General features: G+C 43.8%; 2 protein-coding genes across 4 annotated transcripts; one reads left to right on the forward strand and one right to left on the reverse strand.

Moving 5' to 3' along the window:
• The first annotated feature begins 7,469 nt into the window (after positions 1-7,469).
• LAMP2 (lysosomal associated membrane protein 2) lies at positions 7,470-47,138 on the forward strand. Of its 3 annotated transcripts, none has more exons than XM_020975107.2 (9): positions 7,470-7,685; positions 12,727-12,845; positions 13,698-13,911; positions 23,255-23,416; positions 24,529-24,710; positions 25,990-26,112; positions 29,364-29,427; positions 30,643-30,807; positions 44,595-47,138. In XM_020975107.2, exons 1-9 carry the CDS (start codon positions 7,610-7,612, stop codon positions 44,735-44,737), a joined length of 1,248 nt encoding a protein of 415 aa, XP_020830766.1. In that variant the 5' UTR covers positions 7,470-7,609; the 3' UTR covers positions 44,738-47,138. The 3 variants fall into 3 exon arrangements, with proteins under 3 accessions (XP_020830766.1, XP_020830768.1, XP_020830767.1); XM_020975109.2 differs by lacking the exon at positions 44,595-47,138 and adding an exon at positions 39,765-40,394 and having other exon boundaries at positions 7,471-7,685; XM_020975108.2 differs by lacking the exon at positions 44,595-47,138 and adding an exon at positions 33,143-33,456 and having other exon boundaries at positions 7,471-7,685.
• A 23,618-nt stretch (positions 47,139-70,756) lies between these two features.
• Positions 70,757-113,935, reverse strand: ATP1B4 (ATPase Na+/K+ transporting family member beta 4). Its single transcript, XM_020975144.2, has 8 exons — positions 113,675-113,935; positions 104,488-104,650; positions 96,757-96,885; positions 96,368-96,472; positions 91,128-91,324; positions 77,749-77,805; positions 75,979-76,074; positions 70,757-71,152 (listed from the first exon to the last, which is right to left on the reverse strand). The coding sequence occupies exons 1-8, from the start codon at positions 113,882-113,884 to the stop codon at positions 70,991-70,993; spliced, it is 1,119 nt and encodes a 372-aa protein (XP_020830803.1). The 5' UTR covers positions 113,885-113,935; the 3' UTR covers positions 70,757-70,990.
• Between the last annotated feature and the right edge of the window lie 30,244 nt (positions 113,936-144,179).

The raw sequence follows: 144,179 nt of genomic DNA on the forward strand, positions 1-144,179 counted from the left end.
TGTTTGTTTCTTTATTCATGATAAAGTTCAACAGATGACATGATATTAATGGCCTTGAACCCTGAAATACTGCAAAGCAATGTGACAATGAGCTGGGCCCAGAACAAAGATGCAGGAGACGGCCAGATCACACTGGGGAAACTACACGACATTTGTAGTGATCCCAAACTTCTCCGTGACCAAAAGAGCCACCTCTTCAATAGCACCTGCACCTTTTTCCTGCAGGAGGCTATGCAGCTGTAAGTCCCATGGAACACCGTGATCTCAGGAGAATTCTGAATACAATAGCACAAAGGGCAATGGAAAGACCTGAATGGAGAGGGGATGAAGGTGGGCTTCAAGCACACTGCCAAACATAATTTGCTTGTGAGAAGTGGTATAAGAGATTAGCTCAAGGACATGTATGATGGGAAAATGAGGTGGTTGTGTCCTGTAGGAAGAGGAAGGGGCAGCACTTGAAATAATGAAAGACCCAGATGAAGGCCTAGAGTACTTTGGGTGGCTGCCACACAGAGGATTTGGGGAAGGACCAGAGGATCCCAGGTCTAGAGCTGGGACAGACCTCAGAGGCCCTCCAGTCCAACTCCCTCATTTTGCAAACCAGGAAACTGAGGTGGGGGGGAAGAAGAGACTTGTCCAAGGGCACACATAAGACCCTAGATCTAGAGCTAGAAGAGATCTCAGAAATCAAAATCTAGTCCAGCCCACTTCTTTTACAGCGGAGGAAACTGAGGTCCAGGAAGGGGAAGAAACTTGCCCAAGGACACCCATAGGATCTTAGATCATGAACTAGAAGGGACCTTGGGGGCCATCTAGTCCAGTCCCCTCATTTTACAGAGGAAGAAACTGAGGCCCAGGGAGGTGGAGGGACTTGCCCAAGGTCACCCAAGTATTTAGTGGCAGAACCAGGATGTGAATTCAGGTCCTTTGACCCTAGAGCCATGCTCTTTCCACTATATTGCTCCTACCCATATATAATATTGTCAGTACTCTTACATGATGAAAAGGCACAGAGAGTCAGTAATCTGCTCCCACCCCAATCAGGAGGTATAAGTCCCATTGCATTCTGCCCTGGTCAGACCACATATAGAGTTTCATGTTCAGCTCTGGGCACTACAGTTTAAGAAGGACACTGATTAAACTGGAGAGTGTCCTAAGGTAGGGCCCCTGAAATGGTGTCCTGTGACGACTGGTTGAAGGAACTGGGACCACTTAACCTAGAAAAGAGAAGACTGAAGGAGGACAGGAGCGCTATCTTCAAGTATCTGAAGAGCTATCAAGGCATCATGCCTAGAGGCCAGAACCAGGAGCAATGGTCAGGACTTACAGGGAGGTCCATATAGACTAGATGTCTCTTAGGGAGAACTGTCCATGAGTGGGATGGACCACCTGCAGAGGCTGGGCCACAACATAGCCGAGGTTCTTTTAATGAATGGGCTGGACACTGAGGTCCCTCCCAACTCTCAAATTCTGTGATTCTTTGAATAGAAATCAAGACCTAAGTTCAACATGTTTAGTCAAAAACCTTTAATTATCCTCCTGCATTCACACAATGCATCTCCTATAGTCCCCTGCCTCTGTGCCAAGGGGAGACACATGTATTTCATCACAGGTTTGAAATGTGGGCATGGCTCTCTATGATCACTACTTCTTCTTTTAGAAGCTTACTAACCATCTCTTTAATAATATGTCGTGGAATTTTGCCAGGAATTGAAATCAAGCTCTTCGGCCTCCAGTTTGCAGACTCTCATCCAGGGCAGCTAGGCGGCGCCCTAGTGCACAGAGCACGGGGCCAGGAGTCGAGAAGATTCATCTTCATGAGTTCAAATCTGCCCTCAGACACTTATTTGTTGTGTGACCCTGGGCAAGTCACTTCACCCTGTTTGATTCAATTTCCTCATCTATAAAATGGGCTAGGGAAGGAAATGGCAAATCATACCTCTGCCAAGTAAACCCCAAATGGGGTCACAAAGGGTCGGATGCAACTGAAAAAAACAACACAACAACAACAACAACATTGGTCTTTTTTTGTTGTTCTGCCCTTTTTAGCACAAAGATCATTCTCTTTGGTATACAAAAGGGAAGCAAAATAAGAGGGGAGCAGCTCTGCCTTCTTCTCATTCAGGAGACATGAAACTACTCTGGGCCCAATTTCAGACCAAAGAAATGATGACAATCAGGAGACTGGGATTTGTTTACTCTAGAGGCCTCTAGGTGGCACAGTGGACAGAGGACTGGGCCTAGAGTCAGGAAGACCAGAGTATCTGAGGCTGACTCAGACCTTTACTAGCTGTGTGACCCCAGGCAAGTCAGTTAACCTTTGTCTCCCTCGGTTTCCTCATCTGTAAAATGAGCTGGAGAAGGAAGTGGCAAACCACCCCAGTATCTTTGCCAAGAAAACCCCAATGGGGTTACGAAGAGTCGGATACAGGTGTATAACTTCCTGACTCTGGGCCCAGAGCTCTCTCCAACTCCCTCATTTTGCAGAGGAGTAAAATGAGTCCCAGAGAGGTGAAGTGACTTACCTAAACTCACACATTTAGTAAACAGGAAAGATATCTCAGTTTCCCAGCTGGAAACATGTATATTCCCCAGTATATAGAGCACTAGGCCTGGAGTCAGGAAGATCTAAATTCAAATGTGGCCTCAGGCACTTAGTAGCTGTGTGACCCTGGGCAAGTCACTTAGCCTCTGCTTGCCTCAGTTTCTTCAGCTATAAAGTGGGGATAATAATAATACCTACCTCCCAGAGTTGTTGTGGGGATCAAATGAGTCAATTCTTGTAAAGTACTTGGCACACAGGCACTATATAAATGCTTATTCTCTCCCTCTTCTCCCCTTTCTCACTTTACAAAAATGAAGCAGAGAAAAAATAAAATGGCTTTCACCTATCAGATATACCTGGTTTCACATTGTGATGTTTTCTTTGACATTTCTGATTCTTTTTATCTGACCTGTGATTTCATTGGTGCAGAGAACTCCTAGGTGAGGAAATTCCCTCCACCAATGCAATTTGGTACCTTATAAGCAGTTTAGAGATTGGGATATTTACTTGGGGTACTGTGAGATTAAGTGACTTGCCCAAGGTCATAACAGCCAGGATGGATGTCAGTGGCAGTACTTGAACCCTGGGCTTCCAGAATCCACGCTTCCAAACACTGAAACGCTCTCTCTTAGGTATTCTTTATTAAGGACCCATATTATAAAGTAATGTCATTAATGTGATATATTTTGACCCCAAAGAGAACCCTAAAGGCTGTATTAATTAAATGGCCAATCTTTGCTAATAAAGCAAGATTAGAAATAATCATATGATTTTATAAATCATATGCATGTCAGTTTCACATCTTATATTTGTCTAATTTCTTATCTACGACATCATGTGTATGTATATGTGAGCACATGCGTATTTGGTAGTGGTCAAAGAATAAAATGAAGGGATTTCCAGAAAAGAATTACAAATTCCAAATGATCACACAAAAACATATTCTACCAACTCTGAGGTTTGGCCTTGCCTGGGAAGATTGGCAGAGATGTCAGACAATGGGAACGGTCAATATTGGGGGGATTGTGGGAAAATAGAGCCATCAAAACACTCTTGGTGGAGCTGTGAATCTGGATTTCGATTTGAAATTATTTGAGGAAAGTTACTAAAAATGCCCATCCAGGGGTGGGGAACCTGCATCCTCAAGGCCACATGTGGCCCTCTAGGTCCTCAAGTGTGGCCCTTTGACTGAATCCAAACTTCACAGAACAAATCCCCTTCATAAAAGGATGTGTTTTGTAAGACTTGCACTTGGTCTTTAAGAAGCTGTACCCAAAGAACTAGAAGGCTACATGTAGCCTCGAGGCTGCAGGTTCCCCACTCCTGGCCCATACCCTTTGATTCTCAGATGTCACTACTGGCCTATACCCCAAAGTAGTCAAAGACAGAAACAAAGGCCCAATATATACCAAAATATTAATAGCAGCACTTGTGGACTGGAAGTAAAGTGTGGGGGCCCAATGATTGGAGGATGCTTGAAAAACCAATGGTATTTGAATGTAATCGAATATTATTGTGCAATAATAAATGACAGATATGAAGAACTCAGAGAAACATGGGGAGATTTGTATGAATCGACTGAGTCTAACCCCCTCATTTCACAACCGAGGAACCTGAAGTACAGTGACTTGCCCAAGGTTACATGGCTAGCAAGTGTCTGAAATAGAATTCAAACCCAGCTCTTTCTGATTCTAAACTCCCTGCTCTAGCCATTCATTGCACTACCCAACTCAGTTAGGTTGGGTACAATTCTTTTCCCTCCGGGACTCAGTTGCCTCTTTCATAAAATGAGGGTTGGGGACCAATGGTGTCTAAGATCCATTCCAGTTCTGATGTTTTAGCCACTTGGCTAGAATTAATAGTAAATTAATACTGAGCTAGGTGGTGCTGCAGTGTATAGAGTACTGGGCCTCGAGTCAGGATGTTAGTTCAAATCTGGATTTAGATACTTACTAGCTGTGTGACCCTGGGCAAGTCACTTCACTCTGTTTGCCTCAGTCTCCTCATCTGTAAACTGAGCTGGAAAGGAAATGGCAAACCACTCCAGTATCTTTGCCAAGAAAACCCCATATGGGGTCACGAAGAGTCAGATACGGCTGAAAAACAACTGAATAATGACTTAAAACAACAACAAAAATAGTCATCACCTCACACTTGGACTACTTCAATAGCATGTTGATTGGTCTCCTTGCCTCAAGTCTCTCCCCACTACAGTCCATCTCAGCTGACAATTTAATCTTTGTAAAGTAGAGGTCTCACCTCCCCCATTTAGTAAACTCCTGTGATTCCTTAAAACCTCCAGGTTCAAATATAAAATCCTCTGTTTGATTTACAAAGCTCTTCATAACCTGTTCCTACTTCCCCTCATCCCCCCCCTTCCCCAACAGCCCTTCTCAGTCCTTTTTTTGTCTTTTGGCGAGGCAATTGGGGTTAAGTGACTTGACCAGGGTCACACAGCTAGTAAGCCTAGCAGCCCCCCTTCCCAGTCTTCTTAATTTTACTTACCTCTATGTGCTCTTATCCCTATGACCATTAACACTGGCTTCCTTGTTGTGTCTTGCACATGACACTCGATTTCTGGATTCTATCCATTCTCTCTGGTTGTCCTTTATGCCTAAAAGATTCTCCCTCCTCATCTCTGCCTCCTGGCTTCCCTAGCCCCAGCAAAAATCTCACCTTCTGTAAGAATCCCATATTCTTCTGAGATCATAATAATATTAATAATAATAGGTAACATTTATATAGTGCCTACAATGTGCCACGCACAGTACTAAGTGCTTCATAATTATTATCTCTTTTGATCCTCACAACAACCCTGGGAGGTAGGTGCTATTATTATCCCCATTTCACAGTTGACAAAACTAAGGCAGACAGAGGTAAATGACTTGCCCATGGTCACACAGCTAGTAAGTGTCTGGGGCAGGATTTGAACTCTTCCTGAGCCTGGGGGTCCCCCCCCCCTTCCCGCCATCCACCACAGTACCACCTAGCTGCTACCTTGTCATTACCTCTGATTAATCCTATCTGCAGCTTGTTTGTACTTCGCTGTTTGCACATTCTCTCCCCATTAGACTTTGAGCTTTTTGACAGCAGGAGCTGCCTTTTCCTTTTCTTTGTATTCCCCAGTCCTGCTTGGCACATAGTAGGTGCTTAATAAACACTTGTTGACCTGGCTTGACTAAGCCATAGTTAATAATTGAATGCGGAGAAATCTCAGATGATGTTTTTCTATGTATTAAGCTCCTGCTAGTGGATTTTATTGATTGATTCCCTCAGTCAGCAAACATTTATTGAGCTTGTATCAAGTATAGGGCTTGCTACTGGGCACTGAAGGGGATATAGAGATAAATGACACGAGCCTTTCCCTGTGGGTTCATAGTCCATTAGTGGTGCTAAAATATGGACCCAGATAACTATACCACATAATAATATAGTCATTGCACAGGAGCGAAGGAACAAAGTGCTATGAGACTGGGGCACACTGTAAATCAGGGAAGGTCTCATAGAAGAGACATTGATGAATGGGAAAGGCCACTGGCTTTTAAGTCAAAGAACCTGGTTTCAAATCTCACCGAGGACACTTAACTTACTATTTGTGTTGAGCTGAGGTAAGTCACTTTCCTCCTGGCCTCAGTTTCCTCATTTGTAAACTAAGGAGACTGGACTAGATGCTCTCTGAGGTCTTTCTAGCTCTAAACCTTTGATTCCTAGGTGAGTAACTGCAATGGAAAAATCTTGGTTCAAGGGAGCAGAAGATGAAAGACACTTCTCTCCTCCAGAGAGGGTGTGGAACATTGCACAAGTTTGTGGTTGCTTTGTGAGTTTTGTTTAACTGCTTTTCTTTGTTGCAAGGGAGGGCTCGATGCAGGGTGGGGACGATAAATACGTGGGAAAACGACTATGATATTAAGAAAAAACCTACCAACCCATCAATTAAAAAAAAATAAAGACATGGGAACTGGCCAGGCATATCAGACAGTAAATGGTATGGGGGTGGGGGTGGGAAGAAGCCCTCATTAAGTGCCTACTATGTGCCAGGCACTGGGCTAAGTGCTTTACAAATATTGTCTCATTTGATCTAGATCTTGAAGGATCTAGAGCTCATTGGTCTAGCCACATCCTTTTACAGATGATGAGTAACTGAGTTCCAGAGAGTTGAAGTGATTGACCTAGGACCCTAGATCTAGAGCTGGAGGGGACCTCAGAGGCCATTTGGTCCAACCCCTTCACTTTACCAAAATTGAGGGCCCATGGAGGGAAAGTGACTTGCCCAAGGTCTAACAGCTAGCAAGTAGAAGAGCTCGAATTTGAACCCAGGTATTCTGCCTCTGAAGTCCACTGTTCTTTCCACTACACTCTAAAGAGGCATTGATGGGGCTTCTGGGGAGGAGGCCTTTGAAGGTAAGCAACTAGTCTAATTTGACTCTGGAGCAGCAGAGGAAACGGAGAGAGATAAGACCTGTCAATTATTACCACTAGGGCTGGGTTTGTGTAACTGACTAGACTAAAGCAACCCTCTTCTTCTTACCTCCCACAGTTAATCATTCACGACACGCATTTATTAAGCAGCCACCAGGAACCAGGCACTGGACTAGGCGGGGGACACAAAGGTGAGGTGGTGGTAAATTAATCAATCCTTCGATCATTCCCCCTTCCCGCTCCAGCCTCTTCCTTGCCCCCCCCCCCGGCCCCTCTCCCAACATTTACACCGGTGCAAGCAGGCCTGCAGCCCAACTTGCCAGTGCGGTCTCTAGATGCTGGAGGGAGCGCTGAACGCCCGCCCCACCCCTCCCCTTGGTCATCTCGCCCCTCCCCTCAATAGCCCAGCCCACCCACAGCCTAAACTACGCCCCTTACCCTCAGCCCCGCCTTGTCCCCGCCTAGCTCCGATCCCCTGCCTGCTGATTGGCCGAGATCGGAGCCCCGCCTCACTTCATCATAAGACCTGGGGTCGAGGCGTCCGTGTCTAATTGCTCCGCTGCCGTGTCTCTAGGCTCCAGGGTCTCGACCATCTGACTCTACCTGGAATTTGTTTGCCACCTTCGCCCCCCCTGGGCCAGGACCATGTCGCGCAGCTGCCGTCTTCATCTCCCCCTCCTCAGCCGGGGCTCGGCCTTTGCTTTGCTCTGTCTCTTACTGAGTGAGTGGGGGCTGACGGGGGGGGGGGAGGGAAGGGGAGACCGGGCCCAGCTCTTACCCTGGCTCCGGGTCCGAGGCCGAGGCTGGGGCGCCCCTTACACGGAAGCGATGACAGTGCGCGGGGAGGGGGGCCGAGGCCGGGGCCAGGGCCGGAACCGGAGGGAGCCCGAGGTGGGGAGCGGCCTGGCCCCTTGGAACTGGGGAGAAGAGGAGCTTGTGGAATGAGGGAGGGGCGGCGACTGAGGAGTGAACAAGATGAGAATGGGGGGGGGAGGTTCGTGGGAGCCGAATGACTAAGGTGAGAGTGGAGGGGAGGGGCTGTCGTGAAAGAGTAACCTCGGTGGTGGGGGTGGGTAAGGAGCGACCTACATGGGATGAGGGACTGTTGGGGGGCCCGAAGAGTGACCAGATTGAGGGGGGGCTGCGATCAAAGGAGTGACCTAGATGAGAATGTAAGGGAGGATACCAGGGGGAGAGGAATGACCAAAGTGGGAGTGGGGGGGGGAGGTGTGCAGTTGAGTGGTAATCTAGGAGAGAGATGGGGCTGGGGGCTTTGGACTAACCTAGATGAGAGGGTGGATGGAAGGAGCAGAGGAGTGACAAAAATGGGAATGGGAGGAGGTGTCAAGGACTGAAAAATGGCCTAGGTGGAATGGGGCAGGGGGAGGATAGGTGGCCCAAGGAGTGACCAAAGTAAGAGTGAGATGGTCAACTCAAGGGGGACCTGGGCCTGGTGGGAAAATGGTATGGAGGCCACGACCAGTTTGAATCCAGACTCTGAAGCTGAGGAGGCCTTAGTGTGAAGGGAATTCTTTCATCTGGGAGACACCCTCTCCCCCAGTCATTTCTCTTTCTTTGAGTGGTTAGGAAGGGAGCCACCCCACCCTGGACTCAGTTGAGGTGGTTTCACCTAGCTTGAGTTGCATTTAGGGATCTTGTCTAATACCTGGCTCCTCAGTCTATCTGTCCCTTTTCAGTCTTCTCCCCTTCCCCCTCATTCTGTTATTACCTTCCAGGGATGTTTTATGAGAAAAGCATTCCAGAGTTCCATAACTAACTTAGTTCAGACACTCAGCCTCATATAGAGGAGGGTGTAGGCTGGTTTTTAAATGAGGGTTGGAGGAAAAAAAAAAACCAAACTTGCTAGTGGATTGTAAATAACCCCCATATATTTTACCTGTAGAAGAATTAATCTTGTCATCCAGTCTGCTAACCTCTCTCCCCATTTGCCCCCAGAAAGGTCACAATTTCAACTTTCCCTCCGCTTTCTAAACTCTCCTGTAAGCCTTAGAATGGAGCTCACAGAGGTCAGCTAGGTGGCACAGTGGATAGAGCACTGGCCCTGAACTCAGGAGGTCCTGAGTTCAAATCTGGCCTCAGACCAAACGCTTGACACTTACTAGCTGTGTGACCCTGGGCAAGTCACTTAACCCCAATTGCTTAAAAAAAAAAAAGAATGGAGCTCACAAGTACTGTGACATTTCAACTGTTTTAGACAGATGATGAACAGTTCCAAGGGCTTTGGATTGAGAACTTCCATGAAAGTGCCAAAAACAGATCTCTCTAAAGCCAACTTGTTGAGGCATATACTGGGGTAGTCATAGATGTTTCCTTAGGACATGCTGTTAGAGGGATTAATGAATATGTAGGCACTGATATGATAAATCCTCATATCAATTCTTAGGTATGACGACAGCTAAGGATTGTCACGAAGAACTAGAAAGACCTTGGGCATGTTTGAGAACTTTATGGTCCTCATAAACAGAATTGCCTTTCCAAGAATTTGCTTGAATTCCATTTAGAATATAGGCATTTGAAATGACTTGTTTAGTATTTAGTTAAGTAAGCATTTGATCCTCACGTCTTGTATGTTTGTGAGGTTTAAACATTGTTTTCAAGTTTTTTGTTGTTGTTCATACATCATTTTAACTTCAGCAAGAAGTGTTCAAGTATATGAACTGTAACAAACACAACAGTGAAACAAAATAACTGTAAATCGTCCCAGCATAACTAAACTTTTGCCAGGATTGTGCCTTCAGACGTAAGCATTCTTCTACTTGTGCTAGGTTTGTTTTGGTTTTTTTCCCCCATGAATTCCTTATAATATAGCTGTCCTACTCTCCTGCTTCCTGTGGATTAACTTTGCAATATTACAATAGATTATACTTCTAGATCTTGGTTCCTGGAGCCTCTGAAATGGGCAAAGCCTTCTTGTCATAATCTTACTTTGAAGTGGGTACAAATTGTTCTGATATGAAATGATTTGCTTGGAGTCAAGACTGTCTTGAGGGAGATAGCTCTGGAGGTTGGCCAAATTGACAGATCTTCCCATGGTAGTGTTTCTTTCTTCTGCTCTTTCTCAGAATGAACAAACATTTGATTGGAAAAAAAAAGTTTAAACTCTGAAGTTTTCAATCATATTGCTGTTTAATCTTCAATCATTTTAAACACCTAACAAATGTGAAAGTCTCTGGGATGTGGATCCATTCATGACAGTGAGTGAAGGGTACTAGTTAATTCTCTCATGGGGAAACTTGATTGAAAAAAGATTAATTAGATGGAGAACCACACATCAGTAGAGTCAAAGAACCTTTATGATTTCTCATCATAAATCAAAGTTAATGTCAGCTTGGGGTGAGAATCCTAGACTGTGTGAAGAGAGTAATTGTTAGCAGCAAAGTTGTCTTTGAGGAGTTAGTGCCACGTAGTAAATCAGAACAACCCAGTAGAGATTTGCTACAGAGGATCTTCTTCTCCCTCCATTCCTAGTTTTTCTGTAAGCTCTAGAACAGGGATGGGGAACCTGTGGCTGCACTTGAGGATCTAGAGGGCCACATGTGGCCTCGAGGCCACAGCTTCCTCACCCCTGCTCTAGAAACTCTGAAGGACATATATTTTTGAAAGATATCTTTTGAGAAATTCATATTGTAGTTTGATTTTTAAGTGTTTTTAAAAACTCCCCTCTGTATCCCCTTTGCTGTTTCATCGCCTTTGTCCACTCCTCTTTTTTTTTCCTCCCTAACTAGGAAATGATGCCAGTAAGGGCAGTGTTGGAGTGAATCATTGTATGGGTTACAGTTTGTTTGCTGTCCCAGAGGGTCTGGAGGTGGGAAATTGGACTTAGGGATGGTAATCTTAATGGGAATGGAAGTGGGGAGCAGAGAATTAGAGATGTTAAAAAGGGTTTGTGCTGATTTACTTTGCAAAACCTTTTTCAAATACTGGGATTTGAAGGGGAAATAATTTTGAGAACCCCCGATTTGAAAGCATGCTTCCTTTGGATTCCTTACAGCTGTCATTCCAAGCTTTGGCTTTGTTGCCATACCAGGGTATGTCCATAATTTTTTTTTTTGATGAGGCAATCTGGATTAAGTGACTCGCCCCGGGTCATACATCTAGTAAGCGTCAAGTGTCTGAGGTCAAATTTGAACTCAGGTTTTCCTGACTCCAGGGCTGGTGCTCTATCCACTGTGCCACCTAGCTGCCCCATGTCCATAATTTTGAAATACACAGTATAGTGAAATGATAATGACTAAGGTTGGCCCCAAAGAAGAGCTGTGAGGAGGCACCTCCCATGGCTTCTTTGCAGAGGTGGGGGACAATGGGTATGGAATACTGCATATATAGTCTCATAAGACTTTTTTTTTTGCTGTGTTTTGCTGAATTCTTTCCCCCCCTCCCCCCTTATCTTTTGTTATAAAGGATGGCTCTCTGGGAGGGATATATTGGCAAATGGAGGTGAAATAAAGATGGAAGATATTGATTGAAAATGTGTGTATATGTGTATTATCTTTTTGGAGAACAGGGTGTCCTGAGAGCAAACAATGATCCTTTGAGAATCATCCCATTAGAGACTTGACTGCAATATAGAACTAACTGTCCTCTTAATTTGCTGGTTTCAGGTCAAGATAGGGATCAACATTATTGTTGCTATGATAAAAATCAACAAAGAAGTAGTAAAGGGCCTATTTCTCCCTTAATCCTATGCCAATACCCTACCCACAGGCTGTAACTTTAAGTGAGAGATAGGCTTCTTCTGTACTTGTTGTCTCCTTGGGGAAACTAGGTTGAGACAAATGCCCTGTTGATCTAGTAGAGAAGGCCTGGGCGTCAGGAAGACCTGGGTTCAAATCCCACCTTGGAGGCTTATGGAGGTGACTCTAAACAAGTCACTTAGATTTCCAAAATGAAGGACTCAGTGAATTCCAAGTTTCCCAGTCGGTGCCCCTATAACATAATGCTATCTGATTGTGACGGCATATTATGGACTATAACGAGTCTAAGTACAGCTTACTCAGTAAAGGCTTCTGGGACAAGCTGAGACTTGAGCTGAGCCTTGAAGGGTGGAGAGAATGCCCATAGAAGGACAACCATTTCCCCTAGTGAGAAATAGCCATAGGAGCAGAAAGGAGCATCATGTGGTCAGGGGAAGATGATTAGAAGAAAGGCTGGTACTTGGGGGGATATGAAAAGGAGGACAAATTAAGGAGGGTCTTCAAGGCCCAGCAGAGGGACATATAGCCATTGAAAGCTTTTAAGAAAGGAAATAATTTGAAAAAAAGTAGTTTAAGGAAGAGAACTCTGCCAGGATGACTTGGAGTAGGGAGATGCTGAGAGAGAAGTTAGCTAAGGAGGCTTTGTAATAATTTAGGGGGCAGAGGGTAGGGACTGGATTTGTAATTTTACTGGTATAGAGAATGTCCAAGTGAGGAAACTCAAACTCTCAATACAGGTCAGCAACTTTTTTTCAATTTATATAGTCTGGGAGTTGCCTAGATTAGAGCACTAACAGATTAAGTGATTTGTCCAGGGTCACACAGCTAAAGTGAGTCAGAGGGAGGACTTGAATCTGCATTCTCCTGCCTTCAAGGCTGGTTCTCTCTACCAGGCTGCCCGGACAGTTTCAATGACTCTGAAATATATGGGTCAGATGGACTCTGAATTTCCGTCTTGCTCAAAAATGCAAGCTTCACCTGGCATTTATATTTATAAATGTGCCTTTTGCAGCTATAATCTCATTTTGTACATTTTTTTAATTCCAGGAACTCTTGAGGTCGATGCATTGAATCTCACCCTGAATAACTCTCACAATGCCACTTGCCTGCGTGCCCAATGGCAGATGAATTTCACAATAGAATATGAGACTCTAAACCACGGCCTTGTAAGTAGACATTCGGCAAACGACTGGGAATTGCTATGCTTTTGTTAGCCCTGCCTCCCCTAAAAAGTCTCAGAGGTTGATTGACTTACCTCTTGCTCTGTCCGTGGTTTTTCCTATGTACTTGAAGGCATTTAATTTTTGTGGTTTTATGTATTTTACTTCTCTGAGGTCATGAATTGTTTGGGTTTCTTAGAATCGATTAAGGGAAAATGATGAAGAGTAAGCTACTCATTTATAATTACTTAGTACTTTGATGAACGCTTTTCATGTAAACGGTTACCCTTATCTCATCTTCACCCTCCATTCGTGGTTTCTCTTGTTTCCTTACTTGTTGGTTAACGGTTATTTTTCTCCCTCTCCTTCTCCCTTCCCCTATCCCATTCTCCCCATATTCTTTTTTTTTTTTGGATTAGACTTATGTTTTCATTATAATTTGCCAGCACAGATTAACACCTGCTCTCCAATTTCCAGCATTAGAGATGGAGGGAGGGGAGGGGACGTGCTCACCAGGCCAGGTCTCTATCCACTATGTCCTCCCCGCCTTTCTAAATCTCTCTACCAACATGCAGCCTGGGGGAGGGGTGGGAGAAGGGGAGGACAAAGACAGAGCTGTCTGTTGAACATTTGCTGATTTTAACCCATAATCGGTTTTGTGATTTCCCCAGAGGAATAAAAATATGGGAGCACCTGAGCCCCACCCTACCCCCCCACTTTTTTAAACATAGCAGGCTAGGGAAAGGTAAACAGAGGGCATGAGAGTCTTAATACTAAACTCCAAACCTTGGAGAAATGCATTTATGTACATTCATATTTTTCTCTCCCTCCCCTATCTCTTTCCACTTTTTATTTTAGAAAAATGTAACAATTCAGGTCCCCAGCAATGCATCGTACAGTGGAAGTGATTGCGGTACTAATGACAATATCTCCCAAATTAAAGTCCAGTTTGGATCGGGTTTCTTTTGGACTGTGAACTTTATCAGAGAGAATTCTGCTTATTTCATTGATGTCATCTCCTTTTCCTATGACACCAGCGATAATAACGCTTTTCCTGATGCCAAAGAGAAAGGTAACAGGCATTTAGGGTTTTATTGTTTTGAGAAGAATCAGGTAGGTTGGGTGGAGTGGTCAGTGACCTCTTGGGCCATTCCATTTTACCAAAACTTTAGACATTGAATGATGACTGATCAGATGCCCAGCCCCCACCTTTCACCTTGCCCTTTTGCTGTTGGCGACCCTGTCCAGCCAAAATTGACTGAGAAAGACTTGTAGAAAGGATGTAGCATTTGTGGCTTGTTAAAGTTGCTGTCCGATTTGGAATGACTTAATCCCTGCAACTAAAAGAAGTTCTTGGTATTTTAAAGCTGTGACTATTTGAAACTTCAGCTGTGGCCCACATTTCAGCCAGATCTGTATGCAGGATGTAATGATAACATTAATAAAAATAGTTTGTACGTGAACTGAAACCCCATCTAAACTAAGAGGGAATGAAGCACTGTGGCTGTTGTTGTTTAGTTGTTTTTCAGTTGTGTGCAGCTCTTCGTCACCTTCCTTTGGGGTTTCCTTGGCGAAGATACTGGGGTGGTTTGCCATTGCCTTCTCCAGCTCATTTTACAGTTGAGGAAACTGAGGCAAACAGGGTGAAGTGACTTACCCAGAGTCACACAGCCAGTAAGTGTCTGAGGCCAGATTTGAACTCAGGAAGATGACTCTTCCTGACTCCAGGCCTGGTGATCTATCCATTGCGCCACCTAGCTACCCCTGAGGCACTGTGGTACAATGGGGGTAAAAAAAGCCCCCACTGCTATTAGAGTCAGTAGAGGTGGGTATAAATTCTAGTTCTTATCCTTATGACTTGTATGACCTTGGACAAGTCCCTTTATCTCCCTGGGCCTCAGTTTCTGCCTCTATAAAATGATGGCCTATGAGGTCCCTTCTGGCTCTAGAGCTCAGATCTCATGATTTACTCTCGCATGTTTTGGGGGCAATATTTTTGTTTTTCTCAGACATAGCAAACGTTTCATTTTGTTCGCCATAATGGCCATCTGGAAGCAGCCTTTTTATTTAGACTTGCTAATGAATAATTCATAGTTGCCTCTAGTCTACAGAGCTGTACTTCCTGAGATCTAGAAGTGAATGAGTGTAAAGGTCTGAAGGGAATGACAGACACCTAGACACTGAAAATCCCTTTGCTCAGCCTTTCTCTTATCTCCTCAGTCTGACTGTTAAGCCAGAGTTTCTAGACCCCTAAAGTGGCAGGTACTTTTTTAGCACCTCCTATGTGCCTAGCAAGTGCTCTGGGTGGCAGGGGGAAAACTCCTGAGACACTTGTCTGTGTTCTCAAATAGCTTAGCTAGGGATAGCTAGATAAAATCGATGTGTAATTTATGGAGAAAACCAATGGTGGTCCCTAAAAGGATGATAAGATGGCAGAAAATGGAAGGGTGAGGGTGGGCCGGTGCTTCACAGAGAGGGTAGAACTTGGCTAAGGAGAAAGAAGCCCACACAGGGGGAGAGCAGCCTGAGGAAGGCAGCCATGAACATGGTGTGTGCAAGAAGTTTACCTGACTCTAGCTGAAAGGTATGCCTTGGATAGGTAGATGGGGCTCTAGTCAAAGTGGAGTCTGGAAGTCAGGAAGACCTGAGTTCAAATCTAGTCTCTTGACACTTACGACCTATGTAAGTTCTGAGCAACTCACTTAACTACTGTTTGCCTCAGTTTCCTCATCTGTAAAATGGGGCTAATAATAACAGCACCTACCTCCCAGGGTTGTTGTGAGGATCAAATGTGATAATATTTGTAAAGTGCTTAGCACAGAGCCCGGCACATAGTAAGCACCATGTAAATGTTAGCTATTATTATCATTGTTGTCGGTGATGCTAGAGGGCCACAAAAGCTAGACAGAGTAGTTTAGGCTTATTATATGTAAGTCATAGGGATCCATAGTGGGTTCCTAAGCATAGGGTTGACGTGGCAAGAGCGGAATAGAATATGCAGGGGGCAGCTAGGTGGCGCAGTGGATAGAGCACTGGCCCTGAAGTCAGGAGTACCCGAGTTCAAGTCTGGCCTCAGACCAAACGCTTGACACACTTACTAGCTGTGTGACCCTGGGCAAGTCACTTAACCCCGATTGCCTAAAAAGAAAAAAAAGGTTTAAAAAAAAGAATAGAATATGCAGAATGAATTTATAAGTGGGAGCACTAGAAGAAGGATACCAGCCAAGGAGCAAAGGACCAAGGGCTTGGAAATGGGGTAGTAGGAATGGAGAGAGGAGGGTAAATCAGTCAATAAGCATTTATTGAATTGCACATATTAAGTACTTAATATGTGTGTTTTCTTTCATTCGTTGGGATACAGAGACAAGAGAATGAAACAGCCCCTGCCCTCAAGGAGCTTACATTATAACCAGGGAGATAACAAGTATTTAATAAATAAGTATAAAGAGAATAAATTAAAATAAATACCAGATAGTTAAGTACAAAGTGGAGGTCATACAAGGCCAGAGGATGCTAGCAGTTGGGGAATCAGTTGGTTGAATGTTGTCCTTCGTTCTTGAAGAGGACCAAAATGATGTTGCTATGTTAGAGTCAAGTTACAGTGTATCTGACTGTAGCTGATCAGACCAGTAAGAGATCAGAATGCTCTACCACAGCTTAGGCACAAATAGTCGGTGTGAATATTTGGAGTGGATTCTCTAATTTTGTGTATCTCACATTTCTTTTGAGCTACTTTCAGTTCTGCTTTGCTCATAGAGCACAGCACCTTCTCTGATGTGGGCATGCCATGCTGGGCGGTCCTGTGCCACTATCTCCTGTGTCACACAATCAATTCCAAAATTATTAAGAGAGACCCTGAGAGTGTCCTTGTATCGCTTTTTCTGACTACCATGTGAACGCTTGCCCTGTATGAGAGAGTTCTCCATAAAATAGTTTTTTAGGCAAGCATACATTTGGCATTTGAACAACGTGGCCAGCCCATTGCTCTCTAAAGCAGAGTTTTAGTGCTTGACAGTTTAGTTTGAGAAAGGACCTCAGTGTCTGGTACTTTATCCTGCCAGGTGATCTTCAGAGTCTTCTTAAGACAGTTCATATGGAAGCGATTCAGTTTCCTGGCATGGCACCGGTATGCTGTCCAGGTTTCACAGGCATACAGCAATGAGGTCAGCACAACGGTTCTGTAGACCTTCAGTTTGGTAGTCAACCTCATTCCTCTTCTCTCCCACACTTTCCTTCGGAGCCTCCCAGACACTGAGCTAGCTCTGGCAATGCATGTGTCAACCTCATTGTCACTGTGTACATCCTTAGAAAGTATACTGCCAAGATAAGTGAACTTGTCCACAATATGCAAAACTACTCCATTTACCGTAACCGATGGTTCTATGAATGGATGGTGTAGTGCTGGCTGGTGAAGCACCTGTGTTTTCATGGTCTTAATTGTTAGGCCAGAATTAGCACAAGCAGCAGAGAATCAATCCACACTTTCTTGCATCTCAGCTTCAGAGGCTGCATTGAGTGCACAATCATCTGTGAACAAAAAATCATGCACCAACTCTCCCTCCACTTTAGTTTTGGCTTGTAGCCTTTTTACTTTAAATAATTTACCATCAGTGTGGTCCTTTCTGAAGTGGCTCTCAGGTAGATGACCATCTTCCAGGTGAAGGATCAGCCTATTAAGGAGGACTCTGGCAAGAATCTTGCCAGCAGTGACTAAGAGAGAGTCCCCTCCTGTGATTGTCACAGGACAGTCTATTTACTTTTATAGAGATGGTCGAAGGAGGTGTCCTTGAACTACTGGGGGATAATCTCCTCTTGCCATATAACCTGGAAAATTTCATCAGCTTTTGTATGAGCAATGGACACCCTACCTTGTAAATCTCAGCTAGAATAGAATCAGCACCAGGTGCTATGCTACAGGAGAGGAGCCTAATGGCATTCAAAACCTCTTCTTCAGTTGGAAATTTGGCTAGAGAGGGATTGACTTTAACCTGAGGTAAATAGCCAATGCCTTCAGCATTGATTAATGATGGTCTGTTGAGAACACTATGGAAGTGTTTAGCCCATCCCTCCAGGTTCATATCCTTATCACTAATCAGCACTGAGTAGTTGAGGTGCACCATATGTCTTTAGCCCATAAGTAGGGCATCATAGAAATGCTTCAGATTGTTGCTATCAGTGTAAAACTGAATTTCATCTGCCTTCTTACTGAGCCAAGAATCCTGCATCTTTCTAAGCTTCGCTTGTACTTTACTTTTGATGGAGTTAAATGCTGCCTTCTTAGAGATGAACTATCCTGCTGGTAAACCCTGTGGAGTTCTCATTTTTCATTTAGCACCTTCTGAATTTCCCCATCATTTTCATCAAACCAATTTTGATCTTTGCCAGTGTTCCGGCCTAGATGAGTAAATGCAGTGCCATACACCGAATCTCTGATAGCTGCCCACTCCTTTTCTGCTCCACCATTGCCAACTGTGTGTTGGCTCAACTTTCTCTTCAGGTTAGCAGTGAACTGTTTCTGCTCAGAGAAATGCTCTAATCTATTGACATTAAGTCTTCTGGTAGTCTCATCTTGCCTTGGGGCCACCACTTTTGTTGAATGGGAATATTTGCTTGAAGAGGAGAAGTCTTTGATCAGTCCAGCACACTGCACCACACCATTGCCTTTGTTACTCTCACATCCTTCTCCTTATAATGACATAGTTTACTTTAATGGATAGATAGATTTTTCCTATGGTTACGTAGTAAACATCCACAAAGTTTTATTGCATTTAGGTAAACAGTAGACAGTGTTGGTGATGTTCTCATGAGATGCACAAGTCTTCAGTAGTAAGTGACCATTGCCGTTACTGTTTCCAGCTCCATTCCTCCCAAGGACTCCCTGCCATGTCTGGTAGTCTGAGCCTGCTCTAGCATTAAAGTCACCCAGAATTATAAGCTTGTCCCCTTTTGGCACATTGGTGATGAGGGTTTCCAGGTCTTCATAAAAGTTTTCTTTGACCTCAGCAGGGTTCATCATGGTGGGAAGCATAGGCACTGACGTTGGTGGCGTGGTGTTTTCCTGCAAGTGGCTTGCATTTTCATGAGCCTGTCCTTCAGTTCTTTTGGTAGGCGTGTGAGCTTGCTGTCTAGATTAGTTCTGATTGCAAAACTTACACCAGCTTTACAGCTCTCCCCTTCACTGTGGCCACTCCAGAAAAATGTGTATTCAGCTCTGACTTCGGTAAGCTGGCCTTCATTTGTCAGCCTTATTTCACTCAGGGCTGCTATATGGATGTGATACCTGCTGAGTTCTCTTGCAACAAGAGCTGTTCTTCTTTCAGGTCTACTGGATTTGGTGGTATCTAAAAGTGTGCGCACGCTTCATGTACCAATGGTGAGGGTATCAGCTTTGCAGAAGTTTTTGTCCATTTTTTTGTGTTTCAACCACAGGGTAGGATTCCCACCAGTTGTGGTACACAGGCCAGGGTTGGGCATAGAGACAATTTGTAGGGCACCTTTTCTAGCCCCTTCTTCACACCAGGAGGGGAGCAGTACAGTTCTTAAAAGGCTGCTCAGAGGGGCAGCTACGTGGTGCAGTGGGTAGAGCACTGGTCCTGGAGTCAGGAGGACCTAAGTTCAAATCCGGCCTCACACCAGACACTTGATGCTAGCTATGTGACCCTAGGCAAGTCACTTAACCCCAATTGCCTAAAAAAAAAGAAAGAATAAAGGCTGCTTAGACACCCAAGGGGCTGCTGAATCCCACTGCTGCCTCTAGTGAGAAGGCAACCCTATGGCCTGGGCTGCCTGTGTGTAGGGATGTGCCTACAGCTGCCCGTATATTCACACCTTCTGCTTTGTCACTTGCCTGTCACCACATGACTTTGAGATAGGTAAAAATGGTAGGGGTGATGTCTTTTGATTCATGCATAGATTGGATTTAAGTGAGGCAGAGTTACATGAAGTCTTTGGCCTCACTCTCTCTTCCAGAGTCCTTCCACAGTCCAGTCAAGGTGACTGGTGATGGCTGGAGGTATAGTGGATGGCCTTTGCATCTTCAATGTCTAACCAAGCTCTGATCACTCCACGGCATCCGTTTCAGCCGCCTTCATGGCCGTTGGAACAAATTGTTCTCATCTACCCATTCCACCAGAGGAAGTCTTCACTTGCTTGGGGTAGACACTCCTCTAACTCACGACAGGTTTGAGACCCCTTGGTTACTCAATCTAGTTTAGCCCATCTACCAAAATGGTTTACCAGGGTATGGTCACTGTGCATGCTACAGCTTCTTGGAGTTGGGTGGATCAGGTAGACACCAGAGGTGCTAGTCTTCCCTGAACACACCTTCCACCCCAATCAATATAGGCTTCATGTAGAAAGTGATGCTCAAGCTATATTGAAAGAAGGGAGGAACTCTATGGGGCAGTGATGGAGAGGGAAGGCCTGGAGGTCAGCCAGCGCAAAGGTGTGGAGATGAGAGATAGAATAGAGAAAAGGCCAATTTGGCTAGACCACAGAGTAGGGGAAAGGGAGCAATGGGGAATGAATAAGCAGTAACTAAGACATGTTATGAAAGAAGAAAATCTGGATTTCAAAAAAGTTAGCACTTAAAAGTTCTAGTTTTCCAGAAGGAAAGATATAAGGCTTATAACTATTATGAGAAGGTACTTAAAACTATTTGGGGCTTAAAATGGTTTTTAAGATTCTTTTCACATAGAAGCAGTGTACTCAGTCACCATTCTGTCATTTACGTAACTTAGTAATTGAAATAATTCAATTGCTAGTTTAGGAGAATTGTTCTTGTTCAGATATTGTCCCTTCTGCTCATTAATGTGGTCAGCAGCCACATTCACTGTCTCCTTTGCCAGACAGTTGTGTAACACGTTCTGTATAGCAAGGGGGTTTTTTTTGTGTGTCTTTTTTTTTTTGTCTAGGCAATGGGGTTAAGTGACTTGCCCAGGGTCATACAGCTAGTAAGTGTTATGTGTCTGAGGCCGGATTTGAACTCAGGTCTGCCTGAATACAAGGCTGGTGCTCTATCCACTGTGCCACCTAGCTGCCCCCAAGCAAGGGTTTTCATGATCCTGAGATGTGGGCATATAGAAATGGCACTCATATGTTGCTGCCATATTCTATTGACTCTTCTTTCCATCTACAGCAGTGGTTCTTTTTTTTTAGCGTAAAAATTTTCATATTTTATTTTTAAAATTACATGTAAAAACAGTTTTTAGCTTTTGGTTTTTTTTAAATTTTGAGTTTTAAATTCTTTCCGTCCCTCCCCTTCCCCTCCTTGAGGCAGCAGGCAATTAGATATAGATTATACATGTGTAGTCATGCAAAACATATTTCCATATTAGCCATATTATGAAAGAAAACGCAAACAAAAAAACCAAGAAAGATAAAGAAAGTTTTAAAGAATATGCTTCGATCTGCATTCAGACTCCATCAGTTCTTTCTCTGGAGGCAGATGATAATTTCCATCTTTGGAACTGTCTTGGATCATTGTATTGCTGAGGAGAGCTAAGTCATTCAGAGTTGATCATCATATAATATTGCTGTACAATGTTCTCCTGGTTCTGCTCATTTCACTTTGCATCAGTTCATGTCTTTCCAGATTTTTCTGAGAGCATCCTGCTCATCACTTCTTATAGCACAGTAGTATTCCATCACAATCATGTATCACAACTTGTTTAGCCATTCCCCAATTGATGGGCTTCCTCTCAGTTTTCATTTCTTTGCCACCACAAAAAGAGTTGCTGTAAATATTTTTTTTTTTTAGGCAATTGGAGTTAAGTGACTTGCCCAGGGTCACACGGCTAGTAAGTGTCAAGTGTTTGGTCTGAGGCCGGATTTGAACTCAGGTCCTCCTGACTTCAGGGTTGGTGCTCTATCCACTGTGCTGTAAATATTTTTGTACAAATCAATCCTTTTTCTTTTTCTTTGATCTCTTTGGGATATAGACCTGGTAGTGGTAATGTAGAGCACTAGTTCTTAACCTTAATCAGAGGGCTGGATGGACCCCTTTGGTAGCAGTCTGGTGAAGCCAATGAGTCCCTTCTCAGGATAATGTTTTTTAATAATGGAAGGAAATTCTAAATTTGAGTTAGAGGTTAGTGAAAATAAAGGTTCAATTTTTTTCCTGTCCAGGTTCACAGACCTTTTGAAATCTATCCAGAGACCAGGTTTCCAGATCCCAGTTTAAGAACGTCTAATCTAGAACAAGCTAACGCATCTCTAAGGATCTATCTAGGGTAGGGGTGGGGAACCTTTGGCCTCAAGGCCACATGTGGCCCTCTAGGTCCTCAAGTGCAGTCCTTTGCCTGAATCTAAACTTCACAGAACAAATCTCTTTAATTAAAGGATTTGTTCTGTAAAACTTGGATTCAGTCAGAAGGCTACACCCAAGGAGTGTGTGTGTGTGTGTGTGTGTGTGTGTGTGTGTGTGTGTGTGTAAGTAAGTGTGATAGCATTTTCTAGCAGAAAAAGAAAAACAACTCTATATGTGAGAGATTCCTTTAAGGTCACTATGTTTAATATCACTTATGTTGAGAAGGTAGAGAAAAAATTTTTTTAGCTGACACAGAGAAACCTAGCAGGCTGCTAATTAGAGTAGTAGATAGAATGCAAGATTTTTTTTTTTTTTAGGAAGACCTAGGTTTAAATCCTACCTCAGATACTTAGTAGTTTTGTGATTGTGGGTTAAGTCATTAAATTTATCTTAGCCTCCATTTTCTCATCTGTGAAATGGAGATAATCCCAGCACCTACTTCACCAGATTGTTGCCGAGTTGGATTGAGATAAATGATGAACATGTATAAACTATATTGGATTGCTTACCATTTTTAGAGAGGGGGAAGGGAAGGAGGGAGGGATAGGATTTGGAACTTAAAACTTTAAAAAAATGTTAACCATGACTGTACATGTATAGCCTATATCAGATTGCCATCTTGGAGAGGGGGGAGGGAAGGGAGGAGAGGGAGGGAGAAAAATTTGGAACTCAAAATCTTACAAAAATGAATTTTGAAAACTATCTTTGCATGTAATTGGGAAAAAATAAAATACTATTAAGTAAAAAACATTTAAAAATTCTTTTAACATGTAATTGAGGAAAAATAAAATATATAATTAAAAAAAGAGATAAGTGATGAAGTTTGCAAAATGCAAAACACTATCTAAATGTTAGTTCTTGGTTGTTAAAGTTAATAAACAGATTTTTTTCAGGCAAGTTCATGGCTACATCCACAATCATTTTGATTTTCTTCGTGATTTGAGTATGTGTTCTTGTTCACAGATGTTAATAGATTTGTGAAGGCATCCTGATAAAAACGGGGCCTTCTATAACTTGTAGGCATATGTTACTTCAGAATTCTGGCAATATATTGTCTTTTTCACACGGTAGAAAACCAATGTCCAGACTAATCCATCCTCTTTTGTAGGAAAAGTTAGCACCACTTTTGAGGTCAACACAATTGGGGTCCCATTGGATGAATTCTTCAGATGCCGTAGTGTAATGACAGTAACAGAACGAAATGTCACCCACAACTATTGGGATATCCTTGTGCAAGCTTTTATCCAGAACAACACAATCAGCACCAAAGGTAATATGCCAAAAGCACACTGCAGGATGCTTTGAAACTTAAGACTTTTGTTGGATTTATTATTTGAAAGCATTTCTTAAGGCCTCTTATCCTAGAGATAGGCTAAGAGCATAGCAGCATAGTAGATTGGAGAGCTGGCTTCATGTCTGACAAGTACAGCCTGGGTGATTGTGGGTGAGCCAATCAATCTCTTAGTGCTCCAAGCATCTTTTGGTCACTAGAAGTTGGAGAGAGGGCACTGCCCTGCATTGATAGAGGGAGTTTCCTCACCCGGGAATTCTGTATTCTCAGTCCTTAGTCTTACCGTCTTATCTTCAATGCTTAAAGTTTATCCATTGGTAATCATTACCATGATGCTTGTGACCCTAAAAACTCATGGACTCTAGTGTGTGATGGGCTCAATAAAAACTTAATTACTTCTAGATAATGTTTTAGCTAAGGACTCCCGACAGATGCTGCAGTGGTACTGTTGGCCCTTCAGCACATTCCAAGGCTTCTTTGATCTCGACTTTCTAAATTCTCATATCTGGTTTTTTTGTTTGTTTTGTTTTATTTTGTTTTTTTGGAGGCAGTCGTGGTTAAGTGACTTGCTCAGGGTCACACAGCTAATAAATGTCTGAGGCTGGATTTGAACTCAGGTCCTCCTGACTCCAGGGACAGTGCTGTATCCACTGTTATCACCTGGCTGCCCTCTAGTATCTGGTTTTGTCATTGACTTGGTAGTTCATGAAATTTCCTAGGCATATAATTGCTCATTTACTTGTTGTGAATAACTCCCAGATTTAAATTCGGGCTCTGCCACTTGATACCTTGTATGACCTTGGGCAAGTCCCTGTTCCTGGGCTTCAGTTTCCTCCTTTGTAAAATTAGATGATCTTTGAGGTCCCTTCCAGCTCTAGATCTTGAATAATATGTGTGACCTTGGACAAGTCACTTCACTCCTCCCTGGGCCTCATTTTCCTCATCTGTAAAATGATGTGGTTGATGACCTGTGCTCCACATCTGCTATCCTAGAAATCACTTGGTCTCCTTTGGGAAAAAACCTTCTCTTTTTTCCTAGCCTTCAAGGTTAGAAAACAGCAAGGTGAAATCATCTTTTTTTTCCCCTTCAGAGTACCTGTGTGATGAAGATGAGTCGATTGTATCAACAACCGCCGTTACTACTATGCCTGTTCCTACTGCAAAACCCATCCCTAAAGAAAGACCCTACCCTGGTACCTATTCTGTTACATCTGGGGGTGCTGTTTGTCTCTTGGCTACCATGGGGCTGCAGCTGAACATCACCAAAGATGAGGTACAATTGTCTCCTCTTGTTGTCCCCAACTTGTCTCCTTTTTCTTTTTTTTTTAATTAATTTACTTTGATTTATCAACGATCACTTCCATATGCTTTTGAGTTTATAATTTTTCTCCCTCTTCCTCCTCACCACCCTCACCAACATGGCGCACAATCTGATATAGGCTATACATATGCATTCCTATTAAACATATTTTCACATTAGTCATGTTGTAGGTAAGAATTAGAACCAATAGGAGGAACCACCAGAAAGAGGAAATAAAACACAACAGAAGAAAAAACATAACAGATAGTATGCTTCAATCTGCATTCAGTCCATAGTTCTTTCTTGAATGTGGATAGCATTTTCCATCACGAGGCCTTTGGAGATGTCTTAGATTCTTGTATTGCTGGTCTATCCTTCTTAATGGGTCATTTTACCTTCAACTTCTGACAAATTGGCCCTGGAATCATGTGGACTTCAAAAGCCTCCCTGGCATTTGTCTTTTAGCTTTTATTTGGATCAATTCCCATTTGGCATGAAGAAGAGTTAATGTAACTTGCAAAATATAACGCCCAACATGCCTTCATCTCAAGTAGTAGAATCCTTCTTAGTCTTAAAAATGGCTTAGTTGCTGCGATTCTGCATCACCAGCTCAGAGTATAAATAGTTGGTCCTTATTTCCAGGCAGCTAATGTCTAATCTTAGATTTTCATCCAGAGCATTGATCTCTAGATTGGCAGGGATTGACATATAGAATAACAGGCATAGATTGGCGAACTCTGCTCCAATGCATCATTGTCCAGTGCTGTGGGACCACTAGCCAATGAATCTTCTTCCCAGAGTTCTGTGTGGAAAGAAAGCAAGCCAGATGTATGGAGCTCTTGTATTCCAGGAAAAAAAGGGCATACTTCTTTAGCTTTTTAATTGAAAAAGCTTTTTTTTTTTTTTGCTGGGGAACACTTCCTTCCTTTGCTATGATGTAAAAGTAGATTTCTGAACTGTAGTTCACAGGCCCAGAACAACCTTAAAAAAATCTAGATTTAATTAGAACACGGGTTCTAATCTGTTTGTTTTGTTCTAGAGTCTTTGTGCAGTCTGGTGAGGCCTGTGAACCTCTTCTCAGAATAAGGTTTTTCAATGAATAAGGTAAAATACGTAGGATTGCAAAAGAAACCAACTATACTGAAATAGAATGATCCAATTTTTTTTTAAATTGGCAGAATCCAGGCAAATGTTATTTTGTTCAACCTCCAAAATCATATAAGGCCTTAATACCTTCTTCCTTTCTCTAAAGGTTACTTCACTTTTGAACATTAACCCCAATACGACGGATTGTCATGGCGAGTGTCATAAGGAATCAGCCACGCTTCGGTTGAATGACAGCAGCAACGAGTATCTTGAATTTCTCTTTGCTGTAGTAAGTAACAGTTTTGAATTAATTTCCTGGTTCCTAATTGTTTGATGAGCATGTATTAAGTGCCTGCTATGTGCTGGGCACCGTATTAGCTGCTGGGGGTACAGAGCTAAAACCAAAATATTTTCTGTCCTCAGGGAGCTTCCATTCTCCTGGGAGTGGGGGAAGAGCATCAATCAACAATCTTGTAGTAAGCGCTTACTGTGTACTAGGTGCTGGGGATACAGAGACAAAACCAAAACAGTCCCTGCCTTCAAGGAGCTTAGATTCTATCAAAATGTAATTCATTTCTCCTGGAGACTTAGGTTGGGCCAAGTAACAGCTTTCCCTTTCAGTGTTCTGGCTTTGATCTTTATCTGAGAGGTCCCATGCTATATGCCTCAAGGATCTGTGTCTGTCATTGTGGGTTTTTCCTCCACTGGTGCAGATTGCAACTTAATAGACTATCTTTGCGAACTGCTGTGGCCAAAGAATTTGTCCCCTTGTAGCCACTCTGGTCATGAGTTGCTCTGAGCTGGTTGTCCTGGAACAGCAGGCAAATAGCCTCATCCTGAGTCTATCCAACTTGGTATAAGGTCCACCAGAGCTTGTATTCCATTGGTATAGCTGTCAAGAATCCAGGATGTCCCACATATCACAATGAGGAGGCATCAGAGGAGAAGGCTTTTGAGGGGACCCTTCTATTCTAGCTCCTCCCCAAAATGTGGCCTGTGGGGGTCTTTTAAGGAGTCTGTGAGCTGGTCTCTTTCTTGTATGAATGCTTATGATAGGCTTCATGCTAAAGGTAACCACCTTGGTAAAGGGGAGGAGCCAGGAGTCCCCCAAATACTCCAGATGGGTTTTTTCTAAAAGCCTTTGCTAAGCACATGTGTTTTTAATATTGCTAGTTAGAACCCCATTATGGCTTTCTAGAAATATTTTAGGCCTTTCAAAGAGCACTCTCACTTTTGATCCTGACATCGATACAGCCCATGGTGGCAGTTTTCCTCCCTGTGCACTAACTTCACAGGCCACACACACAGTTTGGAAGGCCGTGGGCTGGCTACCGTGCTCTTTACTTTTGGTTGGGTGTTAACTGTTTATGCAGGGTATTCTCAGAGTCTTACTGCCGTTTAGATAACTTAGCCTGTCTGTGCCTTGGTGTCCTCATCTGTAAAATGAGGGGGTTGGACTCAGTGACCTTTAAGGTCCCTTCCAACACAGATTCTAGAATTCCCATGAATTTCGGCAGTCTTGTGGCAAGTGGGAATCAGCAGTCTTTGAGAGTCTTGTCCCTTTCCGGAGTGGTCTGTGAATAGAGATTATTTGAGAATCGTCCATATAGAAGAGCAGTTTTCAAGTTAGGGGTTATTTTTAAGACCGCTATTTACACTTTTGTAGAGCTAACCTAACGTAGTGCTGGGCTTGGAGTCAGGAAGTGCTGGGTTCTAGTCCTGCCTCCAACACCTGCCAGCATGACTGTGGACAAGTTTCTTAACCTCTTGATGACCCAGGCAGCTCTCTAAGACTCAGTGGCTGATGATTTGCCAAAGCACACGCAGGGAGTTCCAGAAGACGTCACAGATCCCGACCAACCCCCCTCCTCTGCCCTCCCCACCCAAATTGGTTCTTGCTGGAACACATTTTTTGTGTATTTCTCTAATCTGTAGCCTTCCCCCGCCCCCATAGGATGATGGTAATTTGTAAACTAGTTTGAGGACTCATCATAGACTAACTATTAAGTTAGGAATCAGTTGGATAAGAATATACCTTTTCTCCCTTTATTGAAATTCCCCCCCCCATTATTTGGCCTATTTTTGACTATGAAATTATATTTGAAATTACTCCTTAAGCTTATCATTGGCAGCCCTGGCCATATTGACGAATTTAAGGCTAGCTCTAGATTCATTTTCATGTGTACTATGATATAAAGTAGATTAAATATTTTTAGACTTACCTTTAAATATTGTTTTCCCATAATGTTTAGTTTTGGTTTTTTTTTTTAAATTTTCATCTTTTTATTTATTTATTTTTTTGGTGTGGCAGTTGGGGTTGAGTGACTGGCTCAGGGTCACACAGCTAGTGAGTGTTATATGTCTGAGGGCAGATTTGAACTCAGGTCCTCCTGACTCCAGGGCCAGTGCTCTATCCACTGTGCCATCTAGCTGCCCCAGTTTTGCTTTTTTAAAAAATACACATAGAACTGTGTTGTGATGGGCCAGACGTAAAAGGTATATTCTTTGGGTCTGGTAACAGGATGGTGTTAGGGCTTTATTGTGAAGATTTTTTTTTAGTGAATTTTTGTTTGATTTGTCCAATGTTACCATATGTTTAAAGTATGTATGTATGTATGTATGTATGGCTTCTTACAACAATCAAAACTAACTGTCCTAGGAAAATGAAGTTAATAACATTTTGGTAGAAAAAAGTTAAAAAAATACCCCAGGTAGTTTGATACTTAAATCTAACTATTAAATAAAGCCCTTTGAATAATGAAATAAGATTTTTAAAAAGTACACTATTATATAAGCACCATAAGACCTAATTGTGGTCTATACCGCCTTCAGGCTTGCCTCATTTAGCTCCATAGAGGAAAACATGCCATCTGTTGTTGTTGTTGTTGGATTTTTGAATCCTATTTATTTACCCCATAATGCTAATGAGAATTATCTGAGGAACCCTAAGTGGCTAAGGGCCATGTGATCAAAGCTGTGGCGAGGAAGGAGAAGGAAAACACTGATGAAGAGCCTTTGGTATTTCGAGGTCTCCTAGGAGAGATAGTGAGCCAAAAAGACCCAGGTTCAAGTCTTGCATCTGATACACACTGGTGTGTGACCCTGGGCAGGTCACCTAACCTTTCTCAATGCCCTAGGTAACTCTGGAACACTAGAAATTGCACAGAAGGTTCCAACCTACATTGGCGGAAAGTGTTTCTTCAGCTGGAAGTTTCTCAGGCCAATGAAATCCCAGGCCCAGGCCCTGTCCCTATATCCACTTGCTCCCATGGATTCAGGATCTCGTGTTGGGTGGGGGGAGGGTAGGGGGATGGGGGGATGGGGTGCCTCACTCCATTGCTGTAGTTGCCCACCTCATCACACATTTCCACCCATGTCCAGTTCTGTTTTTCTTCAACGATATTGATCTGTGCCTGGCTTTCATCTGCTCCGTTATCTTGGGCCTTGGCCTGCCTTTTTCCCTCTGGATGTTTAATGTTCTCTGTAGACAGTTGTGAGATGATCTTATGTGTTGTTTAACTGAAAGCTTTCTTCAAACAGAAAAATGGCAACCGGTTCTATCTGAAAGGGGTGAATGTCAGCTTGACTTTTGTAAACGGTTCTGGTAAGCCAAGCCGGGTCCTCTCAACCTGGGGGGGCGGGGGCGGGAACAGGGAGAGAGGATAACCAAGGGTTACTAGAAACCTGGCACTTGACTTTGGATTAGCTATATTTAGCAAATAATTATTTCTAGTTCCTCTAATGTTCTCCTTGAGACCAAATACTAGTTTATAGTTAGAAATGAAGTCACATCTAAAATTTGGAATCTTGCTTAATTAAAGTTTATGGATGGAACTCTGATATAAGCAGAGTATTGAGTCCTTTCAAAGTAGAGAAGCGGAAGAAGAAGGGAATAAGCATTTCTGGGATACCTACTGTGTGCCAGGCATTGTGCTAAGCACTTTTTATAAATATTATCTCATAATGTGCCTCAAAAGGATCAGACATATTTGGACTGTGGAGAAGACTAAAGGCTAAGAGTGGTGGAGTGACAAGAGCATCAGACTTTGAGTCAGAGAACCTGCCTTAGGCAAGGCATTTCACTTTTCTGGGTCTCAGTTTCCCCCTCAGTAAAATGAAGGGATTGAACTGGACAGCCCCTGAGATTCCTTCCACCCCTAGCTCTGTGATGCCATGTCTGATCTTGGGCAAATCCCTTCCCTGGGCCTCAGTTTCCTCCTCTGTAAAATGAAAAGGTTGGATTAGATGACCTCTGAGGCTCTGTGTTCCATCTCTAGCTCTCTTGTTTTACGTGCCCTTGAGCAAGTCCCTTCCCCTCTCTGGGCCTCAGTTTCCTTCTTTGTAAAGTGAGGGGGTTGGACTAAATGGTCTCTGTAGTCCCTTCTAGCTTCAGATCTAGGATTCTGTGTGTGACCTTGGGCAAGTCCCTTCCCCCTCTGGGCCTCAGTTTCCTTCTTTGTAAAGTGAGGGGGTTGGACTAGATGGTCTCTGTAGTCCCTTCTAGCTTCAGATCTAGGATTCTGTGTGTGACCTTGGGCAAGTCCCTTCTCCTCTCTGGGCCTCAGTTTCCTCCTCTGTAAAATGAAGGGGTTGGAAAAAATGGCCTTTAGGGCCCCCTTCCAGCTCCAAGTCTATGATTCTAAGATTCTAAGGAGAATATTAAAGACATTTAGTAAGCCCATTAGCTATTACAAATAGTAAATTATGAAAAGCAATTCTATGCGTCCCAAGCTAGCACATTTAACTGAGAACCCTAAGACCTTCCATAAGCTCGAAGTTGATATTTAAAGAAATAACTAATCTTTATCTTTCTTTAAAGATTTCGTTGCCGCGAATAACAACCTTAACTGTTGGGATGCCCCAATAGGAAGCTCTTACATGTGCAACAAAGAGGATACTATTGCAGTTTCTGACACATTTCAAATAAATACTTTTGATCTAAGGGTGCAGCCTTTCAATGTGGTGGAAGGAAAGTATTCTACAGGTAAGAATAAACTAGATTTTCTTAAAACTTTCTTCTGTGGACACATTAGCACAGAAGTCATGAACTGGACAGTCCAGTAGAGAAAGTACGCATTTTTCTGGGCCTCAGGCATAGGCCAAACTGCAGATGAGACTGAAATTTGCACTCACTTTGCTCAGATTAAGTTAATCAAACCAGTAGAATTCAAGGAGAGCCAAACATGAAGAAGAAAATGTATGAAAAAAATGAGAGCAGCTTTAATAAACTTAGTCAATGGGCTAGACCACAGGTCAGCAAACTACACAGGTCTGTCTTTGTATGGCTTGTGAGCTTCGAATGATTTTTACATTTTAAAATAAAGTTTTATTGTATTTAAAAATGTAAGAACTAAAATGGCAACAGGCCTAATTAGGCCAATTGGTTTGCTGACCCCTGGGCTAGACCTCCCCCTGCCCTTTTTGAGGACAAGTTTTAGTAAGTGATAGGAACTTGATAACTAAGGTCAGCAGATAGGAATAGTTTGAATCCCCCACGGTTTTATTTTTCAAACCACCAGTTAACTGGAGGTCTTTGAAAAATATGGTCAATTTGGATTATCTTGACCAGCTTGACAAAGCACAGAATTTGTGCCCAGGTGGGCTTTGGGGAGTATCCTCGGTGGTAAACAGCACAGTCTTACGTACACTGATCCTAAAAGCAATGCCAATTTTTTATATGTGCTAAAAAAAAAAGAGTAACATTAACGGCATTGCAGGATTATTCACTAATTCTATGTCATGCACATGTTTCTTTCACTAAAATGCCCTTTCTCTCTATTTAATTTTGTTTTGCAACTAGGGATAAATAGACCATATCAGTTATTCCCATCTTCTTCTGCATACAGAATTCTCATGGTTAAATATAACCCATAAGCCTTAGAGTATACTGTAAATAAAACTAGCCATGCTCTATGAAACATTGCAATGATTTTGCAATGGGGTTGAATTTCGAATTTGATTTCATTCTGTGAAAATTAAGCTTTTCACATCATTGCAACCCAAATGTCTACTTCTGAAATTAATTTTTTCCCCCTGTCAATCCTTCAATGATTTGGATTCTTTGAGAATTTTATTTTGGTTATCTTTTTCTGACCTCCTGTGTTATTAACCTTGCTTTGGTCTCAGATTTCCGTTGAGGGTTTAAAAGTCTATTCAGATGTGTTTATTCCTCAGTTATTTGTAATAGAAATGAGCTATGTTTTCTTCTCATTTGGAACTCTGGCCTTACATGTACAAAGGTTTAAGAATACCCATCCAGAACATACAACCAGGTAAACTGTGGTAATGGGATATATTAATCCATTCATGAAAATAGACTCCTGTCCACAGGTGCCTAAAATCACACCAGGTATGCTTGGCTAACTAGGGCAAGATGGAGGAATTGGGGTGGAAAGCGGGGAACATGGATTGGTTGCAGAAAAAGGAGCAGTGTGGTATATGGTAGAACAGAGTCCTGGATTTGGAGGCAAAAGACCTGAGTGTGAATCTCAGCTCTGTTCCTTACTACCTGTATCATCTTTAGCAAATTACCTCTCTTCCCCTGAGCCTCAGCTTCTGCCTCTACAAAATGCCCTGTGAGGTCCCTTCCCACTATATTTTTGTGCCCCTTCTTTTCTCTGGGCCTCAGTTTCCTTACCTGTCATATGAGATGATTGAACTAAATGGCCCCTTAAGGCCCACCTAGTTCTTGATCTAGGAGCCTCTGGAGCCAGGGTGATTTAGAACTTTTATCTGTGACTCTGGGAGTGGGAAGAAACAGCCCATCTTTTTGACTCTTGGGTATTTGTGGTCTGTCCCTCGGTTGTTTGTTTCTGTGGGGAGGATGAGACCTGGAAGCCTAAGCTGCTTTGGTCCAACATTTCTGGTGATTTCCAGCCCCAGTTCCAAGTAAGCAGCTGAGGCATGTGGCTCCTGTCTGCGAGTTAGTAGGGAGTACCACTTTCTTCACCTCTTCTGGAGTTCCCAAGTCACCCAACCCCAAGGAAAACCGACTCCACCTGGTAGACATTCACCCTCCCATCAAGCTTCCATTCTGGTTCTGTGGTCTCCATGCACTTCCTATAAAGCAGCAGCTTTTTTGGGAGGAGCAGACGGCCTTGAGGGGTGGCTCATGGGCCCGTGTTTGCCAACTCTCTGCTTGGGGTCAACTCCAATTCTCTGGGGCTTTGATCTGGCTCCAAAAGTTGGTTGCTTAAAACAACTTGCCTTTTGAAAACTAAGCCAAAAAAAATATTTTTTAAGCTCGGTATAAGCAGTTACAGACAAATCAAGGATTTTGCTTGTATTTACTGTTTGTCACACACTTTTTCTATCTACAGCCCAGGAGTGCTCACTGGACGATGACAGCATTCTAATACCAGTTATAGTTGGTGCCGGGCTTGCAGGCTTGATTCTCATTATAGTGGTTGCTTACATAATTGGCAGAAGAAAGAGCTATGCTGGATATCAGACCTTGTAAACCGAATCACTGTTTACAGTATGATGAAGCAAGTGCAAGTTCCAAAATTAAACACCATTCGATTAAAATACCCTTAGCCGTGACCCAGAACCTAGGGGGTGTGGGAATTGAAACAGAAACAACAACAACAAACGAAACAACAATAATAATAATAATAAAAAAAGCAAAAGCAAATGCATGGTCATGTGGCTTTACTTTCCCAACTAAGAAGTAAACTCATTGGGTCTCCATTCTTCAATGAAAAAAAAAAAAAAGAGAGAGTGAAAGAAAAAAAGACATTCATAACCAAATAGATTAAAGATCCCATTTTTGTGCTCTTGTTACTATTTTAGCCTTTGAGCTATATACTCCAATGACTCGAGATAAGGAAAATGTTTGATGATAAAAGGAATTACCTGCATATGGCAAGCTGGGGCTTTTTTTCCCGTCTCCCCTTTCCCTCTCTACTGAAATTTGTACTTGCTTCTTCTGTGTTTTTATGATGATCTGTGTGGAAGACGAACTTAATGCAACCTTTGCTAATTCTGTACATCTCAATCTTGGAAATACTCGAAAATGGATTTGGCCAGTGCCAAACGATCTCTCATTCTTAGTACTGAATGCTCCCTTTAAAGCATTTTGAATATGTTTGTTTACTGTAGCTGTAAAACCCAGAGTTACGGAAAGATTTCCTTTTCTCTTCTTCCCACTTCCCCTCCCTCCCCTCTCACTTCTCCCTTTATTACCGTGGCTTCTCTTTGGTTTTAAACAAACTGCTGGATGGTGTTGAAAACACAGAATCCCAACCAAGTTCTTTCAGTCCTGTTTCTAAATAGCTCACAGGCTATTTGTTGTGGTACTCATTAGTATACTCTCTGTAGACTGACTTCTTGTATCTGCAATCATAAAACTAATAGAAGTTTCTTTTTGGCTGTTATAGTATCCCTGCTGGTTATTGGGTTGAAAAAGGAAATGCCCAGTTGATTAATTAGCTTGACATCTAGATGATGACATGCACTTACTTATCTGTGTGCATAGTGTCTCAATGTTGCTGTCTTCTTGGAGGGCCTGAATGTTGCTGTTTTCTTGGAGCAATAGCCATCCCAAAAGATGCTCTCATCTGTTTCTGAGCCAGCATGATCTTTTTTTTTTTAAACTACTCCCCCCTTCCCCCCATTGAAATGGTTCTGTGCTAATTAGAACTTGCATTGTGGTTGTTTCTGATGGTAGGGTCCGTTGGTCTATTTTGTGCTCCTTTGTGTGCCTTGTGATGAGATGCGCCCATTATCCATTCGTGGGCAGCACCTAATGTTTATGAACAAATGCTTTGGGGTAGAGCAAAACATTGGGGCTTAGTGGGTGGCAGAGAGCATACAAGTTGGTGGCCAAAACAGAGCATCCTTTTTCCTTGTTATGTTTTGTTTTCGAAGAGAGAGGGAGACATTCTGATGATGCTGATAAACTACTATTATAATGAATATTTTTATTTTTATTTTTTGCCATCCAGTCATCGTAAATGATATGGGTGGGTATTTAAATGCCATAAATCTTGACTGCACTATATATACACACAGGGTGTCCCAAAAGTCTGTGTGGTTTTAAGTAGCTAAAAACAGCACATACTTTTGGGACATCCTATCTATGGAGAGGGAGTGGGGAGAGATTGAGAGATTTGAAGATTGAGAGTTTGAGATTGAGAAACAGATTGAGGAAGGAGGATTGGGAGAGAGAGAGTGAAAAAGAATTTGAGATTGAGAGATTTCCCCAGACACCTACACAACAGTAACCCATGCATGCTAGGTCTAGCTGTAACAGGCCTGTTGAAATGATGGCCGTTTTTTGCCCATCCTTGGCCTTTTACTTGGCACTTTCACTCAGCTGGTAGAGAATTGATCTGGTACTTATTGAGGGCTGTACAGAGCCATAGCACCATGGTGTTCAAACACTTCCTAAAGATGAATTAGACACGTGGTAGCAAAGACTGTAAATTACTACTTTCATCATTTGTCAAGCGTGAAAAGAAATCCAGAAAGTCTGTCGAGAATTCTTAATCTCCAATCGGGTTTTAATGTTGGTGACACAGTAAGGAAAGATAATGCACAGAAGGCTTTGGGCCTTCGATTCCAAACTCAAGCTTTTATAGATCGGAAGCACAGGAGGGAGACGTGGCACTCGACGCGGTTGAACCAAGATTTAGATCTCCAGATTATATACCTGCCTTGTATTTTAAAAATACCTCCAATTACCGCTGTTTTGTAGAAGGGCTGACTTGCAGTTTCATTGACTTTCTTCTTTTATGTGAATCAGTTTATATGTAGCTGTTTCAGCTGTTATTTTGTGTAGCTGTGTGTCCTTTGCACCTTGTGTGTAACTCATTCACACCACAAGGTTGAACTGAATGTCAAATTTGAGGATAGTAAATACCTTCATGGTAACTTACTGATAGTTAAAAGAGAGTTTACAAGAGGAAAAACTGGTCTATGTAAATATTTTCTCATGTGTTTCTGCTTAAAATTGTTTGAACCACTGTCAATTTAACCTGCTTATTGCTTTGCAAAATAAAGCTCTTTTTTCTTTCTTAAGGAAACTTGGTCACATTTTGTTTAAATGGTTCAAGCCAAGACTTCTCACACTGTGTAATTTTCTTTCTAAAGGAGAAACTTGGATACTCTGTTGGTGGAAGTGAGATCAAATTATTTTCTCTCTGGCTCCCACTTCCTTTCCCACCTCCCCTCCCTGTTCATGCTTTCATCATGTTATTGGTGAGTTGCCAGGTGAAGGGAGTTTCTACGTTCCTTATACCAATGGATAAAGTTACAGAGCAGGGAGACTTTGTTGGTGGGAAGGTGTGTATGTGGGGGAGAGTGGGAGGTTAGGGTGTGGTGGACCCTGGGAGTGAGTAGGCTTCTTGGCGTTGAATTTTTTTCCTTTGGAAGTTAGGAGGGGGCAGCATGGTGCAATGGAAGTACTGCTTTATTTAGAGTTAAAACACCCAGGTTCAAATCTTGGCTGTACTACTTCCTGGTTATATGCAAGTTACTCGAACTGTGGGCCTCAGTTGGACTGGAATTCAGAGGTGGGGAACCTCTGAGGTTCCTTCCAGCTCTAAATCTATGATCCCAAATCTCTGAGCCTATCATCTTATGAACCTTTCTAAAACCCAAGGGGTGCTGGTACTGTTCTGCATTCTCTATCTCACCACTTAGGTTTATCAAAAGCCAGAGGCTCTTTCAGGGATTAGTTGTGCTGGTTGACGACTGGACAAAATGAAAACTGGGTTTCTCTTCCAGTATCTAGAGCTTATATCTATCTATCTATCTATCTATCTATCTATCTATCTATCTATCTATCTATCTATCTATCTATCTCTCTCTCTCTATATATATCTATCTATCTATCTATCTATCTATCTATATACATATATCTATCTATCTATCTATCTATATCTATCTATCTATCTATCTATCTATCTATCTATCTATCTATCTATCTATATCTATCTATCTATCTATATATATATATCTTACACCAAAGGTAGCTCTTGGGAGTTTACATAGCTTCTCTTTTGACTTCTAAGGTTGATCATGGGTCTTTAATGTTGAGGGAGCACCGCTTGTCTAGAAGCTCAGGGTAGGTTGGAACCATGAACGTTCTCTGTAAGTGGTCTTCATTTCTGTATTACATGTATAATTGTAATTCACTTCTCAGTTCTTTTTAAAATAATGGAACCCTCAAATTTTGAGATAAGAAAGTTATTATCTCAATAGATCATTTGATCACTGGAGTCATTTTCTCAATAACTCGATTTAATTTTCTCCATTTGGCTCTAACCAAGCCTTTTAGGAAGAGTGACTTCTGACTCTGTACCAACCAGCTGTTTGACTTTGGATAAATCACTTGCCCCTTCGGGTTCTCAGTTTCCCCTTCTGCAAATTGAGAGAGTAGACTAGATAAATGATCTCTTTGCTCCCCCTTCCAGCTCTAAATCTTTGAGTTTTCTTTGGCTCTGCGGGATGCTTTATTTTCATTTAAGTATGAACCACTCAGGGGGCAGCTAGGCGGCACAGTGGAAAGCATCGTGTTCTTGAGTTCAAATCTGGCCTCAGGCACTTACTAGCTGTGTGACCCTGGGCAAGTCACTTCACCCTGTTTGCCTCAGTTTCTTCAGCTGTAAAATGAGATGGAAAAGAACATGGCAAACCATTCCAGTATCTTTGGCAAGAAAACCCCAAATAGGGTCACAAAGAGTCAGACATGACTGAAACAACTGAATAACTATGAACCACTCAAACACTTGAGCATCCTAAACCCTAAGTAGGCTAAGCTATGTAGCGACTCACCCTTTATCTTCTAACATGGTACAACAGGAAAAGGCAGCATCTTCAGTCTCTTACTGTTTTACAGATTGATTATTCCAAAATTTCTTTTCTTCATCTTTCTCCAAGAAGGCCATTTCAGCCCTCTCACTTTCTTTATCACAAACTGTCTGCATCTATCAATAAAATATAATTTTCATCTTAGGTACCAGGATAGAACTGAGCTGGTATCAGGTTATTTTTTTCCAGTTTAAGTGAGAAGACAAATGTCCTGAGAACAGGCTGAGAATGTTGCAAATTGAAGCCATCACACCAAAATGTAATTCTTAATGCTGGTTTCTCAAGCAGAGCTTGGTATTAGAGATGGGCATGTAATTGGTTTGGAGGGATTTGGGGCTTTGTAACAAATTCAGAACAGAATTGTCGCTTCTTTCTAGTTGAGTAACAGGCATATTCCAAGTGTAGGTTTGCATCACAGCAATCATGTTGAAACTTGATTTCTTTAATTGGCTAGCACTTTAAGAGTAACAGTTTGAAGAATCTAGTTAAAACTAGTCCTTAAATCTCAGTCACAAAGCTCTTCTGCCTTGCCCATTTATTCTGTTGGGCCTTTTCTATTCACCTTTGCTCTGTAACTTTGCTTTTTGGAAATGGAGAAATCTGTGCCGCTTTTGTGATTTTAAAATTAACCCCAAAATAAATTTTTTTTTTTGTCTTCTTTTCAGCACTAGGTGGTGTTAAGCCCTCACCAGGTGTCAGGTCATCAAGAGACTTTCAGAATCAAATTAACTTTGATTTAGATTTTGATCTTGTTAAAATAATGGCCTTTCCATTGCTTACAGGACTGCAAAAGTAAATTTGAATTATATTCAATAAAATATTGGATTCTAATGAAGTATTTTCCCCTAAGTCAAGAGCTATTTGAACTTAGTTTTTTTCTTCTAGTTGATGCTTTGTTGCCTGAATTGCCTTTTTGATCCACTTTACTCATTTATGGCTTTTGATGAAAACTCAATTGGTAATATTTGTTAAATTAGGTGTCATTATGAGTAGGATGTCTAATTTGGGAGGAAGACTAATATGAGCTAGGCTCCATTCTGGCACCTCATTTCACCAACAAAGCAAAAGAATTCCGATTGTGTCACAAGTCAGGTCTGGTGCTTAACGACAGGAGAACAGTGAGTGAAGATTTGGGTAAGGTAAGGAGTGGAGAAGATATGGGGCTCAACGGCGTTTCACTGATCTGGTGCCTTTAGTTTATCTGAACATAGATGAGAGGGAAGGCAGTCTTCGAGGTCATGTGCTTGATTTCTAGGAGTGAAGTAGATGATGCCTTCACTCAGCCTATTGCCTCGAGTTTTATCCATAGTTCTAACAAACTTTTTAATGTTTTCCAAGATGAGAGATTAGAAATGGGTGGAAGGGTTGTTAGAAACAAACTGAAGGCAGGGAAAACTGGCAGTTGACAGCCTAATGTTGAAGGAGAAAGGAATTCTCACTGTATAATAGTCAGGCACCATTTTATGTAGGGGCAGAACAGTCCTACAGACCTTAGTGTGCCCACATCTTTGTGTTACAATCCAGGACAATACTTCTTGTTCTCGATAAAAGATCATCTCCCCAGAAAAATTCAGTTCCCATAAATTTCCCCTTTAATAAGGTAGGGAACAGAATAAATGCGTTGTAGAAAGTTTTCCGTCCAAAATGGATGAATTTTTTTTTTAAAGATATGCTGCTTATAGGGCTATGTTTCACTCAGTTATCTGGGAAAATTCACTTAGGTTGAAACAATTTATTCCATAATGAGGTCAGGTAAATTAGCTGAAGTAAAAAACAAGCCCAAGAACAGATGATAAAACACTTCCCTCTTCTCAAGAGGGAAGCAGGGAGAGGAACTGAGGCTATGGAATGTTGGACAAGTGGCCAACATGGTGGTTGTGTCTGTGTTGTTTACCAAAAAAGTGGGGCAGAGTAGGGTCCTACATTTAAACTGTTGTTTAAAAGATAGTGGGGGAAGCACCAAAAAACCCACAAACCAGAAGACATCAATAAAACCTATTTTAAAAATTAAAGTTAAAAAGAAATTGAGTATTCTGACATGATTTGATGATTTTTCATTCACTCTTGATTTTGATTGGTTTTCAGTTATTTTTTTTTCTCTCAAATTTGCCCTTTTTCCACATCTAGCTGAAGACTGCCGTGCAGACGATGACCACTTCGTTGTACCCATAGCTGTGGGAGCGTCATTGGGAGGATTAGTTATACTGGTGCTGTTGGCTTATATTATTGGGCACAGACAGCAGAGTACCGGATATGAGCAATTTTAGCACCTGGATTGACCCTGTCCCAATTTAGCAGCTTGTTTACCACATAATTAAAAGAAAGTGGTTTCTTAAGTGATTATTAGTTCAAGCTATTTTTAGGGAGAAATAACAGACCCAATATTTTAAAAGGGAACATTTCTAATGAAAGCTGTACTATTTATAAAACTGCAAATCAGAATTGTGCTTTCACTGGCCCTTAGATAGGAGCTTGGGTTCCACAGCTCATCTACATTCAGTACTGAAATGAACGCTTCTGCAATCTTAGCCAAGCTTTGATCAGAAGTTCAGGTGCCTTAAACTGTTATGAAGGTGGGCACCATTTGAATAAAATATGTACTTATGTATAAATGAAATGATGGACTTGTTTCCCTGACAGTGTTTTCAATGTATTGATGTCTGAGCTCTTGTGATTAAAGCTTCATTGTCATGCTGTATACTGTTCATTACAATAAATATTGATGATGCAGCCCAAGTGCCCATCAGATATGATCAACCTTTGGTTTTCCATTGAGTAAATAAGAGGTTGCATTCAGAGGAATACATTACCATTATGCTGGCTGCCTTTGTTTAACAGAGACAGCTGTGGGGAAGTGGGGGTGGCTGGGAATACCAAACTTGGACTTGGGATCCTGCTTTTTACTAGTTGTGTGACCTAGGAAAGTCTCCTAACTGCTTTGAGCCTTTCTTTCCCCCTCTAAAATGAGGGCAATTGAACCACTCTCTGCCTCAGTTGAAATGTCAAAGTTTTGGAAACCTCAGGACCTTAAAGAAATGTCAGCTGAGACTATTCTAGGTTAACGAGAAGATACCCTAGTAAGGATGAAGCTAGCCTTACTACCTTGCCCTACAAAATCCCACCCAGCAGGCCGAGCAAAGCATGAGAATGGCTATTCCTAAAGAGCTGGTTTCTCTAGGATACCTTCATTTGCCCTTTTTAGTACTGTGAATTGGGAGAGTGCAAACACATTTTTACTAAAAATGGGTTTCTTCCTTGAAGTTTTGCCTTTGCCTGGTCAGTGTTGGTAGACAATAGAGCCTAACATGCACTGTTTAGACCAGGGCTTCTTAAACTTTTCCTACTCGCACCCCTTCAGCACTTCTTAAACTGAGTCGTGACCCCACACGGGGTCATATGACCCACAGTTTAAGAAACACTGGTTTAGACCGCAGCTGGAGTTTTGTATTCAAGTCTGGGCTGGAGGATGGTGGAAAGCCTTGAATCCATGTTATATAAGGATCAGGTGAAGGAATTGGGAAGATTTAATCTGCAGAAGTGACGAGAGCTGTCTTTGAGAATTTGAAAAGGCCATCATTGGGCAAAAGGGAATACGTTTGCTATTTGGATCCAGGGAGCAGAAGAACCAGGGGCAGGGAGGGAAAGATGCAAAGAGTCAAAGTTAGGCTTTGTGTCAGGGAAAACTTCCTAGCAGGCTGTCCAAAAGTGGAAAGGGTTGTGTTGGGGGAGGGATGTAGTGGGGGCAGGCCTCTGAAGGTCTTCCTATGAGATAGGGAGATAATTACACTTGTCAGGTAGTGAGTTGGAAGGATTACCTGAGATGGCTGGGGAGGTCTCTTCTAACCCTGGCATTCTGTGATAATTGTATTTCTTTCCATTTACTTGGGTGATCTCTAGCGGATTAAAATTAGTTCAAGGTTGCTTGTTTTCCTTGGGCACTAAGCAGTTACTGGAGGGAGACCCTCTCCCTGCTATCCCCAAACCTAAGCAGCCATACTCTAGCTGCTTAAAGATCTGAGATAAAGGCAGGGTGGGGTGTTGGCTGGGTGGAGCTAGAAGCTCCTGATGCTGAAATAGGCTGGAATATGTCCCCTTACTAAGTATCTTCCCTGAATGCAAGAGGCAGCACAGTGTGGTGGGCAGACTCTTGAATTAGGAGGCAGCCCAGAAATTTGGCATGACCTTGGGGAAATGCCTTCCTCCTCAGGGATGTGACTTCCTCCTCTGTAAAAAGAAGGGGGACAGGGCGTGAAGTATATGAATTTTCTCTTTCGAAGAGAGTAGATGTATGTGTTTGACAAACAGCAGCATGTTGAGTTGGGAAGAGATACACTTTGACTTGGTTTACCATTTTATTAATATCTATTTTAATAAGTGGGAAGATACTGGCCTGTTTTCAGAAAATTGTAGCTATTTTGATCTTTTTTTGGTTTAGTTTTCTATCTAAGACATTAGCAATAAAGAATTGCTTATCATTTTACTAATTGATTATTGGTTCAGCATCTCATTCAGTCTTCCTCAGTGAAGGGCAGGAGGTGCTATAATTCTTTTTAATAATTTATTGAGAGTCACACTGCAGACCAAGACAGAGTCCTTTAGCATCTGCCTTTCTAATTAAAATGTAAGTTGAGGCTATGAGTTTAAAATAGCAAGGAGCAGAAGGGAAATGGCAAATGTATTACCTGTGTATAAGCTACCTTATGTGTCCCTGGTTTTTTCTTAGTTATGTTATCGGTGTTTGGGTGAAATTCATTTCAATTCAACAAGCATTTATATTTTTAAAAAAAATTTAGCAAAGGAAATCTATTATATTAAAATATGGTTGTCAGTAAAAAAAAAAAAAACCCGAGTACACTGCTGCCGTGTTAATGACCCTTGGCCCAGGGCCTAGATCCCTGCCAGGGACCTCAGGGGCCATCTAGTTCAGCCCTGTGATGAAAGAGATGGACCAACGGAGGTTATTCAACCCCCCTGCAGAACCCCTCTTATGTCCTCTGTGATATGACAGTTCGGCACTGGAATGTCCCTCAGTGTTGGGCCCTACTGAGAATCCCCAAAGTTCAGAAGTGGGAGCAGGGAAGGGTAGCTGCAAAGAGGCCCACTGAGGCTTTGTGTCAGGGCAAACTTCCTCACAGTTGAGGCTGTCCAAAAAAGGAATGGGCTGCCTAGAGAGTGGCGAGGCCCAGCTCTCTGGAGGTCGTCCCGCCAGCTTGTCTGACCACACTTGTCCTGTATTTGGTCCGGGGGGAGGTGGTTAAGGTTAAGAATCACTCAAAGAAGATGACCCACTAGTTTCAGCTTTTACATGATTAAAAAACAAACAAACAAACATTGGGCATGTTGCCCTTCCTGTCAGTACTATAGTCACTACAAAGTGCTGCAGTGTTTGATAGCTTTGTGTAACAATAGCACACTGGGGCCCAGTTGGAACACTGGCCTCATCTCTCATAGGACATTGCCTTCTGACAATGCCTTTTAGGTACTTTAACTGAAAGTATCTGTGTATCCCATGACACTTATCGAGTAGTTACTACACATATGACCTGTGCCCTGTATTGGCCATATAAAGATGAAAAGCAACACAGCCCCCTCAAGGATTTAAACTCAAAATAGGTGCATTATGATAATAATCACTTTTTAAGGTTTGCAAATTGCTTTATATACATTATCCTCACAACACTGCGAGGAAGATACTATTATTATCCCGCCTTTACAGGGAGGTAAAGTAATTTGCCTGAGGTCACACAGCTGTTAAATTTCTGAGGCAGTTTTTGGAATTCTGGTCTTCCTGATTCCACGTCAAGCACACTGCCCACTATACCAAAGCGTTTATAAGAAAGGAAGAAAACGAGGCAGATCTCAATTTTAGCTGATAGGAATTAGGGCAGATTTCATGGAGGACGTATTCCCTGGGCTACGCTTTGAAGAAAAAAATTCAGCAGCAGGAGATGGGGAGAAGGTATGGTGCAGGGATATGAGATAAGAAAGGACAAATTCAAGAAATGGCTAGTAGTCATAGGGTCCTAGATCTAGAGTGTTAAGGGACTTCAGAGGCCAAGTCCAACACTCACAGATGAGGAAACTGAGGCACAGAGAAGTTGGTTATTTGACTTACTCAGGATCACACAGCTAGTGATTGAGGCAGGATTTGAACTCAGGTCTCTCTGACTCCAAGTCTGGGCCATCTCTATTACATCATACTGCCAAGTTTGTCTAAAACGTAAAATACAAGAGAGGAAGTAGCATAAAATAAGTCCTGGAAGGCAAAATCGTGCCAGATTGTGGAGGGCCTTCAGTGCTCCATTAAGGAGTTTGAAATCAACTGAGTCAGCAATCCAACGTGGCTGGATACATTCACCCACTACCCACCTGGTCAAAACTGGTCAGAGTGGCAATCCTTGTGTAAATAAACCTAAATCTTGTCTTTTCCAAGTTTCTCTCTTACAGGAGCTCTTATTTTGAACCCTCGTGTTGTCCCTGTGTTGTATTTTGGTGGGGGCCATGGTGGGTAAGGAAATGAAGTGTAGGTGATGAGTCTGTTCTCCAGTGTCTGTCTGGCAGAAACAGGGCGCTGGCCAACGTGAGCTAAGCAAAGCTTTTGTATGCATATCCACTTGAAATCACCCTTTCCGCCTAGTGGAGACTTGGTTTTGGTGGAACTTGTGTGTTTTTTGATTTGGTTCGGTTGGTTTTGGGAAGGGGGGGGCAGGCAGGGGTGGATGCGGGAGGTGGGGAATGGGACAGAACCAACCAGAATTGGAGATTAGTTTTTCTTTGTGATAAGGGCGGGCAGATGAACCACCAGAGCAAATGGAATGACCCGATTTGAGAAAAAGGGAAAGGCGGCAAGGTCGTTAAAGATTAATCTCAGCGTATTTGCTCCTGGCTTAATTGCTCAAATGCTTAGGTTCTTTACTAATATCCTTTCCCTGCTTTCTGTTTGTTCTTTTTCAACAGCCCAAGAATGCTTTGCTGACTCTGACCTGAACTTTCTTATTCCAATCGCAGTGGGTGTGGCCCTTGGCTTCCTTATAATTCTTGTCTTTATCTCCTATATAATTGGAAGAAAGAAAAGCCACACGGGCTATCAGTCTGTGTAATCACTTCATCCTTCATTGGCTTTCATTTCTAGCCAACCAAAGTAATGTGTTTGCTACATAGTTCAGTAGTTTGTTGTTGTTGTTTTAGTTAAAATTTCTTCCCTACCGTGAGCTACTAGCCAGCTTTAGTATAAGTGAGCCTTGTCCAAAAGCAGATGGGTTCTTTCTGTCCAAGCTGGAATGTAATTACAGAAGGAAAGATTTACTCCTTAAAATATTATCTCGTATGGATCCTGTGGATGGATGTATTCGCCAGTATTGCAGAGCCCAAATGCATGACTCTCGGCCAATCTAAATGGGGTTCACCCAACGTGCTAGAGGCCTTCTGGCTCTCAACATTAGGCGACACCATCACTTATCCCTCATTCTTGCTGGATACTCAGCCCACCTCCTTTTCCAATCCTCCATCTGTTTCATTTTCTCTTTTTCCCAGCTTTGTGCATGTAATTCATCGCTCACAATGTGCTGTGGCCCATTTATACCCACTCTGTGTCTGTCTCTCTGTTCCCCTTTGGTTGACCCTCAATTCTGATTCCTTGGAGATTGGTTGATTACACGCTTCACTATCATAGCGTATCGGTATTAAGAAGATGGGGTTTCATTTCAGGGAGAAGCTTGGAGTCATTGAAAGCTGGCACAATTTTCCAAATTTGATCCAGGGGCTTAATTGCAGATTTAAGCTCTTAAGTCAGTTTCTCAACAGGCATTTTATTAAGCACTTACTATGTGTCAGGCAATGGTACTAGGCTAGTGATGCAAAGAAAGGCAAACAAACTAGTCCGTGCCCTCAAGAAACTCATATTCTAATGGATTATATAGCGCTAAGGACAGAAGGGACCTTCAAGGTCATTGAGCCCAACCTTTTCATCTTACTGATTTTGAGAATACTTAAGCCCACAGAGAGGAAATGAGCCAGTGTGGGATGGTATAAAGAAGACTGGATTTGGCATCAGGGGAGGTGGGTTCAAATCCTACCTCAGATACTAGCCCTGTGTACTTGGACCAAATCATTTCACTTTTCTAAGCCTCAGTTTCCCTGTGTGTAAAATGAGGGGGCTGTATCTGATGATCCCATAAAGTGAACATTTCATGGTTCTGCTTAAATCTTGCTACTTTTCCCAACACACTTTGACACTCCCCTCTCCACAATGAACAGGAATGCTGTTACAGAATTAAGTTACTGCAGGAAGAAATGGAATCTTGTCAGTTTCATTGGTGTTGGACTTTAAATTTGGTTCATGACAATGATTCCTTCCCCACCCCCAAGAAGATCATTGCTATTTTTCCATTAATGGACCATTGGCCACTATATTATGATTGATAGCAAAAGTCTGGCTATTTTCTTTCTTACTATGATGTTAGCTGTTTATTATTATTTTAAACTAAATATTATATTGATTTATTACTACATTCTCTAACAAGAAAAAGCATGCCCTATTGAAGATGGAATAAATTGATTATCTCATACTTGACCCCTGGGCAGAACAATGAATAAAGAATGATCTTTGTTGGTTTTTTAGGCAGTCTGTTTCCCTGGAACCCCAGCTTACTCAGAAAGCTGAGTCCCCTTCTTTCTATTTATACAGTGGTTCATGTGTATATAATTCTACATGTCCAAATAGTTGTTTCATTAAGAGCCTTTTTTTTTTTTGCATGTGTTTTGGTTTCTTTTCTCTAAGCAGCTAGTGCTAATTCCAGGGATGACATGTACTCTAGACTGTCCTTGTTCGGGGTCCAGCTGACCTGGAAATTTGTTTCAGTTGATAGATATCCCTGCAGTAACCCTGTTTGGCTCCAGCCTTGGGGGTAAGGTACTCCCAGCCCCATATTTGCTTTACTGGTGGATAATTACCTCATCCCTATAAGTTTCCCTTGCTTTATCCTCACAATGGGCCTGTGATCTCACTCCTGCTATTTTGTATAGAACACATCCCTTTCACATCTTCTTGGACTGTGCAGCTCTTGTCTATATCCTGCCATAAATCCCCAACCACATGCAGATTTGTAGAGCTTTGGATGCTTCTTTAAATGTACTCTCCATTCTAGCGACACTGGCGCAAGGTTTCATTTCCCACCCCCAAGCCTTTGCATCTGCTGTCTACCGTGTCTAGAATGCGCTCCCTCCTCACCTTTGCCTCTTGGAATCCCAAGCTTCCTTCTAAGCACAACTCAGGTGCCACCTGAGGCCTTTCCTGATGCCCCCAGTTGTAGCACTCTCCCCTTCCTAAAATTACTTTGTATATAACTTCCTTTTTATCTGTGTCCATGTTACCTCCTCCCAGTAGAATGTACGCTCCTTGGGGGCAGGGACTGTTTGTTTTTTCATCTTTGTATCCCCAGTGCTTAGAACAGTACCTGGCACACTGTAGGTACTTAATAAATGTTGAATTGAATTATGTCACATTGGATTGTTTCATCTCTCTGGGCCCCAGTTTCCCATTCTGTAAAATGTGGGAGTTGGACTGCATGACCTTCAAGGACTCTTTCAGATCTAAATTAGTGCTAGCAAGACTGCTTTGCATGTCTATCAGTAGCACAGGGAGGATGTTTGTTTTACCCAGATAACCTCTCTGTGGGTAATTCAGGACCGAAAAAAGCCCCAAAGATGTCTCCATTGGGCTTTCTCTTGGTTTAAAGACAGTATTGCACTTTCCCTTTTATTTAAGTCCGAAACTACCTCTCAGCACAATACATACACAGTCGCCTTTTTATTTCCACCATTAATCAGTTCTAAAAACATTTGTCAACTGTTGAGGTTATGGAAATGGTTTCTTCCTCTGCTAAAAAACCTCAGTTTCTCAGGCATCTTTCTGTGCTACTTTGCTTGGCTTATGCCCTTTAAAGGCCTACTTCCCAATTTAGAACAAAACATTAGCTTGTTTAATTATATCTCCTTTAGAGCACTGTAGCTATGGCTTACTGATTTCAGCATCTGTCTTGCCAGTGTATGGATATAAAGAATTTTTCTCTCGGAAGCCTCCTTTTGAGAATGTTTCCCAAGTGGAAGATGCTAAGGGTTTTGGTCAACATGATAGCACTGTTTCAGCAAATATACGTGACATAGGTGCCCTAGAAACATGATTAATCAAATCGTCTTTTGATGTTGATAAAACTTTTAAAAATGTGTTTGGATACTGGATATCATATTGTTTGCCTTTTCAGTGGGAGGGGGAGAGACTGGAGGGAGGGAGAGAATTTGGAACTTAAAATTTAAAAAATGAACATTAAAAATTCTTTTAAAAATGAATTGATGCTTTAAAAACATTTTTATTGATGCCTTGTTTTTATACCACAGTGATTTCTAGATAGACCCCTTTCCTCCTCCTCCAACCCCAATCCAGTGTCTCTTGTAACTAACCATTATATTTGATATCATATGCCACATTACAAACTCAGAATCCTCCACTTCTCCAATGAAAGAAGGGAAATGATGCTTTTTCTTTTTACATCACAGTCATTTTTGGATATATTACTTACCCCATCCTCACCCCCAGACCCATGCAGTGAACCTTCCCTTGTAATAAAGAAAAATTGTTAAGTAAAATCAACTGATACCGTGACAAAGTTCTAACAGAGTACGCAACAGACTGCACCTATAATCCCCCACTTCTCCAATGAAAGAAAGAAGGTACATTTCCTCATTGCTTCTCTTGGGCCAAGATTTTACCTTGAGAATTAAAGCCTACTTTAAAAAAAAAAAGAAAAGAAAAAGTCATACTCAGGAAATTATCATAGATACATCCCCAAATATTGAATTTTTATTTAGAAATTGTGATCTTTTTTTAGAGACTTCAGAACAGGAACTCTCTGTTAGGTATCTCAGCTTCATTTTAGATAGAAACTAGTAGATAGTGTAGCTTTTTCTTTTAATCATATCTCACCAAATAGGATTGAACCAGAACAGGATGGAAACTTGAGGCCTTTCCTATCCCTGCTCCCACCTCTAGGTCATGAGGTTTGAAAAGTGTTCAGCTCTGTTCAACTGGTTCATTTTGACTCCAATGACATAATACTGGTTTACAAGGCTATAGATGGGTCTTTGACATCCAGTTGGTTTTGCAGCCAGACTTAGTTAGAGGGACGGGTGGCCCTATTACTAAAATCTTTGGATACATGTGTCTATCTGCTAAATTTAGCCAAAGTGTACCATAGTCAGGCACTTTGATTGGCTATTTGTGGCACTAGAACAAAGGATACAAATGCCATGTTTTTCTTGAGCAGCTCTGGGTTCATCACGTTGGGTAATTTTGTGTTTATTCCACGTGCTGATCTTAGTCTAATCTAAGTCAAGTGGATTCATGGAGCCTCCCATAACAGGCCTAACCCGTGGTTTATCTTTAGAGAGAGACATTTCAGAACCTTAGTCCAGACCAGGAGGCCCACATTGCCATGGAAATACCAGGCATGCAGTCTAGAAATAAAAACACAAACCGAGACTGGACTCATATCAACTCTTCTCGACCAGTGTGGTTTCAGGTAATAACTGTCTTCGTGGATGCTCTTGAATACCATTGTTTCAATTCATTCTGTTCAGAGAAAGGTTGGGGGACTCAAGGTTTACTTCCTTTTATCTTGAGTAATCTCCTTACCACAAAATGTTTATATACAAATGCATACATATTTACAATAAGTAACAAGGTTGTCTAAATCACTAATTATTTACATATGGGGAGAAGAAATTTCAGTTGGAAGCCCATTCATGGTTTTTGTATTTTGGAGTCTCATTAAAGGTGAAAGAGTTCATGTCATGTAGAATGACAACGTTTCATTCTAGGAAGCTACATGAAATTGTAAGAGACTTGAACAGCTTTTAGATGAGAAAAGAAAGGGAATACCCATTGCACCCAACTGGGATTCAATGGAGCTTTTTTTTTTTTTTGCCTTGGCCTTTAGTCAACTCCATACCACACTGCAAAACCCATCCTCCACTCGGTCCTGCTCCCACCCAACTTGAAGTTCCAGCCTGGCTTCTTTGAAGTCCAAAGGACACTTTGCAAGGTGAGGGTGGGGGCTGCTTAAGAAGCCAACATCAAAGAAGCATTTTAAGGTTACTGTAGCATGGGGTGATTATATATATGGTCTTCTGACTTGGAGAAAGGTAATATTTTTTTATAATCATTGGGTAATGATGGCGTGCGTGTTTTTTCTTTTTTAATAAGTTTACTTTGATGTTTGGCATTTTCTCAGTATTGTAGTGGTGATTTAAGTGCTGAGATTGTTTTTGAGTTTCTGTACTTAGAAATCTGGGGGAACCCAGTAGTCAAAGGATGTGAATAAAAAGTTCTCAAAGAAAGAATTGTAAACTATTAACAGTCATATGAAAAATTGCCCCAAATCACTAATAATAAAAAATGCAAATAAAAACAACTGCGATTTCACCTCTCACCCTGAAAATTTGGCAAGGATGACAGAAGATGGAAATAGTCAATGTTGGAGGGGCCTGATGGAAGACATGCATCGTTAGTGGAGTCACTGTGAAGTTGTCATATCATTCCAAGAGAGCAAATTGGAATTATACTTAAAAAAAAAAGGAAGTGTCTACCCGGGGATGGGGAGTATATACGAGGGGGGGGGGGAACCTGTGGCCTTCTAGGTGCAGCCTTTTGACCCCTGCATTTGACCCAGAGATGCCATTGCTAGGCCAAGGAGGTCAAAGACAGAAAGAAAGGTCCCATATGCACCAAAATATTCATAGCACTACTTTTTGTGGTGGCAGACATCTGGAAACAAAGGTGTCCTTTGATTAGGGAATGGGTAAAGAAATTGTAGTACCGCCTGGCACATAGTAAGCGCTTAGTAAATGTTTATTGACTAACATGAATGTAATGGAATATAATGGCACCATGAGTAATGATAAATATGAAGAATTCAGAGAAGTAAGGGAAAACTTAAATAACTGAAGCAAAAGGAAATGAGCAGAATCTGAAAAACCACATTCTTAATGATTATAATGATGTTAATGGAAGAATTTTTAAAAATTGGATACGGTGTAATTATAATGAACAAGTGTGATCCTGGAAAGGAGTTGAGAGAATGTACTTATCTCCCTCCGTTAAAAGGGGTGGGGCCTATGGGTATAGAATACTATATGTGTGTTGGTTAGTGTTGCTTACCTGAACTTTATGTTGTTTTGTTACAAGGACTGGCTTGCTAGACAGAGGAGGGGAGAAGGTTTGTTCAGAAACAAATGTTATAAAGGAACAAAAGATATCAATAAAAATTTTAAAGAAAATAAAGAATCTGGGGTCACGTTTAACTTTTTTTTTCCCTTTTGTCTGCTGCCACTGTGTGTGTGTGTGTATGTGTATGTGTAAGAATGGTTGGTTTAATTTTGAGTATCCTTGTTTCAAGCGTGTGAAAGGAATGGAAGAAATCTTAGCATATGTTGTATTTGTGGTAAGAGATGTATCTTGAAAAAGAAACACCCAGTTGGCACAGCATCTCTTCTGCCTTTTGGAAGAGAGGTGGTGGACTATAGATGCTGAATGAGGCATACATTTTCGGACATGACAGGTATTGAATTGTTTTGATTAATTGTACTTCTTTATTACAAAGAAAAGAAGGGTTCTACGGGGGGCAAGGCAGGTTAGTCATTGCAAAGTGAGAGTGATTAAAAAAACATTAAAAACATTTACCCTCCTCAAAAAAAAAAAAACCTTATGAGGAGAGACCTCTATTTAAGAGTACCCAGTTCCCCACATTAAAACTATGCAGTTATTTGGAGTAGGAGCATGGATTTAGAGCCAGAAGTAAGCTTAGAGGCCATGGGGTTCAACCCTCAAGGAACCTCAGACTGAGCAAGGTTAAGTGACTTGCTCAGGTTCACACAGCTAGTAAATGTCGGAGGCAGGATTTGAACCCAGGGCTTCCTGCCTCTAGCACTCTCCACTATGCCACGATGTCTCTTGCTCCTATGTGGTCCCCGTATCCCTTTATATTGTGCTCCACACAGACCACCTGTTTTTTTGTTTGTTTGTTTTATATAGGTAAGGGCTATTTGAGCTATAATTAAGGTTCTTTTTAGCAAGTCACCCTTTTGACAAGCTTGTCCTACCTGGGATCATTTTTTTATTTTTTATTTTACAGGGCCATTTAAGAAAAATTATATTGAACTTATCAAACACTAAATAAAATGAGCATTTTCATAAAGGAGAACAGAAAAAGATTTTACTGTGTGCTTTTCTTTTAAAATATATAATAAAATCAACATAGAACTTTCAAAGCTGTCATGCTTGTCTGTATCCTTCTGAATTTCCTCTTCTGTGTATTTTTTTAATGACCCTCTTTTCTTTCTTTAGGCAATCCCATCACTCATTCCCCTCTCTCTCCCATCTCTGCTGTTCCATTGGGGGAAAAAAGGGAGAAAAATCAAACCGTTGCAGTAAATATATGTGGTCAAACAGAACAAATCTCCATATCGGCCAGGGCTGAAAATGTCTGTTTTACTGTGTCCCTTGAATCCATCATCTGTCTCCCTGTCAGGAGGTATCCACTGTCCTCTGGAAGTGGTGCTTGGTCATCACACGACCAGCTTTCTTAAGTCTTTACAAATCGTTTTTCTTTACAATGTTGTTATTGTAGAGGTTATTCTGGTTCTGCTGACTGCACTCTGCATCAATTCATACAAGTCTACCCAGGATAGTTGTTGGGTATCTAGAGTTTTAAGTGCTTTAAGAAACTTAAATGGGGGGGGGGGGAGCAGCTAGGTGGTGCAGTGGATAGAGCACCAGCCCTGAAGTCAGGAGGACCTGAGTTCAAATCTGGCCTCAGACCAAACACTTGACACTTACTAGCTGTGTGACCCTGGGCAAGTCACTTAACCCCAATTGCCTAAAAAAGGGGAAAAAAGAGCAAAGAAAGAAAGAAAGAAACTAAATGGTCTCCTTCTTAAGCCTAGACTGATCTCCTCTCTGTCTTAAAGTGAAGCAAAGGTGTAGGACTCAGTGCCCCAGCTACACAGTCCTGAGCCTCACTCCAAGGTCTGGGGCATTTTTAAAGTGTTCTCCTTAAACGCTCACCAATACCTTTGAAGTCCCTGAGGTCATAGTGTCCACACCTATAGAACCATCCATAAATCTTCAAACTCTTTCACTTGTACAAGACTAAACCTCTGTGTCTAATTATAGGACTTTTAAAGTGCTTTGAAATCTGCTATTTATAAGTACCAAAGAGACAGATACAAAGAGTCATGGGGATCCAGAGGAGGGAGAGATCACATATGTTTGGGAAAGAGGTCAGTCATTTCATGAGATGACCTTTGATATTTTGACAGGCCAGAGGAGGGCAACCCAGGCAGCACAAATAACATAAGCAAAGGAGAAGAGGTGGGATTGCATAGAATTCGGTTCAGGACTCAAAAGTAGTCAAGTTTGGCTGGGACACAGGGTCAGCTAGAGCTTGGAGACCCCTGACCCACCTGGTTTAAAAGTTTGAACCTTACATGGTACACACTAGGGCATTTGTGGAGCTTTTTATTTTTTTTTAAATCAGAGTAGGGACTTAATCAGACCTGTGTTTTTTATGATATTAAATTGGATGGGTTGCAGGGGAGGGAAAAAGGAGAAAGAGTGACTTGGGTTTGAAAGACAGTGAGAAAAGCTAGATTTGAACTTTCCAGAGAGATCACTGTCCGCTATAGATATGATTGTGATGGGACTTGGTGGCTTCACCAAGGGGGAGAGTTAGGGACAAAACTGGGAAGGTCACCAGAGTAGAGCATGGAGAGGGAAAAGGACAATGTCACAACCTTGAGCAATGCCACCATTTAGTAGGCGGGAGGAGAATGAGTCAGTGTTACCCAAGCCATAGAGGAGACTTTGCCCAAAGAGAAGGCGCCCATCATTGGACTGGGAGACTAGGGAGTGGTTTTTTTTAATCCTCTGAGCCATTTCATGATGAGCAGGATGCTTTCAGAAAAACCTAGAAAGACTTGCATGGGGTGATGCGAAGTGAAATGTACTGTGCACAAAGTAACAGCAGTATTGTAAGATGATCAGCTGTGGATGACTTAGCTCAGGGGTGAGGAACCTGCAGCCTCGAGGCCACATGTGGTCCTCTAGGTCCCCAAGGGTAGCCTTTTGACTGAATCCAAACTTCACAGAATGAATCCCCTAAGTAAAAGGATTTGTTCTGTAAAACTTGGACTCAGTCAAAAGGCTGCACCCAAGGACCTAGAGGGCCACATGTGGCCTTGAGGCCGGCTGCATGTTCCCTAACCCTTACTTAGCTGTTCTCACAATACAACAATCCAAGACAACTCTGGAGGACTTATGATGGAAAATGGTGTCCATCCCCAGAGAAAGAACTGATGGAGTCTGAATGCAGATTGAAGCTCACTTTTTTTCTTACTTTCTTCATTTTTCTTGAGTTTTTTTTTTGTCTATATTTTCTTTCACAACATGACTATTATGGATGTGTTTTTGCATGACTACACATGTGCAGCCTATATCGTACTGCTTGCCTTCTCAATGGGGGTGGGGATGGGGAGGGAAGAAGGGAAAGAATTTGGAAGTCGGCGTTTTGAAGCCGAATGTTAAAAATTGTTTTTACGTGTAACTGGGAAAAAAAGAAAAAGAAAATACTAAAAGAAAATCCTCTGAGCCATTTCAGTGGAATAATAGTGCTATAAGCCAAACACAAGGCACCAAGGAGTGACTCAGTGGGAGGAAGTGAAAGGAGTGAGAGTTGATTCATCAGGAAGTCAGACCGTGGAGGAAAAAGGAGAGTGGTAATGAAGCCTAATCAGTAGGAAAAGGAGAGGCCTGTGGGGTTCCAAGGCCTAACCTGATTCTCCTCTCTGTAGCTCAGGAAGCTGGAGGCTTGGTTTGGAGTTTCATTTCTATCTCCTCAGCTTCACTATGGCCAGCATAGGGGGTGGCGCCTTGTTATAAGCAGCAATTTTCCACCCTGAGTTTCTCATTACTGTCCTTTCATTTCTTGCATGGATTGGGCCTTTTAATAGCACTAACCACTCACTTTATTATAATAGCACTTAGTAATCATGTTATCACAAAGGAAGATAGAATAATAAGAGAGACAGGCTTAATAGAAAGAACCACATGATGCCCATCAATTGAGAATGACTGGGGGGAAAAAACTGTGGGATGCAAATGAACAAGAAATGGAACAAAAGGAGGGATTCAGAGAGAAATCGGAACATTTGCATGAACTGTTGCAGAGTAAAAGAACAGAATGCACAATAAATCCAAGGATGGAAATGAGAGGGTCACTGGGGGAAAGTGGAAATCCACGTCATCTGGAAGAGAGATGACATCATTCATGTCAAAAGCAGATATTGAACCCAGGTCTTCTCGGTTCTTAGGTGCTCTCATTCTCTCTCTGCCTCTATCTGTGTCTATTTCTATCTCTCTGTCTCTGTTTCTCCCCCCTTCCCTCTCCGTTCTCACTCTGTCTCTGTGTCTCTGTTTCTGTCTCTGTCTCTCCCTCTCCTACCTCCAACCCTCTCCATTTCTCTGTCTTTCCCTCTCCTCCCCCCATCTTTCTCTTCCTCCCTCCCTGTGTCATTCTCTCTTTGTGTATCTCTGTCTCTCTCCTCCTTCCCTCTCCATCCTCTGTCTCTCTCCTGTCTCTGTCTATCCCTCTCCATCCCTCTTTCTCTTTCCCTCTCCTCCCATCTCTCTTCCTCCCTCCCTGTGTCATTCTCTTTTTGTGTCTGTCTCTGTTTCTATTTCTCTCCCCCCTCTCTGTCTCTGTCTCTCTTTCACCCTCCCCCCTTCTTTCTCTCTCTGTCTCTATCTCTCCTCCCCTCTCTCTCTCTTCCTCACTATCTGCCTCTGTCTGTCTGTCTGAGTCTGTCTCTTTCTCTCTCCATAGATTTGTCAAGACTCAGCCTCTCTCTACAGAATTGTCTTGTAAGAAGGACGAAAGAAATGCCTTTACTTTTAGTTTACATAATTCTACTTGAAGTCTGTGTGAGACACAAGTCAAGTGTGAGGCACCCCTTTTCCTAATGTAGATTGAAGCCCCTCTCCCTGTTAGCAGCTCTTCTGCATGAATTGTTGTGGCCAGAAAAAATGCATTGCCTCTCCCTCGGTCTCTGAGCTTGGCTAAGGTTTGTACTCAGACAACACACACACAGGCTGTAGCAAGCAGACTCCTAGTGAGTATTTGATTGGATTGGTAGGACTCGCCAGGTCTGCTGCTGTGGTCTAGCCTCAGGACCCTAGGATAGGCGCCATAATAAGGCATCGAGGCAGGACTTCTGTGGAAGAGGATGAACCGTTAAAAGACAGGGAGTCCCAAACCCCATTTCCCTAGCAGGGTCCAGAAAAGTTGCTTAATCTAATTAAAAGCCAAATCTTGAGATGAAAGTGGTGGCTGCGTGGCGCCCTTCCTCTACCCCCATGAAACTAACTGGTCTGCCCTAAGGTGGCTTCAGTGATCTCACAAGAGCCATTAGCAATTCTTCCCAAAGCAGGTTCTTGGGGCCCTTCCAGTGCCAGAGTGGTGGTTCTAAGAGTTAAGACGGAGTCTAGAAAGATGCAAGCCTTGTCTCAGGGAAGTGAAAAGCTTCCTTTTGGGACCCCAACTGGCCCAAACCATGAGGGCATGTGGAACTATCATGGCCTGGAGAAAGCTGAGAGGAAATGGGCAACTTTTTTTTTTTTGGCAAGGCAATGGGGTTCAGTGACTTGCCCAGGGTCACACAGTTAGTGAGTGTTATGTGTCTGAGGCTAGATTTGAGCTCAGGTCCTCCTGAATCCAGGGCCAGTGCTCTATCCATTGCACCACCTAGCTGCCCCTGAAATGGGCAACTTTTAGAGAAAGGCCAGACCCCCACCTCTGGGCCTCGGTCCCTTGGACATCAATGTTGGGGATCTTTTCTGCATCCAGTAAGCCATTCAGTAGTCTGTGAAGGAATCCACACCACACTCTGCTGAAAGAAGGCTTTGCCTGGGTGCCACAGGCCCTCTGGTCAATCTCAGAGACCATTTTTGGAATAGTTTGGGTATGTGTAGGGGGGAAAGCAAGGCAGCTGAAAAGAAGGGAGAATGATGAAGCTCCCAGAATCGCAGAGGGAGAAGAAAGCTCATCTGGTAAGCCTCAGCTCAGACCTCACTGACTCTCCCATCTGTTAATGCCTTCCCTCAGAGATTACTGCCCACTGGATAGATAACCCACACGTACCTGCTGTGTGTACCAGGTGTTTCTCCTCCCTCCCTTTCTCCCCGTTAGAATGTGAGCTCTTTGAAGGCAGGGACCAAGTTTTTAGCTTTCTTTATATCCCCAATGCTTAGCACATAGTAAGGGCTTCATAAACGTTTCTTGACAACTGATTGATTTAGTCCAGTTCGTATGTGAACATATATACACTCCACAACATAGCCAGCGAGTGCCTTTCCAGCCTATGTTTAGAGAGCTCCAGTGGGGCCTACCATTCACCAACCTCCTGAAGCAGTCCATTCCACTTTCAGACAGTGCAAATTGTTAGAAAGTTTTTCTTTCCTTTTCCTTTTTCTTCTTTCCTCTCCCTTCCCCTCCTCTTCCCTTTCCTTCTCTCCTCTCTTTTCCTCTTCTTTCTTTTCCTCTCTCCTGTTCTCTTCCATCCCTTCTCCTCTCCTCCCCTGCCCTCCCCTTCCTCTCCCCCCTCCTTTCCCCTCTCCCCTCTCCTACACTTTCCTCCCCTCCCCTCTCCTCTCCTCCTCTTCTTGACTAGATCCCTCCATCTCACCTAAGCTGGACACGTAGCAGCCACTCATAGACTAATGCCACTGTCGATCAGCATATAAGCTTTGACATGCACCATTTCTGACCTGATCCAGTTCACTCCTCCAGAGGCAGCCAATTGGCCTCCTGTTCCCAGGAGCTCATCACACTGGTGCTGGCCAGACTCAAGTGTAGAGGCTCTCTTTGCTTTAGCCCTACTGTAGTTCAGAATCTTTGATCTCAAGCCGTCTTGCAACCTCAGCCTCTTTGGTAGCAAGGGCTGCAGGCATGCACCAGCACACCCGCGGGAAGTTCTTTCTATCAGGCCTAAGTCTGCCCCTCTTTGACTTCCATCCATTGCTCCTAGATCTGCCCTCTGAGGCCAAGCAGAGCAAGTCTCATATTGAGCTTTGCCATCGACAAAAATTCCCCAGGGTCTTTTTCTACCAAACTACTAGTGATTGGACAAATCCTCTGCACGTAAGAATGCTAGCTCTGGAGTCAGATGAGCTGGGTCCATAGCCTTCCTCTGCCTCTTATTACTCGCATGACTTTGGGCAAAGCACTTAACCTCTCCTGACCTCAGTTTCCTTAACTGTAAAATGAGGGGGTTGGAAAGATGGCCTTTGAGGTCCCTCCCAACTCAAGATCTAGGATCCTGTGATCCTGTTTATGACTGTAAACTAGTCACTTCTCCTTGGAACTCAGTTTCCCCATAAGTAAATTGAGAAGTTTAGACTAGATGGCCTTTGGGGTCTCTTCTGGCCCAATCTAGGATACTTTGACCTTTGCCTCCCCTACCTTGCCACCCTGATTTTCCACATCCAGTATGCATACACATTCTTTGCTTCCTAAATTTAGACTAATAAACCATCATTGAACTTTGAACATTAAAATGTCTCTTGGGGGAATGACTTCCTTTCCCTATTCCCCTCCCCCACCCCAAACTCCCACACCCAGACCCAGGCAAACACTCTATCACTACTTACTGCCCCAATAACAAATTCAGTTGTGAGGACTACGTTTTAGGAAGGGCATTGGTATGCTGGACCCTATCCAGGGGAGGGCAGCCAGAATGGTGAAGGCTAGTGTTGGGCACAGGCAACTATCAACCCCCACCCCACATCTGGGTAGCTAGATAGGTACATAAATCAACAAGTTTTGCTATTAATGAATAACGGAAGAAACAATGCTTAACATACCATTTATCATCCCATATAGGGCCACAGATTTAGAACTGGAAGAGACCTCAGTAGTTTCCCTTTTCTGGCCAGGCATAGGTGCTAAGAACTTATTCCTCAGATGGATCATGTGACTTTTCCCTTTCTGAGGTGGCCTTGCAAGGTACCTCTTTTTCCTTCCCTCAGAGCTGATAGGTAGCTGTTTGTTGCATGCAAGGAGGAATTGATCAGGGGAATTCCTGCCTGGTCAATTTTATGGAGCATACCTGTTCCCCTGTAGGTTATGGACATGCTCCTTGGCGACCTTGTTTCCCAGAATGAGTCCTGAATGGTTTCCAGGCTCTAGGGCTGCCCAGAGTCCATTTTCTGACTTTTTCTCCTTCTCCCTTGTGCCTTTCTTCTGAAGTGCATCAGGGTTGAGAGAGAGGGGATTTCTCCTCCTCACCTGGAGCAATGAATGTTGACTTGAAGCAGAAGCACATGGCAAGTCACACATGTCTACCTACTTGGCCTGAGAAGAGAGTTCCTGATAGTCAACTTTTCCAGCCAAGAGTTGGCAGCATGTGGGGCAATGATAAAATTCCGGCAGTAGCTGACTTGTTCTTGCCCATGTGACCTAAAAGGGGAGCTCATGAACACTGCTCATGACCCCCAGCCTCTTGTGTAGGATTTCCTAGGCATCATAATACCCAAATCTAGCTTTCTAGCCGAAGAATGATTTCATGGGCAGTGCCAGCTTTGGGTGTTGCCTTCTTAGTAACCGCAGATTCAAGAGTTTGGGAATGGGATCTTCTATAAAGAGAGGGGGATTTCTTGAGCATTGTGCTACTTGGAGAATGAAGACAATCACCCACATACACCTGCAGCCAGAAAGGCAATAATAATTCAAGCCATGACTTGAGGGGCAAGAGAGCAGGATTTTGTCTCTTTCCCACCCCCAACCCTCACTCCTGTGAGTAATTCAGATAGTGCAGGTCCAATGGGAAGGAGGTTGCCTATCCAGCTCCTGGATCTTCCAGGGGAGGCCAAGTCACAGTGAGCACCATCAGGCTAGAAGGCTCCAGGTAGGACATTGTGGAAGAGGTAGAGATTCACCAGAAGGTCAGAATGTTGCCTCAATGGCAAACCCAAGTTCATATCCTTTAGAGGAGACCTACTATGAACATTTTAGTTGGTTTATCTGTTTAGAGGCTCTCATGTGTCTTATGAGTGTTTTCCATGTCTCTTTATGGGCTCCTCTGAGTCGGCATTTCTGTGGGGTAAAATAAAGGCTGTCTTCTACCTGTAGTCACTTGTTCCCTGGCATGGGAGCTGGAGACCCCTTTTACCTCCTTCTGGAGACACCTGGTCATGATTTGGAGATTTTTCCTTGGAGTGAAATAGATGTATGGACATTGAACCCAAAGGAGCAATGACCCTCCTGGCTCAGCCTCTGGAAATAGACCTGGTCTATGTAAGTCCAGAGCTTTGGGGAGCCCTGGACTGTGGATTACAATCATAACTAATAAAAAGGTAGTCAAACAGTAAATATTTACAAATAAATTATGCTACAAAATTATAAGTTTTACTTATAAGTTATAGAATCATAGACAGAATTGGAAGCGACCCCAGAGGTCATCTACCATAGTCCAAATCTTACCCAAATGATGAATCCTATCTCCAACAAGTAAACCGTTAGGTGGTGGTGTGGTGGTGAGAGTATTGGATTCAGAGTCAGGAAGACTTGAATTTAAATCTTGTTTCAGATACTTACTAGCTGTGTGACCCTGGTCAATTCACTGGCCTTCTCTAGAACTCAATTTCTTCATCTATAATATTATTACCATTAAAATGAGGATAACAGGGTTGTTGAGGGGATCAAATGAGCATGTTAAAGTGCTTTGCTTTTTTAAATGTTACATAGTCAGATCTAAACAATTAGTAAAATATTAATTGCTCATGGATAGGCTGAGCCAATATAATAAAAATGATAATTCTACCTAAATTAATCTATTTATTCAGTGCCATGCCAATCAAACTACCAAAAATTATTTTATAGAGGTAGAAAAAATGATAACAAAATTCATCTGGAAAAACAAAAGGTCAAGGATATAAAGGGAAGCAATGAAAAAAAACGTGAAGGAAGGTGGTCTAGCCATACTAGATCTCAAATTGTATTATAAAGGAGTAATTATCAAAACAATCTGGTACTAGCTAAGAAATAGAGTGGTGAGTCAGTGGAATAGATTAGGTATAAATTACATTATAATAAATGACCATAGTAATTTAGTATATGGTAAACCCAAAGATCCAAGTTTTTGGAACAAAAACTCATTATTTGACAAAAACTGCTAGGAAAACTGGAAAACAGTATGGTAGAAACTAGGTATAGACTAACATCTTACACAGTATACAAAGATAAGGTCAAAATGAGTACATGATTTATGCATAAAGGGTGATACCATAAATAAATTAAGAAAGCATGGAATAGCTTATTTGTAAGATATATGGATAAGGGAAGAACTTAGGACCAAACAAAATATAGAGAGCATTACGAGATGTAAAATGGATAATTTTGATTATATTAAATTTAAAAAATTTTGCACAAACAAAACCAATGCAACCAAAATTAAGAGGAAAGCAGAAAACTGGGAAACAACTTTTATAGTGTCTCTGACAGAAGCCTCATTTCTCAAATATATAGAGAACTGAGTCAAATTTATGAGAACATGAGCCATTCTCCAACTGATAAATGGCTAAAGTATACAAACAGGCAGTTTTCAGACAAAGAAATCAAAGCTATCTATAGTCAGATGAAAAAATGCTCTAAAATCACTATTTATTAGGAAATACAAATTAAAACCACTCTGAGGTACCACCTCACACCTATCAGATTGGCTAATATGACAAAAAATGAAAATGATAAGTGTTGGAGGGAATGTGGGAAAACTGGGACATTAAATACACTATTGGTGGAGTTGTGAACAGGTCTGGCCATTCTGCAGAACAATTTGGAATAATGCCCCAAGAGTTATCAAACTGCATACCTTTTGATCCAGCAATACCACTGCTAGGTCTATATCTCAAAGACATTTTAAAAAAGGGAAAAGGACCTATTTGTACAAAAATATTTGTAGTAGCTTTTTTTGTGGTGGCTAAGAATTGGAAATTGGGAGGATGCCCATCAATTGGGGAATGGCTGAATAAGCTGTGGTAAATGATAATGATGGAATATTATTACACTATAAAAAATGACAAGCAGGATGATCCCAGAGGGACCTGAAAAGTCTTACATGAACTGATGTGGGGTGAAGTAAGCAGAACCGGGAAAATGTTTTACATTGTAACAGCAATATTGTACAATGAAGAATTGTGAATGACTTAGTTATTCTCAGCAATACAATGATTCAAGACAATCCCAAAGGACTCATGATGAAGCATGCTATATGCCTCCAGAGAAAGAACTGATACTGTCTGAATATAGACTGAAGCATGCTATTTTTATTATTCTTTCTTTCTTTCTTTCTTTCTTTCTTTCTTTCTTTCTTTCTTTCTTTCTTTCTTTCTTTCTTTCTTTCTTTCTTTCTTTCTTTCTTTCTTTCTTTCTTTCTGACTAATATGGAAATGTTCTGCATGATTGCTCATGCATAAACTATATCAGATTTCTTACCGTCTCAGGGAGGGGAGGGAGGAATAGAATTCGGAACTCAAAACTTTTAAAAAAATGTTTAAAAATTGTTTTAACATGTATTTGGGGAAAAATAAAATATATATAATAGGTAAATGTTAGTTATTATCATTATTCCTTACAAGGCATTTCTAAGTGGATGGTAAAATGGGATATAAAGGAAATTGCACCCACCTGGTTTATTTCTGCAGAGGGAGGGACTAGGTGCTAGGGTAGGCTGCTCCTAGGAAATTAAAACCTAAATTGAAAAGTAAAACTTAAGCCATGCAGTCGGTATCTACCACATCAAAGGGAAAATTGAGAAAATTGAGTTCCTCCTGACAGAGACGATGAACTCAAGATGCAGAATGAGACCTGTATTCTGAGACATGGCCAATGTGGGGATTTGTTTTGCTTGACTAGATATCCTTTTTACAATTTTTTCCCCTCTTATTTTTTCTCCTCAATCAGGCAGGCCTCTAGGTGGCACAGTGGATAGAGCACTGGACCCAGAATTAGGAAGACCTGAGTTCAAATGTGGCCTCATATGACCCAGAGTCATATTAACCAAGTCACTTAACCTCTGCTTGCCTCAGTTTCCTCATCTGCAAAACGGGGATATTAACAGCACTCACCTTGCAGGGTTGTTGTGATCACATGAGAGAATATTTGTAAAAAGTACTTAAAGCAGAGACTGGCACATAGTAGGTGCTATATAAATGTTAGCGATTATTCTTCAGAGAGGTGGGAAGGAAAGTAAATACCTCATTAATAGAAATGAAATGAAATAAAAGCTTAAAAAAAGAAGGTAAATAAAGTCAATACTGTTTGGGAGTCTTTTGAGCTAGTTCAAGGTCATTAATACAGCTGTTGAACTTTCCATGTGCAGAGCCATTCCTCCCAAATAGACTCCCCCCCATGACTTAGAGGAGTACCTGGAGTCTCCCCTCTGGCTTTCAAAAGGGACAGTAACAGCAGGAGAGGCAGAAGGGGACGTTGAAGGGGGTGCTGCGTGGTAGTCTCCAGGTCCCCTTTCAGCATCCTTCTGCTGTGGACAAGCCCACACACCTCAGCCTCCACAATCGTCTTATGGTCTAAGGGGAGGAGGAGGGGTTCTCAACCCTGTTTATGTGCTGGAGCCTTCTGGCTGTTTGGCAAGGACTAGGAACCCCTTTTTAGAGTCATATTTGTAAGTGAATAAAATAAAATACCAAGAGTGATAAAGGAAACCAAAGGTAAGTGAAAATAAAGGTGTAATGTTTCCTTATTCTGGTTCACAGACCCCTGAGGATCCTGGGTTAAGAATCCCTGGCCCAAGACATTATCATCATCATCATTGTTATATAATTAATACTACTCTGTTACATTATATAGCGCCTTAAGGTTGGCATGTTATTTTTGATTCTCGTGACAATTGTATGAGGTACCTGCTGTTACCTCCATTTTGTTTAGAAATTGCAGAGAAGGTGCCGCTCTGCCTCAGCAGGAGGAGTTTTGTCTTCTGGGAGTTCCCTACAGCAATAAAACCACTGGTCCAGTCCTCATCCCTAAGCCAATGGGAAGTGGGGGCTGGGGAGAGGGGAGACTGCCGTGGAAACAAGCCGTCCTACTACAAAGGAGAAAGATGTCTAGGCCAGGAAGAATGGAAGGAGCGGGGAGAGGGCTTCCAGGCCGAACGAAGCTGGGCCTTGCAGGCAGACAGACTGGATGGGAGGGAGGAATAGACGGATGGAAGAAGGGAGGGAGGGAGGGCCAGCTGCTGAGAGGCAGAGGGAGGGCCCGGCCTGCAGGAGGCGCCAAAGGCAGAAGCAAAGATTCCGCCAGGAGGGGGCAGGGCAGGACAAGGATGAGGGCCCAAGGCCTAGGCCAGCTGGGCCCGCCTTTGGCCATGCCTATTAGGGTGGTTTGATTTGGTTTGGTTTGGGCGGGGAAAGGGGTGGGGGCACAATCTGCCCAAATTGTGTTTGGTTTTGCAAAAAACATCTCTTTAGCTCCCCTCTAGAAAGAAAACCGCCAGGACGAGGATTGGGCTAGCGGCCTCAGCCTGCTAGCAGCCCTGAGGAGGCCCAGAGGGGAAGTTCTCAGCAGTGAAATCACTTTCGCTTTCCCCTGCCCCTGCCTAAGCCCCATAGCATCCCCCCCCCAAGACTCTTACCACAGCGCTAACCACTAGAAACTCCTGTTCCCTTCCTCAGGTTTTCCATACAAGAGCCCACCCCTGGAGTCCAGTGACTAATAAGGCTGAGAAGGAGGAAGTAGTCTGGGTCATCTTCATTTCCATTTATTGTGGTCAACAACTTCCTAAGACCCATAATAGAAAGCCGACTTCCTAAGGTTGGAGTCTGTGGGCCAGTCCCTACCTCATGCCCTGGCCCCAGGGACAGTGGGCTGGAGGAGAGGCTCCAAGCCAGAAGAGGGCCCAGGCCTGGACAAGAATGGGGGTCCATTTCCAGGGGCTTCTGGAGCTGAGCTGGGAGGAAAGGCCTGTTACACCCAGGGGCTAGGGGGGGCCCTCTGGCACTCCAGTAATATTATCTAACTCAAAGCTTGGCCACCAGAGAGCTCCCAGGGGCCTTCCCAGTGGTTGGACTGGGATGGTCATGGAAAGGGCAGAATCCTGTTTTTAAAGCAACTGTTCTGATACCATGTGGACAAACAGCTGCCCTGACTGCACCCTATGGGCTCCAGTCCTTACTAACCCTGCATCTGGTAGAGCTGAGACAAAAGATTTTATTGAATTAACAAGCCCACAGAACAAAGTTTGGAGAGGCACTGTTGCAGATGAAGGCATGCTGAACTTGATGTCACCAGGTCCTAACTGGGAACCAACCCCGCCCCCCCCCAGCTGTTATCTTGGGCAAATCTCTAGTCCTCAGTTTCCTCACATGTAAATTGAGTCTATTGAAGTAGATGGACTTAAAAGGTCCCTTCCAGGTCCACATCACTAGCTCTGAAGTCAAAGCCCTAAAAGTCAAATTCTGCCTCTGATACTTAGTATCTGTGTGACCTTGGACAAGTCCCTTCCCCTCCCTGGGCCTCAGTTTCCTCCTCTGTAAAATGAGGACTAGGGGCTTGGACTAGAGGGCCTCTGAGGACCCTTCCAGCTCTAGAGCTAGAAGCCTATCAGACAGTAAAGGGAGGAGGATGGGAAGAAGCCCTTATTAAGTGCCTACTGTGTGCCAGGCACCGTGCTAAGTGCTTTACAAATATTGTCTCATTTGATCTAGAGCTTGAAGGATCTAGAGCTCATCGGTCTAGCCCCATCCTTTTATAGATGATGAGTAACTGAGGCCCAGAGAGCTGAAGTGATTGACCCAAGGTCACACCTAGGACCCTAGATTTAGAGCTGGAGGGGACCTCAGAGGTTGTTTGGTCCAACCCCTTCATTTTACAGAGGAGGAAACTGAGGCCCAGAGAGGGGAAAGGACTTGCCCAAGGTCACACATAGGACCCTACATCTAGAGCTGGAAGGGACCTAGAGATCATCTAGTACAACGTCCTTCCACCCATTTTACACATGTGGAGACTGAGGCCCCATTCGAGTTCAGAGTTTGAGGAAACCTTGGACCATAGGTTACAAGCATAACTAATACATGCATGTAAGTAATCAAAGGATCATAGGTTTAGAATTGGAAGGGATCTCAGAGGCCATCTAGGTAGTGGTTCTCAAAGGGTGGTCTGGGGACTCTTAGGGGTCCTTGAGACCCTTTCAGTTGATCCTTGAAATCAAAACTAAATATTTTAAGTTCTAATGTGGTCAACATCGATAGCTATAACCCATATAAACAAAAGCTCTTTGACGGGTCTTCAATAATTCTCAAGAACCTAAAGGAACTTTGAGCCCCAAAAGTCTGAGAACTGCTGACCTAGTCCAGCCCCTCATTTTATAGATGGGGAGACTAAGTCCAGTGACTTGCCCAAAATCACACAAGCAGTAAATGGCAGAATCCAGATTTGAACCCTGGTCCTTTGCTTTTAAATCCTCTTCCACCATACCATGAGATCTGAAAAATTCATTTATAAGTCATAGAATCAGGGAGACTTGTCCAGGGTCACCTGGCTAATGAATGACAGCTTGGACTTGAATCCAGGTTAGTGCAGTGCTCTGCCTACACTACCTCCTTGTCTCTGTGTGATGTTCAATAGTTCCTCAGATGTTGTGGAGGTGTTTGGGGGAGGGAGAGAGGCTGGAAAGTTTTTTTTTTTTGCTTTTTTTTGATGAGGCAATCAGGGTTAAGTGACTTGCCCAGGGTCACACAGCTAGTAAGTGTCATGTGTCTGAGGTCAGATTTGAACTCAGGTCCTCCTGACTCCAAGGCCGGAGCTCTATCACCTAGCTGCCCTGAAATTTTTTTTTTTAAAGTATTTCTTCCTGATTATGGTTAGCCTGGGTCGGGGGGGAGATCTAAGGTCTTCTTAGGGAACATAAGACTTAGATGAATTCTATTCTGCAAGTCTATCCCCGGCTTGGCTTCAGTTTAGACATGGTTGGTGATTTCACTAAGCAACATGCAGCAAGCAAGGCAGAGTTTATTTCCACACTGAGTTGACCACAGACTTATCATTAAGGATATCTCAAATTACTCTCAAATAGAGTTACAACGGGAGGGCAAAGCAGTCAGTGAGACATTTCCTGTCTCCTTTCCCATTTGCTAGTGTTTTCATACTGAGTGTTCACTTTATGGATGAATTTAAAAAAAACAAAACCAGTCAATCAGAAAATACTTATTAAGCCCCTCTTGGTACAGTGGAAAAAGCATGTCCCTGGATTTAAGAGGATTTGGGCTCAAGCTGAACTCTGATGCTCCTTTTATAACCTTGGACAAGTCACTTCCCTTCCCTGGGCCTTGCTTTCCACATCTGGAGAAGGAAGGAGTTGGCCATGGCCTCTGAGATACCTTCCAGCTCTAAATTTATGATCCTGTGTATGACCTTGGACGAGTCCCTTCCCTTCATCGGCCTCAGTTTCCTCCTGGGTAAAATGGGGAGGGAGATGTTGGACTAGCTGACCTTTGAGGTGGCTTCTAGCTCTGAGCCTGTAACTTTCAGCACAATGGAAGAATTGGACAAGCTTCTGCCAGTTTCTAGGGGATACAAAGGCAGAAATGAAAAGGTTCCTACCCTTGAGGAAGCATCCTTTTTTTCTTTCCAAAGTAGGTTTTACCCATAACGAATGATGCTTGAAGAAAGGAAACCACGGGATGAACGTTGGGAATTTTGAGTTTAGTTGTTCAGTCACGTCTGACTCTTTGTGACCCCATGGACCTTACTGTCCACGGGGTTTTCTTGGCAAAGACACTACAATGGTTTGCCACTCCTCCAATGAATTAAGGCAAACAGGGTTAAGTGACTTGCCCAGGGTCACACAGCCAGTAAATGTCTGAGGTTGGATTTGAACTTAAGTCTTCCTAACTCCAGACGCAGGGCTGTATCCACTGAGCCACCTAGCTGCCACCAAGGCAAACAGAGGTTAAGTGATTTATCCAAGGTCACACAGCTAGTATCTGAGGCCAGATTTGAACTCAGGTCTTCCTGACTTCAGGTCCGGGGCTGTATCCACTGAGCCACCTAGCTGCCTATCCATCTTTGGGTTGCATAGAGTTCTTTGTCAGAACATGGTTGTCACTAACATCTGAAAGGAACGTGGAGAAAAGAGAATGACTCTTGGCTCAGCCGGGTTTTCTTCTGTCTCCTGAAATACAAGCTTGGTAATTAATGTGTGGACACATGTTTCTTACTTGCCCTCAATTCTTCCATGCAAACCATGTCCCATGTATATATGTATATATTTTAGAGACTCACATTGAATGAACTGCATGGTATATTAGGACCTTGAACCAATAGAGTTGAGTCTCGACTATCATAAGAAAGACAGACAAGCATTGCTCCACTTGGCCCCAGAAGGCAGGGCCAGAAGCAATGGGTGGGAGGTATAGAGGCTGATTTAGGTTTGATTATAATTAGAATTGTCCCAAAATGGAAGGGCTTGCTCTGGGAGGAAGAGTTAGTGAGTTAGACATCATGTTTGGAGGGCTTCTAGAGAAGCTGGGTTACCACCATTTGGGGGTGTTGTTGAGGTCTGGTTCCAGTACTGGACAGACAGGTTGGCCTTGCTGACCTTCCAGGCCCCTTTGACTCTAACATTTGGTGATTCTGTGATCCAGAGTCCCTAACTTCCTTCTTAGTATGTCTTAGATGCCACCTCCTCCATGAAGCCTTTCCTGATTTCCTCCCACCTGCCCCTTCCCCATTATCAGTATTTTCTCCCTCTTGAAAATACTTTGTATAAAATTTGTATTTACTTAGTTGTTATAGTCCTCCAATAGAATATAAGCTCCCTGAGGGCAGGGGCCGTTTCATTTTTGTCTTTGTGTTTCCCAACATCTAGCAGAATGCCTGGCACACGGTAGGCACTTGATTGTTTAATAAATATTTGTTGAATTGGTTGTGTCAGTCTTGAGTTATATAGTATTTTAGTCGATGTGGAGGCAGGTTATATGTACTGTATGATTCTGAAGGGTGGATGCATTTTAAACTGGGGAATGGGGAGTGGGGAGGGTCCTGGTGTGAAGCCAGCCACTGTGAATTCAAGTCAGTCCATCTCTTCACTCCTCTGAGTATATGTTTTGGGAGATCCTTTCTGATTCGAGCTTAGGCCTTAACTGTGGCAGAAAGGGACTGTGTGAATGCATGGATTTGCATTGGTACCTTCTGTTTTTCCAAAATGGCTTTCCATGTTTCCAAAATAGCAGGATAGAAAGAAGTGGACTCAGAAGGCCTAGTTTTAAATGCTGGCTCATTTCCTCATTATGTGACATTGAACAAGTCCTTTCTATTCCATGAATCTCAGTTTCCTCATCTGCAAAGTGGGAATAATAATCTCTGTTCTACTTATCTCAAAGGGCTATTACAATTTTTCTTAAAGGGTATTAGGAATTTGAGCTATTATTGCTAACGATGATGATGATGATGATGATGATAAAGATGGAACTTTAAGGCAGAAACCCGCTTTGCCCTCCCTTTCCCCATTTCCCCAGTTTCCAAACTCTTCCACTTCATTTTTGCTTATCAATACATTCATGCTAGGGGGCAACAGGAGCTATAGCAGCATGGCTAATTCCAATCCACATAGGATCCCAAGGCTTTGTTCTTTCCCAAGGCCCCAGCTGCTCCACAATCTCTACTCTGACTGTCTGGGGCTATGGCTGCCGCTCCTCGGCTCAGCCCACCACCTGGCGGGGGCAGCCAAAGGCATTGAAATGGCAGGTGGTAGAAGGAAAGGGGAGAAGCACCCACGATCTGTCTAGATAATCCCCAAACCAGAGAATGGGCTTTGGGATCAGCATGAGTTGGCCAGAGCCATAGGCCAGCTGTTATGCCCTGATTTCAGTTCCTGTGATGGGAGGAGCTGGAGGCCCACCAGACCATCCCCCTTGCCCACCCCCTCCAGCTAGCCCTGAGCCTGTTGGCTGAGGGAAGGCCTTCTTACAGAAGTCCTCATTGAGGGCTCAGTTTCCAGCCCCAAGTAGTTTCTGGCTGGCACTACCACCCACTTCTGCCCAGCTATAAGGTCCCCCTTCCATTGGCACTCTGAGCACCATACCCCATACCAATCTCTGACTCAGGATGCTGGGAGCCAAATGGGAAAAGTTTTGAGGGTCAGCTGGCTGGTCAGTCATTATTAGCAGCCTCTGATTACAGAGCTTTGTGCTGCATCTCAGGCATTCAGATTTTACTTAATCAACATGCCCAATGGACTGAGAAGCTAGAAGGTCTAAATCCCACGAGCCCAGGAATTTGATAGCTAGCTATCAACCAGCATCCTGGTGTAAACTCGTGTTCTAGGCTTCCCCTCTGAAAACAAAGAACCCCAGAACTTGTCAGAGCTGGACTGGCCCTCAGAGATCATGGGAACCTTAGATTCTAGAGCTGGAAGCCAGTTAGTCCAACCCCCTCATTTTAACAGAGGGGGAAACTGAGGCCCAGGGAGGGGAAGGGACCTAAGGTCACACGTAAGAGCATATAACCAGAGCTGGAAGGGACCCCAGAGGCCTAGATATAATCTAACCTCTTCATTTTACAGAGGAAGAAACTAAGACTTACCCAGGGTCACACCTAGGCTCCAAGATCCAGAGCTGAAGGGACCTCAGAGAGCTAAATCTAGTCTAATCCCTTCATTTTACAGTGGAGGAAATCATAAAGGCAGGAGAAAGGACTTGCCCAGAGTCACACAGCTGATACAAGTGTTTGAGGCAGTATTTGACCCCAGATCTTCCAGGTTCAGGACCCTAATCACCATGGGACATTGCCTGTGTGGCTAGTGGCTCCAGTGAGCCCCACTCCCTCGACTCCTCCCATGGGGCTCTGAGTGATAGAGACAGACTCAAACCCAAGGCCTTTATTACAGATCTGGCCTGCTTCCCCCTTCCCCAGGCTACCCCCTCATGGCTTTCTCCAAAGATAAAGCCTTCTTCAAGGTTACCCCGGGTTTGGCACATGCCTGTATTGATGTTATGGTCTGATCACTAACAGCACAAGTGGTTCTTTCTTTATTAAGTGGAAGAAAAGGAAATGGAAGTCCATTTGTGGGTCACCAGGGTGACCTTTCAAAACCCAAGGTGATGGAGAGCACTTTCTGTCTGTGCTGTGATCTGTGACTGTGTCCTCCATGAGGATGGGGGGGGGGTGTTGGTGGCTATCGGTGGCATGTGAGGGAACCATCAGGGGGCTGGGAGTGGGGAGGGACCCAAGCCAAAGCAGCTACCCGCCGATATTCAGTGTGAAGAGCACCCGGCCCACGAACCGGTCGTTGGTGATGTTGTTTTGAATGTTTTTGCCCTTCAGCTGACACTCCACAGTCACGGCTCGATTCTTCTTCACTTCCGTGAAGTGCACGGCCACCAGTGGGGATGTGTAGTTGACCTGCAGGCAGGAGGAGAGCTCAAGAATGAATTAAGAGGAAGGGGGAGCAACAGGCTAAGTGTACACTCAGTCCAGAACCCAGCACCCACCCATCTCCATCGTTAGGCCTGGACAGGTATCGATGATGGGCAGAAGGATGGGCAAAAGGTCCTATGGGATCCGTAGGCAATGATCTAAAGACCCTGCTTACTGAGGCAGGGAAATAACAGCATAGCATCCATCCTAAATGGAAGATTTGAAGGGACCTCAGAAGCCATCTAGTCCAGCCTCTTCATTTTACAAAGGAGGAAACTGAGGCCCAGAGAAGGGACTTGCCCAAGGTCACACCTAGGGCCCTAATTCTAGAGCTGGAAGGGACCTCAGAGGCCCTCTAATCCAGCCCCCTCATTTTACAAAGGAGGAAACGGAGGGTCAGTGAGTTGGCCAAGGTCACACCTTTAGAAGCAGGATTTGAATCCAGGGTTTCTCGACTCCTAGATAACATGCCTCACTACCTCCCATGGGCTCAGGTGTTTCATAGAAAGATTTCGACTCAGAAGGGAGAGAATCAAAAGTATTTCGGTTTTAACCCACACATAACTGGAAATTTCCCCAAGAATCTCTTGCTCTCTAAACATTCTGGGTAAGGGGTGCTTTGTCGCATTTCCAGTGCACAGTGTGATCATTGTATGGGAGCCCATGTTCCAGTAAAGAGGGTTTTTTCCCAGCAATGTGTGATCAGAGTCAGGGAGATGAGCCCTGTTCTCTCCTATTCCATCCCTCTCCCTGAGCTTTTCTGACACATCTTTCTTCTAACTGAAAGCCAAGTCCTTCAGTGGATCCCAGACTGGGCCTTGGTACAACTGAGCCTGACAGACCCTCCTAGTCCTGGCTCCTGTTCCCTTGTCCTGTTCCTCCATGGTCCTCTCTCTGCCCCGAGCTGCCTATTGTTCTCCTGTGTGGCTCAGTGCCTGGAACGTGTTCAGTTGTTGGTCAGTCGTGTCTGACTCTTCCTGAGCCCATTTGGGCTTTTCTTGGCAAAGATACTGGAGGGGTTTGCCATTTCCTTCTCCAGCTCATTTGACAGGTGAGGAAACCGAGGCAAAAAGGGTGAAGTGACTTGGCCAGGGTCACACAGCTAGGAAGTGTCTGAGGCTAGATTTGAACTCAGGAAGATTCCTGGCCCAGTGCTCTATTCACTGCCATCTAGCTGCTCCTGCCTAGCACAGAGTGGGCACTAAATAAATGTTGATTGGTTGATTGATGAAACATTTACCTAAGCCTGATCTCCCTGGCAATACCTCCATGGCCAGAAGGCTCAAACACCAGCTTCTATAAAGCTCCTTCTGATCCCTCTCCTTCCCTCCCCCAACTGCTATTGCCCACTCCCCTAAACCACCTTTAGCTACCCAACTGCCTTTAGTTGGTTTGTATCTGGAATGTACTTAGTCTATATACATTTATATATGTACATGTTGTCTCTCTGATAGAATATAAGCTCTTTTTTTCTTTTTGCAAATGCCTGGCAAATAGTAAGCACTTCTAAGATGCTTGTTGACTTGATTAATTTCCCAACTATCAAAACATGTCCATGACCCATTCCTTCAGGACCTCAATTCTTTTATGTCTGAGAAGGTGCTACACAGTCTTCCTGTGTTACTAAGGACTTTTGTCTCTGATCTTCAGTCTCTCCCTATCTACTGTATCTTCTGTTCTTCCCCACAAACATGCCCAGGTCTCCCCTGTCCTTTTCTTAAAAATTAAATGAAAATTATTTTTCAATCAATGAAAATCTACTTTCTTACCCTCCGATCTCTACCTTCCCCCTAATTAAGAAGAAAAGAAAAACAAAACCCATGTTACAAACATAGACTCAAGCAAAACAAATTCCTCCATTGGCCATATTTTTTTAAAAATGTGTTTCAATTTGCACCCTGAGTCCACTTCTGTATCGGCATTTTTCGTCATGAGTCCTCTGGAATCTTGGTTGTTCGTTGTAGTCCTCAGAGTTCTTACGTCTTCTAAAGTTGTCATTTCAATAATGCTATTATTGTGTAGTTGTTCTCCTGGTTCTGCTCACTTCACTTTGCATCAGTTCATATAAGTCTCGTCAGGTTTCTCTGAGATTATTCCCTTAGTAATTACTTACAGCACAATAGTATTCCATCAGGGCAGCTAGGTGGCACAGTGGATAGAGCACCAACCCTGGGAGTCAGGAGGACCTGAGTTCAAACCTGGCCTCAGACCAAACACCTGAAATTTACTAGCTGTGTGACCCTGGGCAAGTCACTTAACCCCAATGCCTAGCCAAAAAAAAAATAGTATTCCATCATAAACATATACCACAACTCAATCATTCCCTAATTGACAGGCACCTCCTCGGTTTCCAATTCTTTGCCACCACAGAAAGAGGTGCTATCAAAATTTATGTATATATGGCCCCTTTTTTGCTTTCTTTGATCTTTTTGAGGTATAGACCTAATATTAGTAGCACTGGGTCAAAAGATCTCCAAGTCGTTAAAAAAAAAAACAACCCTCACTAGCTCCTACCATCCCCTCAAGCTATCATCCTATGTCCTACTGCCAAACTTCTTGAGAAATCTGTCTGTCCTAGGTTCCTCCCCTTTCTCTCCTCTCACCACTTAACCCTTTGGAACCCTCTGGCTTCCAACCTCTTCACACTACTGAAAATGCTCTTTCCAAAGTTACCAGTAATCTCTTCATCTAAAAACCTGATGGCTTTTTCTTAATCTTCATCCTCCTTGTGATGTCCACAGCACTGAAATGGTGGACCACTCTTTCTACCTGGGTATTTATTATCTCATTTCAGCATCTTCATGACATCACCTCTTCTTTGTCTGATGGCTCCTTTGTTGAATTATCATCTATATCCTGCCCCTTAACTGTGAGTGTTCCCCAAGGCAATCTGCTCTTCTCTCTATGTGCTTTCTCAGAGACATCGACTGCTATTGACTTCCTGTCTCTATGAGATGGCTCTTGATTCGGATCAATATAGCCAGTCCTGAGGGTTCTACTGGCTTCTAGTCCCATATCACCAAACTACCTCTTGAACAATTTGAACTGAATGTGTCACTAGGCTGGAGGAGGAGCAGATAAGCATTTGTTAAGCACTTACTGTGTGCCAGGCATTGTGCAAAGCACTTCACAAATATCTCATTTGAGTGTCACAACAGCCCTGCAAGGCAGGTGCTATTGTTATCTTTATTTTATAGTTGAGGAAACTGAAGCAGAGGTTAAGTGACTTGTCCAGGGTCTCAGTAAATGTCTGAGGCTGGATTTGAACTCAGGTCTTCTTATCTCCAAAGTCCATCACTGAGCCATCTAGCTGCCCCATAATAGGGGGATAGGGACTGGGTCTTGATTTTACTGTTGAAGGAAGCACCCCGGGAGGATTTTCCTATACCAATGCATGTTGGTACCAGCTCAACACCTCAGAATCATCCAGAATTTCCTAGGGCTCTGAGGTTAAGTGACTTGCCCAATCACACAGAATCAGGACTTGAACGTGCCTCCCTGCTCTGAGGGCAGTTTTCTGATCGACTATTTTATACTGTCTTTATACGGACAAGCATCTTGAAATCAACACGCCCATAATGGAATTCATCTTTCCCTGCAAATCTGGTCCTCTTCTGAACTTCACTATTTCTGGCAAGGGCACCCCCATCCCTCCAGTCACCCAGATTCACGAGTGAGGCGTCATCCTTGGCTCCTCCCACCCCCTCCTCATGTAGCCAATCAGTTGCTAAGTCTTAGAGCACCGACCCCACAACATAGTCTTGTGAGAGTCTCCTCTCCACTCATACCACAAACACCCTAGTGTTCTATGAGCAAAGCAGAATTGTGGTACTCAAGAGAAACGTGAGACGCGCAAATTTAGAGCTATCTCCACTCCAAATGTTCATGTGGACTATCTGTGCCCGACCTGTGGTAGAACCTTCTGAGCTCATACTAGTCTAATGAGCCACACTCAGACACACTGTACATTAACTCCAACGTCGTGATGTCATTTTGGTCCTCTTTGAGAACGAAGGATGGTCACCATCTCCCACTTGAATTATTGCAATGACCTCGAAATCTTCTTCCTATGCCTCAAGTCTCTCCCCTTGCCAATCCATCCTTTACAAGGCTGCCAAAGAGATTTTCTTAAAGTACAGTTCTCTGTTACCAGCCTACTCTTGGATCAGACACAAACTCGTGTCTTAGACATTATAAAACCCTTCACAGCCTGGCTCTAACCTATCTTTGTAGGTTGATTTCACAACTCCGCCCCAGGTGCGATATGTTCTAGCCAAACAAACAGGCCAGCATGCTGTTCCCTGCAGACAATATTCAGTTTCCTGCCATCCTTCCTTTGCACAAGCTGTGCCTCCTGCCTAGCATACTCTCACTCCTCACCCTCACCTCTTAGAACCCTGAGCTCCTTCAGGTCTCAGCTCAATTGCTACTTTCCACACAAGGCCTTTCCTTGTTCTCCCAGGTGACAGTGCTTTTCCTCTCCTTAAATTCCAAAGATTACATGTTACATATATTTCGTATTTACAGATATGTGGACATACTGTCTTCCCCCAATAGGATGTAAACTTTTTGAAGTCAAGTTCATAGAAATGAATTGGGTAGAAGGAAATGGAGGGAGGGAGGGAAGTAGGACAGAGAAAGAAGGAGGGAGAGGGGATAAAAGATGAATAAGGAGAAAAGTCTCCAGCAGTGGTCCTAGGCTATGGGGCTCTTCTATTTCTCCCACAGACATCAGTGATCAGAGTCTGGCTCTTCTGGTAGTTAGCATTTCAGGGGTGAGTTGGGGAGACAGGACTGAGACTGGTACTTACATGAGTGAGCTTGCCATAGTAGGGGTAGTACCTCAGGTCAAACGTGCCAGCCTCTGGATAGAAGCCCATGGATTTGAGATCACTCTTGTTGCCTTTCTGGAGAGGAGAAAACCAACAGGGCACTGGCTTATGAACTGGTGGATCCAGGCTCCCGGCTCTAAAACTGGAAGAGAACTCAGAGGCCATCTAGTCTAACACCCTCATTTTATAGCTGTGGAAACTGAGTCATGGGGAGGTGAATCTATTTGCCCAATTTCCCACAAAGGATCCTAGATCTCTATAGAGCTGGAAGGGTCTCAAGTGAGGAAATAGAGGCACAAAGAGGTAAAGTCACTTGCCTGAGGGTCACAGGAAGTAAGTGCCCTAGGCAGGACTTACACCCAGGTGTTGTTTGTTCCAGGTCTAGTGCCCTATCCATCACACAAGCCTTTCTCAATGTCTGTTTGGTTTTTTTGTTCTGTGAACTACCTTTCCCCCTCCCCCCAATTTTTAATTTTTATTTTCAGTACCAAGTTCTCTTCCTCCTTTCACTCTTCCCTTTCCATTGAGAAGGTAAGAAATATGATACCCATCATACATATGAAGTCATGCAAAACATGTCTATCTCAGCCATGGTCCAAATAAAAGCAAAAAATATGAAGGAAAAAATATGTTTCAATCTGCATTCTAAGTCTGTCAGTTCTCTTTCTGGAGGTGGATAGCATTGTACATCATGAGTCCTTTGGAGTTGTGTTGGGTCATTGTTTTGCTCTGAGTTCTTAAGTCTTTCACAGTTGTTTGTCATGACAATAATGCTATCATTACATAAATTGTTCTCCTGGTTCTGTTCACTTCATTTTGCATCAGTCCATATAAATCTTCTCAGGATTCTCTGAAACCATCCCCTTCATCACTTCTTATAGCACCATGGTGTTCTGTCAGAGCCATTTACCAGAATTTGTTCAGCCATTCTTCAGTTGCTGGGCATCTCCTCCATTTACAATTCTTTGCCACATGTGAACCCCTTTCAACATATAGCAGAGTGGAGTATTCCTCCAAGCGTGGTCCAGGGACCTCTTGAGGTCTCTGAGACCCTTTCAGGAGGTTTATGAGATCAAAACCATTTTCATAATAATGCTAAGACATTTTAATTTTAAATACCATAAATACTGATAACCAGAACACACATAAACAAAGCTCTGGGAAGAGGTCCTCAATCATTTTTAAGGGTTCAAAAAATTTGAGAACCATAGATATAGTAAATTCCTAGCGAGGAAACTCACTCTACCAATGCAGATGGGCCCCTATTCAGTAGCTTTTCCATCTTAGCTTCCTGGGTACTGAGAAGGTTAAGTGACTTTCCTAGGGTCATGCAGCCAGTGTATTTCAGTGGCAGGATTCGATCCCAGGTCTTGACTGCAAAGTCAGCTCTCTATCTACTACACCATGCTATTGACTCTCTTTCTAAAATATTAACTAAGAAATCATGGTATACTCCATATAGCCAGTGACTAATCAGGATAAAACAGAATTAATTTCCTTCATTTTGCTCCACAGTGACCCAAGTCTTCCCTTGTGTCAGTGGTATTTCCCACCCCCATCCTCAGACCCGTTTCTGTGAGTTCATTGCTATGTTTTAAGCCCTAAAGTGTTCTGGGCCCAGATGAGTCTGGGGACCGCTGAACATTACTTTACCCAAACGCACCATGATTAAGGCCTTTAATAATATATAAGGGCAACTTTCCCCACAAAGCTTTCTGGGACCAAAGTTGGGTCTGACAGAAACATTACCTGAACGTGGCAGTTGACCTTTACAGGTTCTCCATTGCCAGGGTGAAAGCCTACAATCTATTTAAAGGAAAAACAACAACAACCAGCTTTAATTTAATGGACTTCAATTTCATTGACATTTATTGAGCACCTACTGTATTTAGGGTCCTATACTTGGTGTTGGGGGAGATGTAAAGATTAAATAAGCTGTAGTCCCTGCCCTCAAGGAGTTTTTAGTTTCAAGATATGCACATAGTTAAGTATACTATACATAGAACATGCTAAGTACAGATTGTATCCTAAGGGAAGAAAGGAAGGAAGGGATGGAGGAAGGAAGGGAATAAGGAAAGCAGAGAGGGAAAGAGAAAGAAATAAAGAGAAAAACACAATGGAAGAAAGAGAAAAGAATGGAGAGAAAAAAGAAAAGAAAGGAAGGGAAAAGAGAGGAAGGAAAGCAAAGAAAGAGAAAAAGGAAGGAAGAAGGGAGAAAGGGAGAAAGAGAGAGAAAGGAAAAAAGAGATGGGGAAAGAAAGGAAGGAAGGGAGAGAGGAAAGCAGAAAGAAAAAAGAGGGAAAGAGAAAGGAAAGAAGAAAGAGAAATAAAGAGAAAAAACACAAAGGAAGAAAGAGAAAAGGAAGGGAGAAGAAAAAAGAAGGAAAAAGAGGAGGAAGGCAAAGAAAGAAAAAGAAAAGAAGGAAGAAAGGTGGGAGGGAGGAAAAGAAAGAAAGGAAGAAAGACAGAGATGGAAAAAGAAAGGAAGGAAGGAGAAAGACAGAAAGAAAGAAAGAAAGAAAGAAAAAGAAAGAAAGAAAGAAAGAAAAAGAAAGAAAGAAAGAAAGAAAGAAAGAAAGAAAGAAAGAAAGAAAGAAAGAAAGAAAGAAAGAAAGAAAGAAAAAAAGAGAAAGAAAGACTATTTGGGGAGAACTATTTTCTCTTCTAGCTTAAGTGCTTCTATCAGTGACACCTTACTGATGTTTCTAGGAATGGAAACTTTGCTCTGGACTCTCTGCCTCTGTGTTCCAGCCCCGTATCCTCCCCTCCACAGTGATTGTACATGACGCTGACCTATAGCTAGAATACTTGGGGTTAAAGTTAATAACTTTGTTGGGGGTGGGGGGGTTACAAGAGAGATCAGCCCTAACATTGCCCCAATCTGTCCTTGTACATCCTTAGCATCCAGCAGGTATGCTGGAATGAGAAGACCCAGAGGCTTGAGACTAAAATATTCTGTTACTTTCTAGCCTTGCGACTAGGAGAGTCATTTCAGCTCACGGGGCCTCAGGGGCCTCATCTGTAAAATGGGAACAATGATGATATCAATGCAATATACTTCAAGCATGAGAACCACATGAACAAAACGTATGGGAAGGGTCTTCATAAGCTATAAATCATTATGTAAACACCAGCTGCTATCATAATCACTATTCTCGTGATCCAGACAGGCAGCATGTGGTAGAAGTGTGTTGGACCTGGAATCAGGAAGATGTGAGTTTATATCCCGTTTCTGCAACCTATTGTCTCTATGACCCTGAGCCAATCGGCTCCCACACAGGCAGACCCTTGACGTATTGATTTCTTATTACCTAGCTTTGACTGTGGTGGTGCTTGGCACCCATTCCTTTTCCTTATTTGGCTTTAGCTGGTTTTTCTAGTACTAGGAGGTATCACTTCATATCCATCAAATTGGTAGAGAGAATAAAACATGGAAAAATTCTATGTTGATGAAAAAACAAGAAGAGGTATACTAACTCACTGCTAGTAGAGTTGTGAATTGGTACAACTATTTTGGGAAACAGTTTGGAATGATGGAAGACAAGTTATTATACAATTGTTAATATCTTTTGACCTTGGAGTCCCACTTTTGAGTTTATACCTTGAGGAGGTTATTGACAACATGGAAGTCCCTCGACCCCTTATCTTATCACTAATCTTTCTCTGCTAAGCCCCAGCCTTGGGTTATCCCCACCATCCTCTGTCTTCACCAGCTGGGGAAAATCATGAAACACTGCTGAGTGGATCCACTACAAATTTATGCTGTATAATCTCAACTGGGCCCTCACTGCAGCAAGGCAGTCCTTTTACACCTCCCTAATCAATTTGCTATCCTAACACCCACAACAGCTTTTCCAGACCTTCCACTCCTCAAACCCCCAATGGCACCTCCTCTCCTCAGCATCACATGTCACTGAAAAAATTGAGGATGTTCTCTGAGCGTTCCATCTTCTCACATCACTCAGATGCGTTCTGTCGTTATCTCTTCCTTCACTCCTATCTCACATGAAAAGATGGCCCTTTTCCTTGACAAGACAAGCCCCTCTACACACAAAAGTGACTCCATTCCATCCTGTCCTGTCAAGCAGCTGGTCTACTTTATCATGCCTATGATCTCATTAGTCTTCGATCTTTCTCTCTATACTGGCAGCTTCCATTGCTTACAAGCAGGCACATTTCTCCTCTATTCTCAAAAAACTCTTGCTTGTTACACCCATTCCCATGAGTTATCATCCTATATCACTTCTTTTTGTGGCTAAACTCCCTGAGAAGGCCATATGCAACTTATTCTTCTACTTCCTTTCTCTGCTGTCAGGCTTCCAATTTCATCACTCAACCAAAATTGCTCTCTCCAGTATTACCATGATCTCTTAATTGCCAAACCTAATGGCCTTCATTCTTCTTGATCTCTCTTTGATACTGTCGACCACCTTCGTACTTGCTTCTCTCTAAGTTTTCACGACGCTTCTCTTTCCTGGTTCTCATCTCCTTACCTGTCTGACCACTCTTTCTCAATCTCCTTTGCTGGATCTTCATCCAGGTCGAAACTACTAAGTATGGGCATTCCCCAAGACTTTGTCCTGGGCCTTCTTCTCCTTCTATGTTATTTTACTTGGTAATCTTATCACCTCCCATGGATTCAATGATTATCTCTATGCTCATGATTCCCAGATTTCTTTATCCAGTCATGACTTCTCTCCTGACCTCCAGTCTCACATCTCCAACTGCCTATGGAACATCTTGAACTGGTGGTTCTTTAGCCATCTTAAATTCAACCTGTCTAACATGGACCTTGTTACCTTTCCCCCGCTAAACCCTCTTCTCTTCCTTACTTCCTTGTTACTGTCAAGGGCTCCACCATCCTCTTAGTCACCTAGGCTTGAAAACTAGGTGTCATCCTTGACTCGTTTTTCTCACTCCCCCATAGCCAAGTCCTGGGGATTCTACCTTTGCAACATCTTTCCAATGGACTCCCTCTTCTTTCTTTTAAAAAAATTTTTTTTTAAATTTTTAGTCAATTGGGGTTGACTTGCCCAGGGTCACACAGCTAGCAAGTATCAAGTGTTTGGTCTGAAACCACATTTGAACTCAGGTCCTCCTGACTTCAGGGCTGGTGCTCTATCCACTGCACCACCTAGCTGCCCCCTGGATTTTTCTTTAAAAGGATAACATTGGCAGCAATTTATAAAGCATACATCTGTCCTTTTAAAGCGTTATTGGTGCCTTCTCTTTTTACATTATGGTCATTTTTGGAAATTCACCCCCTCCTTCACCATCCCCTGGAACTGAACCCTCCCGACAAAGAAAAGCAAGTAAACAAAACTGGACCATTGAGTAACTGTGTCTGACGACACATTATAACATTCCATTCCAGGGATCTTCCATTGTAACTCTCTGATGAGTGGAGCTTCCTTTGGGTGACCTTTTCATTTGCATCAATTGTCATTTTGTAAATTGTTCCTCTGTTTCTGCCTATTCCACTCTGCGTCAATTTAAACAAATATTCTTGCTCAAAAATAATATCCCACTCCATTCACATACAACAGTTCATTTAGCTCTTTCCTCAATGGCTAGCCACCTCCTTTGTTTCCAGGTCTTTGTTGCCACAAGAAGTCTGCTATAAATATTTTGATGTACATATAGTGGGTACCTTTCTTTATGTCTTTGACCTCCTTGGGGAATATACTCAGTAGGGGGATTGCTAGGCCAAAGGGTGTGGACAGTTTAATTCCTTATTTCATTGTTTCCCAGAAGAGTTTGACCAAAGCTCAGCTCGATAACGGTTTATTAGTGTGCTTGCCTCCCAAAAGTCCCTTCAACATAGATTGTTCCCATTTTTTGCCAATTTGCAAGGCATGAATGGAACTCTCAGTGCCATCTTGATTTGCATTTCTCCTATTATTAATAATTAGGAGCCTGTTTTCACATGACTGTCAATAATTTGCAGTTCTTTTGAGAATTATTTGTTCATAGCCTTTGCACACTTTAATTAGGGAATGGCCTTTGATCTAATATATTTGCGTTAATTTCCTATGTAGCTCAGATATATTTTTATCAGTGATATTTGATGAAAGGTCCCCCCCCCCTTAACAGTTTCTTTTCTTATTCTGGCTACATTGATTTGTTCATGTTGATAATCATTTAAGATCAACTGAGCCCCAATAAGGGCCAAAAACCTGAGTTAATCTTTTTCTCTCTGAGTGAACTAAAAACATCCCTTCCTGTGTCAGCAAATTCCAGGAACAGATAGAACTGATCAACTAGGCCCACGATATCTGGGACCAGATACTCTCTTGAATAATGGGACTTTTCTTATCTTGAGTTTCTATTGACACTTTGACATTCTTCTGTTTTATTGTATTTACAACCTTATTCAACTAAGAAAATTCCTTTCCCATGCTATATGTTAAACAAACATATGGAGGCTGTATTTTTTGTAACACAGACATCCTGAGTCTGATCACTCTAAACTGTATAAAACCTCTCTCATTTTGCTTAATCTCCGAGTCAGAATTACATTCTGGCTTCCATGTTGACATGATTGGCTAGCTAAAAGGGAATAAACTATATAATCATGTATCACCTAACTTGTTTGCCTTCTTTAACCAAACTTTCAGGTTAACAGTAATGGTGCTGTGACTTTGGATTGGAACTGAAGGAATGGGAGAAAACTCCAGCCCACCCCGGCAATGCTTTAGTGGCTCAGGCGCCTCAGGATCCGTTTTTTCCTGGAGTCCTAACCTTGATGGGGTCGGGTAAGTTTCTCCTATTCCCAGCTTCCATGGACCTCCCACTAGTTTGGTTGAAGTCCAAAAGAAAATTCCCTTCAAGCTAGCTCTGGGGTTGGGAATCCAGTCGAGGTTCAGAAGCTTCGGCTACTGTGTCTGTTAGATCCCTCCAGGTAAAGATCGATCTAGAGAAATTGGCTATGGGTCACTCAGAAACTAAAACTAAAAATCCAGCTAACAAGACCGCCACCTCTTATATGTCAAGCCATTGCCAATCTGGTGATCACAAGTACTGCTAGCACTGATGTCAGTTAAACTAAAGATAACCCAAAATTATGTTGGTCACAATATGGGATTCTTTTGACCGGTCAAAGTTACTTTATCTTAAAACCAAATCAAGTTTGGGGCAGCTAGGTGGCACAGGGGATAGAGCACTGGCCCTGAAGTCAGGAGGACCTGAGTTCAAATCCAGCCTCAGACCAAACACTTGACACTTACTAGCTGTGTGACCCTGGGCCAGTCACTTAACCCCAATTGCCTAAAAGCAAAAAAAAAAAATCAAGTTTAAAGGCCAACAAAACATCTAGCCTGGAGTGGGAATGTTCTCATCATTGGGTTGCTGAGATGGCTGGGGGAGAAGGAAAGGCAGAAGGCTCTTCCCTTAAGGCTGGCAAGGCCACTTCAGCACTCTTTCCCAGGCTCCAAATAATCCTCCTCCCCTTCCCCTTTCCCTTAAAGGCTATGGTCCTGACAGGGACTCAGATCCCCAAACTTAACTTTATTGGGACCTGCCCCTTTAAATCTGCAATCTCATGGGCACTCTGAGGAAGGCTCACAGGATCCAGTTACACTATCAGGTCTTGGATCCTAGTAAATTCTCCAACCCCTTTCCCTCAGAATAATAATAATAATAATAGCCAATTCGTGGGGGGGGGGGGCTTTCTAACAAGCCTCTAATTCCCTCTGTCTCTGTCATTAAGCGTGCGCTATGTCCTTATGTTTGTATTGTATTTGTCCTGTCAATTTGTCTGTCGGTTTGTGTCTCTGTACTTGTACCTTATAAGATTTTAAATGCAGCCAAAGACTTCTAAGGGCTGCAGCTAGGGAAACAACAAATTGTAAAACTCCTTTCTTGTGGGTCCAGGCCTGGCCAGCCTAGACCTACAGTGAAAAGTTAGATACAGCTAAAGACTTCTTAGCAGATTCTAAAGGTTTTGAGATTAATCATTAAGAAATTGGGAAGTTGTTCATTTTGGGACTGTTGGAGAAAACTTCTGAGACTGGGGGTGATTCCAGGAGCTCACCCTCTGCTAAAACACCTCCTTCCAATCCTGATTCCTCAGCATTCCCCACTCCCCCCTCAGAGATAAGCATCTCAATAAGGGGACTGAAAAAGAGAAGAGAATGCTGGAGAATTGTAGGGAAAACTTAAATCAGCCTTCCCTATCTGGCAAAAGGAGGAGAGGGGCAGCTAACACAGACTAGCAGTGATGGTCTATCAGCCCTATGCCCCTGGGCATCTTGCAGCCCACCCTTCTAGGCAAGACCTGGGACTAACGTCCAGGTTCAGTACATTCTGCCCAGCCTGCCCCAGCAGCTGCAAACGGCACCAGCCTCAGTAAATTATGCAGCTGTGGGGAGGAGAGAAGTGGACAGGTCAGAACTATGATAAGATTCCATATGCCCTGCCACCAAGAATTATCACCACTGGCAAAGCCCTGGCATCAGCCACCCAAACCCCTGGAAGGCCTGGCAATAGCATTATGAGGTGAGAAGCCAACTTCTACTCTTGGTAAGCCCCATACTTCTCTGTTCCAGTTTCAGAATTTATGGCAAGTTATTTTATCTCTGTTTGCCCTGATTCCTGATTTGTAAAAGGAAAAATAATAATGGTTGTTGTTATGGGATCAAAACGATATAATGATTGCAAAGTGCTTAACACAATGACTTATGTTAGACAACATTATTATTATCTCTCTAATTTAATGTAATTGTTCCATACCTGATAACTTTGAAGTGGTTTTTAAATACCATGAGTAATAAGATCAATAATTTCTATATGTGATAATCTGGAAATGCAACTGATGTCATCTGAAGTTTATTGTTTGTGTTGTTAGTATGTTTCTAAATTGTATTGTATTTCTAAAACTTTCTTAGATTGTAAAATTTGAGAGATCATTGTGAGGTAGAAATGGTACATATGGTTTAGTCTTTTAAAAGGATGTGATAAAATTGGATAATTTGAAAACTGTTAACATTTAATGAGGTATATTTGGTTGTAAGCAGGTAATTAATTGGTTCCGTTTCAAGTTTTAAATACCTGATAATTGTTTATGGTATAGTTATATTTCTGAGATTTTTTATATGGTGTAATCTGGTAAACAAATTGTATCAGCTATACTGTTGAAAAAAAAGCAATTTCTCTTATAATCCAGAGATGTTAGATCAAGAATTGTCACCCCTCCCAAAATAATAATAATAGGGGAGAATGAATGGGTTAGAATAAACTTCCAAGTTTTATTTGCTTTTAAGAGGAAGTTTCACCTAAAATTCTTATCAAATCTGTGTAAAAGTTTCCTGTGTTGTGAAATTCCTGAGTAAATGAGAATCCTTGAGATATGTTAATTTGGAGATTTATGGATTACCACATTCACTATCTTTGTGAGATTCCAGAATGTAATAGTTTTTCCTAACTTCCAGTGATATATTTAAAGACAAAGGAAAGAAAAAAAAAGAGTAAATTTTTAAAGGCTTGATAATATTTTTTATTGTGATAAGGCTAATTTAAATGGGTATGTTCTTTATGCATTATAAAAACTGAATTTTTTTCTCCATTACAAATCTTTTTGACTAAGGAACTTTGTGATATCTAGGAATTCTGTAACAACTAGGAATTTAGTTTGTTATAGTACTTTGGGAAGTTATTTATGTTACTTAAGGACATTTTACATCAACTTAGTTTTAATAATTCCAATTTAAAGGTTTATTTTTACTTTAAGGTGGAAAGGAAAGATATCTATCACTTTAAAAATTTCTAACAAATGTTCTTCATAAAAGTTTAGTGATTATTCTTCTTAACATCAGGACAAATTTTAAATGTTTTTAAAGAAGGGAAATACTTTTAGAAGATATGTCTTGTTTGATTTTTTTTGAGGCCTACAAAATTTTCATTTGCAAGATAACTTACTGCTAAATTATTGTAATGAGCTGTAAAGCAGAAGAGATCTTGCTGTTTTGATCTGAATCTGTAGTCACTTCATGGCCTAAGCAAGAGTTAAATTAGTGTTTGAACTTATATGTATAAGATTCAAATCTTGAAATATCTCATTCTTTCAGAGTGAGTATAATTAGAGAAGAATAAACAAGCTTGTGAACAAGGACATAAATCCATCAACTTCTGAGGTTAAAGTTAGTAACCTCTTTGTTTTGTTTAAGGATTAGGATTCCAGTGCAGTTATGTTAGTGAAGAGTAGTAATTTATGAGCTCTTTTGTGTTAACTTAATGGGAAATCTAATATTATTATCAATCTGGAATTCGAACATGTGCAGAAATTTATACAAACTTCTGAAGACTCACCTAAAGATGTTCCCATTGTTTAAACAATGGAATTATGAGAGCAGTAGTATTTTTCTGTGATCAGTCTCTTACTGTTACAATGTGAGATTAAATTCTTATTATCTAGGATATGTGACTTTATGGGACAGAAATTTACTATTGTTTTGAGCTTTGATTACCAGGATAATTTCTGAGTTGTCATGAAGCCAATAGTAGGATGGCATGTGCTGCAGGCTGAGAACTGATAAAGGTGGATGTCTGTGCTGGGAAGAGTTTTGAGGACGACCTTGGACACAGCCTAGGTAGGATCTTCCTGACTCTATTTCCCAATTGTACTATTTCCTTTCTGAAAAGGAAAATTCCCCACCTAATTAATCCTAAGCCCTGCTTTTAACATCCAGTGACTACATGATTGGCTATCAGATATGACTCATGCCTGGAATCAAATAGAGCTAAGGAAGTTCTTTCCTTCTGATATGATATATGACCTTGTCCCTCTGGAACATCTCTGAGTTATCAAATACGATGCAAGTATGAATAGCTTACAATTTTAACTTACATTCATGGCCAAGTAATAATAATATAGGAATATCATCCTCCTAAGGAGGAAATGTTTAGACAAAATAATAAGACAAAGATGTAATGTGATAGATGTCTAATTAAATAGGATAGCAAATTTTGAGAAAAACAACAGGATTAGGCTGATTCCTCTAAGAATTATATACAGATGTATATGATTGGCTTCCAAAATGTATCTATCATGGAAATCCAAGCTTTAAGCATGTTTAGGTAATAAGATCTCAAATTTAGATTTTTCACAAAAATTGTATAGGATAGTGGTAAAAGTAAGTGAAATTATTTCTCCTTTATTAAAGTATCTGGTAATTTTAAAAGGCAGGAGAGCTCATTTTATGGTTGGATCTTCACATTTTAAACAATTCTTATACCAGGTACAGGATGTAGTTAAGAACAGAAGCAGCAGATGATATCAAAAATGAAGAACCAAATTTAAGTGACTATACTAATTCATACTAAGTCAAAATTATCTGGGAACTTCTAAATCTAAACCAGAGAAACAGAACTCCCTTTTTGAACTGCCTATGAATTAAACCTATTGTACATGAGCAAGGAATTTAATGTTAATTAACATTGGTAATAATGATTGTATTGCTTTGTATGATTCATGTTTAAGTTTTCTTGGTTATCTTGGTTACATGTAAATCTCTCTTCTCAAAACTAGTCTATTGTGAACCCTCTAAGTAATTTAATCTGTACCTGACTTAATGTAATTATGTAATTTTGTGAATTATGAGAAAACTTTGTTGTATTGTTTGAACCTAGTCCTGTGTGGCTGGGAAACTGAACCATCTCTATGTGCCCTTAACTAAAGACTTATGTTATGCTATTTTCTCTCAATTATCAACTCATACATCTTCTATGAGCCTCTATCAGGTCTATGTGACTACTCCCATAGCTGCCAACTTCTGGATATGGACTCTGGGATCATCTGAAGATGCCTGCTCCAAGTGGACATCTCTTTCCATCCCCTGAGGAAGAGGAAGGTTTTTCCCACACCTTTCTTGGTCTACAGGTGAAGCCTTTGGCTTACCTTTGACCAAAAGGAGGAAATGATAATCATTTAAGATCAATTGAGCCCCAATAAGGGCCAAAAACCTGAGTTAATCTTTTTCTCTCTGAGTGAACTAAAAACATCCCTTCCTGTGTCAGCAAATTCCAGGAACAGATAGAACTGATCAACTAGGCCCAGGATGTCTGGGACTAGATACTCTCTTGAATAATGGGACTTTTCTTATCTTGAGTTTCTATTGACACTTTGACATTCTTCTGTTTTATTGTATTTACAACCTTATTCAATTAAGAAAATTCCTTTCCCATGCTATATGTTAAAACAAACATATGGAGGCTGTATTTTTTGTAACACAGACATCCTGAGTCTGATCACTCTAAACTGTATAAAACCTCTCTCATTTTGCTTAATCTCCGAGTCAGAATCACATTCTGGCTTCCATGTTGACATGATTGGCTAACTAAAAAGGAATAAACTATATAATCATGTATCACCTAACTTGTTTGCCTTCTTTAACCAAACTTTCAGGTTAACAATGTAAAAGCTTTTTGTATATGTGTATATGATCAAAGTTTTCTAATTTGTATTTTATGGTCATCTCTATCCCTTATCTGATTAAGAAATTTTCCCCTAGCCATAATTATTTGGTTTTTTTTGTTATTTTGGGTTTTTTTAGGCAATTGGGGTTAAGTGACTTGCCCAGGGTCACACAGCTAGTAAGTGTCAAGTGTTAGATCTGAGGCCGGATTTGAACTCAGGTCCTCCTGACTTCAGGGCCGGTGCTCTATCCACTGCACCACCTAGCTGCCCCCCCCCCAGCCATAATTATGAAAGGCACCCCCTTTCATTCTCCTCTAATTTGGATAGGATGACGTTTTGTAGTCAGGTCTATATTTATTTGAAGTTTATTGTTGTGTATGGTGTAAGATGTTGGTCTAAACCTAATTGCTGATAACCAACCACTACTTCTAGGGGTAGCCAGGTGGTGCGATAGTGGATAGAGTGCTGGATCTAGAATCAGGAACACTCATGTACCTGAGTTCAAATCTGGCCTCAGATGCTTACTAGGTGTGTGATCCTGGGCAAATCACTTAGCCCTGCTTACCTCAGTTTCTCCATCTGTAAAATGAGCTGGAGAATGAAATGACAAACCACTCCAGTATCTATGCCAAGAAACCCCCCCAAAAGGGGTCATGAAGAGTCAGACATGACTGAAAAACAACTGAAAAAACCCACTACTTCTGAGGATCAATGATGAAACATGTTATCCAGTGACTGACAGAAAAATTTTGAACTCTTTTCAAACATGGCCAATGTGAGAATTTGTTTTGACTAAGCCTATTTGTTACTAATGTGTGTGTGTTTTTTTTTAATTTTGAGGAGATTGGGGAGAATTTTTAACTAAACGAGAAAGAAAAGGGGTCATTGTAGTATTTAAAGGGAAAAAGCACAGAAGAGAATAGGACATTCTGAGGGAGATGTAGACAAGCAGGTTGGCTTTGAAACTGTGTTGAATTTATTATATTATTTTTTAAAATGTAAGCTGTTACATAATAGGGATTCACGATTTTATGGTCAACCCTCTCTTTCTATTCTGTGTTTATGCAAATGCTTATGTTTGTCTATTATCGCCAAATTCAGATTAAGAAGTAAATAAATAAACCCAATTACTGCCAAACTGCTTTCCAGTTTCCCCAGCAATTCTTCTCAAGTAAAGAGTAATTTGTGCTCTTGGGTTTTATCAAACCAAGTGCTACCGTTTTCAATGGCTTCTGGCTCTTGCTTATTCAGTCTGTTCCACTGATCTATTTTTTCTATTTTTGAACTAGTACTTCCTTTATTCCTACTTTTAAAAATTTTCATTTGAAATTCTAGCCTCTTATTCCTCCAAATTAATGTTATTATCATGCCTCATTCTTTAAAGCATTCCCTCAGCGACTTTATTGGCAGAGTGCCAAATCTGTAAATTACTTCAGGTAATTTCATCATTTTTCTTATATTAATTAGCATGGCCCAATCATGAACACTATCCCCTCAATTATTTGTCTTTATTTCTGTAAAGAATGTTTTATAGTTTTACACAGGAGGTCTCAAAAGTCTTCGTGCAGTTTAATAGCTTAAAACTATTAAGCTCTAACAGCTTAAAACAGCACGAAGACTTTTGAGACCCCCCTGTAGAAATCTTGCAAGTGTCTTGATAGGTTAACTCCCAGATACCTAATGCATTTTGTGGTTATTTTGAGTGGAATTTCTCATTTCTTTCTGGTCTTTGTTAGTACTATATAGAAATGCTATTCATTTTTTGACTTTATTTTGTATCCTACTCCTTTGCTGAAGCTGTTATTCATTGTGATTAATTTCTTTGATGATTCCCTGGGGTTTTCTAAGTACCCTACCGCCATCTGTACCCCCCTTTTATAAACAAAGTGACAATAATAGCTAGCATTTAAATAGCATTTTAAGGTTTGGTAAGCACTTTACAAATATCTCATTTTATCCATACAACTACCCTGGGAATAAGACGTTTATTATTCTTATTTTACAGATGAGGAAACTGGACCAGTCAGGTAAAATGACTTGCCCAGCATTACACACTCAGTGTCTAAGGCAGAATTTGAACTCAGATCTTTTACACCCCAAGTCCAACACTCTATCCACTGTTGCACCTAGCTACCTTTTAAAGTGGAGATAAGAGCACTTTGCAACCTTATTGAGTGTGATCAATCTTACTCATTCTTTTATATTGCTTTACTTAACTGTTTTCAAGGATTATATCACATTCTGGGGTATTCAGTTGAAAATATGCTGAAGTATTGCATTAGGTGTCAAAATAAAATTTACCATTGAAAAATTTTTGAGAGAAAGAAAAACATATGATGGGTGCCAACTGAGAGTGGAATGTGTGGGCTCAAAGATAAAATTTGCTTTGACTGAGCTGGCTGCTACCTTCAGGAGAAATGGACACATCCATTGAGTGTGTTGACCAGAGGTGGGGAACCTGTGGCCTTGAGGCCACATGTGGCCCTCTAGGTCCTCAAGTACTGGTTGACTGAACCTAAACTTCACAGAACAAATCCTTTTATTAAGAGGTGGAATTTGAATCCAGGACTGTGGCCTCAAGGCCACAGGTTCCCCACCCCCGGTGTAGATAGAGGCATAGGGCACCAGAGCCCTGAAGCTCCTTCTCTTTTCACTGATGACTCTGGGAGCAGGTTTGTCTGAGAGCAGCAAGAACTGTGCCATAGGCAGACCTTACCCGGTTCATCTTCAAAAGGACACAAGGTTGCCCAGTGGAATAGCCAAACGTTGGATCTTGGAGGCCCGAACAGTTCCCCAGAAATGAGCGCTTGAACTGACAAGCTTTCTTCTCTTTGTCCTCTGCTCCCTCCTGGATGAAATACTTCCCGGGAGTGCAGTTCATATTCTTTTCATCTTGAATGCTGTCATTGTATGCTGTAGTCAGAGGGAGGATAAATTGAGGCTGGCGCCATGGGCAGGCCTCCCTCCACGCTCCTTTCAAGCAGCCTTCCATCTTGGGTTCTGGGAGCAGCAGTCATGCATTCAGCGCTCTCCACCAACTCCCTCTCCTCACTCCCACCCCTGCCCCCAATCAGTCAATCAAGCAACAGGTAGTGCCACGTGGTACAAAGCCCTAGCTCTGAAATGACAAGTCTTGGGATCCAGTCTCATCTGTGACACTGTCGGGATTTGACTAACTGACTTCTGCATTCCCTTCCAGCTCAAGATGTAGGAGCCTATGGCCCTGGTAGCTATTCTTTGAGGCTTCCCCCAGGAGCACAGGGTTGGCTAATCCTGCCTCCAGAGGGCGGATCACACAGCAGATGTTCAATCAATGGGTTTTGAAAACAGAAATTAATCATGGCTGGGCAGGTGAGGAGGCGTTATGGTAATACAGGCATTCGGTATATAATGGTATATAATATATTATAATAAATAGAATCCTGGTGTTCAAAGGGAACTCTGAGTTAACTATTCCATCCCCACTCATAACTGATCTGTACGAGTTTGTTTGGAGTGGATCTGTAATTTTATTGCTGGGAGGAGCTCCCAGGTGAAGAAACTACACTAATGCAGATTGACATCTTCTTTTCAATTCATAGTCAGAGAGAGCCGCCTGGTGCAGTGAGAGGTTAAGCAAATTATTTGCCCAGGGTGATGTAGGTAGGATATATCAGAGGTGACATTGAATTCAGGTCTTAATTTTGAGGTTGGCTAACTACTACTACTACTACTACTACTACTAATAAAAATGACAATAACTTGTGATTTCATTTCCAATGAGGAAAGTCCCTTTAACAGGGCAGGCTGACATCATCTCTGTAAGTTATCATCTTAGAAGTATGCCCGGGGTATTGAGAATTAAAGAGACTAGCCCAGGATCTCACAGCCAGTATGTGTCTGAGATGGGACTTGAATCCTGGTCTTCCCTATGCCAAGGCTGCTTTCTCTCCCCTATCACTTGCTACCTCTCACATGTACTTAGCATTTTTACAATTCACCCTGGTGCTTTTATCTCCACTTTTTCTTTTTTTCCTTTTTACCTTTTTTTTTTTTTGGTGAGGCAGTTGGGGTTAAGTGACTTGCCCAGGGTCACACAGCTAGTGAGTGTTATGTGTCTGAGGCTGGATTTGAACTGAGGTCCTCCTGACTCCAAGGCCAGAGCTCTATCCACTGCGCCACCTAGCTGCCCCTCATCTCCACTTTTTCATTTCATCTTCATAATATCCTTGCAAGGCAGCTAGTGCTACTGAGACCCTCCCTTCCCCATTTTAAAGATAAGAAAATTGAGACTTTTAAGGTTTCATTTCCCCTTCCCTTGGTCTGGAGGGTGGCTAGGTCTGCAGCATCTAGAATGGCAGCCTGAAAATGGAGCCCATTACCGGGTTTCCTGGGATGTTAGATGCCCCTCAGCCGGATCTCTGAACATCAGTAACCTCCCTGGCTCCTTTTTCTGTATTCCTGTTCCAGATGTTGGGTATCACTCAGACCCACTCACCACCCTCATCTTAAGGCCAGTCCCTTCGTGCTTCTTTCTGGTCAGGCTGCATGCTTATAGTAGGTGAGAACTGAAGCTAACAACGGGCTGCCCTGACTCCAGGGCTAGACCATTTGTTTGTTGGATTTGATATTAACAGGGCCCCCTTAGAAAATGGAAATCAGCTTCTGTTTATAGCTGCACAATTTTTTTTTTAAACAAAGCTACATTCAGTTTAAGGGTGTTTTTTCCACTGGTCTTTTTTAGAAAAACAACTATGTTCACATAAATAATTTTTGAAATAGAAGCTGAAGTCACATACTTATTGTTCCTCTTGAGGTATTTCCACTAAAAATAATATGACATGGGCCTGACCCTTATTGCAAAACCTCACAGCCTCATGGGAATGAAACTGATCCTCTGCTTACAAGATATTTCTGTTTCTGAGACCTGTTCCTTTTGGCCATCCCCTCTCCTCAACAGTTGTCCTGTTGCTTACAGTTGTTCACAGAAATTTATAAAATATTGGAGCTGCAAAGAACTTTAGAGACCATCTGAGCTCTATAGCTGTGAGGAAGCTCAAAGACCATCTAGCCCAGCCCTCTCATTTTACAGAGGAGGAAATTGAGGCCCAGGGAGGTTAGTAACTTAGGAACACAGGATCATGAATTTCGAGCTAGAAGAGCTTCAGAAACCATCTAGTCTAACCTTGTCTTTTTACTGAGGCAGAGAGAAGTGCCTCATCTGTGGTTATAGAGTATTAGAGGCAGAATTTGAACCCATATCTTTTTGACTTGAAATCCAGTACTTGAATCATTATATGGGACACACATCTCAAGCTGGAAGGGACATCAGACGCCATCTAGTCCACCCTTGTCATCTTTTATCTATCTATCTATCTATCTATCTATCTATCTATCTAATTTATTTTTTTGGCTAGGCAATGAGGTTAAGTGAATTGCCCAGGGTCACACAGCTAGTAAGTGTCAAGTGTTTGGTCTGAGGCCGGATTTGAACTCAGGTCCTCCTGACTCCAGGGCCGGTGCTCTATCCACTGCACCACCTAGCTGCCCCCACCCTTGTCACCTTACCATTGAGGAAAGGAGTGGAGTGATTTGTACAAATAATAAATATAAGTCGTGGGATTTGAACCCAAGCCCTCTGACTATGTACATAGCCAGTATATTTCTACTGTTCTATGTTGCTTCTACTCTGAGCTCCTCATTGCATAAACAGAAAATCAAGCTCAGAAAGAGGTTCAGGCTCAGAAACTTGCCCAAGGGCATATTATGACCTTGGTCATACAAAGGTCATGAAAAGCTGGGTCTCAAACCTGGCTCAGCCCAGAAAAGGCTCAGCCTTTTCTACCACAGTGCCTCTCTCCAGCCATGTTAAGACAGTTAAACTCATTTGACTGGCTTTCCCCCTCTGACTTCTGCTCTCAGGCTCATCATCTGATTGGCCAGTGGCTGAAATTGAGTAACAAGGATGAAAACTGTGCAGTGGCCACTGTAACAACCCAACAATCTTCTGTCACTGGGACGTCCCCGAGGTCCCTCCTAGCCCTGACTGTTTGTGTTCTAACTGCCTCTCCAGCTCGGAAGATTTATAGTTCTCTGAACTCTTTGGTAGGAAGGAAGAAAACAGGTATTTATTAAGCACCTACTGTGTGCCAGGTACTGTGCTAAGCACTTGACAAATATCTCATTTGATCCTCATGACTCTGGGAGGTGAATGCTCTTACTATCCCTATTTTACAGATGAGGAAACTGAGACCAAGTTTAAGTAACTCACCCAGGGTCACACAGCTAGCAGTGTCTGAGGCAGGATTTGAACTCAGATCTTCCTGACTGCAGGCCTAGTGATCTATCCAATGAGCCACCCATCTCCCTCTATTACGAAAATTGATGGCTCAGTAAATACAACCACTGCATTATTTGCTTAACTTAACTACTGATAGTTGATCCTCCAGAGAGCCCAGAGAGATGGAGCCAATGATTCTAACCCTAATTTCAGCTGGCACATTTAGGGGCAAAATGCTTAAATCAGGGTCTCCAGCCCTTCTGTACCACTGGTCCCAGATATGCCAAGAAGGACAGATACTAGCTATCTCCATGGAAAGTCTCTAGCCCTGAGAAATGATCTCTCTTCCTTACAAAATGGGTCAGTGTGGAAAAAAAAAACACTGCTCAAGAGAGTCCTGGATTCAAATTCTACCTCTGATATTTACTAGCTGTATGATCATGAGTATCTCACTATATCTCCCAGGCCCCAGTTTCTTTATCTTAAAAATGGGGATAATGATGCCTATAGTGCCACCCAGAAACAAAGGCCCATCTTTTCATCCCACTTTCCTACTGGGTGTTAATATGTCCGTGAAACATGAAACAGTGGTCCCCAAGAAATTAAAAATAAGTATAACATAGGGGCAGCTAGATAGTGCAGTAGATAGAGTACCAGCCCTGGACTCAGGAGGGCCTGAGTTCAAATCTGACCTCAGACACAAAACACTCGCTAGCTGTGTGACCTTGGGCAAGTCACTAAACCCCACTGCTTAGCCAAAAAAAAAAAAAATAGAAAGAAAAGTATCACATAGAAGGTGAAGGAGAGGCCTATGGGTGTAGAGTTGGCAGGGACCTCAGAGACCAGCTAGTCCGATCCTTCTCATTTTCCAGTTAAGAAAACTGAGGACTCATCCAAGGTCACACACAGGGTTGGGTTATAGACTTAGAGCTAGAAGGATATTAGAGGCCATCTAATCCAATCTCCTCATTTTCCAGATAAAGAAACTGAGGCCTAGGGAGGTGACTTTCTCAAGGTCAGTCAGAATCATGGGAGCATGAATCCAGAGCTGGAAGGGCTCTTAGAGACCATTTAGGCCAACCTCTTCATTTTCCACATAAGGAAATTGGGACCCAGAAAAGGGAAGGGACTTGCTCAAGGTCTTACAGGCAGTAAGCATTAGAAGTGGGATTTGAACCTAGGTCCTCTGTTTCTACTGCCAGTGTTTTTCTCACTGCACTAATTTGGGGGGAAAAACAGGAGTAAAGGATATTGTCAAGGAAATGTATGCACAAAAATGAAGATGTTCTGGTCACATGGTGGGAGATGACCTGTTGATAGCTCAGATGCCCCACTGGTATCCTCGGGATGTCAGGAGACATAGAGGAAGGCCTCCAACACGTTGGGTGACCCAATGAGGTGGTTGAACTTCTGGGAGGGCATGGATTGGGTCAGGTAGGGTTGGGTCATAATGTAAAGTATTGCAGGGAATATCAGCAGAGAGATGAGAGCATAGGCCCCATCAGGGCATTAGAATACTTGAGAGTATTACCCATTTCATTGGATTTCTGTGAAACGCAAATGAAAGCCAAATGGGCATGATTATTAGTCCTGCCCCTTCCAACTAGCCTTGGCCCAAGCTGGAAGGGACCTCAGAGGGTAACCCTCTACCTGCCGGGGCACTTTTCCCATCTTCCCCATCTGGATGATGAACTTACCTTGAAGGAAGTGATGCAAGCTGTCCACGTAAGAAACCCATGTGCTACGTTCCGATACGTTGAAGTTGAAGGCAAAGGTGGATATGTAGGGCCTGATCATAACTCCTGGCAAGGGAAAGGGACTTTGCTTAGATTAACCCAGGCTCAGTCCCAAGCCCTTTAAAGATGAATCTTTATTCCCATGAAACCATTTCCTCCCCCACCCCAGGCAATCAAAATGAAATGGACCACCATTTGCCAAGTTCCATTTTACATTCCCTCTTAATAATTGCATCCTTAAGTCATTGCCGGGAAGAGCTGGTAGGGAGCAGAGGCTGGCCAAGTGGTGCAGACAGCCTTGAGAGAGTGGTACAGGATGGTCTTGGTACTGGTCTTGGGGACTCACTTACCAGGGGGACTCACTCGATCCCTGTAGATCGGGATGTAAGGGCTGATGGTCAGCAACATGGTATACATACACAGAGTGAACATCCCAGCCAGGAAGGCATAGAAGAGAAGGTAGAAGAGTAAAATCAGACCTATAGTAGGAGCCAAAAGAAGAACGGGTCAGGGTCTCCCCCAAATCTCCACCTCGTAGGCCCAGCAGCTCTGAAATAAGAAGAGCCCACACTCCCTTGTCTACTTAAGACCGTGGAACGATGGGATCCATGGCCCCACTTCCCCACCCCTCTGCCCCATCAGTGGCTGCTAAATCCTCATTCTGGCAGATCTCATTCATTTGGAATCTGTGACCATTTGGGAACAGGGCCCTACCTGAAGGTCACCTTTGTACTTTTCCTCTGTAATCAGTCAATGACTCAACCAAAATGCATATTCTGTGCCAGGCACTGTGTTAAGTGTTAAGGATACAAATGAAGCAGTCCCTGATTTCAAGGGGAAAACAGGATGAGATCAAGTAGAGATATTCTCAAGAAAGGGGAGAAGGACAAGATGTGGGATTTCACTTGACTAGGGAGCCCCAGGTGGGGAGTTCCTTCTCCCCAGCAAATGGACACTCATCTCCATGGAGAATTGCCTATAGCACTAAGGGTGAAAGTGACTTCCCCAGTTGAAAGTGACAGCTGCTTGTCAGAGGCAGGGTGAAATCAGGGTGGGCTTCCTGGGGTAGGGATTGCTCTGGAGGTTAGGAGGGAGGGCATTCCAAGCATTCAGGACATCCTGGCAGAGGCATGAGGAAGGGAGAGGGACTGTCACGTACAGGGGATGGCAAGGGAGCCAACATGGCTGGACTGTAGTCTGCATGAAGGGGAATGATGGGCAGCAAAGCTGGAAAGGTAGGACCATAGATTTCAAGATCTAGAGCTCCAAGAAGCGTTAGATATCATTGAGCCCAGCTCCCTCATTTTACAGATAAGATAACTGAGAGCCAGGATGGTTAAGTGACTTGCTCTGGGTCATACAGCTAGCAAGTATCTGAGGTGGGATTTGAATCCAGGTCTTCCTGACTCACATCCAGTGCTCTGCCCACTGTGCCAGGCTGCCTCCACTCAGCTGGTAAGAGCTTTAAATGTGTTTAAGCTTGGAGGGAAACAGGAAGACAACAAAAGTTTTTGAGTAGGGGAGTGCCATGGACAGACTGGGCTTTAGGAATATCAGTTGAGCACCTGTGTATGGGATGGACTGGAGAGGAGAGAAGAAGGTGGCTTCACAGGATTAGAGCTAGGACACTATTGCAAGAGTCCAGGCAAGAGGTGCTGAGGGCTTGAACTCAGGCGGTGGCTCTGGGAGTGAAGGGAAAGGCAGATGCTACAGACGTGGTTGAGGCCAAATCAACAAGACCTAGCAAGAGATTGAACACATGGGCCAAGGGCCTGGGAAGAGTGAGGGATGAATCCAACGTTTCAGGCTCGAGAGCCTGGGAAGATGGCGGCATCCTCGAAAAAAAGGTGAGGGGAAGCTTACGAAAGGGGAGGGTTTAGGGGAAAAGATAATGAATTCTGGTTTGGACATGTTGAATTGGAGATGTCTACAAGCCATCCAGTTGGAACTGTCTAATAGGCAGCTGGTGTGGGGGGGGTTTGGCGCTCAGGAGACAGACTAGGCTGGATAAATTATGCTGGGAATCATTTGCATAGAGATGATAATTGAGCCCACGGGAGCTGATGAAGTCACCAAGATAGATAGAGGGAGAAGGAAAAGGGGCCGAGGACAGAAATAAAAGAACCGCTTGGGGTGGGATTTCATTCAGGTGAATCCCTGATGGAAAGAGAGAGCCATCTGGCTCTTGGACATGGCTGACTTGCCCCGTGATGGGGTCTGCCCCTAGGGTAGAGTGGGGGACGCTAAACGCTGAGGGACTCCAAAGCAAAAGTCTGTGCTCAGGGGTGGGGGAAATGATGGGCAGCCCTGGAGAACTAGGGAGAACAGAATTGTCTATCCTGACACATAGTAGGCCCTCAAGAAATGCTTGTTGCTCGATTGTCCTCTGATCCCAAGCCCTCCAGAGGCTCTCTCCAGCTGCGTGGAGGACAGAGATTTCGGAGCCTGGGACAAGGTTGGGTTCTTTGTCTCCCACTTCCCCTCCCTAAGGCCATCTTCCCAATCCTTTGAAAACCAGAGCCAAGCCTCAGTGCAGGAATAAGCTACGGGAGGCTGGTTTTCCCTGCTCCTTCACCCTCCAGCTGGAAGGCGTCTCAGAGGCCATCTAACCCAACCCCCTCATTTTACAGAGAAGGAAGCTGAGGCCCAGGGAGAAGTCAGTCAGTACATCAGTAGCAAAGTAACTTGTTCCAGGTCACATAGGTATTAAGTGTCAGAGGTGGTATTTGACCCAGGTCCTCTGACTCCCAAGTCAGCGCTGTTTCTACTATACCATGGCACCCTCCCCCTGGCTGTTCAGGGCTGCCCAATGACAATGGCTTATCTGGGCTCTCCCCCACCCCCATTCAAACCTTCTGTTCCTTTTCCCCATAGCCAAGAACACCTCCTGCTAGGGTTAAGATGACAAACTATTTCAAGCTCCAGTGCTAATGGTGGACAATAGCTGAATTCTTTAAAGCTGTCCTGGCCTGATAATATTGACCCAGACTGGTAAAATGCTCCCAGCCTGAGGATTACCCATTACACTCCTTAGTCTGATCCCAGAGCAGAGAGCAGGGAGAGGGAATGGAAGCCTAGCCGAGTACGTCGGGAGCAGGGCCATAGGAAGGATGAGGTGGTAGAGGACCAGTCTGAGGGGTGGGAATGGGAGCTGAGGGGGGAGCTGAGATGTTGGGGGTGAGGCGATGGAATCCTTCCCTGCTGCCAGGCCCCAGCACAGGGCCCTTCCCAACCCTGGCCCAGCTTCCCTCTCCCTATCTGCAATCCTTCTGGGAAAGGCTTGAAAGGCTGGGCTCTTAGGGATGAAGCGAAGGAGGGTGAGTCACTGTTTAGATCATTCCTCTGGGTCAGTCTCCTTCTCTCCTGGGGTGAGGGGAGGCCTCAGCTCAGCCAATCTTCCCAGAAGACAGTGGTTCAGGACAAATGCCATCCATCTGGCAGGGACAGAATGCTGTGCTGCACCCCCATCCTACCCACTGTCCATCCCCTGCCCCCCCAATCCTACCCACTGCCTGTCTCCTGCCTACCCCCTATCATACTCACTGTCTGTCTTCTGCCCCACTATCCTACTTACTGCCTGTCCCCTGCCCCCCCATCCTACCCATTGCCTGTCCCCTGGCAAAGGCATCCACATATCCATTCCACACTGTGCCTCCCCATTGTACCCTGTCCCCTGGGCAAAGGATCTACATTTCCAGACAGGGCCAGAGTGGGAAGGAGAGGTCTTCTTGTTCAGTTATGGGCTTGTACTGTTCTCTGACTTGGGCTACAGTGTGAGCATCCCTTCAACTTCACCCTCAGTTTCCAAAGATTTTTTTTATGTGCCTACTATGCACAGAGCCAGAGTTTTGATGAGTCACATGGGGAGTAGAGAGAATTCCACCCCCACACTTCCCCATCCAGCAAGGTGCCAAATCTGGCCATTTCTCCTCCCCTCCGTCTCTCCACGCCGACCCGTCTGTGCACTTACACAGCCACCATGCTAGCTCAGGCTCTCCTCCCCTCACCCAGACTATCACAGCAGCCTCCTAACTGATCTCCCTGGCTCGTCTCTCCCCACTCCATTCTATCCTCTACATTGCCATCAAATTGTAGTCTGACCATGTCACTCCCCTTCCCAAGAAGTTTCCGGAGCTTCCTATGGTCTCTAGGATCAGCTACAAACTGCTCTGTCATTTATTTGGCTTTAACCCTTCACAATCCCCCCACAGCCTACTTTCCTAGGCTCACTGCACATTACTGCCTTTCATGGGCTCTGTGGTCCAGCCATTGGCCTTCTCGTTATTCCTGGTATAGGATATTCCACCACCCACCTTCGTAGCCTATGCCTAGAATGCCCTCCCACCTTCCCCTTTACCTCTGAGGCTCAGCTTCTATGCTCCTTCCTACAACAGAATGTAAACTCCTTGAACAACAAACGTTTTGCCTTTGTCTTCCTATCTCCTGTGCCTAGAATACACTAAGTGCTTAATAAATGTTTATTAAATAAACAAATCTTAAACGACATGAATGCAGATAATATCCATTATTACAGAGTAAGGCATAAGAATGACACAAAAGGCTATATGAGGTCTGAGGAGGAAGGGGACCATCATTACTAGGGAGGTGTCCAGTTGGGGGATGGGGGAGGCATATGACTTGGATTTTAAAATGTGGGGATTTAAACAGGGAGGAATTCAAGGGGGCCAAAGTGGGCAGGAGGGCCTTACAGGTATAAGGCACAGCAAGAACAAAGGCAGGAGGGTATCATGTCCAAAGGGAACCTAGAAGTCTGCTGGAGCCAGACCAGAAAGCCAGATAAAGGAGTTAGGGCCATAGAGGCAATGGGGAGCCACGACAGGGTTTTGAGCAGGACAATGGCGATCAGATTTCTGCTGAGAGAAGGTTAATTTGGAAGGAGAGAGAGTGTAGGCAGAAGAATCCTCCCAGGTGGGTGGGCCTGAGGTCCTGAACTAGGGAGGGGGACGCAAAAGCAAGAGGAGAGGACAGATTCCGGACAGATAGGTAGCATCTACAGGCCTTGGGAACTGCTTGGCCATGAGGGCTCTGTCTGACTTAACTAGTCCACTGCTAACCCAGGCAGCAGCTTAAGCCCGTTACATCTGCACTGTCTTCCTGTCCCGTGGAGCCTGTGGCAGAGGCTATACTGACCACACCCTCTGCAGGGCCCTGATCCACACCAGCCACTCACCTCCTTGCCTCTCCTTCTTAGGAGGGTGATTTCTCCTCTGACATACAAGGTGAAGTTACCAGCAGCATGGGGCCATAGGAATAGACTGGAGGCTTTGAGTGCGGGGAGCTGGGTTCAGATCCTGCCTCCATCTCAAGAGCGCCTGCTCTCTTATCTTAACACTGCCTCCAGAATTTCACTGCCTCACTTCTGCTTCGCCCATACCTAGAAGGTTCAAGACCAGCTCCTCTGGGAGTTGGGATGGGGTGGTACCTATCTCTGACTGCCTCCACTTAGGTCCTAAAGTCACTCTTACGGAGGTGAGTTCATCTACCAGCTGCCAGAAGGCCCTGAGCCAGACAGTCCACTCTTCTGGGGAAAATGCTCATCAAATCTACCCTTGGGTGTCACGCAGAGCAACAGAACAAACCACAGGCTGCTGGACGCTTTTCTGCAGGCAGGTGGAGGAGTAGAAAGGGCTCTATTCCCTAGAGGGAAAGGACGACCTGTGGGTGAACCATTGTTCGCACCTCTTCATTGGGGCATTTGCCAAAGCTTCTGAAGTGGGGGCCCAGGGTGGAATTATAGAGTAGGAGCTGTCCACAGAAGCCACCAGGATTAACCCAACCTCTTTGGCTAATACCTCCCTTCCCTTTCCCACCCAAATCTCAGCAGTAAGGTGTCTGTGTTAAGAATAAAACAAGGGGGGCACAATTTTGGTTAATTCATTGGTGTGACAAACTCCCAGGTGAGGAAATTCCCTTTACCAACACAGGTCAGCACACTGGGCCAACTAGTTTTGGAGAATTGTCTGGGGGGAGGGTACTAAGAGGTTAAATGACTTGCCCATGGCCATACAGCCAGTATGGATCAGACGTGGGACTGGAGCCCAGAGGTCAGCTTTCTAGCCGTTACTCATATTTGCCCAAACTGCCTTTACGTTTTGGTAAACGTGCAGTATTTGCTAAATGATCACCAGTATGAATAAGCAGCTTTGCCCATGAAGAGCCCATGGCTTTTCTTGCTCTCTGGGCTATCTCCTATAGAAAGGAGATAACTAGCCGCAAAATACAGTTCTATTTCATGTGGTTTGATTGAAAGTTGAGTCATACTTTGCACAAATGTATGGAAATCATGTTTTGTAAACTTAAATCCTATCTTCCCATTGTCTCAAAAGTGTTGTTGTTTCCCCCCAGGATGCTTAATTTATCTTCCTCTTCTGAGGGCTCTTCAGCTACCCTGCTAGCTGTCATTTTCCCAGTTTCTTCTCCCAGCCTGACTGTCAGAAAGTCAATCATCTGCAAACCAACACTTTGCTGCCCTCCGGGAACTGGTGCTTTAAAGGAACCCAGTGGGGAATCTTTTTCTGAAGTAAAGAATCCCATCTGAGTCTCCTTCCTAGTCCAGCCCCCATGCAGCTACCAGAAGCAGCTTGGCAAAACTACATTTGAGAACTTTCCCTCTGGCTCCTTTGTTCCCTATAGGATAAAATACAAACTCAGTGAGGCCTATGAGGCCCTCCCCAATCTGGTTGCCAGCCTCCCGTTCCCTGTTACATATTTCCTTTCCCTTCACACACTCTATCTTGTGGCCAACTGGCCAAGGTATTCGCTGAACTCAGGCACATTCCCCCCCCCTCCCCCAGTGTAGAACTTGGTCGCTGATGAACTCTACTAATCTAGAACTTGACCTTTGTTTAAGACTCGGCCCAGATGCCACCTCCTACCACCCGCCTTACCTGTGCACTCCCCCTTTCCCCATCCCAGTTACTGCTATTCCGGCCCTCCTTGTATTACCCTGTCTGTACTTGTATACTTCATACTTGTATACTCCAGAAGAGTACACATCCCTTGCAGGTAATGACCATTTTGCTTTTTGTCTTTGTCTCTCCAGTGGCCTAGCACAGTGCCTTCTGCATAGTAAGGGCTCGAACTGGATTAAATTCAATTAAAAAGTGAAGAATCTGCTATGAATCTCTTCTGTGAATTCAGATTTTCTTTAAGAAAGAAGCCTAGGTGTACCATGGGGTTAAGGCACATTAGAGGGTATGGTAGAACAAAATAATTTGAAGCTAGAAGACCCACCACTCTGCCATTTACTCTCTATGTGACCTTGGGCAAATCACTTCTTGGCCTCAGTTTCTTCCTCTGTAAAATGAGGGGGTTGGGCTCAATGACCTTGAAGTTTCCTTCAGATTCTTTATACACGATCCTATGACCTGGGTTTGGATTCAGGTTTTGTTACTGACTCGCTTGTGTGACCAGTGTGGAACAATGGAAAGAGTACTGGATTTGGAGTCAAAGGTTCAAATCCTGGCTCAGCCACTCGCCACTTCTGGGGCTTCTGGCAAGTCCCTTCCCCTCCCTGGGCCTCAGTTTCCTCTTCTGTAAATGAGAGGATCAAGCTTGCTGACTTCTGAGGTCCCTCAAGCTCTAGACCTAGGATCCTATGTATGACCTTGGACAAGTCCCTTCCCCTCACTGGGCCTCACTTTCCTCCTAGGGTTGGCCTAGATGCCCTCAAAAGCCCCTTCTAGGCTCCAGAGATAAGATCCTCTGAACTCTCTTCTCCTCTCTGGGCCTGTTTCCTCCTCTCTTAAATGGAGTGATTGAACTAAGAAAACTTGTGGGTCCACTCCAGCTTTAGCTACCAAGATTCTGACTACACTCCTTGGTCATCCCAAACTTCTTCATGACCAAAAGTTTTCCCAGCCCCAGCTGACAGCCTGACAGCCCCATCATTTGTACCACTATTTCCTTGGAGGAACTCCAGTGGGGTGGGCTTGGCCCCAAGGCCCTTTCCAGGGGGGGCTCCCAAGTCGTGCTGTGAGAGGCATTGGAGTCATCTATCCCAGGGTCACAAATCGGCAGGGGTGCAAAGACACAAAGCAAAGCAGATAATTCCCACTTACTCCAGCTCTTGCCTGACCGGCCTAAAAACTCCCTCTTCTCAGGGTCCCACACGTAATTTTTCACTTGCTGCATTTTGGCTGCCAGACTCCGTTGCTCAGTGGCCTGGGCCTCGTCCTCGTCCGGGTCCTCTGAGTGAAGCTGGTTCCCTTCATTCTCATTCTCCTGGAACCAAGACAAAATACAACCCCCTTTTTTGGAAAAAGAAAAAAAAAACTTTCCAACAGCCCATCCCACTGGCCAAAAATAAATGGAAAACCACTCAAGAGCTGGCTGCATTTCAAAGTTCCATTTTCCCATAATCCAACCCTTTGTTACCAAAGGCAGGATTTCTCTCTTTTTGGGGTTGTTTTTTTGGAGGAGGGGAGTAAGATACTATCCCCTCTGACTTAAATTCAGGAATCTTTTCATTGAGGGGCCAGCTCTGTTCTCAATCTCATCAATTTCTACCCTACTCCCAGGCCTGCTTATGTCAACATTCATTCCTGCCACCCTTGGTTCTCCTTAACTCTGAGTGGCTAGGGTCTCAAGGATTAGACTACAGAATGAGCCAGCCTCAGGTAGGCCTTGAGAGGGGAAGATTCTTAAGGTAGGATGGGGTTCTGTCAGAGGAAGTGAGGAGAACCACACAATCTTTTCAGTATAGCCCTATATATTGTTGAAGTATACCCCCCACTTCTCAATTTCCCTCATCTTTAGTGCACCTGAAATACTTTTTTAGTTAAAATGTATTTGATGACCAAAAATCTATTTTCTCTCCCTCCCACTTACCTTTCCTCCATTGGAAAAAAGAAAAGAAAAATGAAAGTCCTATTACAAATATGTATAATCGAGCAAAACAAGTTGCCACATTCTGTACCCTCTGTCCATCACTGCACTCTCAGGAAATGGGTAACATGCTTCATCCTGGGCCTTCTGGGATTGTGGTTGGTCATTGTGATGATCAGCGTTCTGAAGTCTTTCTTTGCTTTCTTTCTTTTTTTTTTTTTTTTGGCTAGGCAATGGGGTTAAGTGACTTGCCCAGGGTCACACAGCAAGTAAGTGTTATATGTCTGAGGCCAGATTTGAACTCAGGTCCTTCTGAATCCAGGGCCAGTGCTCTATCCATTGCGCCACCTAGCTGCCCCTCTCAAGTCTTTCAAAGTTGATTGTCTTTCTAATATTATTATTGTATAAATTGTTCTCATGGCTCTGTTCACTTCACTCTGCATCAGTTCATTCAAGTCTTCCTGGGATTCTCTAAAACAGTTCCTTTCGTAATTTGTAACATTCCCATTACATTCACATACCATAATTTGTTCAGCCATTCCGCAAATTGGGCACCCCTTTAGTTTCCAGTTTTGCCACAAAAAAAGAACTGCTACAAATATTTTTGTACATGTGGGTCCTTTTCTTCTTTCTTTGATCTTTTTGGAGATATATGCCCAATAGTGCTATCACTGGGGCAAGTTTCATTGGGTCACTTTTTTGTTGCCTGAAGTTTCACTGTTGGAGATTCACTCCTTTGGGAAGCCTTTGTTGTTCAGTCATTTTTCAGCTGTGTCTGACTTTTGGTGACCCTGTTTGGGGTTTTCTTGGCAGAGATACCAGAGTGGTTTGCCATTTCCTTCTCTGGCTCATTTTACAGATGAAGAAACTGAGGCAGAGTGAAGTGACTTGCCCAGGGTCACACAGCCAGTGTCTGAGGCCAGATTTGAACTTAGGAAGATGTGGCATAGTGCATAGAATACTGGGCCTGGAGTCAGGAAGACCTGAGTTCAAATGGGCAAGTCACTGCACCTGTTTGCCTCAGTTTCCTCATCTGTAAAATGAGCCAGAGAAGGAAATGGCAAAGCCCTCCAGTATCTCTGCCAAGAAAACCCTAAAAGGGTCCAAGAGGGTCACAAAGAGTCAGACACAACTGAAATGACTGAACAACAATAAACCGATGACTGTTGTGTGCCTATTGGAAGGATGGCAAAGACAGTAAGCTTTCCTTAGGCTCTTCAGTTAGCTCGTAAGAGACAATGTCTACCACAGGAGACAGCATGGCCTGGTGTACTAACTGGGAGGTGGGAAGACAGCTTTGAGTCTCAATTCTGCCTCTAACCTGCTACAGAGCACTTGGTAAATCCCTTTACCAACCTGGGCTTCAGATACCTACCTTCTCGAGAGAATTTGTCTCTGGGGTTCCTTATACCTCTAGAATTCTATGATCCCTGTTCTAGACCTCCCTAGTCTGAAAATGGTCAGAAATAATTAGGATCCCAGATCTAGAGCCTAAAAAGAGCCTCGGAGGCCGAGATCTAGTCCAACTCCCTCATTTTACAAAGGGGGAAACTGAGGCTTAAAGAAGAGAAGTGAGCTCCCCAAGGTCACACAGTTACCTAAGATCATTGACATAGATAGAATTGGAAGGGACCTAAGGAATCATCTAGTCTAACCCATTCATTTTATAGCTGAGGAAACTGAGTCCCGAAGAGGTGAAGGGATCTGCTCAGAGACATGCTCAGCTTTGAATTACTGACTTTTGCAAGATTTCAGAGAAGGGTTGGAACAGTCAAGAAAGACTTTGTGGAGGGGAAGGGGTGGGGGGAGGGGTCTCGAGCCAGGCCTGGAAAGATGAGTAGGCTCAGTGTAGGTTTCCCAAAGCCAAGTTAAAATGGTTTTTTGGATAATCCACTGTTTAGAGACCACTGTTCTGGATTCCTACCAGGGCAGTTAAGCAAGAGCTGACCCTGCTGACTAAAGCAATAAAGGAAAACCCAGCCTGGTTCCTTGGCCTACCTAAAGAGATCAGAGTCAGATGACTAGAATGGTCTCCAACTCAGCATGTTTACAGCAAGCTTCTCTTCCTTAGCCCTAAACTGGCTCTCCTTCCTCTTTCTGATTAGCTCCTGCCCCCACACTAGCCTCCCAGGCCACCCAGGCTCCATCTGACACTTAAGCTTGACCCTTCTCACTACCAAGTCCTTTTCAATGGAGCATTTAATGGAAACTTACCCCCACATCCAACAGTTGCCAAGTCCTGTACATTCCATGTTATTTCCTGTATCTGTCCCCTTTTCTCCACTAACACTCTGGTCCAGGCCCACACTACCTCTTGCCTGGAGCATCCATAGTGAGTACCTAACTGGCCTCTCTTCCTCTGTTTTTCTCCTTTCCATTTTTTCCCACGCCAAACTGCCAAATCAATCTTCCAAAGACACAGGTTTGATCATATTGCCCACACTCAGAAAACCTTGCCTGTGTGACCCAGGACAAGTCACTTCATATCATCAGCCTTCAGGGCCACCCCCCCCACCCCCCCCACACCCCGTAAAATGAGAGGCTTGGATTCAAGGACCTCTACTCTAGACTCATTATCCTATTGAGACCTTAAACAAATCATTTCCATTCTTTGGCCCTTGGTTTCCTCTACCAGAAAATGAGAGAGCCAGGTTCGATGGCCTCTGAGGACCCTTGTAGCTCAAGATCTGGGACTAGGTGACCTTGATATTTCCTTCTAGCTCTAAATTATAATCCGTTGACACTTTCAGCTCTGAGTCTTATTCTGACATAATTCAGAGCATCTAGGTGGTGCTGCAGTGGATAGAGCTACAGGTTGGAGGCAGGAAGACCAGAATTCAAATCTGGTCTTAGATACCTACTAGCTGTGTGACCCTGGACAAGTCACTCCACCCTGTTTGCCTCAGTTTCCTCATCTGTAAAATGAGCTGGAGAAGGAAACGGCAAACTACTCCAGTATCTTTGCCAAGAAAACTCCGAATGGGTCCACAAACAGTTGGACATGACTGAACAACATCAAACTCTGATAGAATTGGTTTCCTTTGTAATAAATCTTTTGTATTTTATTTTATGGACTTAAAAATGTGATTCGGAGAAGGAATGGTCCACGGGCTTCTCCTGACTTGCCCAGGGGTTCCAGGACACCCACAAAGATGAGTAGGCTCTCACAAAGATTAAAGGTTTAAACCACAAAGGTTAAGAACTCCTAGCCTAAAGTCAAATCTCCTGATCCTGACATTCAAGGCTCTCCATTAGCTGACCCTAAACCTACCCTTTGGGTGTTCTTATCTCCCATTATTCACCAAAACAACCCTCCTCTCTGACTAGACCAGGTATTCAGCATCCCCTCAAGATGCTTTCCAATCTGGAATGCCCTCCCCTATCTTCCTTGCCCAAATCCAGCCTCAATTCCAAGGCCCAGCTAGGGACCTACCTCTTCCACTAAGCCTTCCAGCTGCCCTGGCCTCCCATGGAATGCTTTAGTCCTCTCCTGATCTCCTCTGCCCCATCTCCTTGCTTTGAGGGATGGGCACATGCACAATTCTGGGCCTCCTCAATGTACACTATAAGTATGGACCATGTGCACATGGAATTGGCTTTGTCTCTCCAGCTAGACTGCAAGCAAAGAGAGGGCAGAGCTTGGCTAAGATGATGTCTGTCTGTGGCTCTGACTCTCCCACGGGTCTGGCAAATAGAAGCACTCAATTATTCTCCTTGATTGAAGGAATATAGTTCTCTCACTCACTGAGACACTAGCAGTGATGATAATAATGAAGATAATAATGATAATAACCCAGCCACCAGGCCCAGGGGCATTGGGACCCTCCTCAGGTCCATCTGGCTTGTGGCTTGCTCTTTGCTCCCTGGGGACCTGCCAAGACTCCTTGCTTCAGCAGCATACAAGGTTGGACTCCCTTCACCCTGCCTGCTGGCTGAGTCTCAACAGCAACTGCATTGTTGTACTGGTCAGCTACCGGCACTGCAACAGTGCCTGGAGGAACAGAGGGAATCCTGAGCCAGCAGCAAGGCCTCTTGGGTCAGGAGGACCCTTGGCTGAGGAGGTGGGGGGGGGGAGGATGCGTAGATGGGTTGGGTGGGTGGGGGAAGCTTAGCTCTGAAATCTGACTCTGGGGAGTGGGGAGCTTCGGGGATCCATGGCTCTGAAGCAACCACCAAAAAGCAAAAAGTCAGGAAGGCCTCTTAAGGGCCACTGCAGTGATGGGCTGCCCTCGAGATACCACTCTCTAGATGCTAGCCTGGCTTAGACTATGCTCTGACAGGTTTACATGGATACATCTTCCTCCTTCCCACCCTTTTCCTTCCTTTCTTCTCTTACAGCTTCCACCCTCTCTTTCACTCTTTCCCTCCTTCCCTTCCTTCCTCACTTCCTTCCTCCCTCCCTTCTTTTCTTCATCCACCTCTCCCTTCCCTCCTTCCTTTCCTTCCTTCCTTATTTTCCCTCCCTTCCTCTCCTTCCCTTTCTCCCTTCCCTCCCTCATTCTCTTCCTTCCTTCCTCCCTCCCTCTCTCTTCCTCCATTCTTTCCTTCCTTTTCTCTATTTCCCCCTCTCCTTTCCTTCCTCTCCTTCCCTCTCTTCCTCCCTCTCTTCTTTCCTTCCTCTATATCTCTCTCTTCCTTCCTTCTTTCCTTCCCTCCTTCTTCCTCCCTTCCTCTCCTTCCCTCCCTTCCTTCCCTCCCTCTCTCATTTTCTTCCTTCTTTCCTTCCTTCCTTCCTTCCTTCCTTCCTTCCTTCCTTCCTTCCTTTCTTCCTTCATCTCCCTTCCTTCCTCTCCTTCTCTCTCTTCCTCTCCTTCCTTCTCTCCCTCCCTCCCTCCCTTCTTTCCTTCCTTCCTTCAGAAATGTTTACTTAGCACCTCCTGTGTCAGAGGACATCTGCTCTGAGGGCAGGAGCTCCCACACTGATGAGCTCAGGAATCTTCTGGATTATTGGAAGGTCTACAAGGCCTGTTCTTAGAGCTCCTCACCCCTAATCTTTGCATAGGCTGAGACTTTCACTGGCCCCTTTATCTTCAGGCCAGCTTCCTTTTCTCTGGTCCTTGCCCACTCTGGTCACCTCCACTCCCCTCTACGTTTCCTTGGTTAGGCCCATTGTTTCCTTGCCCCATACCCATCTTCTCTTCAGATTGGGAGCTGTGTGTTGGGGGGGGGGGACAGTCCTATTCCCAATGGTGAGCAGCTTACTCTCATGGAAAATTGGTGACTCTCAGAGCTAGTTACCACTGATTCCAGATTCCAGTAGATGCAATCCTGCCAGGAGGGTACAGGATAGACTTAAGGGTCAGGTGGACTCAAGGCTGGACTCTGCTACTTGTCAGCCATGTGACCTTAGAGAAATCCTTTTCTGGGGCCTCAGTTTCCTCACCTGCCAAATGTCTCTATGATACCTACACTGCCCACCTCAGAGGACTAGAAGAATGAATGGAAAGTGTGACCCAAATATTAAGGGGGTAGCAAGCCTGTTGGGCTCTCTCTAGCTTGCAGGTAGAGGGGAACCTCACCCAAAAGGTCAGACTGTTTCATATTTATTAGAGGAGCTGCTTGAAAACTCAGCAATCTCTGGGTAAGTGACTCTATAGTTGCTGACAGTGTAGTGAACTGTGTCCCATGTGGCTATGGGGCTGGAATAGGAGGTGTCTGATGCCTCCTTGTGACATGAAGGGCCCCCTGAGTTCTTTCAGGCTCTATCAGCCCCAGCCCTGGGGGGTTCTGCCAAGCTTGAAAGGGCCCTGCTAAGGAATTGTGGGACCGTTGTGAATGAATGAATGAAGGGAGGAAGGAAGGAAGGAATGAAAAAGCATTTGCTAAGCACTTGTTATGTGTCACACATTATGCTAAGCACTGGGGTTACAAACACAAGGAAGTAAGGCAGTTGTGACCCTCAAATGCTTGCATTCTAATAGGGGAAAACAACCTGTACAAGAGTGATGGCTGGTCAAAGAGAAAAGTAGTTGGAGTTATAAGGCAAATGATCTTGTTCAAAGATCTTCATGTAGCACAGGGTCTAGAACATAGTAGGTGCTTAATAAATGTTTGTTGATTGACTGATTGATCGAATCGCTTACTTAAGAAGAGTTGGCACCTCCCTTCTGCTTTCCTACAAAACTGTCCAGGAAGGCCTAATTAAAGGAGGGTTGACTCTCTGTGCTACTGGAGGGAGTCCCCAGCTAATGAACTTGTGGGTCCTTCCAAATTAAAGTGAATGTCATAGGGGTAATCTCACCACTCTTGCCTGTAGTGCCTAGAAGGTAGGAGTCCACTTCACACCTAGAAGGGCCTATGCTTAAGAAAACCCAGCCTACAAAAACATTGATTTCCTCAAGTGCTAAGTTAGTCCTAGGCAATAGACAAGGCCCAGAAATACTTGTCAATGGACTGCTAAGGATGAAGTAGGGAGCGTTTACATACTTTATGGAAGAATATTTTGTTTAATAGAACCATTTTCCACAGGTCTCCTTTAAAGAGCAAATTCTCCAGTGCCCGTGAAAGAGTATTCGATTCTTAGCATGACTCTTCTGAACATGCTGGATGTGTAAACTGAGGCACACTGTCAGGTTTTGCACGATGCTGTGCTCTAGAATTTATGACCATGAGGTGTGAGGGGGTGTTGGGGTAGGAGGAATGAATTCCCTGGATGGGAAGCCTTTCACAGATTCTACATGGAGATTAGGGAATTGGAGTCTCTTTTCCCTGTTCCCAGGATTGCCCTGCTTAGATGTTGGTGCTAAATTTTCCTTTAATCCTCAGGCCAGAGTAGATTGAAAAAGCCACTCCATCTCCTGACTCTAGACATTTTCATCTGCTATCCTCCTTGCCTGGGACATTCTTCCACCTCATCTCCTCCTGGTTTCTTTCAAGTCCCAGCTAAAATCCCACCTTCTATAGGAAGCCTTTCCCATCTCCTCTTAATTCCACTGCCTTCTCTCTGTCAATTATCTCCTATTTATCCTGCATATATTTCGTACATAGTTATTTTCATCCTATTAGACAGTGAGTTTCTTGACAGCAGGGACTGGACTGTCTTTTGCCTCTTTTTTGTATCTTGAGTGCTTAGCATAGTGCCTGACAGATAGTAGGCACTTAAGTATTTATTAATTGACTTATCAAAGAAAAGTTGCCAGGGCACCCTTTTCTCTAGCCCATCAATGTCCTTCTTAAACATCAATGCCCAGGACTAAATACAACTCTTCAGATGGAGTCTGACGAGGGCAAAGTGCAAAAGTGCAAAAGGACTAGCACCTCCTCTGTACCAGATACTATGCCTCTGAATGCAACCTAAGATTACGTTAGTTTTCCTGGCTGTCACATCATACTTTTGGCTCATATGGAGTTTGCAGTCCACTAAGATCCCCTCGATCGTTTTCAGATGAACTGCTTTCCAGCCACACCTCCCCCATCCTGTACTTGGGAAGTTGATTTTTTAACCCAAATTTAAAACTTTACATTTATCTCTAGTGAATTTCATCATACTAGACCCATCCCAACATTCCAACCAGTCAAGATTTTGGTGGATACTGACACTGTCATCCAGAATAGTAATTATCTCTCCTAACTTTGTGTCATTTGAAAATGTAATTGATTAAAAAAAATATTCAACAGCCCAGGACCTGTAACCATGCCTAGGCCAATTGACTCATGGGCTCATATAATGTCAAAGCTAACCCAAGAGGCCACCTTGTTTCCTTCTCTTCTTCCTCCCCCTCCCCAAATCCCTTACAATCTGAATGGGGAGCCTACCCTCAACTGTAGGAGCATACATTTTGATTCTAGAACCTCAAGCAAAAACATCAGAAGTGCCATTTGAACCTCTCCAGATCTACAGAGAACTATCCAAAATGTGTCCAACACACTCCAGTTTGATTTTCTGGCAAATATTTTAACTAGGGGGAGAGTATGGTAGGAATATTGATTAAGGAATCTCTGATCAGTTGAGTCCCTTCAATCCACGGAATGAAATTACAGAGTGTGGACCTTTGTCATGAGGGAGCACTTTCCATGGAGCTGAACATACACATTGACCCCTTTTAACACTTTTTTATTGTTAGTTTTGAAATAGGGAGGGCAGAAGGTGGGGAAAAGGGGTCCCTCCATGAGTGGGCCCCAGGTAAATGCAGAGTTTGCTCACCCTTTTTTTTTCCTGTAGCCCAAAATTCAGGTGATCTGACTATCCTTTGGTTTAACTTCTCCCCAGCCTAAGAAGGAACTAATTACCAGCCCTACCCCTACCAACCTCAAAATCAGCAGCGAGGCCCCTAGGTGATCATTTTTGGGCCGGTGAGAGGGTCAAAGGCCCTAGCTTGATCACTACTGATCATGAAATCAGATTGCCACCACCCCAGCCCTAAAGACCCACTTCCCACCAGTTCCACCATGACATCAATCCCGCCTCTCCCTGAGACTCACTGGCTTGCTGGACAGATTCAGGGAAAAATCCTCAGCCCCTGCAGACTTGGAATTCCTTTCCATGGCGTGGTGGGGGAGAGTGGGAATGACCTGGAGGGTGAGCCGGTGGAAGGCGAAGTGGTGACTGGCAGCACTGGCTGCTGCAGACACTGGGCACCCCATGGCACTGAGCCCTCTTGGCAAGAGTCCTCCCCAGAAATAAGCTGACATTTCCCTTGCTACCTGACTGATTGGCCCCCCTCTCTGCTTGAGGGAAAGCCTTTAGGAGAAAAGCAAGCTCATCACTTATAAAGAGGCAGGGAAATTCCAAGCAGCAGGAATGAGAGGAGCCCCCCCCCCAATTCCTGCCTCCTGGAATCCAGTGGACCCAATGGGGATCTTTAGATTTTGCATATCTTGAGAAAGAATTGGATATTAATAGGGAGAGGGTTAAGAGCTGGGACAGAGGTTGGGGGTGGGGTGGGGGATGGCTAAGAATAACTTGCTTTGCTCATAAGGCTGATATCATCTATCAGGATAGATTATCTTTGGCCCCCAAGCAAGTGCTTTGCTCAGCTCTAATGTCCCATCTCTGTGACAGCCACGGCCCCCTTCTAATGGGGATTTGAGGCCCCCCTCCCCATGCAGCCCACAAGAAGGTGTTTGAATATGTATTTGTTGAATGAATGGATGGCTGAAGGAGAATATTTGTGGAATGAGTAAGAAGGAGCCTGGGGGCTGCATGTCAGCCTGCCCCCATCAGTCACCCCCTCCTCCTCTTCCCCCACCACCCCCCGGAATCCTGGCCAAATCTCTGGAGCGGCTGCAGAGTCTATATTTATCGCTTTAGTATTGAGGCAGAGAACAAGCTGGGACTTCAGTGTCACTTTCCCAGACATATATATCTCCCCAAGCCTGTGTGGGATCCAGCGAGAGAAAAATCGGGAGAAAGGGCCAAGAACATCAGACAGTGTTGCTGGCCCGCTGGGGACCCATTTCCCAGAGGTCTGTGGTGAGTGCAGCACGTGACCCGGTTGCCAGGTGGCTGCAAATGCCTTGCAAACTGGGATTCCAGTCACGTTAGGGCTGAAGAGGAACAGTCTAGCTGCTTAGCTTGATTTGTCTGCTGTGAACCTGATCCAGGCTGTTCAAATGAGAACAGCCCCCGATCGGAGCTTTAAGACCTCCAAATCCAACCCCCTTATTTGACAGAGGCCCAGGGAGAGCTCATAGCTTGCTCAAGGTCACACCAAGGCTCCGAAATCTGGAGCTGGAAGGGAGTACAGAGGCCAGCTAGGCCAGCCCCTTCCTTTTACAAAGGAGGGAAACTGAGGCCCAGGGAGGGGAAGGGACCTGCCCAAGATCATTCAGGTCATGTCAGAGGCAGGATTTGAATCCAGGCATTCCAGTTCCAGAGCCCTATGATATACTACATGGTCAGGTAAAATCCTGATAATTTCAGCCCTTAGTTAACTAAAATTCTCCCAGGTTTCAATGAATTTGAGTCCTGAGAAATTGAAATAAATCTCATCCTTCTACTCCTGTCAGTGACTGTTTCCAAAAGGAAATAAACTCCAAGGGCCAGCCTGGGCTAAGGCTATATTTGTCTCAGTTTCCTATACCTCTATCTTCATCTTCATCTCCATCTCCATTTCCAGCCCCAGGTAGTGGTCGCTAATGATGATAATAATAAAAGCTCTCATTTCCATATAGATTTAAAATCCACAAAGCACTTTCTTCAAAATAACCTAGTCAGGCAGTTAGCAATGCATATTGCTGGGGGGTATTGTTATTCCTGTTTGAGAGGTAGGAAAACTACTGGTCAGAGGTGGCACCGAATTTCTTACATCTCACAGTTAGGACATATCAGAGCCAGGACGCCAGTGAAGGTCTTTGGACTGTGAATGCAGTGTTCTTTGCACTAGATGGACTGCCTGTCTCCATGGGGTTCCCCCCAGACCCTGCAAGACCGTTAATCAGAAAAGATTCAGCTATAGTCCTGAGATGCTGTTCACTGAGGTAGAAGTAACCCTCTCTTCCTTCTGAATCCCCCACTCTGAGCAATCAATCAGTCAATCAACAAACATTTATTAAGCACCTACCATGTGCTTAGCACTGTGCTGCTAAGGATGCAAAAAGAGGCAAAAGACAATCTCTGCCCTCAAGAAGTTTACAATCTAATGGGAGAGACAATATGCAAATAAATATATACAAAACAAATGACATACAGGATAAATAGAAAATAATTAAGAGGGGGAAGGCACTAAAATTAAGAGGGGTTGGAGAAGCCTTCCATTAGATGATGGAATTTTAGTTGAGATTTAAAGGAAGCCGGGAAAGTCAGTAAACAGAGTGGAGGAGAGTGTTCCAGTCATGGGAGACAGCCAGAGAAAATGCCTAGAGCAGAGAGCAAGCTAAACTACGGATATAAAAACAAAGCCCCTGTCCTCAAGTAGCTTACATTCTAATGGGGGAGACAACATCTGGGGGAGTGGTAGCCATGGAAGGGTATTTTGGTTTGAAAAGTTGCAGAGATGGTGAGTAGAATCACAGGGAAGCAGACTGACATGCTTTTCTGAGTAGCAATGGAGGTATTGAGGTGATTATAACTCTCAAAAGCCTCAAGGTGGCAAGACCTGTTCTCTGAAACCTTCTGGCTGTGTGGCTCTAGATAAGTCACTTCTCTTCTTGTGGTCTAGGCCAAAGGTGTCAAACACATAGCTCACAGACCTGATGTGAGCCCATGACACTTCTGAGTACAGCTAAACCAATGAAAATGTAATTGGGAAATATTTAACAAAATAAATAAAAATAAAATAGGACATTTGTTATTCAGTCATTTCAGTGGTGTCTGACTGTTTGTGACCCCATTTGGGATTTTCTTGGCAGAGATACTGGAGTGATTTGCCATTCCCTTCTCCAGCTCATTTTACAGATGAGGAAACTGAGGCAGACAAGGTTAAGTGACCTGCCCAGGGTTACACAGTTAGTGAGTGTCTGAGGCTATAGATAATGTTAATATGAAATTTTCGAAGTCTTTATGGATTAGTGACCCTCATTTCTATTTGAATTTGACACCACTGATCTGGGCAATTCTCTAAGGCTCAAAGTTGCTTGAGAAGGTGCAGACTGCATTAATAGAGGGTTCCCTATACTGATGAAACCAAAGGCCCAGGCCCTCTCCAGGTCCAGAACTAGAAAGTGTAGTGGGAAGGACTGGGCAGGGGTTCAGAAGAGGGACAGCTGTTGAGAAGAGGACTGGGTAGCAATGTTGAGCAGCTAGCTGCCGCTACAGTGAATGTATACACACACACAGATATATATAGGTGTACACATATGTTATGTACATACATAATCACCCACTGATTAGGAGAGTGGGCTCAGCACAGTAGACCCAGAGCTGGGCCTAGAGCCGAAGCCAAGCAGAGCAGGCTGGCAATATTCCTTTAATGACCCCAAACAACCCCTAGAAATGAAGACCTATCTCTTGAATATCAGTATTCTACTGCTGTTTTTATATGGTTGTAAGATACGGAACAGAACAATCTCCAAAGAATTGAAAATGAGCATCACTCGGAGGGCAAGAGAGGCCCAGGGTGCCTGTGAGCAGGCTGTGGCACATTATAAATAAGGAACTTCAAAGAAGAACTAGAGAAAAGAATGTTATCAGAGGAATGTCTGATTGAAAAAGATGGGCCGATCATGTGGAGAGAGCCGGCAGTGAATGGTAACTAGAGTGTCCAATTGGTATTCTTGAAATGTCAGGAAAAAGGAAGAAAGGCCTCTCATTGGCCAGGCCAGTCAGCAAGTATTTATTAGACCCTTGCTGTGTGCCAGACACTGTGCTAAGAGCCCCAGGGATATGAAGAAAGGTGAAAACCCACTGCCTGCTCCCCAGAAGCTCATATTCAGAGGGAGATAACACGAAACCAGTACACGCATACAAGACACAGGCTGGATAAATGGAAGTTAATCTCTAAGGGAGGAGGTTGGCAGTGGGCAGGAGTAGGGAGGGCCCCTTATGGAAGGTAGGATTTCAGCTGAGTTTCAGAAGAGGTCAGGGAAGGCAGGAGGTGAAAATGAGGAGGGAAGACATTCCAGGCACGGGGAATAGGCAGTGAAAATGCCCAGAGTTGAGAGATAGGGTGCTGTGTGTGAGGAATAGCATAAGAAGGTGAGGGGAGTACACGGAGGGGAATAAGGCACAAGTAGTCTGGAAAGAGAGGAGGGCTTGCAAAGCCAAACAGAGGATTTTAAATTTGGACCTGGAGGTAATAGGGAACCAGTGAAGGTTATTGAGGAGGAGGGTGACAGGGTCAGACCTTCGATTTATGAAAAGCACCTTGGCAGCTGAGTTTAGTCTGGATTGGAGTAGGGAGTGAGGCAGGGAGAGTAACCAGAAGATTGGCAGTAGTCCAGTGGGAAGGTGATGAGGATCTGCACCAAGGTGGTATCTGTGTGAATGGAAGAAAAAATCTGTGAAGTTTGAATTCAGTGAAAGGGCTGCACCACTTGAGGACCTAGAGAGCCGCATATGGCCTCAAGGCTGAAGGTTCCCCATACCAAACTAGTCCAGCCCCTTCCTTTCACAAAGGGGGAAACTGAGGCCCCAGGACATGAAGTGACTCAAAATAATTTTGAGTTGGAAGGAATCCCACAGTTCTAATCCAACCCCCTCATTACAGAAGCAGAAACTGAGGCCCAGAGAGGTAATTAACTGGCAGAATCCCTAGAATCCAAGCTGAGACTCGAAGCCAGGTCCTCTTTCCTCAGTTCACATGCCAAAGGAGATGTGAGAAGAGGCACATCACTTGGGGCCAAGGGCATCAAAGAAGGAAGGCCTCCCGGAAGCAAGCAGGAGGCCCTTGACTTGGGTGGTCCTTGAGGAGAAGGGAGGCAGGGGAGCTGAGCTGTGGGAGCAGGAAGGCAGCTGCCAGTAAACGGCCCACAGAAGGCGGCCCGTCTTCCAGGATGCTGCATGTCCAAGGAAAGAGAGCCGGGACACCTGGCCTGCTATTTGCTCTAGGCTTAGATTCTGGGCCAGCATACTGCAAGGCCATGGCTGTATGTCTTTGAGGGAAGAGGAGACCTCAGGTAAGAGCTCTTCATGCCAGACTTTGAGCCCTAGTTCTTGTTTTAATTTTTTCCTTAAATGTCGGTCTCCAGGCTAGAGAAGGAATGATATTGGCCCTGGAGTCGACCAGGGGAAATTGGAAGGGGTGTGGAGGGACCAGCTCTCTTGGAAGCCGCCCAGTTGGGTTAGATGGAATTCTTTGACACCTGCTTTTTGTTTCTTACAGCCTGATGATTCCTGATGTTTCTGTTGCTACTCTTTTTCCTTGGGGTAAATGCTAGAAAACCCCTTCTTGGGAGCTGGATCCAGAGAAGAGACCAGAAAGAAAGATAGAAAAGAGAAAGAGAGGAGAGGGAGAAGGGAGGGGAGGAGAAGAGAGGACAGGGGAGGGGAGGAGAAGGGAGGAGTGGGGAGGAGAGGAGAAGGGAGGGCAGGGGAGGGGAGGGGAGGAGAAGGGAGGAGCGGGGAGGAGAAGGAGGGGAGAGAGGAGAGAGGAAAGGGGAAGGAGAGGGAGGAAAGGGGAGGGGTACCCTGAGCCTCTTTGTAAAATGAGGGGATTGGACTACATGGCCTCTGAAGCCTCTTCCGGTTCAAGATCTAGGATTCTATGTGTGACCTTGGACAAGTCACTGGTCCTCCCTGGGCCTCAGTTTCCTCCTCTGTAAAAAGTGGAGGTTAGATTTGACAGCCTCTGATATCTCTCCCAGCCTCTAGAGCTATGATTTTCTGATACTCCCAAAGATTCAGGACCCACAGCAGACAAGGAATGCTAACTGATTGCTTTCAGCAGTGTGGGCATCCCCTCCGCTGACACAGAAAGCCTCCTGTTTGCACCTTTACAACCTATGGCCCCCCCTTCCAGTAGTGACTGTTATGCCCTTGAGCCAGGCTGAGCCCCAGACAATAATGGCTCACCGAGTCCACCCCTGAAACCTTTCCAAATTGGCCAAAGCTGGCACAGCTTTTGCTCCAAGGGCATCAGAGGAGGTCTGCAGCAGAGGACCTTACTCTACCTCTGCCCAGCAACTGTGGCAGCGAGATTCTCCCGCCAGTGGGCTGGCATCCAGACTGCTGTATCCCTGCAGAAGGAAGCCCTTCATGAGATTACTGTATGATCCCTAGCCTGCCCAGGGTAGACGCTTTGCTCCTTCAGGGCCCCATAAGGAGAAGAAGCCAGACAGGCTGACTGTGGCCTTCTCCCTGTCTATTAGGGGCCTGGCATCAGTGCCTTTGGTCAGGTAGCCAGTGAGTCCCAAATTCTCTAGGGTCACTTTAGCCAGGAAGACAGCAGTTCAGACACCACCTGTGACATTTTCCAGATATGTGGCTTCTCTTCATCAAGCCTCAATTTCCTTATCTGTAAATTCAGGGGATTGGACTCAATGACCTCTGAGGTCCCTTCCGACTTTGACTCTATTATCCTTTTTTTTTTTTTAATATTTCCTATTCAATGCTCAGAATTCCTCCAGGGCTGGTTTTCTTCCTGTTTAATCCCCACCCTCACCCCCATTTCCCACTTGCAGAGCCCCAAGCCTTGCAGCCTTTTTTTTTTTCATTGTCTTCCTGCATTCTCTGATCTTGCCCAAAACAACATAGCCTAGGGGTAGTTCTGCATCCAGCCCTGAAGAAATTTAGACAATTCCCTTTCTGTTTAGTTCACAGAGGCAAGAAGGCCAGAGAAAGAATAAGGTGAGTGAATAAGGTGACCCCTTGGCTGGGGCCACCAAAAACTGGGTGAAGAGGCTCTTTGATACCTTTGCTAGAGGGGAATAAGAGAGTCAAGGCTCATTTGGATGCCTTCTCCAGTTTCTTTCTACTTTGCTGTTCAGTCATTTTTCAGTTGTGTCTGACTCTGTGACACCATTTTGGAGTTTTCTTGGCAAAGATCCTAGAGTGGTTTGCCATTTCCTTCTCCAGTTAATTTAACAGATGAAGAAACTGAGGCAAACAGGGTGAAGTGACTTGCCCAGGGTGAACGAGCTAGTGAGTGTCTGAGGCTGGATTTGAACTCAGGAAGATGAGACTTCCTGACTCCAGGCCTGGCACTTTATCCACTGCAGAGCTGCCCATGGTCATATAGTAGACAATAATGTCCACTTGGTTGTTATTATTAGATGCTTTATTAGCCCAGCCTTCCCAGGAGGCACTATAGTGTAGAAAGAAGATTCAGCTCTGCCTCTGACTGTCCCCCCCCCCCAGAATTCTCTCCTCCTAAAATCTATGTCTCTCATTTCTTAGAAAGGTGGGGGACTATGGTTGTGGAATACAGCATTCATAATCAGATGGGGTTATTACGTAGATCAGTTTTGCTTATGTGTGTTGTTGTTGTTACAAGGGAAGGCTCACTGGGGGAAGAATATATCCAGAAATAACTGTGATATAAAAATGAAAGCTATAAGTAAAGCTGTATTTAAAAAAAAAAATAAAAGCATTCTCCCCTGGATCCCAGGGACAGTCATAGGCAAGAAGCCTCCCCAGGAGGGGAGCATTGTAGAGAAGCAATATAGACTAAAGGAAAGAGGTCAGAAGACCTAGGTCTCAATCTGTGCTTGGCCATGAATTAAAGCATGGCTGAATGAATGATGGTTTATGAATGTAATAGAACATGATAGTGCTATTGGAAATGATGATGATTACAGAGAAACTTGAGAAGACTTGCATGAACTAATGCAGGGTTGTTTTGTGATACAGATCAGGTTACATGGGCCTCAGTTTCCTCATCTGCAAAATGGGAACACTGACACACTGCTCCCATCTCTTAGGACTACAAAACAAAGTGCACACAGCCTTTTTTACATTTTTAAGTGCCGAGTATCAGCCACTTTTTGTTTTGTTTTTGTTTTTGTTCTTCTTAGTCAAACAAAACTGATCTCCCACATTGTCCAGGTCCCAAAAATGTATGCCTCATTCTGCACTGAGTCTACCCCACCTCTGCCAGGAAGTGGGCACTCTGGAATCCTAGTTGGTCATTTCATTGATCCAAGTTCTTAAGTCTTTCAAAGTTATTTATCTTTTTTTTATTTTTAATTTTTTATATAAATTTATTTATTTTTAGTTTTCAACATTTACTTCCACAAGATTTTGAGTTCCAAATTTTCACCCCATCTCGCCCCTCCCCCCACCCCAAGATGGCATGCATTCTGAATACCCCTTCCCCTGGTCTGCCCTCTCTTCTATCTCTGCCCCCCCTTCTCTTATCCCCTTCTCCTTCTATTTTCCTGTAGGGCAGGATAGACTTCTGTACCCCATTTCCTGTATTTCTTATTTCCCAGTTGCATGTGAAAACTTTTTTAAACATGTGTTTTTAAAACTTTGGGTTCCAAATTTTCTCCCTTCCTCCCTCCCCATCCACCTTCATTGAAAAGGCAAGCAACTCAATATAGGTTATACATGTGCAGTTATGCAAAACACTTCCATAGTAGACATGTTGTGAAAAACTAACTCTATTTCCCTTAATCCTATCCTGCCTCCCCCATTTATTCTATTCTTTCTTTTGACCCTCTCCCTCCTCAGAAGTATTTGCTTCGGATTACCCCTTTCCCAATCTGCCCTCTCTCTCTATCATCCCCTGCTCTCTTGTCCCTTCCCCCCCATTTTCCTGTAGGGTAAGACAGATTTCCATACCCAATTGATGTGTATGTTATTCCCTCCTTAAGCCAAATCCTATGAGAATAAGATTCATTCATTCCCTCACCTTTTTCCCCTCCACTGTAAGAGCCTTTTCTTTCCTGTTTTTTTGGTGAGATAATTTACCCTGTTCTACCTCTCCCTTTCTTCTTCTCCTAGTATAATCTTCTCCCTTTTTTATTCTCCAGATATGACCCCTTAATCTTCAACTCACCCTGTGCCCTCTATCTATCTATCTATCTATCTATCTATCTATCTATCTATCTATCTATCTATACATATAATTTTTCCCCTCCAACTACCCTAATACTGACAAAGGTCTCATGAGTTATAAATATCATCTTTCCATGCAGGAATGTAAACAGTTCAACTTAATAAGTCTCTTATGATTTCTCTTTCCTGTTTACCTCTTCATGTTCCACTTGAGTCTTGTATTTGAAAGTCAAATTTTCTATTCAGCTCTGGTTTTTCATAAGAATGCTTGAAAGTCTCTATTTCACTGAATGACCATTTTTCCCCTGAAGGATTATACTCAGTTTTGCTGGGTAGGTGATTCTTGGTTGTAATCCTATCTCCTTTGCCCTCCAGAATATTATATTCCATGCCCTGTGGTCCTTTAATGTAGAAGCTGCTAAATCTTGTGTTATCCTGATTGTGTTTCCACAATACTTGAATTGTTTCTTTCTGGCAGCTTGTAATATTTTCTCCTTGACCTGGGAACTCTGGAATTTGGCTACAATATTCCTAGGAGTTTTCCTTTGGGGATCTCTTTCAGGAGGAGATCTGTGGATTCTTTCAATTTCTATTTTGCCCTCTGGTTCTAATAATCAGGGCAGTTTTCCTTGATAATTTCTTGAAAGATGATGTCTAGGCTCTTTTTTTGATCATGGCTTTCAGATAGTCCAATAATTTTTAAATTCTCTCTCCTGGATCTATTTTCCAGGTCAGTTGTTTTTCCAATGAGATATTTCACATTGTTTTCTAATTTTTCATTCTTTTGGATTTGTTTTACAGTGTCTTGATTTCTCATAAAGTCACTAGCTTCCAATTGCTCTATTCTAATTTTTAAGGAAGTATTTTCTTCAGTAATCTTTTGGACTTCCTTTTCCATTTGGCCAATTTTTCTTTTTAGGGCATTCTTCTCCTCATTGGCTTTTTGGACCTCTTTTGCCATTTGGGTTAGGCTATTTTTTAAGGTGTTATTTTCTTCAGTATTTTTTTGGGTCTCCTTTAGCAAGCTGTTGACTTGTTTTTCATGATTTTCTTGCATCACTCTCATTTCTCTTCCCAGTTTTTCCTCTACTTCTCTTACTTGCTTCTCAAAATCCCTTTTGAGCTCTTCCAAGGCCTGGGACTGATTCATATTTTTCTTGGAGGCTTTGGATGTAGGAGCTTTGACTTTGTTGTCTTCTTCTGGTTGTATGTTTTGATCTTCTTTGTCACCAAAGTAAGATAATATAGTCTGACTCTTTTTGCGCTTGCTCATGATCCCAGCCAATTACTTGAGTTTTAAACTCTTTGTTAAGGTAAGAGTCTGCTTCCAATGTGGAGAATGTACTGTCTCAAGCTTTGGGGGTTTGTACAGCTGTTTTCAGAGATACTTGTAGGGACCTGTAAATTTTCAGTTCTTGCAAGGTGGTATGATAAGGGGCGAGGTGTTTACTCCTTTCCTGGCCTGTGCTCTGGTCTAAATAGTGACCACAAGCACTCCTTTCTTTCCTGGAACTGTGAAGAAGTTTTCGTCTCTACTGCCACTACAAGCTCTACCACGCCAACCCTCCTCCTTGCCCCAGGACCGCTGCCCAGAACTATGACCCAGATCCAAGCACGGGCAAAGCAAGAGATTCCTGCCTCAGCACTGGCAAAGAGATCCCTGCAATCTCCCTCTGATGAGCCACTTGATTCCCCCTCGGTCTATGGGCCGGAAGCTCAGGATGCAGCCACCACCCCGGCGCCTGTGCTCTGCGCTCTGGAGCTGGCTCTGACCAGACTTTTCCCACCGACCTTCTGAGTTGTCTTTGGTGTTTGTGGGTTGAGAGGTCTGGAAGCCACCACAGCTGCCCAAGATTCAGTCCTCTGATGCCTGCTCCAGGTTCACTGCAGCCTGCATGCCCACGCCATACTGCATTCCTCTCCCTGCCCAGTGCGATATACCCTTCTGATCAACCATCCAGTTTGTCTTGGGCTGGAAATTTGCTTCACTCTGTCTTTTTGTGGGTTCTGCTGCTTTAGAATTTGTTTAGAGCCATTTTTTATAGGTATTTGGAGGGGTTTGGGGTAGAGCTCAAGCAAGTCACTGCTTTCACTCAGCCATCTTGGCTCTGTCCCCCAAAGTTATTTATCTTTACAATGTTTTCATTACGGTATGCATTGTTCTTCTAGTTCTGCTCACTCAATTCCACATTGGTTCGTGCAAATCTCAAGTTTCACTGTAACTGTTATCATTTCTAATAACATTGTAGTATTCTGTTATAGTTATAAACTATTGTTCAGCCATTCTTTTACTGATGGGCACTCCCCTTAGTTTTCATGTCTTTGCTACCACAAAAAAGAGCTGCTATAAGTATTTTTGTACATATGGTCCTTTCCCTCTTTCTTTGATCTCTTTGGGATATGGACCTAGCAGTGGTGTCTTTGAGTCAAAGCACAGATTAGTAACTTTTGGGGCCTAGTTCCAAATTCCTTTCCAGAATGGCTGGACCAATTCACAAGGTAGTATCTATTTTTTGGCAAAGAATAGGTTTAGTCTAGCATATTATTCCATATACCACAATAAGTTCCAAATGGATATGTAAGTTGAATATAAAAAGTTGCATCATTAAAAGAATAGAGTTGCCTTGAGGCTGCAGGTTTCCCACCCCTGGCCCTAGTCACACAAGGTTGATCTTAATACATAGATGAAATAGGCAGTAGTCCGACTGGTGTGGTTTGAGGCCTGCCAAACATATTCTGCCCTAGTAAGGGGCCCATTTGCCAGATTTGGGCTGTGTGATGGTGGATTGTTAGCTGATCCCTGCCCTATACATTTTACCCTGGATAAAACTGGAGCCTTTTTCTTCCCAGGCCCGCATCAGGGGTTCAAGGCCCTTCTTCAAGTTCTGTTATCACTTATGCCAAAATATGTTTGTCAACTCTAGAAGAATTCCTTAGCCCAGAAAGCTGAAGGACTTTGTCTAGGCTACACCAGCACTTACTGTATAACACAGTGGTGATTCAAACCCTGGTTCACTAAGTCTAGATGAAATAATAATAGCCCACATTTATATAGCACTTACTATGTACTATATAGCACAGAAACTGTGCTAAGTGCTTTACAGTAGTTTCATCTGATCCTTACAACAACCCTGGAGGATGAGTGCTGTTATTATCTCCATTTTGCAGATGGGGAAACTGAGGCAGATGTTAAGTCACTTTCCCAGGGTCACACAGCTAGTAAGTATCTAAGGCCAAATTTGAACTCTGGTCTTTCTGACTTAAGGTCCAGTGCTCTATCCATTGTGGCCACTGGCTGCCTGAAAGGAGAGGTTCTAGGAGAAGAAAGTCTTTTGGAACTAATCTTCCAGGAGCCTTGAAGGGAGTGATGAATTCTGCCTAAAGGCCTGTTCTGACATCACCCAGGCCCAATAGCTTTCTGGAGAACTTAGGTCCTTTACTATAGTCTATTAAAGTCACAAAAAGGCCTTAGGCCAGGGCTTCTTAACCTGTGGCCCACGAAGTTGATTTTTAAAATAATATATATTTTGATAACTGTCTTTTGATATAATCAGTTCCCTTTCCTTTTTAAAAATTTTTGCATTTTAAAAAATGTTTCCTAGAAGGCGTCCCGAGGCTTCCCCAGACTGCCCAAGGGGGTCCAGGCCACCCAAACAGTGAAGATCCCCTGTTCTAGGCAGTATGGTGTTCTGCCAGGTACATTCGATAAACTCGAGGGTGAGGGGGCAGGGTTACAGACTAGCTGTCTCTGAGTTGCTGCTTAGGTGGTCTGGCTCCAGAAGGGCTTATCATTTATTATGCGTAGACCTGAAACAGAAACCCAACCCCATCACAGGTGAGGGAGGGGAAATGGAAACACACAGGGCTCCTGGCCCTCAGCTTTCCAGGGCTTAGCATCCTGGAGGGTGCATCCTAGCATTTGACCCTGAGTGATTCATTTCTATCTAAGTGGCTCCCTCTGTGTACAGTTGAATCTGTCCCAAGGTAACCCAATACAGTTTCTCCTCATTAATCCCTCCCCTCATTTCCCTCCCCCCACCACACATTGCCCTGGTATGCCTATAATGGCAGCCCATGGCAACTCCTAGCTCTTAGCACAGTGCAGGGCACATAGCAGACATTTTAAAAGTGCTTGGTTGATTGGTTGATATTGACTCTGTATTCTCCCTTGCCATAGTACTGATCCAGTACACCATTCCCACTTTTACTATTCCCCCTGACAATGCTTCTGACAACTGGACTGGCAGTCAGGAGGCCAGGGTTCAACTCCCAGCTCTAGTATTTGCCTGCTATGTGACCTTGGCTAAGTCACTTCCCTCTCTAAGCCTCAGTTTCCTCATCTGTAAAATGAGGGGTGGTTGGACTCAATGACCCTTCAGGTCCCTTCCTAGGATCCTCTGTTCTATGAGCAAGTTATTTCACTTCTCTGTGTCTCAGTTTCCTCACCTGTAAAATGGGGGTCTGTATTGGCAGAGGGAGCACCCACATTGATTAAATGGAAACATTCCAATGCACTCCTATTAAGTCAGTGCACCTTCAACCCCTACCCCCTTTGCCAGGCCCTGATTGAAGAGCCCAAATAACAAACTAAATGTCAAATTCTCCTTCAGAGCCCAGGGGAAAAAATTCTTCTATCTACTGGGCTTCACCTCAATCTTTGCAGTGTGTTTCCTGGGCTCTGGGAAAGAGTTAGAATGAATGTACTAAATGTACTGTAGCATCCCCAATGGCCCAGTACATCTTTCCAATTAAGTGGTAGTCCACTATACACAGCATTCTCAATTGCATTAGGCTCTAAGGATAGGGAATCATCTTACATTATTTATGGTGGTACAGTGTGCTGGTGTAATCCTGGGTAAGGCCTGGGACTCTGTGTCTCAGAGCAGACGAGGCCAGCCAGGGGGCCACAGACCACAAGAACACAATCTGTATGCAGTTCCATCTCTACACTAACTCTGGGGGACAGGAAGGGACAGCCAGAGAGAAAACAATTACTGGGCCTTGCTGTACTACCTCTCTGGGACTCCATTTTCTCATCTGTAAAGTCAAGGTCATGTACCCTGGCCTGCCTACCTCCCAGGGCTATTGGGAGGATCAAATAAGATGATGGATGGGAAGGGCTATGTAAATATGAATTATTATTGCTATTGTTGTCGTTTTTAGTCATGAACAGATCTTTGTGAGCCTATTTGGGGTCTTCTTGGCAAAGATGCTAGAGTATTTTACCATTTCCTTCTCCAGCTTATTTTACAGCCAAGGAAACTGAGGCAAACAGGGTAAAGTGACTTGCCCAGGGTCACACAGTTAGTAAGTATCTGAAGTCAGATTTGAACTCAGGAAGATGAGTCTTCCTGACTTCAATCCCAGCAGTCTATCCACTATAGTGTCCCCTAGCTGCTCCTGAATTATTATTACTGTTGTTATTCTTGTTTCTACTGGAACTTCATGGGGATAATGGTGTAATCCAAAGGAGCATTTCTAATTGTCGAATTGAAGGTGGCAGAGGGGCCATTAGATTTTGAACTCCTTGAGGGCAGAGACTGTAGTTTACCTTTCTTTGTGTCCCTAGTACTTAGCATTATGTCTGTCTTAATAAATGGTTATTGACTGACTGACTGATTGTCTTTACCCTCAATAAGCTCAGCATCTTCATTCAAGTGTTTGGCTGCCCATGCTCTTTCCACCTGGGCCTCCTCTTGCTCTCAGCAGGGCTCCTTGCTTTGAATTTGCCCCATGCCCTTCCATCACAGCTTGCCTGTCCCAAGAAGTCCCATTCTCTTAGATTCAGATTTCTGTTGATAAAAATATATATATAACTTGGGTAATGGGGAAATCAGGGGCACCTTTTGATTTGCTGTTCCATTGGTAGAATGGTGTCTTTGTACACCCCCAGTACTTAAAGCAGTGCCTGGCACATGGTAGGGACTTGACTTGACTTGAATTAATGTGTTATTCCTTCCCAGGCACCATATTTGTGTGAGGTAATGGAACAAGCCCTAGGGAGTGGGGCAGAGAAGAACTGAGTTCTAGCCCTGGATCCCACTTGCCTGGTCATGGGATCATGAAAAGAACCCTAGACCCTCACCCTAGGTTGGCTACAACACCCTTGTTCTGTGCGCGTCACTTTGCCTTTGGCTCTGGTTTCTTCTTCTTGTGCTGGTGGTACTAGATGTCTAAGGACTCTTCCAGCTGTAAATCATAGATTCTTAGACCTAGGGCTAGAAGAGACCTCAGAGGTCATTGAGTCCATAGTCTCATTTTACAGATAAGGAAACTGAGGCTTAGAGAAGGGAGGTGATTTGCCCAAGGTCACACATAGGATCCTAGATCTAGAATTGGAAAGAACCTCAGAAGTCATCAAATCCAACCCCTTGATATTACAGAGGAGGAAACTGAGGCCCAGGAAGGGGAGGTGATTTGCCCAGGGTCACATAATAAGTGTCAGAAGTGCGATTTAAATCCAGGTCTTCCTGACTCCCAGTCTAGTATTCTATGCCCAACTACCCTGCACTGCCCTCAATCCTAGGGCCCCAAAATGAAGCTAGCAAACTAATTAGCTCTCAAGATTTTGTCCAGAGGCCCTCAGAGCACAGCGCAGAGGTGGGAGGTTGGCTCAGGTAGGTCTGGCTGGTCCTGCCCCCTTCCAGTTCCCAAGCAAAAATGCCAATAAACAGTCCTCTAAAGGGTGTGACCTTGAAGGTCCGTTCGTGATCTGGATCTATGATCTTGGGAACCGCACCAAAGTTTCAGCCCTTGGGTACAATGATTTTCTGTGTAAACTCAGCCTTAGCCCATCCCTGGCCATCCCATTTAGGGGAGCGCCTGATTTATTCCCTGGATTCTTGGGCTCCATGTGAGGCCTGCCTTCCTTAGGTCCATGATCTCCAGCACCTGTGTGGTGCCCCAGTATGCACTCAGTAAGTTCATGGCCACTTAGCATTAGAGCACATTTGGCCCCGACACAGCTAACCCTAACTCGTTCAGGGCATATCCACAATTTCCAGAAGGAAACTGAATCTGGGGAGGATGACAGCTATAGACAGCTGCTGGGGTGGAGGCTAGGGAAATGTTCCTCTTCAATGGGGATTTGGTTTCTGGGTTGGGAGTGGAGCCTAACTCAGGGGGCCCTACACAGGGGCAGGGACTTGGAGGGGAAGGCAGCCACCTGGCATCTCCCCTTCCCCAACCCCACCGGGCAGCTGCACTCTCAGCTCTCTCTATCTCTTTGTCTCTGTCTGTCTCTGTCTTTCTGTCTCTGTCACACACACACACACACACCACACACACACACACACACCCCTGGTCTCTGAGGAAGCTGGAGGCCCATTGGAGAGGGAGAGAACTGTTTTGCTTGTTTTCATTGTTTTACCTGTTTAGGTTCTTTCTGCTCTGAGGGATAGCATGTATACTGAATAGAGTGCTACACCTGGGATCAGGAAGACCGGAATTTGAATCCTGCCTTAGACACTTAGTATCTGTGTAACCCTGGACATGTCACTTAGCTCAATCTCCTTAGCCTCAGTCTCTCTAGCTGCTAAATCACAAGAATGCCTGTATTAATACCTCACAGGATTGTTGTGAGAAGCAAATAAGATCATGTATATAAGGTACTTTATAAATGTCAATTATTAGCATTTTGTGTTATCTTTTTCTTTTTTGGTGGTGGTGGGGGAGGTGTCAGGTGAAATAAAGCCTGCTCTGTATTTGATACATTATTAGCCCAAATGCTTGCATGGGAACTGAGGGCCCTTTACAAATGTATTCCTTTTGGGCAAGTCACTTAACCTCTCTAGGTCTCAGTTTCCATGTCTGTAAAGTGAGGCGGATGGCCTAGATGGCCTTCTGAGGTCCCTTCTAGCTCTACATGTTATGATTCTACCATTTCTGAGGAGACATAGACATGAGCTAAGTTCTAAGGCTCCCTAGGAAAAACTGGCTGTGGGCAAAAACAAGCCAAGTTCTGAAGCCCTGGGTGGGAGTATGAATCAAAGGGAGCAATTTGTAAAAAGCCCACAATCAATCAATCAAAAGGCATTTATTAAGTGCCCAGGCCATGCCAGGCACTGGAGCTGCAAAGATTAAAATGCCTCTGCCCTCCAGGAGGGCATTTAACCATCTATGCAAACCCAAGCCTGTGGCCAGGAGTTAGCAAAATAAAGAAGAAACAGGGATCCTTGCCATCAGCTTCGGGCAGGGTCTGGAAAGCTGTCCACTCTCATCCAGGGTTCTCCCCGGGGCCCTGGACTCCATGAAGGGCTCACCACTGGGGGAGGGAGGGTGTCTGGATTGAGCTACTAAGCACAGAGATATAGGAGCAGAGGGCTAAGGAACATCCCACTTAGCAGGTTCCTCAATGATCCCAGGAGACCCCAGAAAATGACTGAGCCCTCCACAGACAGCTTAGCATCAGGTTAGTGACCCAGAGAGCAGAATTCTTGGTTCCTGGCCAGAAAGGTTGTCTAATACTCCAGTAGGTCCAGATGTTTATATGTCCTTTCTTACTGAGAAGGCCATACAGGCTTAAGCTGAGGGGTCACCACCATAAAACTGGCCTCCTCCCAGAAGCCTTTATAGTTATGGCAAAGGAGAGAAAATGGCCCTAGTACATTGTCCCTCCAGGCACAAACAGTGCAACCTCCAGGTTCTCTTTATCTTTTCCCCAAGAGAGGTAGTGTGGTGTAGTGGATAGAGTACTTTTATCCCCTTGGAGTCAGAAAGACCTGGGTTAGATACTTACTAGCTGTGAGACCCTGGGAAAGTCACGATTGCTTCTATTTGCTCTTCTGTAAAATAGACTATGAGACTCCCACTGCCTGACTAACAGGGCTGTTGTAACTATACAAAGACCAAGAGAGACAGGAGCTGTTGTCATGAAATGAATACATTACTGCCTAAAATTGCTTACATTTTGTCATGGGATCATAGCCCTAGAGATGGAAGGGATCTCAGAAGCCATCTAGTCTAATGCTCTCATTTTGTAGTTAGGGAAACTGAGGTCCAAGGGAGGGGAAGTGACCCGCTCAAGATCATGCATAGGACCCTAGATCTAGAGGTGGAAGGGACTTCAGAGGCCTTCTAGTTCAAACCCTTCATTTTACATATGAGGAAACTGAGGTCCAGGGAGGGGAAGGGACTTGTGCAAGGCCATAAGTTTCCTTTTATCATCAGCATTTTAACCCTTCTGAAGTCATGTTCTTCCATGATTATTATTCCTAGCCATACAAAAGCATTGGTAGAATATTGGCATTAAAGAATTGGGCCTTGATGGCAAAAAGAAGCATTGATGGCACTGCAGGGTCTCACACATGGAATCCAGCCCACTGTCCTGCTCTTCATTCTGGGCCCAGCTCCTCAGCCATCTGCAGTACCTATCCCAGATATGCATACTGATGGACTCACTCAAAGAATTGCCTATTCAACTGGATGTCATGATCTGGATGAAATTTTAGGTTGATCTATTTCTAATTGTCATGGACCCCCTTGAGGAGGCTTGGTGTATCACCACACTGCCATCTGCAAACAGGAACATCTGGAGAAGACTCACCATCTGCAGGAAATCCCTCTTCCATTTGGACTCTATGCAGGACATCCTCCATGACAGTTGTAAATGGTTTTGGCCAGTATCCAATTCCCTGTTTGATGCTTCCCTTGATATTTACATTAGAGGATGACTGAATAGAATTATCTCAATGGTTGTGTTTATCAAGCAATTTTGTATGATCCTAACACACATACGGGAGACCCCTCATTAAAGGAATCTTTCAGACAGCATTTTGCTCTACTAAACCAAATACACACACACACACACACACACACACACACACACACATTTGCAATCAACAAACAATAAAAACAATGGGATTCTCTATATCTATGCTTCTCAACCAACTGTGTGAATGAAGAGGTAGTTGGCTACCGAGAAATAGCTGCAAAAGCCTGCCCATTCCCCTCTTATTTTCATAAAATTTACCAGAATTTTAGAATTGGAAAAGACCTCATTGGCCATCTATTCTACCAGGGCTTCTTAAACTTTTTCTACTCTCAACCCCTTCAGTGCTTCTTAAACTGTAGGGTCGAGACCCTACAGTTTAAGAAACGCTAGTCTAAGCCATAATTGGAAAAGAATTGTGTCTGTAATGTACCTGACAAGGAGCCATCTAACCTTTGCTTGAAGATCTCCAAGGAGTTAGAAACCACTACCTCCCAGGGCAGCCCATTCCACTTTGGGACAGGTCTAATTGTTAGGAAATTTTCTCTTCAATCATGCCTCAACTTACTTTTTTGTTCTACTCATTGCTCCTAGTTTGACCCTTCTGGGGCCAAACAGAATAAATGTATTCCCTCTTCTATGTAACAGCCCTTCAGATATTTGATAGTTACCATGTCCTCCTGACTCTGTCTTCTTTTCTCCAGACTAGACACCCCCAGGTCCATTAACTGATCTCTATAGACACGAATTCAAGGCCCTTCTCCATCCTGGTTGCCATCTTTTGGATTCTCTTCAATTTATTGATGTCCTTCCTGAAACGTGATACTCAGAACTGAACAAGATATTCCAGGTTAGATCTAACCAGGGCAGAGTACAGTGGGAATATCACCTTCTTATTCCTAGCAGCTAGGTCTCTCTTAATGAAGCCTGAGATTCTCATTAGCTTTTTTGGTTGTCATGTTACACTATTGACTTCTAGTAAGCTAATGAAGTCTAATTCATGAAAACTCTCAGATCTTTTTCAGATGAACTGCTGTCCAACCATGTCCCCTCTGTATATGTGTCAATCATTCTTGGAAAAGTTTAATCTTATCTGAAGATAAGCCAACAAGCAAACAAGCTGTTTGAATAGGCCACATTACCCCCAATATAAGTACACGCAGCATTGTCTCATCTTTAGCCTTTGTTCTGATTTCATTTTGACCTTTGCTTTTATCCGTTGATCTTACCGCACACAGACAGATGAGTCTGAAATGATTCCAGCATCATCGACCATTCATTTCCTGTTGGTTAAGATTCAGTCAAATCCAGCACGTTATAACTCCCTTCCTGAAGAATATATGTATTTATGTCACGTAGGAGCCAGGCTTCTGACTAATCTCCAAGCCTTTTGCCTATTTCTTCTCTTAATCCCAAAACAATATTTTCCAGCATCTTTTTCACTATTCTCCCTTTTGCCCATCTTTGCACTAGAATCATGTAGGATCAAAACACATATACCTATGTGTACAGTGCATGCATGGCTCATAGTATGTACTTAAGAAATGCTCATTCATTCATTCATGTTTGACTTAATTTAGCCCAGTGATGTCAAAATAAAAAAAAAAAAACAGGACCCACTGAACCATACATAAGCATCCCATGGGCCATGTATTGACTTAGAAAATCATATATTTACATTATCTATGTTTTATTCCATTTTTATTGTATTTTGTTACATCTCTCCAAATTACACTTTAATCTGATTTGACTGCGCTCAGGAGTGTTATGGGACATGTCCTAGCTTAGAAAGCTGGCAAGTTCTTAATAGAAATTTAAAAATTTTTTTTGTTTTTTCATTTTGAATTTAATCCAAAGAAAATCCGAATTTAATCCAAAGAAAGAACCTTTTCAAAAAAGAAAAGAAGATTAAATGTGAAACCACAAATTTATATTAGGTACAGCTGGTTTTTTAAAAGAAAGTTTTTTAATGTGTATTTTTTAAAAAGCCTATGTGTTACTGTTGAAACTGTCACTCTTGTCTGCTTCTGAACTTCTGCCATAGAAAATCTCTTTTCCTTCTTCCTAGTTCCTTGGCAATGATGGTGGTTCATAGGTTGCAATTCTTTTCATTCTGATGGTCTCGAGCACAGGTTCATTGTGAGTACTGCAAAGTAAAACAACAATGTGTCCCTGGGCTTTCTTGTTGCTTTGGACATAGGATGAAACCACCCCCAATTTGGGAGTCAGCGGTCAGTGGGAAAAGAAATGGCTTGGCAGTCAGAGAACATGGATTCCATCCTCAGCTCGGCCATTTACTACCTGTGTGACCTTGGGTCAGTCCCTTCCCCTCCTGGGGCCTCAGTTTCCTCCTCTGTGAAATAAGAGGGTTAGACTAGTTGACCTCTGAGGTCCCTCTCAGCTCTAGAGCTAAGATCCTATCACTCCACGTCTAACGCTTTTTGGTTGCTCCAGTCAAGCTGGCTTTCTTTCTGTTCCTCACATACTATTTCTCCATTTCTTATCTCCATGTCTTTGCCCTAGCTGTTCCCCATGCCTGGAATGTCCTCCTTCCTCATCTCTACCTTATATAATCCTTCTCTTCCTTCAAGATGCAGCTCAAGCACCACCCTGGCCAGAAAATCCTGAGGGTCTTCCCTTCCCTGATTGAGTCTTTTGTATAGGCAGGGTAGGCCATCTTTTACCTCAATTCTCACCTACCCTTTAACTACTGAATGGGTGTTGCCTCAGACAGGCTGAGACCTGGGAAAGACTTTAGCTTAAAAAGGCCAAGGTCTCCTGCTTCATCTGGGGTCATCTCTGGTCCTCCTGACCTATGTCTTGCCACTGGACTCCAATGACCCTGGAGGTGAAAGTGAGGCTGGTGACTTTGCACAGCCCTGCCTCACTTAAATCCAATTCACTTGCAAGTCAAGATATCACCCTTCTGATGCCGTTGGTCCTCTTTGCGAACGAAAGACAATCATGAACAAGCATCACCTTCTACATGAAGTCTTTGCTTACCCCCTGAACTGCTTAGTGTCTTATCTGCCTAACTGCCTTGGATTTATTTTTTTTCTTCTGTGTGTGTGTGTGTGTGTGTGTGTGTGTGTGTGTGTGTTCATGTTGCCTCCTCCTGGAGGATTGTCTCATTCTTTGTGTTTGTATTCCTAGAGCCCAACACAGTTTGTGGCACACAGTCAGTCCTTAATCACTGCAGGGTGATTAATTGATTGATCCTAAGTCCTTTGTTTGATTTTCCAAGGAGAAGGTGGAAGCCAGCCTTCCATTCAGATGCTGCTTCCTTTAGGCTTGTGGATTTCACTTCTGGAGAGAATGTCTAGGCCATGGGTGCGGTTAGGTGTCAGGGAGCCCTTTGGTGGTCTGGGGAAGCCGTCTCAGTATTATATGTTGTTCAGTAATTGGAGGAAATGCTACATTTCAGTTAGAGGTCAGTGAAAACCAAGATGACATTTCCACCCCCCATCTAAGTTCTCAGACCCCCTGAAATCTGCCCAGAGACCCCTCACTGGGCTGGGACCCTCTGAACTACATGGATGTGATTCAGTTTTTCAGGCAGTCTTCCTTTAATGTCTTAGTTATTGGACAAAGATCTCATATTCTGAGGACCGACAGTTACCATAATGTTGCTAGATGGTATAAAAATGATGTCATTTTCAACACTTTCCTAGAAACATAGTACCTGAACTCTAGAACCAGAAGGAACTTTACAGGCCATCTCGTCTGACCCTCTCATTTTTCAGAGGAGGAAACTGAGGCACAGAGAGTTAAAATGTGGGCCCAAGGGCACACACAGGATCAAAAATCATGGGATCATAGATCCAGAGCTGGAAGGAACTGGGAAAACAAGTGTACATGTTCATGTTGCCTCCTTACAGGATTGCTGTGGGGATCAACTTAAACCTTACAGCAATACATAAATGTCAGATTTTTTTTTGAGGAAAACTTATATGAATTTTATGTTTAACTGGCTCCTGATAAAGCCCAGAGGCCTGATATGGACAAGTCACTACCCTCCTTGGGCCTCAGTTTCCTCCTTTGTCCAATTAAGGCCCTCCCTCCCCCTCCAGCTTTATCTTTCCCTGTTGACAGTCATCGGCTCCCTTGATGAATGGCCCTTCAGGCCAATGGAGGCTGCTGTCAAAAGAATGAAAATGCCTTATAAATCACATTTTGAGCTAGTAGGAACATAGAAAAGGATTTAGCCCAACCTCCTCATTTTTAGGTGAAGTAAACAGGGAGGTGAGGTTAGGCCCAAGGTCACCTATAGGATCCAAGAGCTAGAGCTGGACAGAACCCGAGAGGCCTAAATCTAGTCTCACTTGCTCATTTTGCAAAGGGGGAAACTGAGGTTGACAGAGGTATCCTGAGATGGGATTTGAACCCAAGTCTTCCTGACTCCAAGTCCTATGCTCTTTCCTCTCCTTTTCTCCATCACTAGAGAGGTAGAAGGGGCTTGCTTAGAACTGAAGGCCCTTGTTCAAGGGTCATCATGGCTAAAGGGCTTAACATCAAGTAGCCAGTCTACTGGTGCTGAGCCCTTTTGCACTTAGGGTGGTGTCTAGACAGCAAACACGGTCTATTTCTAGGCCTTTCCAGGTGGGTCAGACCCTCCTAAGCTCTTGCACTCTTGACATGAGATTTAAAAATCTGGCATCACATCCGTGACGTGATGAGACATGAGAGGAGGCCTTTTTTTTTTTTTTTGGCTAGGCAAGGAGGGTTAAGTGACTTGTCCTGGGTCACACAGCTAGTAAGTGTCAAGTATCTGAGGCCAGATTTGAATTCAGGTTCTCCTGACTCCAAGGCTGAAGCTCTATCCACTGCACCACCTAGCTGCCCCCCAGAGGAGGCCTTTTTGTAGAGTTATGTGACTATGCAAACACCACTCTGAACCAAGAACTATAATGAAGGGTCCTAATTTACTAAACCCCAAATTGACAACTTTTCAAACTCAGTGAAATCATTCAAATAATAATCAAACCCACAGATTTTCTTTCTCATTACCTAAAAAAAGGCTACTTACTGAAAATAGACATTGCCTGAGTTTTTCTTCCCAAACAAGACTTGGCCTGTTTTTTGTGGGCCCTTGGGGTGTATATTCTCTTTAGAGACAAGAGAGAGAAACATTCTTCATTCCCCATGAGCCTGTGTGGAGCCCTGTGAGGGATGATGCTCTTAGCATGTTCTCTGGTTTGGGGAATAAGAGGAAGGGCAGATTAAAAGATACATTAATCAGATGCATAACACACTTTGAAAGAGGGAGCAGGAAACAAAGAGAAGGAAAAATCTGGGAGAATAGGATTTAAGAAAGCAGCTCCACCTTTTGGGATTGTTAAGTCATGTTTGCATGTCTTCTTTTGCTCCAGAAAGAAATATGTTTGCCTGTCTTGCCCTCAAGGTATGGCTCCCAAACCCAAGTGCCCAGTGCTTCTCACACCCCAGTGCTGAGACACAATAATATGAGGATCTGGAAGCTGGGCCCGTTGTCAGTGCTGTTGGGCCGACAACCAGAGGGTATTTGTGAAGTGCGTGGCAGAGCTGGGTTGAGCACTGCATTATGGGAGTCAGACGTACAGGGCATCTGCCCACCAAGGTCCTAACATTCTGCCTTCCCTCCAGGGGAGCTGGACATCATGATACTGACTATTGTCTCCTAGCTCCCCTTGGCCAATTCATGATATGGAAGGTTGGGGGGCGGGGTGCAGGAGGGAGGATGATTGGAGTTTGGAAAGACTGCCGAGGGAGTGACTGGAAAGAGAGGGGCCCGAAGTGTGTACAGGTCTTCTGGCCCCTTGCTAAAGGCTATTCATGCCTCTGTGTGTGTGTGTGTGTGTGTGTGTGTGTGTGTGTGTGTGTGTGTGTGTGTGTGTGTGAAATAGAGAGAGAACAATACAACCTTTATATTGAACATGTGTTCACCATATATATGTTTGTGTATAAATACATATAAATGCCTTACTATTTCCAAAGAACTGTGATTTCTTGACTATGATTATTCACTCTCCCTCCCATATAAAAGTTTTCTATACTGTGGGGTACAAGACCCTTGGAGGGTGGTAAGCAATAGAAAAAATTACGGGCTATTTTTGAATACTATTCATGCATAAATGTATCACTTTTAAACATGAAGGCAATGTCCAAATCAAATAAACAAAAAGAAGATGAAGGTGCTGATTTCACTGGGAACCTAAAGTCTCTGGGCAGCCTGCAGGGGCCTGGGTGCTGGTGGCAGGCAGTCTGTCCCATAAGATCCTTACACTTCCCTTTGTGATTCTACCCGTGATCCCCCACCACACTCCACATGTAACTCCTCCTCCAGGTCTCAGCCATTGAAGGAAAGCCCTCCCCCCACACTTCTGGGGAGGCAGCTATGGTGGCCCTACATTATGATGTGGATCTGATGCCCTCACAAACCCATCAGAAGGTGGGGCCAGTCTGTGCCACCCCAGGGCACGTGGGGGCCCATGGAGGCTCCCTTGGGGCTAGACAGTAGGGTACTGCTGGTCTCTCTGCAACCAGTACACCATGAACCAGTTCAGTACTCCCATCTCTGTGTACAAATGACGTATGAAAAATGTTCTGGGTTGGGTCAGAGGTCAAGATGGCATGGGATGCCAGATGGCTGCATCTTTACTTAAGCCCAATACTTCAGGATCAGGGTAACAGGCCCACTCCTTTCCCCCACCTCTCCCTGCAGGTACCTAGTGAGTCCCTGAACAGAAGATTAGAGATTGGGATGCCGCCCACTTCGGGCCATATTCCCTTCCTCTCCTCTTTTGGGAGATAGCATGGTGGTTTGGGTGTCAGAGGACCTGGGTTCAAACCCTGACTCTGACACTTATTACCTGTGTGACCTTGGGCCTAACCTCACCTCCCTGGTTACTTCATCTAAAAATGAGGAGGTTGGGCTAAATCCTTTCTAATGTTCCTACTAGCTCAAAATGTCTAAGCCTGTGATTTATAAGGCATTTTCATTCTTTTGACAGCAGCCTCCATTGGCCTGAAGGACCATTCATCAAGGGAGTCGCTGACTGTCAACCGAGAAAGATGAAGTTGGAGGGGGAGGGAGGGCCTTAATTGGACAAAGGAGGAAACTGAGGCCCAAGGAGGGTAGTGACTTGTCCATATCAGGCCTCTGGGCTTTATCAGGAGCCAGTTAAACATAAAATTCATATAGGTTTTCCACAAAACAAAAAAAAAATCTGACATTTATGTATTACCGTAAGGCAGGCCTGCACAACTTGCAGCCCACCAAAGGATATTGGGCCCTCAAAAAATGTAGAAGAAAACATCCTCTACGTTTTTCTTGGGCTGCCCAAAATTCTTTGGCAGTTTAATTTGGACCCCATGACAACCTTGTGAGGTAGGTGGTATTCTTGTTTCCCACCAGCTGCACTTAGCTGGGTTTATCTGGACTTCTCCAGCATGCCCTTATGCTGGCTACTGTCTCCCTGTCCCAGGCTTTTTGGCCCAGGAGTATCAGGTCATCTCCCATTAGACTGTGAGCTCCTTCAGGGCAGGGCCTGTCTTTTTCTTTTTATCTATATCCTCAGCACTTAGCACAGTGCCTGGCACATAGCAGGTGCTTAATAAATGTTTGTAGACTAACTAACCGATTTAACAGATGAGAAAATTGAGGCTCAGAGGAGATAAATGTCTTGCCCTTGGTCACACAGCTAGTAAATGTTAGAGGCAGGATTTGAACCCAGATCTCTACCACCTACAAAGGCAGGATGCCTTCCAGAATGCCTCACAGACAGCCCAGGAGCCTGGGAAAAATTGCCCTTGATTTGAAATTGAATGGCTCCCTGAGAGTGAAAGTTCTTTCCAGAACTTTCCAGAACAGAAAGTTTCTGCTCCTTCTGTGAAAAGCGGGAGCATGGGCTGAGCAGGGCCATATGGTGGTTGCTATTTCCAGCATTTCCCATTTGGTCAGTTCTCTTCTGGCCATGTGGATGCCCCAGTCTCTGGATATGAGGCCTGGCTTGCTGCTGGCCTAGCGGCAGCTCAGGTATAGTCACTGCTCAGGCCTCAAAGCCATGCTGGGGTTCCCTGAGTGTCTACATTCAGAATCCCATGGGGTGCCCAAGAAGGTGGCTTATTGGAGCTGCCAGACAGAGAGGCAGCATGTCATGGTGATTAGGGCCCTGAACTTGGAAGATCTGGGGTCAAATCCCACCTCAAACACTTGTATCAGCTGTGTGACCCCGGGCAAGTCCTTTCCCCTGCCTTTACAGTTTCCTCCACTGTAAAATGAAGGGATTAGATTAGATTTAGCTCTCTGAGGTCCCTTCCAGTTCTGGATCTAGGAGCCTAGGTGTGACCTTAGGTAAGTTCCTTCCCTTTGATGGACCTCAGTTTCCTCCTCTGTAAAATGAAGGGGTTAGACTAGATCTAGGCCTCTGCAGTCCCTTCCATCTCTAAGAAGCCTGGGAGTTCTGATGTCAAGTTAAGGTGGGGGATTCTTAGCCTTCCTTGTGTCTTCAACCCCTCAGGCAAGCTGAAGAGACTGATTGGTGGAGCCACACAATTCTGCTTTTAAATGCATCAAATAAAATTCAGAGCATTACGAAGGAATCTCATTATGAACAGCAGCGAATAAAATATTAAAAAATCAACCGGCAGATTCACAGACCCCAGATTAAGATCCCATATTCCAAGTCTCCTTTCTCAGGAGGATGTAGCAGCCACAAGTGAACCTCCATGCTGGGAGGGCAGGGAGGTTTGGAAAGCATCCTCCTCTTGCCCACTGGGGCCAGGAGTCTCATCCCCACTGGTCAGATGAGGAAGGCCCTGACTCTGGTACTCACTACCTACCTCTGGTGGTAAGATTTGGGCTACTCACAAGAACCGGACAGGTTGTTCCAGAGAACACAGTTGGGAGGCATAGGCCGAAGGTTTTTCATTCCAGGACAGGGTTCCTGGTTACTCACTCATTTCAAAGAGGATTGGATTTACATCTAAGAGGCAAGATGGTATTGCAGTCTACAAACATTTAAGTGCTAGGCACTATGATAAACATAGCATGAAGACCTTTGTGGAGAAGTGACGTTGCAAGCTGCTGATTAGGTAATAAACATTTATTCTGCACTTACTGTGTGCTAGGCACTGTGCTAAGGGCTGAAGATGCAAATAAAGGCAAAAATACCATCTTTCCCTTCTAGGAGCGCCCAATCTAATGGGGGAGACAATATGCAAACACCTAGAGACTTACAAGATACATATAAGGCAGACAGAAGGTAACTTTAGAAGAGGAAGCTAGGGGCAGCTAGGTGGCCCTGCAGTGGATAGCGCACCGGCCTGGAGTCAGGAGGACCTCAGTTCAAATCCAGCCTCAGACATTGTGATCCCGGGCAAGTCACTTAACTCCAACTGCCTTCAAAGAGAGAGAAAGAGAGAGAGAGAGAGAGAAGAGAGAGAGAGAGAGAGAGAGAGAGAGAGAGAGAGAGAGAGAGAGAGAGAGAGAAAGAGATGGCCCTAGGTAGGGCTTTGGTCCCATTTTGGGTTCTGGTCCAAATGGTAGAATTACTGTGGATGAGGCACTTAATCGCATTAGTAACAATAACTCATGCTCATATATAATGAACCTCAGTTTCCTCTTCTGTACAATGGGAAGAACATTTGCAACAATGACTTATCTCACAAGAGTATCCTAAGGAAAGCATTTTGAGTCCACAAAACAGTTGAAGTGGGAATTGGGAGGGAGGGATAATCTTGATATTATTAGCATTATTATCATTGTCCCAAGAAGATGTACATAGTGGTAAAAGTAAATTAGGGGCTTTGATGGAGTAGACCAGGCTGGGGGCCCCGCATCTGAGAACTTTACATTCTCTTCAGGAGCTCACAGGCAGGCATGTATGAACTCGAATACACACACACACACACACACACACACACACACACACACACACACACACTGTATCAGTCAAATGATTTAAAAACCCCCACCAACATCCCTATGATTTCATCGGCATAGGGAACTCTTTCTACCAACTTAGAGTTTCACCTGCTCTGCAACTTAGGGGGATTCCTGGGGCACTGAGAAGGAAAGGGACTTACCCAGGGTCACATAGTCCATAGGCAGCAGGCATGGGGCTTGAACCCAGATCTATCCTGACTCTGCCCCAGCCTGGTCTCCCACCATGTCCTGCCATAAATCACACTTGTCCATCAGTAAACCAGACAGCAGAGATGACAATTAGTATTTGTTTTTAAAATTGTATTGATGTTTTTGTTTGTACACCGCCTTCATTTCTGCAAATATCCTCCCCACCCCACCCCCTTCTTATTGAGGAGGAACAAAAAGGAGGAATGATAAAATAGGGGGAAAGCATTTTGGCCAAACTGACCAATATTCCCCACTTACCATCTCTTTCCTCTGCAAAACCAGGAGGGGGTAAATGTAGCACAGGGAAGCCTGGCCTGGCAGTCCAGGGGACCCGGGCTCCAATCCTTTCTTTTTTTTTTTTTTTCAATCCTTTCTAACACTAGCTGTATGATCCTGGGCAAGTCTCTTCCTGTTCCTGAACCTCTGTTTCCTCCAGTGTAAAATGAGGGGGATGAACTTTGATGGCCCTGAGGTCTCCCAGCTCTCGAGCTTGGATCCAGACAGATGCATTTTTGCAACTTTTCTGGTGACCAAGCTTCCACAAACATTTGTCGCGTGTGTTCCATGTACCAGGGACTTTGCTGGATGCTGGAGATACAAAGCAAAAGATGAAGGAGCTTACTTTTCACTGGTCGGATACAGCTGGCACCCCAAAAAGAAATACAAAGTATTTGTGTGGGAGGACAGCTCTGCCTGGCTGCCTGAGGGGAAGGTAACACCTAGTGTTGCTTTCTGCTGAGGGCAGGCTGCCTCCCTCCCTCCCTTCTTCCTTCCTTCCCTCCCTCACTTCCTTCTTCCCTTCCTCCCTTTTTTCCTTCCTCCCTCCCTCCCTCCCAGCTTCCTTTCTTCTTTCACTCCCTGCTTCCTTCCTTTCTTCCTTCCCTTCCTTCCCTGCTTCCTTCTTCTCTCCCTCCTTCCTTCCTTTCCTCCCTGCTTCCTTCCTCTCTCCCTCCCTGCTTCCTTTCCTCCCTGCTTCCTTCCTCTCTCCCTCCCTCCTTCTTTCCCTCCCTGCTTCCTTCTTTCCTTTCTCCCTCCCTCCTTCTTTTCTTTCTCCCTCCCTCCTTCTTTTCCTCCCTGATTTTTTCCTCTATCCCTCCCTCCCTCCTTCCTTTACTCCCTCCCTGCTTCCTTCCTTCACTCCCTCCCTCCTTCCTTCCTTTCTTCCCTGCTTCCTTTCCTCCCTGCTTCCTTCCTCTCTCCCTCCCTGCTTCCTTTCCTCCCTGCTTCCTTCCTCTCTCCCTCCCTCTCTCCCCTTTTCTCTTCCTGGCCCTGCCCCTGCAGGAGCTTGGTCTCAAAGGGAAGGCAGCAAGACTTACACACAGATAACTACACTACCAGGCAGACTGTGATTAAGCCCACAAGAGACGTGGTAAGTGCAGAAGAGGCATAAACCAAGTGGCCCAGGGCTCAAGCAGAGAGGGAGGGCATGTGGAGAGTCTCTTCTATTAATACCTTCGGCTTCCCTGGGTTCTTGACTGATAGCTTCTGAAGCCCTTTCCCATCCGCTTTCTCAGCTGGCCTCCACAGTCTCACCCCTTGTGAGCTGCAGGAGGAGCATTCCTCTGCCCATTTTGCCGGGAAGGAAATAGGCTCAGCCAGGGGCCTGGGGCCTTCTCTGTGATTAATAAGGAAGTGGCCCAGCTGGGAGCAGAGCCTGCTTTCTGTGTCCTAGGACCTACAGGCCCACTTCTTTTCTCTCTCCTTTAGTCCATCCCCTGAGGCCCCCAAAGTGTTTACAGATGGTTTTCATCTTAACCTCAGGAAGCCCCTTGTCTCCCTAGGAAGCTGG

Source organism: Phascolarctos cinereus, unplaced genomic scaffold (genome assembly GCF_003287225.1).
Source record: "Phascolarctos cinereus isolate Bilbo 61053 unplaced genomic scaffold, phaCin_HiC Scaffold_8;HRSCAF=390, whole genome shotgun sequence".
Taxonomy (NCBI): Eukaryota; Metazoa; Chordata; class Mammalia; order Diprotodontia; family Phascolarctidae; genus Phascolarctos; species Phascolarctos cinereus.

Excerpts from the sequence above, each read along its gene's own strand:
- LAMP2 (XM_020975107.2), top strand. The coding sequence starts at position 7,610 with ATGTCGCGCAGCTGCCGTCTTCATCTCCCCCTCCTCAGCCGGGGCTCG. Across the intron at positions 24,711-25,989 it reads TGAACATCACCAAAGATGAG|GTTACTTCACTTTTGAACAT; the intron begins GTACAATTGTCT and ends CTTTCTCTAAAG. Across the intron at positions 30,808-44,594 it reads GGAAGGAAAGTATTCTACAG|CCCAAGAATGCTTTGCTGAC; the intron begins GTAAGAATAAAC and ends CTTTTTCAACAG.
- ATP1B4 (XM_020975144.2), bottom strand. The coding sequence starts at position 113,884 with ATGTCAGCTTATTTCTGGGGAGGACTCTTGCCAAGAGGGCTCAGTGCC. Across the intron at positions 96,473-96,756 it reads GGATCGAGTGAGTCCCCCTG|GAGTTATGATCAGGCCCTAC; the intron begins GTAAGTGAGTCC and ends TTCCCTTGCCAG. Across the intron at positions 76,075-77,748 it reads AGGTCAACTGCCACGTTCAG|AAAGGCAACAAGAGTGATCT; the intron begins GTAATGTTTCTG and ends TCTCCTCTCCAG.